Source organism: Zophobas morio, unplaced genomic scaffold, assembly GCF_036711695.1.
Source record: "Zophobas morio isolate AGI-343-1 ecotype UQ-CSIRO unplaced genomic scaffold, CSIRO_AGI_Zmor_V1 ptg000044l, whole genome shotgun sequence".
Taxonomy (NCBI): Eukaryota; Metazoa; Arthropoda; class Insecta; order Coleoptera; family Tenebrionidae; genus Zophobas; species Zophobas morio.
The window spans coordinates 1,915,545-2,023,179 of NW_026972149.1; the positions used below are offsets into that span (position 1 = coordinate 1,915,545).

Genomic DNA, 107,635 nt, shown 5'->3' on the forward strand with positions numbered 1-107,635 from the left:
GGAGTATATATAAGCACATATGGCAACTAATTCTCTATCAACGTAGTTCACAGAAATTGTTGGTGAATTTGTGATTAAAATTGCTTCATTCCAGTACAAATAAAGTAAATCTTTCGTGTGGTGTCATTCCTGACATTTAATTTTCTTTTCAATTTTTCCTAATGTTTATTAACAACTGAAAAAATTGCTTTCGAAGCCATGAAATTGCACAATTTGAATTAAAACTGGCGCTCGTGACGTTTAAATTTGAAACTACTGGTATTTTAGGGGAAATGGTGTTGCCAATAGAGGTCACCAACCTGTTCCTAACTTCATTTAGCCAATTCATTGCGGCAAAATTAGCAACAAAACAGTGACGTACGTGGTGGTAAGAAATTCAGGACAAAGTGTTATTCTTTCCCAAAAATAATAAAGGAATTGGAATTAAGTAAAGTGAAGACATAGGTAAGATTTTTTTTAACATAGTATTGCTTTTTACGCAGTTATAAAAAATGATGATTTTGCAAATTAGTAAGGTTATATTTGCACAGATTAATGTATTTAATTTAGATTCTATTTATAATAAGAGTGATAAGGCATTATTTTATTAATCTGTAGGTTTTGCCGAATTATGTCAGATTTACCAATTGAACTTGAATTTCCTGTGTGGGGTCTATTGCCGAAAAAGGAAACAGCAGTTGTCTCGTTCCTAAACAAATATCCTGATTATGATGGACGAGGAACAATTATAGCAATTTTTGATTCAGGTGTTGATCCCGGCGCCCCTGGTTTACAAGTAAGCTTAATTGAATTTGAAACTCTGATCTAACTTTATTTTCTAGAAAACCTCTGATGGAAAAGTTAAAGTTATTCATAGATTTGATTGTAGTGGCTGCGGGGATGTTAATACAAGTACAATTGTGCAGCCTAATGATTCATGCATCACGGGGATCACTGGCAGGAAGCTCAAGGTAATCATATGTTTTATGTATTGCACTAAATGTTTTCATTGAGTAGGCAATATCTCGCTTATGGTTCAAGATATAGACGTGCAATCAAGGCTAGCGTACATAATTAAGCAACCAAGTTTACGCTGCGCCTTCACTTTTTAATATACCTGGTTATATCGTGTTGTGTATTTTTGTCAAAAATATCAGCTTATTAAAAATTTATAACGCTGAAAACGCAGAATATGATTTAAGTGAACGTCCGCTGCTATATTACTAAAGACAGATTATTTTTATGCTGTCGTTTGGGTGCGACGTTTGTACTGAGTAGGTTATCTGAATGAAGTTACAAGCTTTTATGAAAGTGGGTGGAGCATAAGTTTGTGGCCGCACAATAACACGCTGGTAAGCGGAGAAAGATAAGCTTCTCCGTAGTCTAGTGGTAAGGGCACCCGCCCGGCAAGCGGTAAACACTGCTTTGCTTACCTACAAGTTCATAACCTGTTGTACATGTGAAGCGCAGAGAGCAAAGTTCACAGTACAACAATTCGTTCAGTAACTATCAGTACACAAAAATAACGTATGTCAAAAATACAAGTTTGACAAATCGAAAATACTAACGTAAAAGAATTTACGTGCATTATGAAAGATTAAAAGTTGCCAATAAAACGATAGAGGCGACATCCGTGGGCAGTTATCTCTGCCATTTCGGCGGCACTGTTTACTAAAAAGCTTCTAAATATCTAGACGATATATTTCCTGAGTGACATTTAAAACAGTCATGAATGCGTATTGTAATTTTTAAATAGATCCCAACAACATGGAAAAATCCTACCAATAACTACCGAATTGGCGTAAAACACGCCTATGATTTGTATCCCGAGAGACTAGAGGAACGTATGGCGTCCGAATACAAAGAAAAAAAGTGGGACGAGAGCCACCGAAAGGCCGTGGCTGAAGCCAGCAGAAAACTAATTGAGTTTGATTCCAAGCATACAAGTTTGTTCCATTTACCTTCCACTTTTTCAAAACTGATACACCATTATCATTTTAGGTTCAAATTTATCAGACACTGAGAAACTAATGAAAGAGGATCTTGAAGCTAAGTTAGAAATTTTAACAAACAGTGAAAAAAAATTTCATGACGCTGGACCCATTTACGACTGTGTTCTTTTTCACGATGGCGAAAAGTGGAATTGTTGCGTAGACACGACCGAACAGGGAGATTTAGAAAAGTGTCCCGTTCTAGGGGAATATAGCTTGACTCAGAATTATGCACCGCTGACACCAGCGGACAATTTAAACTTTAGCATGAATGTGCATGATAATGGAAATATTCTAGAGTTGGTTGGTTTATGTTGTAAGTTTTTTAATTAACCATAGTTGGCAAAAATATCTTTATGTAATATTTTAGCGAGTCACGGTACTCATGTTGCATCCATTGCTTCTGCTTATTTTCCCAACAATCCAGAACAGTGTGGGGTTGCTCCTGGTGCTCAAATTGCCTCATTTACCATAGGTGATGGTAGATTGGGTTCTATGGAAACTGGTACCGCTTTAGTTCGAGCTATTATCAAATTAATGGAACTATCAAAACAACAAAAGATCCATGTTATTAACATGAGTTATGGAGAACATGCTCACTTTTCAGATTGCGGGTAAGCTTGTCGCTGCGTTACTAACAAATGCACTCTCTCTTTGTTCTAAAAATGTATTGAAAACAACTTTGTATTTAAAATGTTTTCAGGCGCATAGGAGACTTGATGAATGAAGTAGTTAATAAGTATGGCGTTGTGTGGGTCGCGTCCGCCGGAAACCATGGGCCCGCGTTGAGTACCATCGGTACTCCGCCTGATATCAGCCAAGAAACTATAATCGGTGTAGGAGCTTACGTTTCGCCTGAAATGATGGTAGCAGCTTATTCCATGCGTCAGAAATTACCAGGTACGTTCGTAAATGATGTTAATGCTCCTTTAACGTTTCAATTGTTTCAGGTATGCCGTTTACCTGGTCGTCCAGAGGTCCATGCATAGATGGCGGCACCGGTGTGACTATTTGCGCACCAGGTGGCGCTGTGACTTCAGTTCCTAATTGCACCCTCCGCTTCTCTCAACTGATGAACGGTACTTCAATGGCATCACCGCACGTCGCCGGTGCTGTCAGTGTAGTATTGTCAGGGCTTATCCAGCAAAATTTACCGTATTCGCCATATAGTGTTAAACGGGCAATAGAAAATACAGCTTGTTTATTGCCAGGCGTTGAAGTATTTGCTCAAGGAAGTGGGTTACTTCAAGTAGATAAATGCTTCGATTTCTTAGTAGATAACCACAATGTACAAGAAAGTAACATTCGTTTTCATATTAGTTGCGGCTCGTCGAATTCTAAAGGGATTTACTTGAGATCAAAACCGACTAACACGTGTTCTTCTTATAACATCTCGGTGGAGCCGAATTTTCTAGACGCTGATAACGTAGACGCTGAAATTAAGATAAAGTTCAACATGAAACTAGCTCTAGTTTGTAATGCTTCGTATGTTAGTTGTCCAACGCACTTGGACGTATCAAATGCAAGCCGAGTGTTCGCTATCAAAGTAGATCCGACGGAGTTACCTGTTGGCGTTCACAGTACGTTTATTCAAGCATTTGACGTAACTTGCATTACCAAAGGACCTGTTTTTAAGATACCGATTACTGTAGTACAACCGATGGAACTGACTTCTCCAAAACATACAGTTTCATATAACTCTATACTTTTTAAACCGAACACAATCAAAAGACACTTTTACGTAGTACCACATTTTGCTACTTGGGCTGTTCTGCGCATGTCTTCTACAGACCCAAAAGGTGTGGGACGGTTTGTGGTCCATTCCATGCACTTGTTGCCGAAGCAAAGCTGCAAAACCTTAGAATCCAACAAAGCGGTTACCGTTAATGCAAATGCCGACTCGATAATTAGTTTTCAAGTCCGAAGTAACACAGTCTTAGAGATTGTCATTGCCAAATATTGGGCGAATTTAGGTGAGATGAACTTAGACTATTCCATATCGTTCTATGGAGTTAAGGCGAACCAACAAGGGATCACCATGCACGCAGCAGATGGTATACATTCAGTCGAAGTTACGTCGCTGCAAGGAGAAGAAATCCTACCATCGGTAACTTTGAAAAATTCCGTCCAAATTTTGAAGTAAAATCGAAACTGTTTGAAATTTTTTAATGAATGTTAATTAAATATTTGTAGACCTAGTGAAGGGAAAGTGTCGCCTCTCACCACAAGAGATGTCATACCTCCGAATCGTCAAATCTACGAACTGCTTTTAGTTTATAACTTTTCAATAACTAAAGCGACTGAGGTGTCTCCAAACATAGCGCTCTTGAGTGATGTTTTGTACGAGTCAGAATTTGAATCGCAGCTATGGTTGTTGTTCGATTCAAACAAACAACTTCTAGGTTGTGGCGATGCGTATCCTTCAAAGGTGAGCAATCTGTCAACAAGAATGAAACAAAAAAATGTTCGTTGATTTTTCAGTATTCCATAAAACTGGAAAAAGGAGATTACGTGGTCAGGCTGCATGTTAGACACGAGAAAAAAGAGCACCTCGACAAACTAACTGAAGTACCTCTTCTTTTACAACAAAAACTAAGTACCACAATTACTTTGGACGTTTATAGTAGTTATTCTCAGGCAGCAATAGCTGGTAAAAAGTCTAACGTATCTCATGGATTACACTCCACAGTAATGCCTTTTTATATCGCTCCGTTACCTACCGATAAGTATGTTTTTGCTATCGTTATAGTTTAAATTCACATTTTGTGTAGATTTGTAGCTAAATCAAATAATCCTGCTCATCTATTGACCGGATATATTACATATTGTAAAGATGACTTGGGCAAGAAAGTGGATTCCCACCCCTTCAAATATATCTTGTTTGATAGCTCGTCGAAGAAGTCTTCAAATGGAGCGAGTAGTAATTCAGACAAGTCTAAATTAGACGAATGTAAAGAAGCAGTAAGAGATATCAAGACTCAGTTTTTGAGCAAAATGGGTATTTTACGACTTTCATATTTGTATACCTATGTATATGTGTTTTCGACAATTTCAGACGCTACTACTGCGGAGAAGATGTACGAAGAATTTGTTAGCGACTACCCCGATCATCTACCTTTCCACACCGCGTTCTTGCAAGTATTGGACCCTTTGGACGTTAAGAGAGCTTTCCCGACGCTGACATCCAAAAATTACCAAATTAATAAAGATGCGCAGAGTAAAATAATCACAATATGCGAAAAAGCTTTAGACAATATTAGCGAAGATAGTATTCTCGCATTCACCGCTATGAAGACGGATTTACGACCTGAAGCATCCAAAATCAAAACGTTAGTTCTGAAAATGTAGTCTTTTTTTAGCTCAACCGTTGTTTTAGATCCATGGATCAAAAGAAGAACGTTTATTTAGAATGCTTGTGTCGAAAAGGAATCGCTTTGTGTAGACAATATTTCGCTGAAGATAACGAAAAAAGTGATATATTAGAGTCCGTTTCCAAGATTTGGAAAAGTTTAGTACGATTTGTTGACCCAAGTGATTCAAAGGTATAATTTAATTCGCAAGTGCTAATAGTACTATTAACTTTGATTTAGGTGGTGACGACTTACGTCATATACTTCTTGCTGTGGCATGCGCGAGTGCATCAACAATTAGGTAGATTGTTGAAGTACGCAGTCAGACTTCAAGATGAAAGACCTAGCAAGGATTTAGAAGAAAAGATAATAGAACTTTGCAAATTGAACGACTGGGAATATTTGGCGTCTCACATTCTGAGAAATTTACCCTCAAAATTTCCCTCAGCATATAGACCTTTTTAAACAATAATCATAATTAAGCAATGTTAAGTATTTTCACGTAATTAATTGCATTTAGCATAATTATTATTTTGTGTTACGGGTAGTTGTTATTTGTTTTGTTAACATAATGAAAAAATTCGATCGCCTTTGTCTTGTATATATAGGTACATTTAGTTCTGAGATGAATGAACACGACATATGATACAGAAGTGCATGCTTATTCCCCTTTTTTAAAATCAGAGTGATATTTATGTTACTATCTACTGTTACCTGTGCTGTTGGAGTGAAGTCGATTAAAATTAAAAGTAAACAATTTGTTTTTGTAACCTTATTTATTTTTTTACAAAACTTTAAAATACGTCAGATTGGAGAGAGACTTCTCTTGTCTACTGACTTTAATTCCGGGTGCCACACATCTACAATAAGTACTAGTCTGAACGATGTTCCGTTATGCCATACTTCGTGCTCGAAACTGTCATCGAAAATGAAGACTTCACCGTTTTTCCAGCTTCTGAAACAGTGTTACATTAACCAGTGCTTCGACGACCAATAGCAGGCGCTGATAAGTCACGTGCTATTGGAAACTCCGCCTCCAATTACCTCACTTCGTCGGCAACCCGAATGTACGTTTGCGGAGGCACTTTAAGTCCCAAATGTACCCGCAACCTACAATTAGTTGGTCCACAATGAGGCCACACGTGTGTTCCTGGATGCATCACACTAAATTTGGTCTGACCCCGTCTACAACCTCTAGCATCTGGTACACTTTCGATAATTCTACACGTAATGGGGCATTTTTTACAATTATTTACATTTTTCTGTCCTCTAGCGAACAACTCGAATTGTTTCCAATCGCCTGTATCTTTTAGATTTTCTGATTCGCTTTGAAAGAGACCGTTTTTATTTAAAACGGAAATACCTTCTTCGCGGATTTTCTGCCAATTGTTTTCCAACGCGGTGTATAATTCGGCATACGGAGTTTCCTCTTTTTTCCACCACGGTTGTCCTTTAAGGTGGGCTACGTTGTACAGTGAACGCTGATACTTTGATAAGAAGAGGTTATGTTTAACTCCGTCTTCGTAAACCTGGAAATTTCTTCATGTGGCACTCAGTGGAATAAAGAGATTGGGAAAGAGTGTAAAGTAATATGTACCTCCATCGCTTCTTTAGTTTTTCCAAGACGAGCTAATGCATCTCCTAAATGGAAGTAAAAACGGCCGTCGATCACTCCAGGTGCCTTTGTGGAGATCCCTTTTTGTAAGTATGACACGGACTCATTGAGTTTATTATCAATGGTTTTGAGAATAAAACCGTAATGAACGAGCGCGAAACCATCATTAGGATGCTTTGATAAAGTTTCTTCCAAAAGTATCCTGGCTTTATTCACCCTATGACAAAGTCCACTTTAACGATCAATATATTAAAGAGAAGAAAACGTACCTGTTGATTATTAAATAACTAACAACTAATTGATTTTTGTATTTTGTTTCTTCTGGAAAACGCTCAATTAACTTATGATGGACATCAATGGCACTTCTGTAATTTCCTGGAACGTACGATGAATCTAAATTTGTGGGAACTGTGATACTCGGTATACATACCCATGAATCTCATACGATTGATGCATCGATCAGCTACAGTTTCAAACAATGCATCTGGGACTTTTTCAAGTGTTAAAATTCGCAAATAGATGGCGATGGCCTTTTGTAGTATGTCGTTACTTCTTTTTTTGTCGGCCAATATGTCTAGAGCTTGAGCTTTTCCATACAGACTTCTGGGTGAAGAGGAATAGTTTTGGAGAAGGGCATCAAAAAGCTTAATTGCGTAAGCCGTATTCTAGTATTAGGAAAAAAGACAAAAGCAAACCGTTAGTAAAGTTAATAAATATTAAATTGTAAATGTAACAACATCAACGCAGTCATATATAATTTATCAACAATTTTAGTGAAGTGGTCGAAATTAGTGCGGAATTACACAAAAATTGTTGATAAGTTGATGCATTGTACCAAAATACTTTTAATTCTCATTAAAAACAAACAACACTTTAATTTTTATTCAACACTCCAAATAGGCGATTGGCTGCTTAAATTTTAATTACACACAAATCTACAAAAATTAAAACAGTCAAAAACATAATAATAGCTAGGAAAAATATAAATGGAATTTCCCATAAATCACTCCTAGAGAAAATATAAACAATATATAGTTCTTCCGGAATTTAAAAACTTACATTTTGAATGTTTTTATGAGCCTCATCTAGTTTTTCTTTTATTTTGTAATCATCTTTGTTTGTTATATTTTCATATTCGTCTGTTTCGGCGTCAGATTGCTTATCAGACTCAGATTCTTCTGGTTCGTTATCGCCACCGACATTGATACCTATAAGATCACCAACATAAACATAAAACAAAACCGTTAAACAACGAACAAAAATAAAAAATCAACGAAAAAAACGTATTTAAGGCAAACTTGTTGGTTCTTTCTGAATTCAAACTTCAAATCAAAGTGTAAAAATTATTATAAATGAGACTATTACGTTTCCATGACGAAAACTGTTCCTCTAAATCTTTTTCGTTTTGAGCTTCTCGACTGCCCCTTTGCAGTTTCCCGTATCTTGCTTCAAGTCTTTTTAATAAGTCATCATCGTCATCTTCCTTTTCATATTCGCCAGTTTCTGACTCTTCGTCTTCCTCCTCTTCCTCTTCTTCTTCTTCGTCCTCAACTTCCTCTTCCTCTTCTTCTTCATATTCTTCATCATCTGCTTCTGCTGGTTTAGTCTGGTATTCCGGTTCACTTTCCGGTGTTAAAGATCTGGCGTAAGTTGTTCTCAGTTCTCCGTATTTTAGTTTAGTCGGTTTCACTTCGCGCCTGTCTTCGTCGCTTTCTACTTCTCCATCCTCGTCAGAATATTCTGATTTAAATGTAACGTTATTATTTTGACTTTCCTTTTGGTACAAATAAGAAACATAAAGTTTTGCTAAAAATACCTTCTTCTGCTTCTTCGATATCGCGTTGCACTTCTTGATAAGTCGGTGGGACTACAATTGTATTTCTTCTAGAAAGATCAGGAGCCGCTTCGTCTTGTGCGGGAGTTTCAGAAGGCGGAGTAGCTTCATAAAAATTTCAGAACGTTAAAATATGGCGCATAAATTTAAGCGTTTGCTTGCTGTTGCAGTGAATTATTCGCAACGTGTATCTTATTAGAAGCAACTGTTGACAAGTGTACGACGGCATACAATTAACAAAATTAATACCAGGAAATGCAATACGGTTAGTGCAAAGATGAAAAAAAGCAAAAGGCATATACAACATACAAAAATTTTGAACAGGAAGGTAACACTTAGAGCATGCATTTACTGACCAGACTTCCACTTTCTAACGAGAACGACGTGTGCTACTACCAAAAGAGCCACGCCGACGCCAATCTTTACAACCACTGTAACATACAGTAGTTTGCATAAATACATTATTTGCATTTCCTGATTTACATTTGTGGAAAAGAACCAACAAATTAGACATTTTTTATTGAGGAACCAATATTTGATTGTTGTACTAGTGAATGAATACTTACTGTTAGTGTTCTGTTGGTTTTCGTCTTCGGCATCTTCGCCTCCTTCCTCTTTTACGTCAACTTCATCTTCCTAAAATTCGCCTGTTATAACAACATTTAACACAATTTGTTTTTATTACCTCTTGCTCTTGGCTTGCTTGTTCGTCCTCTTTAAGCTCCTCACTACCTTTTTCTTCTGACTGTTCTGGTGCATCTTCTTCCTCAGACGCAGCTTCCTTGGAAGCAACGGCCTCCTCGTCACCTTCGTCTTCTTCATCTGGTTCATCTGCTTCATCTTCATCTTGCTCCTCTACACTTTGCTCAACGTCTTTAGAAACTGCGTCTTCTTCCTCTTCCTCTTCTTTGTCTTCTTCATCTTCCTCTACATTTTCTTCTGATACCTCTTCATCCTCGTCGGCGTCTTTTAGTTCGCTTTCGTCCTCCTCTTCTTCTTCTTCTTCCTCCTCGGTAGCAGGAACTTCTTCAGACGCTTCTGCTTCTTCCTCATCTTCGTCCTCCTCCGTCTGTGCTACTTCTTCAGACGCTTCTGCTTCTTCTTCCTCTTCCTCGTCTTCTTCCTCCTCCGTCTGTGCTACTTCTTCTGAAGCCTCTTCTTCGTGCTCATCGTGATCTTCTTCCTCCTCCTCCTCTTCGTAGGCTTCGTGTGAATCGCCTTCTTCATCTTCTCCATGATCTTCGTCCTCTAAAGAACTCACCACGTGATCACCTTCATCGTGTTCATCATGTCCTACACTATTATCTATCCAGCCTTCAAATAAATGTGAAAAACGAGATTCTTGATCTGCTGTATCTACTGCAAAACGAGTGGCGTTATTGTCTGTCAAAAGTCACCAGTTCTACTTACAGTCTGTTAAACCTCGATGTTCTGTTATAATTAAACCAATGAGAACTGCCAAAGCAGTGAATAATATAAAGAATATGATTTTAGCACATATTCCACCACCTGTTCCATCTTCTTTGTGAACATGGATAGTTATGTCTTCGTTTTGATTACTGGAAGAAGAAGAAGGTGTTTGTGGTTGAGTAGGGATCTGTTCCGCAGTGTCATCTACAAACAACACTGATTACACGTAATGCTCAAATTACAAGTGTTAAAAAGCATGCAAACTAATTAGTTAGTACATGTGCATTCTTTATAATTAAAAATAGAAATTTAGCGTATTTAGAATAGAGAATCTAAAAATACACATTCAATCTGTCTTACCTTTTTTTCTTTTTTTATCTTTACGTTTCCTTGGCTGAACGTCTCCCGACATTTTCGGTCGGGTTTATTACTTAAAATAAATACAACACCACCATAAAAACTTTTGCTTGAAACGTACGATTTAGAGGGGTATTTTCACCATGCGATAAGCAAGAGAAACGTATACGAGTTTTATTTAGATCCAAAAACGACGTCGGGAGTCCACGACAAGTTCCGATTACACCTAAAATAAGTTAATTTAGCTTAACACATTATTGCGCACCGTGGACCGCGTAGGTCCTCAAAATACATTTAAGGTTAACCACCATGTGGAACAACGTCAAATATAATCTCCCACTACATCACTACACGTTAAACAATTACAATTATCAACAAACGATAGACACCTCTGGAGATTCCCTGTTTTTCAGTTTTCCGCTTACCTTGAAAGTGACGCCTACTACAAGTGGCGCCGTACACTGTCAATTTTATAATTGGATTACAATCTCTGAAGAAGCGGCAAAAGTTTTTTTCATTTTATATGTAGCCGTTTCACACACCAGACAGAAAAGGGGTAACTTTGAAATGAAACTGACTTCAATTTTTTAAATGCTGTAATTAAAGTTAGATGACATGACACTTTTGTCATTTTGCAAACTGTTACTGACACACTTGCATTGACTGCTTGTCCTAGTGATTTGATAATAATCAACTCAACTGGAACCGTAAATTCTCGCCAATTTTTGTGTTTTTGTAAATGAAAAATTTGGCCCGTTTATAAACTGCACTTGTAGGAGAAAATTAATTATGGTAATGTTGTTTTCTTTGGCAATTGCATTGTGTATAGTTTCCCTTGGTAACGCGATGCACAATATACTTTTGCCAGTCGCGTGGCGGCGGTGTGACGACCAGAAAACAGCATTTCCCACGATAGACTAGTGCTACTCTACCCTCTTTACAGGGCCACCCCACCTTATTGTTAATCACATTTATATCACAGAGTCAACATGATTCGCCTTATCCGAATGACCATTCGGGTCGATTTTGAATTTTGCGCCAATTTTACAATTTTTTTGTGATCGCGGAAGCGTCTGCAATATTCAGAGGGTGTTTTGGTACTGTTACTTTCGAACAATGATCACCTAACAGGATCTCTTGTAAACCGTGCCTATACTGAGGTTACCGTTAGTGCTTTATATTTCATTTTTTAAGAGTATGTTGGTATCAAATAACATACGGTACTTATTTTTGGTAATTGTGCAGCATCTGCAAGGTGGTCTCTAAATGAAAGAGAGAATAAACGAAAGTCACCCTTTCAGGTAACAGAGAAACGGTGGGACGGTTTCCTTTTTCCGCTGCAGCGGTAGGACTAAATTTAATCTGAAACCTGTCAGAGGATACACACACAATATTATTCCAGAGAGATTACACTATGCAACAAATTAAAAAAAAATTAAATTCACAGAATGCACAGTATGTAGTTAAAATTTCTTACCTCAAACTCAATTGAGGATTATGCTTGAAAGAATCGTATCACATCAGGTTTCAAAGTGAAAAGTGTTTATTGAATTTTTTGAAATCATACAAAATTAATAAAACAAAACTTCATTTTTCATTGAAAAAGGTCTTTTTTTTCGAACGATTGGCATTCTTATTGTAGCCAGATCTCGCAGTATCCCTCTGAAGACACCAACAGAAGTCTGCAAGCATGGGTGGATACATAAAAGCGATATTTTTACGATTAAATGCAATCAAGTGTCCCAAAAAGTAAGAAAAACAAAACACCCGTTATCTATGTTTTGTAATGTGATATGAGTATAAAACATTTTTTTCTTTATTATATGGAGTATAGGTACCCAACCTATCACATCAGGTATCACAATGAAAAGTGTTTATTCAATTTTTTGAAATCATACAAAATTAATAAAACAATACTTCATTTTTCATTGAAAAAGGTCTTTTTTTTCGAACGATTGGCATTCCTATTGTAGCCAGTTCTCGCAGTATCCCTCTGAAGACACCAACAGAAGTCTGCAAGCATGAGTGGATACATAAAAGCGATATTTTTACGATTAAATGCAATCAAGTGTCCCAAAAAGTAAGAAAAACAAACCACCCGTTATCTATGTTTTGTGATGTGATATGAGTATAAAACATTTTTTTCTTTAGTATATGGAGTATACCCAACCTCAAACACTATCTGAACTTTCTGTGAATTTTTTAGTGTTGCATAGTGTTATCACCGTTTTTTCGAAATACTAAAATTAGTTACATTATGTTGTTTACACATTTTAGGTGGCGTGGTGCCATCCGAGAATACAGTTTTACACCCCATGTTCTTACTTATATTTTTTACTTAAACGGTACAACCCTAATAAAATTTTATTGACCTGTCTAAAAAATGCGTTTACAGCTCTAATAAAAGAAAGTGATGTTTCTTTTGAAAACGTCTTTAGCGAGCCGCTTTTGTGTACAGGGGTGAAAAAATAGATTACTTCGACAGAACTTCCCTCGCTTGCCAAATCCAGCTCTTTCGAAAAATAAAACGTGCTAACTTTTAAATTGCAAAATGTTGTTTTGATTTTTTTCCAAAAATTTGGACGCTTTGGGTAAAAATTCGGCACGGAGTCATAAACTGCATGTGTAGGACTATGTTATTTTATACAATTTAAAACCCATTTACTATGTACAATTCTGAAGTGACGTCATCACATCATTGGAGGGGATGATTAGACAAATTTTGGTCAGCGTTTTACCATGTACATGATATTGCTAATATAAGTACAAAATTTGACTACAATCGGCCCAGTACTTTCGGAGATTATCTGTCTAATAAAAATCCGGAACGGCAGACAGACGGACGGACAAACAGACGAAAAAGCAATTTAATTTTCAACGTAAACAAAATGAGTATTTTAGGTCACAAATTTTATAAGCTTTATGGAAAGGAAATTTTAATCTGTTTAGTCCAGTTCCTTGTATATACGAAAGTTCGTCAGTTTTGTCTAATAAAAACGCCAACTCAAAACAAAAAGCACGAAATTAGACGGTCATCAAAATGACTCATGTCCCTTTGGGATGGTGTTCAATAAAGATTTATTTAGTATCATTTTGATATGACATAATCAACTTTCCACAGTGGATGCACACAAAAATTCATGATTAGTATTATGTCAATGTTAATGTCATTTATTAGATGCATATGCATAAAGTTAAAAATATCGAGATTTATTTAATAAGTGATCAGTATTAATACAATTCTAAACTCTATATGAACAGATTCTTAAAAACGTCAATTTTATTATTATTTAAAGTTATATACTTCAAAAACAAAATAGCATTAAATTATTATGTGTCATCAAAACGCATTCTGTTACATAATCTATTAACAACGTATACTGTCGATGGTTCCAAAGTTGTATTCTGTAAGAAGTCGCCATTTTGTATAGTTCGTTCAAAAAATAGAATTACTTATTACAGACTCTCACACTTTCGGGTACCTTTCGGGGTATATCTGAAAATTATGTGGCTGTCAAATTTCACGTGTTGGTATTATTATTATTAGTGATGTTTCCTACGAGTTAATAAAATGAGTAACAAAAAAATATGTGACCAACGAGTCCTAGGAACTAACAATTTTAGTTTTATCAAAACATCGTCAGTTTTTGGCAAGCTTGTTGCATACAGTTTTTTCATTCAAAAACGACAGTAAATTCTCGTTTATAAAAACACATCATTCAAACACCCTATTTGTCAGCACCCGGAACCGTAATATTAATGAAAACCATCCCAATCACATCGATTCATAATCAACGTCCCAGCAATCTCAATTCTTAATCGAACCTCCCTGCCATCAATCGCTACTACACTCGTCATTTGCAATACCCATCCAATCTTTCGAACCAGAATGGATCCTTAAACAAGGACACAACATGGGGGTGCCTCGTACTTCCGATGAAGAGGGTAGCAGTCGCGTGTGGCTGGTGCCTCTGGTGGGGATAGGAGTGGGGCGAAAACGTGGCCGAACGTCGCTAGGGCAGCCGTCAGATCAACAGGGCAAGACACATTTGACGGCGGGTTGTACACGCGCGAATATGGTTTGACAGACGTCCGACACGCGTCCGCTTCCGCAACTGTCTTAGCTACAAGTGTCTACTTCGGATAAGGTGGTGATAGTGCTGAGGAGCAATTATGGATCACACGTTACCTCAAAACACGCCGCTGCACTGGGGCTACTCGCCCAACAACCCCAATACTTCGTGGGCGCCCATGGCCAGGGCGGTCAAGAGGCCCCTGTCGGAGAGTGATGACTGTGATGATGTCTTCTCGGAGGAATCTTCCAAAGAACAGTAAGTGAGGGTAGTTAATGCCAGTAACTAGAAATTTTTGCCGTGGAGAATTTCGTTTTACGTTTCAATACCCAAAAAAAGGGTTGTCACGGTATAACATTTAGCCACCAATAATAATAAAAATGTTATTAACATAATTCGAAAAGATGTGTAAAATTAGATCTTAATTAAGACGTACGGGTATGGTTTATTTCCGGTATATAAAATTTAAAATAATACTAATAATGCGGGAACAACGGAGGGTCCAAGTTTGATCGCTGTGGGACTCCAGTTACAGTCCTTGATGTAGCTAAGTGAGAATAATTGTTACGTTTTTCAGATGCACATCTCCTGGTGATGCGGACAGTTGCCAAATGTTATCGCGGAAGAAGCGAAGGGGTGTGATAGAGAAGAAAAGACGAGATCGCATAAATATGTCTCTGTCTGAACTAAAACGTCTTGTCCCTAGCGCTTTCGAAAAACAAGGGTCGGCGAAACTGGAGAAAGCGGAAATCCTTCAAATGACGGTGGACCATCTGAAAATGATCCACGCTAAAGGTAAGTTATTTATTTAAAATGGCACAATTTCTTGGCAACGTAACAATATTTCATGGCACGTTGCACTAATTCCAAACAATGAGTGACGTGTTTTCGTGAGAAAATCGTTGCAAAAGAGAGAAAATGCAAATGCGTGCGATATGATCACCGTGAATCACAGCCGAGATTTTATCCTTTTAATATCGATAAAAATCATGAAAAACGAAAGGGAAGGTATTAGTTCTCATTCATAATTCAATAGGTGTGGGTTTAGAGTTAATAGTAAAGCGTAGAGCCGCACCACCTAGCAGGTGAATGAAGGGTTGACCGCGGCGTGGGAACATGCGGTAGGCCAGCTGGAGCGCCACTGGTAAAGACCCGTGGGAATAAGTGAGCCGCTGATGACAGATAACTGCAACAGGTTTATTTTTGTTTACTGGAACCTCTTGAACGCACCCTTCGCTAAGTAGGACGCTTGGTTTTCAGGTCTGGACGCCTTCGCCTACGACCCCCACAAATACGCGATGGACTACCACGGCATGGGCTTCCGGGAATGCGTGGCCGAAGTAGCGCGATATTTGGAGCGGATTGAGGGCCTAGACGTCCAAAATCCGTTACGGCTCCGTTTGACTTCACACCTTCAATGTTGTGCAGCCCAGCGTGAATTGGCTACAAAACAAGCAACGTCGACGCCGTGGGGTTACGGCTCCACCCAACCGTACCCTCCGCTGAACACACTTCCTCCATCCCCGGTGCCCAATCACGGCCCCATCGCCAATCTGAACCCCCACCAGCCGCCGCCGCCGCCCTTGCACCACCAGAACATGCATCACGAGTTGGGCCACTTCGACGTCGCAACGTCTTGCCCGCAGACGTCCGCCCCCGCCCCTTCGACCGACAGCCGGCTCGCCCCCACGACGTCGATTCTGACGCCGCTCACCACAACTACCTCGTCCGCGTTAGCCTATAGTCCGCACCAATATCCCGTCAACACCTTCAGTATTCCGACGACGAGTCACCACCAGAATTACAATCAGAGCAACATTCCCACGTCGCAGGGAGTGAAGCAGTTTCGACCGTGGGGTGCTGAACTTGCCTACTAAATAGTGTGTCTTAAATTAAGTGCCGCCTCCAGTGCCTATAGTGATAAGTGATTTCACTTTGCTTGCCATTCGAGTACAAAGTTTGCTTTGCACGGGAGTGGAGGTTTTAGTCATTTTGTACCTATTCAACGAATTTTTATTTATTTTTCTACTGTACGATCTAAACATTCCCATATAGAAATATTTTTATAGACTTTTGCCAGAGTGGCTATTTTTGTACATTTTATGATCTCACGTCGTATGTCTAAGATGTGAAATTTGTTGTGATGTTCTTTTTAGCAATAAATTTTTTGTACAATTTCGTTTTTCAACTCCTTACTATATCTATCTCTCTCGCGCACCCTGCACAAACTTTTCGTGTTGCAAGAAATGTCTATTTCTATTTTTCTAGTGTGTCAAAGGCTCAATGAGGTGAATGACATGCTACGTGATATGGACAAGGGCCGGATGAATGTGCAGATAGCAGAAAAAATAAAAAAGTTGGTTCAACCCCTTCCTCGTAAAGACGCTTTGTGTGTTTTGCAACGCATTATAAACTAGTAAAACTGGAACAAAATGTATGTATTTAAATTTCGGAACAGGACCTCGCAAATGAGACAATCTTTCAAAAGAGTAAAATGCAACCCTATTTGCGGATCATAAACCTGTTTTGGAAACATTGCGAACTCTTCAGGCGTGAAGCAAATCTCAAATAACAATGAACTTCCCTACAATTATTTTCGTTTTCTCTATAAAAATGTGTGTATTATGTATAGGCTTTTCAAATTCACACAAAATACAAACGGTGTACAACGGTTATTTATATGAATATGTAACAATATGCACGTGTTCTCCACAAAGGGAGGTTAAAGGAAACGCGTCGGACTATTTCGACGCGGTAATCTATTACTAATTCCTGCACTTGCACTTACACACTTGGTGGGCAGGCACAGTTCTAGACTAATTATTCTCGAAAGTATAATGCTTTAACATAGATTCGCACTTACGGTTTTACCCTTCTAAAGCGGTAACCATTTTACAAAAACCGGAAAATTCGTAAACGACATGTTTTTTAAAAACAATATTGGTTAACCCAGGGACATATAATATGCAGGCCTCAAGTTTTTTATGACAATGAGCCAATAGAGTCACTCTACGTTGTGGTACTAGGAGACTAGTGGACAAGTTCCAGTGATCCTACTCCTACGACGTCGCATATCACTGTTAAATTCAAGAAGTGATATATTAGACACAATATTTGCTTTTTTTCTTCCTTATGCTATTTTACTGTTTTTACCGCACACTTTTTTTGAATGTGTATATACTTTGTTGATGCCTATTTCCGTGGGTGGATCTAGAGGAAGTACCTCTAGCGAATTAGTCTGACGGCGGTGTTATTATTAAAATGTGTGATAAAAACTGAAATGCAAATAGTAGCGCTCACGTCCGTGCAGGGTATGGGGTTGTAATGACATGACTCGGTTAGGGTGGCGGAACGTGGGAAATAGTTGGGAAGCCGACTCTCATACGCACACCGAACAGCGTCCGGCTGACTACGCTTGCACACGCCATTCTCCACAGCCTACAGTGCGCATATACTGCGCTACACTTGCGGCATCACGAAGCACTTACAATAGGGAAGTTAAACAGTTAAACTCCCTCATTTTCAAAGACGAAGCGATTAAAGCAAAAAGGGGATTGCTTTGTGCGCGCTAATAGGAGAATCCAAATATGTAGTGGTCGATGAAAATGATAATAATAATAATAATTGTTGGTGTTCGTGCGATCGCGTTGGCTACAGAAAATCTAGATACCCGACAATCACATTTATTATTATTATTATTAAATGCGTTTTTCCATTTCTTTTACATTACTTTAAATGTTGTGGAATGTAGGGTCAGGGCGTGTGCATGATAATGGGAGCTTATTCCGGACTAGTTCCGCAGTCTATTCTTGTCTAAATACACTTCTGTCTCAGTGGGAAAAGGTGCTACCTTTCCCCCCATTAGCCCGCATAAGTTTACTCATGTATCAAACATCGGTATATCACAATAAAAATACACCTGCTGAATATTTTTTATCTACATTTGCTTGAAAATAAAATTTTTGAAGAAATTCTGATACCGATACGCACCTAATTATTCAATATATTTTTCTTTCAAAAGTTAGAGGTCAATAATGTCAACCTTTTCAAATGTCATTTCGGTAACTCAAGTCATACAGTAGTTGATCTATAAATGTAAGTAGATTTATACATATTTTCAGACACCCAGTATGCAACTGTTTCACTTTATTAATCTACGAAGGAAAGATCGTGAACTAGATTTTCTAATTTTAGTTGTTTTGACTATGCCAACTCTTGGGTATATGGGTTGACATTTTGGGTCAAATTTACTCAAAACTTTGTAGAAATGTTAGTAATTTCATCGTTATACACATATATATTAACGCCCCCATAGTTACAATGATTATTTAACAGCTTAATAATGGAAAATATTTCTTCTACGATGTGATTGATACAAATTTAATGTAGTTAGTTGATTAGAATAATTTACTGAAAATTGTTATTTGTTACAATTTAGATGTTTATTCAATACATATTCTTATTTAGCGCAGTTAGATCGTTTTATGACGTTGTTGACTCTACTTATTAGTTGTTTATTTAATTATTTGAAGCAAGTAAGTAGTACATAAAATACGACAACTATGATGTATATAAATAGATGTATCTGTCGCAGAATGTATCTTACAGTCGATCAGAGTTAGCACAATCAGTTATCAAATAAATATAATTGATTACCCATACAGTTACATTATAGTTACTGTTTGCAATATTTTTACATCAAGTTGAAAATTTTTAAATGCAATATGAGAACACTTTGTTGGGGTACGCAAATAAAAATCATGATTAAATCTACATTTGTAAATCAGCTATCTTGGCGACACTGAACTTACGAAAAAGTAGAAAATATGTGGTTGATTGATCCCATCTATACAACTTGTCATTAAACTTGGTTTTACGTTACTGTCACACAACACGATCACATTACATTAACGGGCATTAAATTTGGACTTTACAGCATAGGGTTACCTTCACTAATAAGTGAGATATTGTTAAGGAAAAATTGGACCCCCCCCCCCTAGTAATATAAAACAATAAAAACTAAACGACATTTCGAGGTCTGAACGCAAATTACCCTTCATTATGTTATAAAAATTAGTTGCAGGTGTTTTCTCTTTCTTTCTTAAAAGAAAATTGGTAATTAATAAAAATAATATCCTTATCGTATATAAAGTCTACTAGAGAATGGCTTATCAAATGTTCGCACCTGCTTTTAAATATCAGCCCGCCTCAGCAGTGATGTATTTGCATTCACTTAACCTTGAAGGTGTGTATTTCCCAATAATAAGGGTCATAATCGTCAGATCTGTTTTCAGCAGTGTCATAAATAGCACCTCTCTTTTACTCTCTACTCTACAGGAAGATTAGATTTTAAATACTACAAAATACACATTAGGAACGTTTTAAATTTAAATGAGGAAGTCTAATGGATACAATAGAAAGGACAAGTGTATGTGAAGTTTATATTTTCAAGTCTTTAACCTTTTGTAAAATTTTATTAGACAATTTACAACATTTCTACTACACACGAACTTCAAATATAGTACTCACCAGTAAATAGGATTTAAATACATTAAGTACATACAAATGAAACGTATTAAATAGCACAAAACAATAACATATGTGTTTGTCAGTTACCAATTATCCTAAACTCGCTAAATTGACAAAAATGTTCGTGCAAATTTTTTCTAAACTCCCACATAATATTTTCTTTATTCTTATAATTAATAGTAACGAATTACTTCCACTCAATTTATGTAAATTTATCTTGTCAATACATGTTCAATTAACTATTTCCCGTTTAACGCACGAACGATCACCAAAAAGTTGACATTTGCATTATTTCTATATGTGTTGATTGATTTCGCAAATAAAACGTATAGCTGACAATCACACGCGTTTCGGAACTTCATCATTTTGTGATTCAGAGAACATGTGGCCATTTAACGAGTCAATATTAATCACGAATCATTACGTTGTACAATACTGTGTCAATTTTGGGTGGATTTATGTTTACTGTTAACTAAATTGCAACAAGAAATGGTGAGTTTGCAATTTTTACAAAACTTCGTTATTGCATGAATTAAATTTAGTGTCATGCGTAGCTATGCAAAACAAATATGTATAACATACACTAGTGTGGCACTGTGTATTATTGCACACTGGTCTCTTATAGACAAACTTTGAAAATTTTGAATTTTTCTTTGTTCAGTACACCAAATATACAAATTTCTGATTTTTTTTACTAAAAATTGTGACACCACGCTGGCTATTACATAAATTTTGGCTGTTATATACATATCAATTTGCACTTGTTTGGAAAAGTTCCGCAATTCATGAATATTATCGCAAATTAACGCCTTTTTAATTCCACTCCCTCTGACGTAAAAACACAATGGCTTCTGTAAATGCAAAATTCAATGCGTCAAATGGATATTCTCAGGGTTTTTTGTCTGCTCACTTAGCGAAGAATTATGTCCGAATTAAAAAATATTAAAGCGACTGTTGGGAATTGGGACTGCTATAACACTGTGTGAAATTAGGGGTTGATCTTCATAAACTTTCAATCCTCTGTTGTAAATAATTCTGAGTGTGGGAATAATAACTTCATTGCTGGTTATATAATTTGAGGGTGAGTGAACGAGGGTGAGAGTCAAGTGCGAATCATGAGTAGGAGGGGAGATAATGTATATATACGATCGCGGCGCCAATTCTTAATTCATTTGGTTTATAGCAAGCGAACAACGATGTCGGTTAGAAAGTTCTTAACTTCGACTGGACACAATTGCCTTAAGGTAAATATTTTCATTTTGCGTTTATTACGCGGTTGCTTACAGTTTTTTTTTTTTTTTTCTAGATGTTGAAATATTGGTCCACTACGATACAAAACCGATGCCATAGAAAAAAGTTTTATAACTCAACGTTTTCGATTTCTACACATGAACGAGGAAGTATTTCCACTGAAGTTACCGTTTTGGATTTTGATACCACACCCTGTGTATGTCAAAACTATCAGAAGGAAAGAGCTCAGAACGAATTGAATGAAAATATTGAGCTACGGTGGAGATACAACTACTACTAGATATATTCTTATAAATATGTAAATATTTTCAAAAGGCTGTGATTATTGAATACTTTTGTAAATACTTAGCTATTAAAGGATAATTTATAATAAAAATGTTTTTCTGAGGTTGATTTATTTTTGATGAATTCTTATAGTTGAAAAAAAAGAACACAAAGAGTAATTCGGAATTTAAAACTAAGAACTGGGTATTCAAAAATATTATCCAAGTGAACTATTTTTTGAATTTTTGGAAAGATAAAATTTCTAGAACAAATACATTTTGATTCATATTAGCTTTCCCCAGTGTAGTGTTTCACATAAAAATAAACAAACTGTTCATAAGTTTATAGACAAATTAACAAAAATTCTAACCTCTCTGGTCTCAAAAGCACAATTAATACCGTATTATCTGAGGGCGTATTTATCAATATATTTAATGATATTAAGATGACGTCATACATTTTTAATGGAAGGAAACTGTGTTCGGTAAATGAGATCGTCTTCAAGGTAAAGTTAACCTAAATTAAGTTTATATATTTTTTTAAACATCTTACATAAGCTATTTTCGGTATTACCAAACCTGACACCGCCAAATAAAAATTTTCAAACTTTCATATGAAAAATGATTTCGAATAACATAACGCAGTATTATAATTTTAAGGTACCTACATTAAGGTTGTAGAATATTTTTATATTTATAAATATTAATTATCACAACTGACAACTGTATAACTAAATCTAACTTGACCAGAAATTTTTCGACAACACTATATTCCAAACTACAAAAATTGCTGGAGTTAGTTTTGAAATGTCAGAAAAATGTAAACAATTTTAAAAATCAATAACAAGTTTCACTCGTGCATGGTGAACTAGAAATCTTTACGAGTAAAGATAATAGCAAACGATAAACTACACCTGCATGACAAATTAGAGGCTTTTTTATACTAATTAAACTGTTTATATTTTCGACTTTGACACTCATATGATGTTATAATGATTTTGTTGTCTTAGTTTGGTACCTTGCAGTTCAATGTTTATTTAGTTATGCTGTTACAGGGAAAAAATCAAATTTATGTATACAAACAAAACATATTTGACTATTTTTGTCTTCTTTATTGACAGTTAGTTAGAAATTATGACAAATTTATCAACGTCAAAAGATGACTCAGCTAATGGGCTTCCAGAGTAGTTAAATACCACCAAGTTAAGACAGAACAATGTCAAAAAAATGTCAACTATAAAATTACAAGCTGTTGGTCGTAGCCTTCTTTGAACTCCAATTTAATTGGCGTTTGGACTAACACCACAAAGAAAACAATAATGAATTCGCACTACATTCGTTATTCAAAATCAAACAACGGCACCCAAACAACAAACACTATCATCAAAGGATGCAACCATCAACGTCCATTTTCAAATAAAGCTTAGCCGAGGCTGTCAATATAACGTAATTAAAATAACAAATTTCTAATATCTTGAATATGTAACCAAAGTAACGAACAGCAATAGAAAAGGGCGCCCCCTCTGCACTACAGGGACGCACTAGCATCTTCACTTAGAACCCTAAAACTTAAAAAAAACGTCAAAACGTAGTACTGTCAAGTGTATGTAAAACAGTTAAGATGTCAAACAAGAAACAAATGATCTTTTATTCTTCTGAAGACGAAAAAGACGTCCCAGCTCTCCATTTCAAACCGAATATCTTAAATCCCGTCCTGGAAAAAAGGCATTAGAATATAAGTCGGCCATTATGGTCACGTGCATGTCTCGAAAACGGAAACAATGGACAGAAGATCAGCGTGTGCCGAACACGCGCCACTGACGTCACAACTCAAATCTTTTGCTACCATTGCTTTTGTGTGCTCTATTTCTGGCTTGCCGAAAAGGTATTAGCATGATTCATAAAATCGTTTCTTTACAATAATTATTGGGAGTGTTGACCAATGAGCAGATGCGATTTGAACGCCTGTATTAATGACAACATAAATTGCCGCAGTCGATAAATTTATTGGTAAACGTGATATTTTAGGTTTTGAAGGATTACGACGGACAGACGCCGGATTAATTAGTACTTGCGCAGGTGAAAATGGTTTTGCGAATACGCTCGATACAGTTACGCAGTGGCAAGTGATTGAGTAAACCGTGAAAACAAATGTGTACAAAAGGCGTTTTAACTGTCTTGACGTGTTTATCCACTAAACTGCAGATTTTTGGCGTTAGTAGTCCATAGTTGAACATTTGTAGCAAGCTAGACTGTGATATAACAAGAACGTAATTAAATGACCAAGGCCTGTTCTATGAGGATACACTGATCTTAGAAAAGTACTTGTTTTTAATCACAGGAAATGAATATATATGTTTCCACTGTACTGTTTTATGGTATTTACAAATTTACTCACAAATGTAATTCAAAATATTTAAGAAAATGGTAAAAGCGTGACACATTTACACGCTATGAAACATTATTGGTATCAACAAGCTTACTAAAACCAGTCACTCAGTCAATAGTTATTGATATGTAAGTGACCGCATATTCTCCAAAAATAATTGACCGATAGAATAAAATTGGGGTTAAAAATGACAGAATATTTTCTACCTCCAGAAACCTTGATACCGATTTTCCACTGACTTAACGTTTGAAGGGAATGTTTCATCTTGTTTGTTGAATTTAGAAAAGCTTATGAAGGAAAAATCAAACTTAAATGATATCAAATTAGTATAATATGATATATTTGTGTTTACACATATCAATACACCAATGACAGTATTCCCATGTAATTTACACTGAGTCAGATATAGATAATAATTAGTTCTTATATATCTCAAGCATACACAAACTTTTAAATTTACAAAACTGTGTCTAAAATTCAATTTTGCAAGAAATAGGTCCAAAGTATGGTAATACACGTACATAGTAATGCATAAAGCAATAAAATACATTACAATCAAATAAACAAACCAGAACATGGTTATTTGTAACTTTGATAACTCAAAGTTGCCAGATTTTGTAATTTTGAAAATCTTCATGGCTTTGATAAAACGCTTAAAAAGCAGCATTTTGTAAAGCCTCATTGATTTCCACTATCATCCTAGTCACCTTCAGATCTTCAGCTAACAGGTGTTCCATTAATACACGTTATAGGAGTGCTATCTTTAGACTCCACGATGACAAATCGATGAAGAGTCGTGATGGATTAGGTTGTTGTTGAAGCTTTTGAAAAATATCACTGATATTACAACAAAAGATCATGGTAATATTAACTCTAAAATGTAGCTTCATCATTCTTTTAATCAACTTGAAGAAGCACACTTTTGATAAACACATAATTAGGGCCCCAAATATCATATTTAGGTGTTACGTATCGGCCGTTGGTCGCAAAACATCTATAGCTTAAATCTGATACCACAACATAGACTAATTACGAATTTCAGTGAGTTTCGGTTGTACAAAAACCTATCAAGAACCAATAGTTTATTAAAGTAAGGTACTAGAGACTAAAAATGTTGAACACTGCATATTTAATTAAAACTGAGCGACAGAAGTTTTTGTAAGAATTTTGGAACCCTTGAAAAAATTAATGTCAAATCAGTATGACGTCACGCGTAAAAATAAAAGCGCCACTTCATAATAGTCCAATTTTTATAAATGCTAAGTGAAAAGTTGATCCTTCCAATATAAATAAAAATACTAATTCAGCTGATGCGTATGGTAAGAAATCCTAAGGTCGATAAATACCTTGACAATAAGATAAAATTACACGACACAAATCCGAAAAGTAGACAATGACCTTATTCATTGAAACCGGTATAGTAAACAAAAAATCCACGTACCCTAACTCTGTATAGTAGCTGAAGGGTATTACAAAGAACAACAATAGACACATTATTCATCAAATATCTCAGAGGGAAACTCTTGCACTAATCAAGGACACTATAAAATACTTTTTTTTTTACTTTTAAATGGTCCAACAGGTGCGACTGGATTGTATCAAACAACAAAAGGACACTTGTGTCACTTATAAATTTACTTAGCCCGTATTGTTTTTCGTATTATACTTCCATTTGGTCAGCAATGACTGAAAGCCTCTATCTACAATGTCCATCGTAAGAATACATACGATTAGCATTAGGCCCAAGGGACTAGTTGACCATTGGACACGCGATCAAGCCCTCTTTCGCAAACGCACGTCCACCATTGTTTGCTTTACAGAAATTGGGTTTGCATACCACTCGTGCACACTTTTTGATTAAAACAAATACTAACAGAAATTGTGCAACCTCAATACCTTTGACGCGAAGGCAATATTAACTGTTCCTAATTTTAAAACGGACCAACGGTCGCCTTAATTATAACACATTGTGCCTAATACTCACAATAATAAATACAAATGTCAAGAACATGTCAACGAATAATATAAAATGACAAAAAAAATCAACCCCTCGCTTTAAATTGAACGTTTTAATTGTGTCAAATGTAAAATAAGAAAGGGGTTAGCTGTGTTGAATCCCCGCAATTAAAATCTAATTCGAATCGCCGCCACTTTGAAGTTTTTGTTCGCTTTGGGGCTTGAGGAGTTATGGATTCATAAAGTTGGGTAATCGAAGTATTGACTATATTAGAGAAAGGAAATCGCGCAACAAATATGAAAATGTCACTTTTGAATAGAAAATCTGATTTAGCAGCGACAACAATTCATGATTGTAAAGTTTACGAGCCGTGAAGGGGCCAGATGTGAGATTTGTGTTTGGGTTACTTATTTGGGGGTGATAGGTCTGTTGCGTAAAATGACCACTGTCCACTTAACTACTGGGATATGCTCCATCAGGTCAAGCGTAGTGTCCTGAAACCGCCATTCTTTGTTAAAATAACACATAGGGTGGACGTTTTAACTTGCAAACTACGAAGTGATATTTTTTCGGTTCATAGAAACCGAAAATTTAATTCGTGAACCGATTACTTTGCAATTTCAAAATAAAAGAATAAATTCCAACAAACTCAAATTTTGAACGGTTTTTAAGAGGATTTTCAGAATCAGTGTGATTAGTAAAACTTTCCAACCCACGCGTATCAAAGTTGAAAGTCACGCGTCGAGCATGGTAACAATAACTCTAAATTACGAAACAGTTAAACTGAATTAGAAAATTCGGGATTTCGAATTGCAGATTGAAAAGCGATCAATCAAAGCTTTAAGTGCTGGGGTTGCCTCTCTATAATCTAATAGAAAATTAACGACGACTTCAATAAAACGTCGGTCGCTTGATAAATTGGTTCGGAATGATCGGTTATTTTTAAACCTGCAATTGATAACAGCCATCCCCACAAATTAATAATTTTACTTCACACCACGGTGTCAGTTGTTTAACTGAACACGTGTTAGGAATTGCGTCGTCGCAAGATCCTGAAACTTGGGCTGGCATGAGAAAAAAACAAAAATAGCTCGCATAGGTAAGGTCAATGTTCGCACTTGCATGGCGAAACTATGTTTGAAGTTTCAAGTTGACCAGAACCGATATCTGAAATTAAAAATTTCAAAAATATCGACGGCTTTGAACACTAGGCGAGCTTTATATGCGAAGCCAGTGTCGCTCCCTCTAGTGTCTAGTGTGTAAATGAGCAGAAATCGGTGTAGGTAGCGATATTATGAACGCAACAATATGTCGACAACATATTGTTACTAATGAACTGCTATAACTTCAAATTTATGCATGTATTTTTTTTTTTTAATTTTTTTTTAATTTAAAAAATATCCATTTAGTCACATTATTTGCGAAAAATTGATAAATAACTCTTTACTTGGTAATGCTTCAGAAACAAGGGAAACTCCGTGTAATATTTTTTTATTATTTTATACTTCATGATTCCGAATCTGAAAATTACTTTTTTTTACTTGTGTCATTATTCATTAATAATAAATATATATTAAATATGTGGAAACACCCCAGAAAACATAAATATAGAAAAGTATACCTAGGTGCTACAAAAAAAAAAAACGCAGACATTACAAAATACGAACTTTTCATTTTTGTCACTGTAAAAAAAATTAAGTAACTTGGCTACCATTTAACTTTTTTTTTCAAAAAGGAAGTGATGACATTGCATGTCTCCTTTGTCATTTATCTATTTTATGGAAGATGAGTTATTTGAGGTTAGGGTACGAATATAAAACTATTTTTACAATAAAGTCACTCACCTGGATTTTCGCGGAGATTACTTTGCCTTTCTCCTCAAATAATTATTTTAATAGAAGGATCAACAAACTTCAATTTGCCAACTAAATAATTAACACTTTGCAAATATTTCGAACATAATCATACAGCAAATGAATAAATACGTTTGAATGCGAAAAAAAACTAGACTGCTTTATTTTACACTATGCCTACATCAGTTATTAAATTAGCAAAAACAAAATATAAACACTGCCAAAAATGAAAATAAAAATCTAGCTGTACAGATTTCTGTAAAAGTTGTGACACAACTTGGTCAAGAATACATTTTTGTGACAGGTGGTGACATCTGTATGTGGTAAAACTTGTTTATTGCAGATTGTCGTTATTATTTAGCTTAATTATTCGCTTAGATCAGTGGATAATTAGTTGATTTGTTTAATAAATTTTTGATACAGACAAAATTTAATTCTACAATTACTGTCAGCTGAGACTACTTCAATAAATCGTCATTAGATGTCCTCTGGCTCGTCTGTAATACAGTATTCTTGAACTAACTAGAAATTAAAAAGGGTGTTAACAGATGTCGCAAATTATAATTTGGCCGATTTTAAATCTCTCGCATTGTATTTTCTTCTAGATGAATCACTTAAATTAAAACAAGTGATAGACGAAAACCTTGTTCCGACTTGAATTATGTATTCTTAAATATAATGATATTGTTTCATTGATTTTCGAATTTTAACTCCAGTTTGACACCGACAGTTCTATTATACAAGGGCTATTTTGAGATGTTCAATTTCATGTTTTCTTATTGTTTCAAAATTTTAACATACCAACTGCAGGTTTCCTGTTTCCATCTGTCTGTCGTCTGTTAGCGATTTCATTAGACAAACGATCTCCAAACCGAATACTTTAAAATTTTAAGGAATACTTGAAACTCTTCGTAAACGGTAACCAAAACTTGTCTAAGTAGACTTCTTCGAAGACATTGATTCAGAGGATACAAAATATCAGCTGAAATTTATATATTCATCTCGTGTATCAACTTGATGCGTCATGTGAAAAATTTACAACAAATTTTATTAAAATTTTTTATTTTATTATTCTTTGTGACGTTCTAATTCATGTGACCAAATAACTTTATACATAATTAAATATCTAAAAAGTAATTCGTTAAAGATCTGTTAACGCGAAATAAACGACTTGTAAAAACTCATTTTTATAATTTTAAACATGTTTTATTATTGTAATAAAGCTTGCGGTTTGCCAATGAACCAATATGTAATATAAAGAACCATTAAGGTAGTAATAAACGTCATCAGTTTCCCAGGCTGTCTTTGTTTTTTGATATGTCTAGACCATAAAAGTTACTTTTACAAGATACAGGTATGTTAAGCAAGTCATTATTGTAAAAATTCAGTGGAAATCCAAATACTTACCGTAACCCTGCTTATGAATACTCTGTTAAGACTCCTAATATGGAGAGAAAAATATGTACGTGTTTTAAAATTTTGACTTACATCATACATATGTAACAATGAAGGAATGCGGTACACCATTTTAAATAGGCGTCGGTTTGAATACACAGCACACTTAGTGAAGGGGAAAAATGCTTTACTTTAAATCGAGTGTTTCATGTTCCGCATATACGTGTTCAACCTTCAAACATATTTGAAGAATTGTACAGCTACACAATTGTAATATTTGGTTGTCATATTATTAAATCATCTTGTGTGGGTGCTAGTTCATATATCATTAGGAAACAGGTTCCGTAATAACTGTAGATAGATATGGAGCTTCAAATACTCATTTTTTAACTTCTTCCAGGTTGTTGGGTAGTGGCATTTGACACAGTTTACTTTCAGGTGTCATGGTTCAAGTATTGTAATATTTTTGGTGTGCAAGGTATAATAAAAGACGTAGATACTACAAAACTGGTAAACGTCATCAGTACATACATTACACAGTAATATTATTAAATTAAATATAAAAAATGAGTTAAAATAATACTTTTGAGGAGATACATTAACAATGAAAAATTATAAATATAACTGACAGATGACACAATGTACAATACGTATATCACAGAAACAATAGTTGAAAATTCAATGCAGAAATGCTCAATTGACCCGTAATGTTTTAAAAAATATGTCTTTGGCATATCTACACTAGGAACACGCACATTCAATAACTTGCATATTATCCCACTTTTCTACAATAAGCTTGGTATTATCACTGGGATTAACCCTAAGTATCTCTAAGGGTTCAAGCTTGGAAGGAGTGCAGCAAGCTTTGGGTATAGCTCTTCGGTTTAAGCGTTTGGCATTTTTGCGGTCCATTTGGTGAAGTAGACTTTGAATCCGCGAGTGGTTCGTGGCATGGTTATAGTTAGGTGGACACTGCCCCTGGCAGAACCCAGCCTCGTAAGATTTGGGCTGGACTATGGAGACCATTTCCGGGAACTTCAGCTCAGCGAACTTGACGATCATGTTGTGCCTGCAACACTTTCGCTTCGTCCCCTTCCTGGATTCCCTACAGTCTGTGCGTCTCGCCGGCTGATATGGAGAACTTGCGCGTCGGAAACGTCTATGTTCCGGGTAAACTAAAGCACTAATTGCGGCTTCTACAGGTTTCAAGTAATTATTTCTACAGTCAATGCAAACTAGTTCTAAACCTAAGTTCCTTTCCCCGTTAAACCAGGATTGCACTGCACTTGTCACTTCAAATTCACACCATTTGGTCAAGTTTGGTGACAGGTAGATGACTTTTTCGTCCACCAGCCTTCGTCGCCTCACGCCCAAAACTTGGTTTACTTGGATGCGGACCGCCGTCGAGTGGCCGTCGACAAAAGCAGGTGCCAAAATGCGAAGTTGGGCACTCTCTACCTCCATTTCCTGACTGCTGGGTCGGATCGGAAATTTCAGCCGCGAGTCTTCTCGATTTGGCCACCAATCCCTCTTCACTGAAACAAAAGGGCACTGTAGAAGTCGGGGCAAAAAGTCGTGGAAAATATCGGATTCGGTAATTTATGAGCAAAACATGTCAGATGCGCGAAGGCATTCCAAATAATTCATTTTTAAGCCAACCATCAGTGATTCAGAGGACGTGGGTTCCAGGTTTATTTATTTTTACTCTACTTTAAGAATGATTTTGGAGGTTCCGACTTAAATCACGCTATATATGGGAATTCGCAAAAGTTGCGTCAATTTTAGAGCACGTGGATGCTAGAGCTGACACCCACTGGCATCAAATCAAATTCAAACTTTTCTGTAAACACATATGGCCGTTGCCCTTAAAACCACATTGCCACTATCATATGACCAATAAACATTTCTTTAGAAAACAACTGTATAATGACCCGGTAATTACATCGAAACTGGTTCGCCCAAAATTACTTACAGCAATTATGTGATAGCTCGATCAAGGATCTAACATATTGTGTGCGAAAGTTATTGAAAAGCGGACACAAATTAGCGATACATTTTTTATCTATGAATCATCAAAATATTTGGCGCGAGATCATTTCCTTGATTGCGAGTAGCATGTCTAATATATACAACAGAACGTTATTAACTCCGTTTTTTAAAATATTTATCGGGTAACTCAATTAACTTCCAGTTTTGCCATCTTAATTGGACATGAACCAGAAAGCATCACTGCTACTTTCGAAAAATGATTGTCTACTGTGACATTTAACGACCCGATCAAAACGATCATTACACTTTTTGTCTGTCGGAAATTTCTACCTCACAAGCATTTTAATGAATTCCATGACTCGTCTCTTGCAGATTCTGGTTGTGCTAAAAGCAATGCAGCTTCACGATGAGTTTTGCATTTCTCTAACTGTTAAAAACCGCACTTATGTTGCAATGAATTATGGCGACTATTGTTGAAGGCACTCAAGTCACTTGCGATGTATTTTTTAGGAGATCAAGTAGAAACTAATTGACCACACGTCTATTCAGTGTCAGCGCATGTAAATCTAACGCAGGAATAAGTGTTCCTAATTGTCTTATCTGTATATCGTCAGCTGGTTTTTATGGTAGTTTCTGTTAAGAGTCTTCAACACGAGCATCAAATCTTTGATCTGATGGCGGCCACGATGCTCCTATTAAATGCATACATTAAAAGAAGTAAATTGGTTATTTGTACAACTGGAATAACTGGATCGGCGCAGTTGATTTATTTACTACTTACGGGATATATAGATAGAGAGGTGCAATAAATTATCTTCCTCAGACAGAATGATCAAATTATCAAAATTATCAAATCAAAATGAAATCAATTCCAAGCGATGACAGTCGCTGTCGTCTGATCTACCTGGTAAAATTAGCATCAAATGATTTTGCTTTCTGTTGTTTGATAATCGCAGTGATTATACATTTTTTGATAAGCGGACGCATTAAAACGTACGAGAGCGGTCTGCACTGAAACGCTTTTTGCTTCTTTAGGTTGTTTTATTTTCGTTATGAGCTCTGCCTTTCCGTATGCTATATTTATCGTCGTGTGTTTTTTATATCCGCATGTGATCGAAAGCTCCGTTTCAACATTGTGTATGGAATTCGTCCTCTTGAAAGGTATCGGCTTTAGCGGCGTTACCACTTTCTTTAACAAAACTAACGGCACATGTAAACAAGCGAGTAAAATTTGAACAGTCCTTGTATCTTTATTTTTATAGCTGTTATTTAGATTCAAGCTTTCACTAACACGATTAACAAATGGGCTAACTGCTGACAATCAGTTGTAACATTTGTAAGTTCTTTTGGGGAAAACAATAAATGAGTCGGCAAAACTCTTGATGTTGGTGGTCTACGGCGGAATTTGCATTTATTTTCTTTTGTTTATAGGAATAATACAGCTCGTTAGCGGGTCGCATTAATTAAATTTAATTAGGTGACATTTTTTCTAATTTTGGAATTTTCAAAAATGCCGATTTGTAGCAAGGCGAAGCGTTAAGGACTGACATAATTCCAAAATAAAAATAGTCAGAAGGACAATGCGTCTGGTGTTAACTTGATTAAAGATAACACGAGGAACGAAGGTATAAAGCTATTTTTGATTTTTCGATTTTATTTATAGAAGTAACTCCGCCAACGTAATACTCGTGACGCGACAAACTACCAACATTTGTATATTTTTAGTGTCTTTATAAATGTGTATCTACATAAATCGCATTTGTAGTAAATAAAAAGGTCATAAATTTTCTTTCTTAAGTAATAACATCGAATTCCGCTTTAAATTAAAACCTATCATATGATATTCTTACACTCTGTCTCACCATTCACAGAAATTCCCTCTGAATAATGAAATCACTAAAATTAAATTATATAACAATGTAATCTCACCGACCACCTACTCTTGACAAAAATCATATTTATAGCACACGCCTGAAATTTTAAACACAGATACCAAAAATATGGCAACCAATAAAACAATGGAAAATCGACGTATTTTGGGAGATTTCGTTCACAAATAAAAATCTCACACAACAGGTAGAAGCTTCACACGAACAAATTGGCAAGAGAGTATGACAGATGGCACCGCGGACATCCAGCGTATGTAGGTTGTAAGACGTGGAAATATGTCACTGATCCAAATTTTCAAAATTGTAAATAAAACGATACCACGTGACGGTCGTTGCGCATGTTGTGTAGTACTTCTACTACTACAGAAATTTTCAGTCAAAATTATGCCACAAATCAAAATTTTGTAATTTTGTAAGTATGCAGATTACGCAAAATTGGCGTCTGGATACATTCTTATGTCCAACGTTATTATTTTCACAAGAATGGTATCTCTGCGAGTAAAATCCTTCCTTTCGAACACGAATATTTAGATCAAGGTGACTTCAAAAGTTGAAATTGTGTCGTGTTGCCGGTTTGTTAAACGCCTCAGTAATTCTAGTTTGCAATTAATTGAAAACAATTTTGATTTATTGTGTTTTACGGTCTTTTGGTTGTTGTTTTCATTAACCTCCCTGGTCGACAGCATGTAAATGTAAGTTCAATGCTAATGATTATCTCGTTATAATTATCACTCATTTTGACACTTACAGGTATTTGTTTTTCAATAAACACGTCTTAATGAAGGGTTTTTACTGTAACATCGTTTTCTTTTTAGCCTAGCTGTGAGTAATTAGAACTGAGAATGTTGTTCTCTTGTAAGAGATTTTTATTATTGTGTTGTTTACATATTCGTTGCATGCATGTTAGAGAGTTGCACCTGCTCGTTTACTAAATCAATTTTAGGGTGACTGTGACTATAAATCTGTGTTTCGTTTAGTCAGGACGTTTTGACACGGTTTGGGGCAGTGAATTGTTTCTCTTCGGTTTTGAGAATAAACAATTAGCACGTGTGTAGAATACACCTGCTATTTAATGTTATAAATGTTGTATCGAAATTTGAATCTCTATATCATTTATCATAAATATTTCAGCAATGAGTCGTAATTCCATTAAGGATTTAAGGAGTGTTTTTATAACCGCCAGATTTGTAAACCGAGTGTTCCTGGTAAGTAGAAGCAGTCTACACCTGTCAGTAGCTGCTTTCAAAATGTGACTGGCTAATGGAAACGGTTTCAAGTTAAACAAAACTTAACACGACACAAGCTCATTACCCTTTTGTGTTTTGGAACTGATCTGTTACGAAACACGTACTTTTTCCATTTTAATATTCATAATTGTTAATTAGCGGTACTGACCAATTTAAGTCGCCAATAAACTTTTATAGCCGTGTTTACTTGATAATTATTACCTATTTCTGTTTATTATTTATTTAATAAGACGAGACGACAGTCTATTTAAAAGTTTTAGAATAAGTGTTGTGTCGGTGAGAAAATCTTTTATGATGTCATCATTTGTCACAGACAATTTTTAAACAATGATTTTCAGCTACCTTCCAAGTTTTTTATTTATTAGACGGTCGCAAAAAGTAGGCTGTGAGAATCACGAAAATACGCGCCCGGTGGAAATAGACCGGTTTCGTCAATTTCGGCTTATCAAAGCCTCACTCACCTTACGAATCAAATCATATAGTTTATAGCGGAATGCAGTATTAGCATAAACAAAGTTATGAATTCAACGTTATTCTAGCCTACGCGTTATTTTGTTCTCGAACATTAAACGTTCATGTTTTGCATTTTTCATGGTTTAATGAGACCTAAATTCTACAGCACAATCCGTGCACGGAACAGAAATTGGTACTATCTCTGTTCGTAAGTGGTTCTTCGTAAAACATATATAATACAAATATCGCCGCAATAATCTTTTTATAGCATAACGACAAAACCTGCAATAACTCACATTAAAGTCAACGAGTCGAGCATTCCTTCATTCGTTGAACAATCGCGCTACAGATCACACACAGCGATTTAAATGGATTTTCGTTTAAAATATTGACCACTTCAATTTGTTGTTTATTGTAGCGGCAGCATAGATTTTATTAAAACTGAAGGCCGAACGTGTAGAGGACAACGGAACATGTTGCATATTTCAGAAGGCGCCAATATAGCGACAGCCGGACGTACTTACATTTCGCCAAAATTGCACTCTGTGGTACCTACTAAAAGAAATAACTATGATTACTCTTTTCGCAGGTACGTTTGTTTTTGGTTGTTGGTCTGTTGTGGCCTGCGCTCCCCTAGCCAAATTTTAATCGGTAAAAGTTTTCTTAAAAACACGTTCATTAAAGTTTCCCCTAAGAGAAATTTTTTGACATAAATAGTTTTGACTAATTAAATGTACATTCCAATAAATCGAGAGTTATTTTGATTAATTAAGAAAACGGAGTGGTGAAGATAATGAAATTCTCCACAGAAGAGTCGATATCGAAGATCTTGTAAATCACAACTGACCTCGATTATCTTAAATTCAAGCTGAAATGTTTTAATAATTAATTTGAATTTGATTTGAAACAAATCATTCGTATAATTTCTGAAAAAAACTAGAAAGTGATGATAATCACATCTGATCCTTCGCTCACTGGAATTTAATATTATTTACAAAGTATCTATTAGTCAATTATCAAGTCAATTATAAACGAATGAGGTTTGAATGTTATAAATTATCTTCCAAGAACAGGTGTTTCTTAAGTATATTTTATATTTATCAATGACTCTTAGGAAACAGATTTCATTAAGCAATTCGGATATTGTATTTCGCATAATAAATCAACAAATTATGCATAAACTGTTGATTTATAGGTGGCCACGTGACGCGCAAAAAATTAGTTAACAAGTGCCAAAAACGTGTTTCTGGTAACCATTACAAAATTTCCAATAATTACCGTTTAATAAAATATTACAACGCTAAATTAAAAACTGGAAACTAATATAAAACAACATTAACGTCCGCTTCATCATTCTCAGGTAAACCTTTATCTCCCTTTTTATCAGCTTTCTTCAAAATTTTAACCTGACTCGTACCAATTATAAACGTCGCGTCTCTCTCCAATGACGGTATAAATGTGCAGATTTTTGTTTTTTATTCTCATGATAAGCCTCAAACTTTACACATGCGATCATCAATGTGCTTGCGGCATACTTTAATCACCAATTTTCTCCTGGCTGAAAACATCCGAAATTGAATTTATGAACTTTATTTTTTTTTGGCTCTGCTCATCTTGATACGTACTCTTGAACCGTTATAAATAGTGACAAACAGACATCTTTAGGTATCAAAGTTATATATTGAAATACCCGTGGTATTTGGTGATTCTGTTCTGTAAGTGTCACTTCATCTGTCCAAGTATTTTTAAGGTGAGATTATCTGATAAGGCGGCATTGAAAATGTTAATTAATTTTAACCCGAAAACAGGTTGACAGCAACTATGAAATTACCAGAACAGAAATTTTATAAGTGCAGCTAGCTTTAATTATAATAAAAATTACATCAGAATTTTGTTGATGCAATTTACTTTTCGTGTTACTTCTCGTAATTAGAAAGCTTTTTTCTTGTTAATGAACCCGTATTCACCTTAATTTTATAGTTACAAGTAACGATTATTACGAATAAGTGATAATTTCGTTGAAAGTTTGAATTTGTTTCTTTAGAGTTACTTTCTAATGAGATAGCTGTCATATGTAAAAGTACAAAAAAAGCTGAAATAGTATTTATTATCTTACTTTATATTATCATCATACGTTGTACTGGACTCTAGCTTTTTTATTATCAGACCAAAAAAATTTAATTTTACAGTTACTGTTCTAATTATATGTCCACTTAGAACGCAATAACGTGATTTTTTGGCTTCATCGAGCCGTAGTTTATGTGGAAATGTAAACCTCCAGGTATCCGACGTTCACGTCGGAACAAGATTCCAAGCATAATAATGTAAATTTATTATCCCGATGAAAATCAGTACCATTGGTTTTAATGACAGAGCAAGGGCAGCCACAACTCATCTTTTATTTTTTATCTTGGGCTACAATCATTTCGAACTGCTTGATTGATCTTAAGTCGTTATGAAATCCAACGCAAAGAATATAAATTTTCAGTGTCACGCAATGGGAAATCCCGGAGTGGAAAGACACTCTTGGAGAGATTTCAATGCTAATGGTGTAACAATGCGAAAAAATTATTTAAAGAAATGATTCCGTCAATTTTGACATTTGCTGCTTAAATACTTGTTTTTGTTGTATGCAAGTCAACAATGCGTGTTGACGAGGTAAGTTATAGCGATGTTGTGGTACCTATCTGATGAAGAACTTGACACTTGACATTGCACAAAGTAGTGATGGTAAGATTAACCGACAGGTACGTGTGTTATCAGTCAGTTACCTTTATTTCACATTGTTTTGTGACTATCGTTCCCTTAAGCAATTTGCGATAATTTCCGAGTCGTGATAAAATTGTCTGAACTCGTTTTTAAATTTTGACTTTTGATATTAAAACACCTTTATTAATTCTGGAGCGACCTTTTTATTTATGTGGAAATTATCGTCGTTTTTTAGTCACTCTTAACGTCAACGTGTGAAATGAGCTTGAAATTATTCGACTTGTGAAATAATTTAGGTGAGCTTTTTTGATATGGAGCTTACGTGAGCATTTGATGATGTCATTAGTTCCCGTTGCACCGGTCATTATAATGATAATGACTGTGCAACTTGTCACAAAACATAGGCGGCACGTTCTCATTATACTTTCATGTCTTTATATTAATTTGGGTAGGAAATTCCAAAATCATCGTGAGAGATAATAAGACTATTTTCAAATGCCGGAGGAAAAAGTTGCTGTAACAACTGGAGAAACTGGCAAGTACAGATATTTGCACTATGACTGCCAACTTTCACTCTTTTAGTTTTCGGATGATTTGCTCAAAAATGACAGGTATTAGTACGACACACACACTGACAGATCGATGTCAACTGTCATTTTGTGTTGTTGAGGTTTGTTCTACTTACCAGCGTAGAATGTGATAAGCTTAGGAATGGAATCTTCTGTTGAATGTTGTTGTCGGCTGTCAAGATACAGGCTCATCATCCGAGTGTACTCGTCCTGGCTTATGTTGATCTGTGGAAAAAGGATGTAGTATAAGCAACAAGTGGTTGAGTTCATAGAGAGTAACATCCTCGCAGCAAAACAATGAGTTTTGATGATGTTAAACAGAGATTTCAGTGTCGAAATGAAGGTTGCTCCCGTTTCTATTTTAACTTCTCGAGCTCAAACACACGACAGTTTTGGCGGGAGACCACCACATGCGTGACAGAGCCAGCTCATAATCAAAATAACAAGTAAACTATCAAAATTCCTGCCAAAGATCCTCACTCGAGCGACGAACATTTTCTTCGACTTTTCCGAAGCGGTTTTTAAAGATGTCGAATGATGTCATTTTATTATTGTAATAGTTACCGGTAATGGTTTACCTTGCCATGTGATTTATGTTTGCTAGTTTATAATTTTGAAACGAAACCCAAACGACGGATTTTCGCCGTCAGGGCCGGCTCCGGTTTATGTAGAGTGGAAAATCTAGTTCCGGTCGGTTGCTCCGGGATTTCCTAAGACGGGTATTACCTGCCGGAACTTAAATAACGGTCACAAGGATAACTGAATTGCAACCTTGTAACTTATGACCAAAATTTAATCGAAGTTCCTTGAAACTTTCAAAACTCAAAATTCCTTGAAGAACTACTACGTCGTGTGACTAATGTTATCATTCGAACCTTGACTCCGGCAAAAAATGTGCGCGGTGTATGAAACCGAAAATTTGGAAATTTCGGGGAGGGTTAGAGCGACCGCCGGACCCCGTGTACCTTGGTGACGTCCGGAAGGGTGCTGAGCCCCAAATCTTGGAAGAGGCTGCTGTCTGCACTTAGTACTTGCACTATATACAGGAACGTCCACGCCGCTGTTGTAGCCCACAAGTTGCAGCCCATAGCCGGGGGCTAAGCCGGCATTAGTGACTAGCGCACTCACTTCACTTTTATGCACCTGGCACATGCACTTGCACTGGCGCGCAACCCGCCGACGTCGTCAGCTAGCTGGCCGTCAGCAACGATACGATGTAGCGGTTGAACTAAACTTAACGCGCTTGCCGCCACTCACACTTTTATATCACGATCTGAGTGGGGATATGTTTCGGGGAAACTACCCTTATTAACGAACATCCACATAAATGTGTTCTCAAAATCGTACCCCGCGTCGGAATTTTGCGGCACGATGCGCCTCGCGAATGTTGCATGCTAGCATCGCACTACTAAGGACTTAGTGCGATTTTTTAAATCTCTACGTATACATTCGCTACACCTCGTATTAATTTAGTTTTGTTTATCAAATAGTTGAGGAAATCCTTTTACTTCAGTGTGTCGGGGAGGTCATAAACCACGCCACGTACTGTCAGTGAAAGCAATAACACTTTTGGGACAAATTATGAGTATGTTCTTTCAAAAATACGAGTCAGAACGTGATGTCTCCGATTTTTACCGCGCAGAGAAAATTGTTTTTTCTTGTTGTTTTATCAAGCGGTAGTTTGCACATGCAGAATGCGATTTTCGGCAGCAATTACAGCTGGCATTTTTTCTCTGTGGCATGACCACCCTGAATAATGAATCCTTCAGAAACAAACCGGCTATAAAAAGGTCATAAAACTTTTTAAAGTAGAAAACCCGATCTGACGTTCAGTCAAGTATATTATTACATCTCACTCACATGTATTGTGTTAGTAGCACCTTCACAAATTAAAAACAAAAAAAATTTTTAATAGTCGTTACGCATATTAGTTTCTACATTAATCAATTTTCGCCAAAAACAAATTAAAGTAACTTGTTTAACACAAAAGTATTACTTTTAGTGTTACATTTATCAATATATCTGTTAAACTAATATACAAATAATTTAATAATCTTTTATTGATATTAATTTAGTACTTCATTTCAGCGTCAAGAACATTATTAACTAAATGACAGACATCAACGACAGCTTAAACTTAAGGAGCTGCTGCTCTCATTTTTTTCAAAAAAAAAAGTCAAAAACAAACTAACCATCATGTTAAAAGTTTTTTCCAATTTGTTGACTAGTTGTCCATCGACAAATGACGTATTTATTTGTAAATAAGTATAGTTTGAAGCAGAACTTTGAACTGCTGTAAACTGAAATAGAACGAAAACCTGTATAAAAATATACCATTATAATATCATAGTATATTAATTGATAAAATTTGACAGGTGTGTGGTTCTTCACCGTCAGAGGCAAATTCCTGTTATTTTGAAGGTGAGAATTATTATTAAAAAGTACGTAACACCCACCTGGGAAAGATCCGATCATAAATTATCTCCTCAATTTCGGGCAAGAAATATCGCCTATATGATTAATTCCTTAGTATGTATTTAACTAGTGCAGACAGACAGGATCTCGGGTGACGCTGTGGTCGTCACGTTCGCGTTTCATTATAAAAGCAACAACTTGACTTTTTAAAATAGATGTGGGTCTTGGACCACCCTTTCATATTCAGAAAGTGCCTAAGTTAAAAAACGCAAGAAAAATTATGCTTGTAAACTTTAAACTGCAATGATTCGCTGGAAACGTAAGACATCAAATAAACGCGTATTGAGGTTGCTTAACGACAGATTAATGAATTTTTTCGTAATTGCGTAGGTACAACAATTTTTTACAGGTAATAATGATAAAGTTAATAGTATTGAAGATAACAGTAATAATGATGATGATGATGATGGTGGTGGTGGTGGTGTTAATAATAATAATAATAATACTTTTTTAAAAGATGTGAAAAGGGGCATTCTTGTTTGAGTTGAATGAGACGTGACACGCCGCCTTTCACCCCTCATACTTCCCTCCCCTTTACTGTCCAGATTCAAATATTAATTGATATTCTGTTTACCAACAATCAATATCTTAGTAGGCTCATTTCCTAGAACAAGGCACTGCGTTACCTGTCTGACTAAGTCGTTTACAGTGCCATTAACTGACGGGGGTGCGAAGTGAACTACCCCTTTTCTCAGGAAAGCGGCTACAATTCACACTTTCCAGAAACAAACCACTAATCATTAATAATAACGCTATTTTCCCATTCACCACCCACAAAACGTTAGCTTTTCACCGAAACGGTGTACGACTTTTATCGTGTTCATTAACAATATGCATATTTTAAAACTACAGAGGATACTCTTCAGAGATACCTTTAGTCGAACACATTTAATTAAATTTCCTCATTTAATCAATATTTGGTACGTTTTTGCGTATAGAAGTTATAAAAGGTACACCTACATGTGGACTAAATTTACCAGTTCAGTCTAAATTGAAAATAACTGACCTCTACAAACTTAGATCATAATTTTATTGTAGGAAAAGAGAGCGGTGGTGTATCCACCCCAGTTATTTGGAAACCGGACTATCCACACTATTAATAAAACTAGTGATAATAGTTAATAACAAATTCCATCGTCGATGTCGAACTGTTTAATAATTTACCGCCAAAATACAAATTATGTTTAGGAACGAACTCTTATGATGAGTCATACCATGAAACGTATCCCTATTCATTTTTAAGCATCTCTATTAACATTAATAGTGCATACCATTTCGTTAGTATTTTTGTAGCGCGTACACAAAACAGAAGCTTGGCGTTAGAAAACGTCGAAAATAAAAAAAGATATATTGTACTACAACTGTGTATCATATTATTAATAAAACGACGCAAATTGCTTTATCTACGTTCCGCTCATTTAAACTGAATTCGCCTAGAAAAAATTTATGTCCGGGAACGTAATATTTCTAACACTTGATACACATAGGATTGTTTTCAATACGAAGAAATATAAAGGTTAGCTAAGTATTATAAGCTAGGGGGTTCCACATCAATTAATTTAGTAATCTATTTGTAGAAGATGAATCATGTGTTTGATTCTAAAGCAGCGTTTGTTCTTTGAACTATCCATTCGTTTATTAAGTTTTTAAGTTGTACAGGTACTACGTTTCAACAATTAACCAAAATAAAGGCGCTTCTTTTGATCCACAGCTTACGCAAAAACTAAAAAACTCTAAATATATTTTCATAAACACGACAGCACATTTGTTTTAGTTTTGTAAGTTCGCTTAAAAATCTGGTTATTTTAACGAAATCGAGCTAATTTTTTTTATGAATTGATACATTAACGAATGCAAATTAATTGTAGCAATCAACGAGTCTCATTTTACTTGAGACTGGTTATCAGCCAGATTCCTACGTGCGTATAAGGTCACTGCATCAATAAAGTCACACCGTTGAATGCGTGTCCCTCTCACACCGGAATTCGTATTCTTATTAATAACTAAGTATTTTTTATTTCGATATGTAACCTACGTAGGTTTTTTTTGCTACACTGTTTTATTATAATTGCTATTACTGACGACATAACGAAAAGGGTGCGGAGATTCTAAAAACTAGACTTGGCAGCTGCACCTCGTCGACGCTCAAACCACTACTCGAATCTAACCGAGTTCGAGTTAAACTATTTTCCATCAAACCTGTGCTTTCCCTGACCTCTGCTATATGTTTACTTTGTGGCCTAAATTTTAGCAAAATATTGTTGTTCCTTTAAACAAAACAAAACTAGATTTACAGTTGGTTTTTAAAATGGTAACTGTAGTTTTTGTCACGAGAATCTATTAATTTCTATTGTTCCTCTAGGAGGAGTTAGATTTTTAACAAACGACAGTCCGTAGTGAAATCATCACCTTTTGAACGGTTAAAGACAACAAAACGTGATTTGACACCCACGATGTATTTAAATCGGCAAACTTTAGTCGTTAAAATCATCATCAAATCACCGAAAACGAGCGATTATTCTTTATAATTGCACATGAAACGAATAGGAAAAAATTGGGATCTCCTTTCCTTGAAAACGATAAAGTTTCAAGCATAAATGTTTAGGCAGTTTGCGTTGTAAATATTGTTATGAGTGATGTTAAAAACCGCAAGACATTTACAGCATTATGTTAATAATACGTACACGAATTTGTATTGTTAAAAAGTGGCAAGAATAAAGCTCTGTGTGTTTATCTAATAAAAAGATATTCGTGTATAAGACATACTTTTATTGGCATCGTTACACATTTTATGTTTACTTTACGTCGGTTAATATAACTATTTAAAATATCATATTTTTCTTCAAGATAATGACTGTAATTAAAGCAGTATCAGGAGTTATTGCTATAATTACAACACAGCTTGATAAATTTTGACCTAGGTTTGACAGTTATTTTATTATCGTGTTAGACTTTTCTAACATATTATCACTCTGACTTTACATAAGCGGCCGATTTTGTGCAAATATTTTAGCGTTTATTTTTAAAATTATAATCAAATAAAACAGCAACGTTCGTAGACCAAGAGCATTATTTTTACACGCATCCAACGTATAAGTTGCATTTAAGTGTAGGCTTAAACTAGGTTTCAAATTTAATTTTACATCAAGTGAACGATATCCAGATCATCAGAAATATTTACGGAAAAACTATTAGGGTCGAAGTTTATTTATGGCCGGCGCATGATTAAATGGGTACCTACAGCGACTATCGTTTTTATTATTTCAGGTTTTAGTACTAAACACACACTTTGTGTTTAAAATGGTCTTCCGTAAGTTGGGAAAGAAGTAAGATGCTACGAAACAATTTCAAACATTTCAACGGCCTGAATGTGATTTAATAAGTGTACGCGGAAAGTTCATTAGCAATAAAATTGGTCGAGAGTTGCTTCGGCAGAACTTCCCTCGCTCCTGACGTACAATGAAACATATATAGCATTTTCGAGTTGAGTTTTTTCTTTACACAACTTTGTGCAAGGACACATATCAACTTTAAAATCTCCAAGATTTCAAAGCAATCGATTTTGCACATTCAAAATTAAATTGCAAAATGTTGTTTTATAATTTTGATTTTTTTTTCCAAAAATCTGGACATTTCAGGTAAAAACTCAATACGGAGTCGTAAACTACATGTATAGGACTATGTTATTTCATACAATTTAAAACCCATTTACTATGTGCAAATTTGAAGTGACGTCATCACATTATTGGTGGGGATGATCAGGCAAATTTTGGTTAGTGTTTTACCATCTAGATGATATACCTAATATAAATACAAAATTTGACAACAATCGGCCCAGTACTTTCGGAGATTATATGTCTAATAAAAATCCGGGACGGCAGACAGACAGACGGACAGACAGACAGACAGGAAGTAAAAATTGTGTAAGAGAGATACGAGATACACACGACACATGTTAAAATGTATCTAAATATAAATGACATGAGGTTGTAGTTGTTTAACCTTAGTATAAACAACAACAAAATTTGTGTAGTAAACTATTTTCGTAGTCCACTGCGATCATTTTTTTTTCAGTCGACTTGAAAATGCATTTTACAGCGACATTGTTACAAGTTTATTTTTACAAGTTTTGACAAACGTAACAAAAAAACAGCCTGATGAGGTAATTGTTGGGGTTTAAGATTTTAAAAAACGGCAACGTCTTTGCTTCTTCGAACACTTTTGACTCATGAATGCATCTCACTGGTGTTTTATATTAACACTGAAACAGAACTCAATATTTATGTAACATGATTGACACGCTGTTAACACATCGACATAATACAGTGTAAGAAGCATATATTTATTTACAAAATGATTTATGAGACTGCAAATAAAGTAGTAATTTAAACAATTCTCGACTAGTTAGAATTTGATTTGACACAAATCGTTTGGAAAAAATCTGCTATTAATCTTCATCACTGACTCATTTGTGATTTTTAAAGAAAACTAAGTTTATTGATTCAATAATCTGCACAAAAACGTGTTACGAGATGCTTAGTAATAGGCCGAACGACTCGAAAAAAACTGTTTAAAGAAGTGACAAAAGCCGGTTCCGAGCTAAACAAATTAATTATATTTTGTTCCTGTCATGTAATGTGGTTGTATAATAATACAATATGAATAACTCTTATGAAAAATACCATAACACCTAGATAGATTCTTAAGATAGAAAATGATAAACGTAGCTAGGATTCGCGGAAGTATTGGATTATTAAAAGTTTATTAAGCAATGACAGTAGTGCAAAGTTGTCATACTACTATGTTTCGATTAATTTATATCTCTTGTATAAGTAATCTTTATTTATAATACAACTCTATACAGACTTAAGTCATTTACTTAGTGTTGTTCGTCGTTCCACGTGAACGAAATAAAAAAATATTTAGTGATCGTTACTGTCATTTTTGACATTTGTTGTCACCTTGTGCTAAAACAGTATCTATTGTATCGATTCTTTAGTGACTCAGGTCGTTAATATCTGACCCGGACGTCTTTGGGACATCCCCTGCTATCCATCCGCGTCTGTTACACTTTTTCAAGAAATAATTACTCATAGTGGCTGGTTCTTACAAGAACTAAACGGAAATATCTTTAAAATGAGCGTTACGATTTTTATAGCCATCTGCTCTAAATTATAGACGTCAAACAAGATATATATCGATATTTCGAGAGCTCGTACGTATAAATCTTTTGTTAGATGTTGGTTTTTTGTGCGGTTTTGTGTAACAGTGTCCCCTGTTACGTTTTTTATTGTTAAATTGGTTACGGAAACACTGCGGGAAAAGTAATTTTATTGGATTTTTCATTGTCGTCATTGCAACAGATCAGTAATGAAGAAAAAATAAATCGATCTGATCCAACAGCGAACGGTTAATTCTGAATTATATCACGTGTAAAATGTGATCACGGATCTACAACGTCAACTTGCTAAAATCACAATCAATTTTGTTCTCTCATTCATTCAATGATGATAACTTTCACTTCCACCGGATCGCGGAAGTAAATTATTGGAATTGTTTAGTCACAATCGATTGCTAAATCGTAACGTTCAAAAAATAATTAGGCGGATTGAATCATATTTATTTTATAAAATCATTTATGACACCATTAATAAAACTGCTTTAAGCATGCATAAAATATACGCATTACCATAAACTGTGTTCACTATTTTTGAGACGCTAAGTTATTGATGATAGTTTAGTGAGTAAAAGATGCTTCTCGCCAAATGAGATGGTTGTTTAATTTATAATTTTTTGTAATGTGATATGCAGCCTTTACAACTACGTTAAATTATTGACGTGGCTTTCTAATGAGGGGAAGTGAAATCACACAGAATTAATCAGATTTTTTTATTTTTAAGTAATCGATAAATCAAATTGACACGCATACAAATTTTGTCATCTTTGGTGACACATTTTTTCAAATAAAAGTACTGCAAATAGCTGTTATGTCACATACTCCGTCATTTTTCTAAAAAGAAATATCCATTAACATTTTTACGTGTCAATTAAGTCCCTTCTTTTTAGACTTTGGCTAGAGATTGTTTTAAGTTTAATTTTTGCTCTAGGAAGTTATTACACCGAGTCATATTTCTTCCGCGAACGTATGAACTTTATTACCACCAACAACATTAAGAATACATAATCAATTTTTTCTTAAAACCACATTGAACCCATTATTTTCATAAAAAAAAAATAACATGGTATCAGAATGAATCCAAAATAATTAACCGACTTTATTTTGACATTAGAAATAAAAATATATCTACAAAAATGAGATCACTTCAAAAAATTCAACAAACTAGTGACGCGTTTCGCCAGCTACGCTGTCATCTTCATAGAACAAAAATAACCAATAGTAAATAATAACAATTATAATAATACTGGCATGACCAAGACAAACAATTTTCGTGACATCACGTATTTAATTATTTGAAAATGTGGCCAACGTTTTGGTCGTTATTTTTAAGTATGTATACACGAGCAGACATAGTTGTCAGGAGTTGACAGACATTAATTTGATTTTTTCCACAAATGGTCGTTACTAACTAAGAAGATACACTGGTCTTACCGTTTTGACTTATCTTGATTACGTCTGAAAAACCGGCAAAAACAAAATCTGTAATTGGTAGCAGCATTTACAACTAATTGACAGAAATTGCAATCGTTATTCGTTCCGGAATAGCCATTTGGTTTACAAATTTCGCTCGAGTGGAGATAATAAATACTTTTTAGTGGTTAAGTTGAGGTACAAATGCTAGTTTTAAAGGTTAGTTATGCGAGACGTCGGATGTATATCGTTTTTGATTGATTAACAGCTTTGTTTGTTTGTTGGTTTTTTGGATATCGTGCATACGATTTACTCTGTTTTTGTATAATTAAACCACAGTTAGTTAATTATGATGATTTTTGTAATATCTGTCAAAAGTTGGACTTTCCGTGATTAACATGTAAACCATTACAGGGTATTTTACCTTTGTACTCCGTTGTTGCAAAACATCGTGAAGACGAGGATTTATCATATTTTTTTGTTTTGTGTTATTAACATTTTTGTGTGAAGGTTAATTATTATAAACATTTTCAGATTATTGGCGCAAAACGGTATTTTCTGTGCGAAAATATTCACACTAATTGGCAACAAAAATATGGTACTTATATGAAAAAAAGAACTAAAGGATGTTCAAACTATTCAGAAAACGGGTGCGGTAAACATAAAGTAAAGAAGTATTTTTAATATTCTGTACTGATCCAAAATCGAATTCTGCAAAGTTCTTAACCTGTGTCTTCATCTTTATAAATAAACATTACTTCATTACATCACCAATCAAAAGAAATATAAAAAATGTTACGTTTAATTAAAAATAATTGGCCATATTGAAAATATATAACACAGATTTCAGTTTTAATTTAAGCATACGCGTAAAATTTGTTCGTCTCGGTGTGCTTAATTTCTTTTTCCTTCGGTGATAATCAGCTAAATAATTAACATCCTGGACATGTTCCGACATAATTAAATTGTGCCAATTGTGCCACTGGCGTAAATACGTATAAATAAAAATCAACGTTTTTAATAGACGTCCCTTGATTTTACGTCGCACCGCACGACTACCCTTCCACATGATGTCAATACAATTAATTACGTAATAACAGCAAAGCATGCGTCATTTTATAGGTCACTGTTCACCTGCCCAATTGGGAATGATCGCTGAATTAGATTACCGCATTTCCACTTTATCCCTTACGGGATTCAAGGTAAATTGTTAATTTTTCCCGAGAACTAACCGATTAATATTTCCAGGTAGAAAACTGTAAGAAGCGGCAATTTATGTCGACATCGCTTTTATTCCCTGGAATTCCAGTCGCTCCCATTGCAATTAATGCCATGGAAATGGACCTTACGTACAGTCTATGCAGAAATTGGGTTTAATGGCTTTTATTAAATCTAATTGGGTGTTCGTTTCTACTAAATTAAATAATTCACACGGCGGATTCGTTGCTTATGTAAAATTTTCAGTGACTAAGTACAAGTTTAAGTACGCGGTTCAGCTTCTACGTATAATTATTGAAACATGACTAATTTTACGCTGTAAACAAACCTGCAAAGCTTCTAACCACTCTACGTAGAAACGTTCGTAAACACCGCTAACAGTTGCAGCTTTTTATAACAGAAAAAAAGCACGCTACCGGAATGTATATTGCAACGCTGTAAATTAAAAAATACCACGTTCGTCCAAATACACCTTATTTATTTGGATAAACGCATCACGTTTGTGTAGCATAACAAAAACAACTCTAAAAACACTAAGAAATACCCGCCTGAAAAGAAAATAATAATGGTGTCGCAAGGATCATTGTTGATACCCATGATATTCACACTTTACACGAATGATCCAAAGAAACTTGTAAAAGTGTGAACAAAACCATAACAACAGAATTTCAAGTGCGAAATAACTCTGACAAGGGTCCCATCAGTACCAAGCATGGTGAAGACCATCTAGAATACCTCGGGATTTGTCAACGCATTTTCTTACTAGCGGTGAGCAATTGTCGTTACCTTTTTATTTTCAGCCGTGACCGCTAACCAGTCGCACGGTAGTCTGAAACAGAAATTATAGCCGAATCAATCGACGTATGTGAAAAGCTTGTGGCCAGAAAAGGATGCTTGCGAGACATCATGCCACCCGAACCGCTTCTGTGTAAAGAATTTCTTCAGTCATGCAAATAATGTTAATTAAAACTGTCTTCGCATAAACACGTAGCAGCAGTTTTTCCTACATCTACCTGGATGTCTTTTTCTAGAAACATTCGACTTAGAAACACATAATTGAGTTAAAGAAGCTGTTACAAGACTCACAACCCATTTTTAGCACCTTCCTCTCAGAATCATCTCGCTTCGGGCCATCTACGACCACAATCATTTTTCCGATTCTGTTATGAATATTGCTTAGTCGTGGTATAATTGCAAGCGAAACTTTACGTCCTGTTTTGTCCAGTAATTTTTAGTGCCGAAGGGAAATTTTGGCAAAAATGAACAATGTTGATAGTATGTCTGAATGTGAAGTTATTTGTTACTGCAAGGAAAAATTTTGGTTGAGTTGAGTCATGGTCAAAATTAGATTACGACGGTATAAAGCTAATTCTTGCCCCGTGGCGCTTCAGGTTGCTTAATAAGCTTTAGAAAACTGAGCAACCTGGTGGAAAACAGCTTTTTCGCAAAAGTCGTGTCTGCCTAAAAATGTAAACTATTTACGCTATAGAACGACACGTAAAGCGAAATTTAAGGCGATTAAATGTCGGAGGTGAGTATTATTTCAAGTGTGAGTAAGTCCAGAATTCCAGTAACGCGCTAACTGATTTTGATTTACTTTGGAACTGTCATCATCTTCATCTTCACTGTTTATCTTGATGCACTTACCACTCTTCCCTTTCGATCTAAACCATTTGGAATTTGTTTCGCAATCGATTAGAGGTTTCGTGAACAGAAATACTCTAACGAAAAAGCTCTACGTAGTTGTGTGTTGAAGTACGTACATGATATGAGTGGAAAAAAGTCGGCAGGTTTCGTCAGATCAAGGTAGACGCATAGACAAACATGTCTTCGTTTTCGGCTTTGGTATCGCTGGAGCAACGGAAGTGCTGGGATAAAAGTGAAACAACAAAGATTTCTAAAAATGGTTCGGCTTAGGAATGTGTGGCATCATGGAACGGATATAGTTCAGTAATGTATCGATTGTGGTACGAGAGCAATTTAGAATATGTGTCTTCTATTTATTGCTTTAGTTGTTTAGCTACAAAGTCAACGTTTATATGACTAGCGAGTAAACAGTTTCGCCTTTATTTCGACTTTATTCTGGAAGCTCCAAGTTACGCTTACGGCAATGTGATTCATATGTCTAAGTTGAAACACGTTTTCATTCATAACATTTTAAACTGTGAAAATAAAACACAGATCCTTTATTTTTAGTGTTTTCTATATTTTTAGGACGACCTATTCAATACGTATTATACGAACGTATTTTTACCCCTTAGTTACAGGTAACGTGACGTCAAATGAAAGTATTTGGAATTATTTATTTTATTTTCAAACATTTAGCCGCAGCTTTTCTGTAAGCACATTCTTAAAGGAGTTGATAAATAACGCGATGCAAACGTTCAGCGACAAGTGAAAGGATAGTTAGCTGCTGCTGCAACCAAATTGAAAACACTCTTTCACCGCATATCCTCGGCAAAGCCACAATTAGCTCAATTTTGAAAGCAACCAATATACTTTGACAGCTTGAGAGATTCCTTCATTAATAGATGACCAGATGCACGGCTTTCGGCTTTTTTTTCCGCATAAAAGCGACCAACGTGAAGTTTTTGCGTTTTAAAATAACATTAATGATGACTTCTTCGGTGGCCACATTTACACAATCATTAGTTATGGAGATAAATATAAAAGGGTGGCAAATATTTACGAAAACTGGCGCCTGTCTCTAAAATTCCTGTCGCATATTTCCTCATAAAATTTTATGAAATAACAAAATATTCGAGAAAACCTTTAAAAAATAGAAGCAGAAGCTTATTCTGACGAATGCGAATATTTTCGTGATTCACAAAGCCAAGTTCCATTGTGAGTAGGTTGTCCGTCGAACTGATTTCAATAAATTAAAATTAACTCAATATTTCCACTTATTTATAACTCGCAATATAACTCATATTTAAGCTATGTAAATTACAATGTATTGATGACCAAAAAAACTCTGATCTAAACCTACAAGACGTCGACAACTCTATTCGGAGATACTTATCATAAATTACATGGACGTCCGTATGTTAACAACTATTTAATTCCTGAAGCTCAGGCGGTTAATATTTCGACACCAAAATTGATCGCCTGAGATTGTTTACGCTGATTTAAGAACGTGAAAAATTAACGGATATCAAAGACCTATTATCAGCTTAATTCGAATTCTTTCATAAATTAGTCATCTCGGTCTCTTTAGCACTGGGATTGTCACTCCGTGGTCCTTAAAATGTCATATAAATTCGCCACGCCCACACAATCACGATAATTTACCATGAATAGCTTAGCTGTTAGCACCTATTTAAGAGAATTATTAAATCTTAATCCGCAAAATCCTCAACCGCCGTTAGCGTACCCCAGGGGACCACCTTGCGGTCGTTTCTTCGTACACCGCGTCATTATAACAATGCACAAATAATAGATCATTGCACATCCAAACGGTATTTTCGAACTTTCGACCACCAAAAGCGATAGCATTCCCCGGATTCGAACGTGCGTGATATTTTTAAAATTTTCCGAAAATTTCTTAGTCATCAACCCCATAAATAAGCTATCGCAGGAAATAAAAAATGACAAGTCTACCTAAAGGAATTCTAAACAATTAGAAAAGTGGATGATGTCATAGTCGAATTCGAAGTTCGAGCAAATAAACGCGACCACTTTCAATATTTGATAGAACTATCAAAACATCGGAGTTATTTTTTATGTGACCCAAATTTTACAACGTCAATGATCACGAGAAGCTAAAAAGTTCAACGAACAAGTTATTCGTTGGCAGTGTTGTCTTCTTTTTACCGTCAGCATAAAAGTCTCTATTCTTGTTTTATTATACACAGTTTATGGATGCTTTAATAATTATCAAATCGTATTTTAGTGCCTGTTCATAAGTTATTCATAAGGGTTAGGATGCAGGTAAAAATCGAACTCCTGCAGTGCTACCAATTGGCTTTATTCGGGTTAAGCGCCCTGCTGCTCACTTTTAATTAAAATTAAAAACTATACTGTTGAAAAGCATGTCACGTTTGATATATGCAAATTTGGAAGCGACAATATCCAAAGTGAAATTTTAATTACTCATTCCCACTTTTGTCGACTAGTGTAGCTCTATTTGAGAAAAGCGTCTTTTGACTTCATTGTATAATAATAAGTTGGTCTGTTTAAAGCAATTTGAGTGGGTATTGAGAGATGTAAAATATAAACATTGGGGTTTATTTTTGTTTAAAAAACACCTTGTGATCACAGAAATATTACTTTAAGATCAAACTTCGTCTTTACACGCATTAGTGACGCCAAAAATCGATTTTGGAAAATTTTACACAACGTGGTGGAAATTTTCTTGGAAACAACACTAACGAAACAAGTTTCCCGCAACCCAATTTCCTTACCTTTCCAACAATACCTGTGTCAATTGTTTTGGATACGAAAAAAATCGAAAGGTCGTTGACCCCTCACAATATTAAGCACATTCTTCTATTACTCAAAATAATTCCCCAAAGAACCCTGATTTCCAGCACGCAATCATCAGTATGAAAACAAATCAATTACGCACTCAGCTAAATCAATTTATTATGTTGGTACTACGAAAACTAATAAAATAGCAAATAAATAGTTATTTCTTGTACGTGCATCCATTTCAGCGCTACCACTTTAACGACCGTAAAGGTAACTACGTCTAGTGACAATGACCATTCAACCTACAGTGCTTTTCATAAACGACCGAGATTTGTGTGACCTTGATCTAGTTCAAGACATTAGAACTCGACACAGCAGTTGTCATTAGTTTTGTTCGAACAAAATATGCATTTCTTTTTTTTTTTAATCGACGATATAGTAGAAAATTAGCATATTAGTTTCAAGCAATAAAAATGTATGTGTAAATTGTAACTGTTAAAGCAATATAAATTTGAAAGTATAATTTAAAAGCGTGTAATCATTAATTGTTTTGTTGAGCTGTCTGAATTTAAAATCAGGTCCACTTCTTTCTTACTAGTGCATCTAAAATGATAATATTTTTCTCAATTATGAACAATAATTATTTAAATTCGCCGCAATTTAACGTGTCACTGTACATTAAAAACAGGTATTGGCAGGAGAAGTGAGTCGTTAAGAATCAAACGTACGGTGAATAAAATTTTCGTGAAAATCTTTGGATTATTAATTAGTCTGGCGCATCCACCATATTTGCATATGGCGGCGGTAATTGGCATTACGTTAATGGCGCCATAACGTACCCTGTTCAGATACGTAGGTGAAAAACGGTAATATCTTCTAAGAATTAGTCTCAGTATTAGAACAATTCACAATCGATATTGACAGAATTACGACCCAATTTCGACGAACTCGTTAATATTCATGCATGACAGAAATACATTGTGCATGAGATGAGCTTTAGGAGTATTTTATATAACTAGAAAGGGTATTTACACTTCCCTAGAGTTTTTTAGTTATTACTAGCTAAAAATACAGTTTGTAATGATGCCACACTGTAAAACTAGTCAACGCCTGCAAACTCATTTCAGTGCAATTAACATAGCGTTAAAGTCTGTGTGCTTTCAGTATATGTTATACGAGGTGTAGCATTAACTTTCAAATAAATCATGTCGGAACCATTGGATGAAACGAAACATAACTCAAAATATTTTACGGCGCCGCTTCGCAAACTGCTATATAAAAGAAAGTCAAGAAGAAGAATGTCCTTAAGTGTTAATTTTTAACGTACGTGGTAACGAACCATTAAACTGCTACTTTTTAACCAACTTGGTCAGAATTTTAAATTTTCTATATATAATAGTGGCGATTAATCAATAAATTAAACAGTTATAAATTTCAATGATAGTTAACTGGACATCACATTCTTTCACACGTAGTAAATAAGCAATAAAATCAAATTACTGCGGCTTGCAAGTTCGCCAGACTTGTGTAGAGTACAGAAATTGAAAAAGCAAACTTGACGTAATTCTAACCTAAGTCTAGTTTTTGACAACTGACGCAATTTTACCTTTTTTACGAGGAAAATATTAACATACGTATCAATTTCTAAAATTACGTGATTTTAAACTCCTTTAGGTGAAACAAAATTATAAATGAGTCAAAATGTCATAAGTTGCTTCATAGTGAGAGTCACTTTATTATTATCCCATTTATGACATTGATGCATTCGGATTTATATAGCTAGAAGGAAAATCGTTTTCTTAATTCTGAGAATAGATCAATCTTTGAAATTGAAATCACCACATTTAGTCATAATCCAGTTGCATAATTCCATTTATACATACACTATACATTCATTTCAATTTTTATTAGTTATAGTGAAATCAGTAAACGCTAGGTAAGAGGATACAGTCAAGTTTATTTATTAATTCCCCTCTATTCTTTTTTTTCATGAGAACTAGTAAAATTAATGTGAACGGTGTAAGCCATTGTAACTATGAATCAAGGTACCTACACTGGAAAATCATTGACCTTGTAGTGTTTCAGCATACTTAAAGAGTATTTAGCTCGCATTATCTTATTTACACATTCAGACATGACACAATGTACCGTGATAAAAAAAAGGATGGAACACAATAAACGTTGAAGTCGTTTATTCTTAAGCTACTTAGAATATGTATTAATGGCAGGGTACCTCCTCTTTTTACATAATAGATGTAGTAATCAAATAATGCGTACGGTCAATAATTCGTTTATAAACAAAGCCAGAGGCTATGTGCATACCAGCATACCAGATCAAGTTCCGCAATCCTTATGTTTCTCTGTTTTTGTACAAAATTACAAGTCAGTTTCTATAATTATTCGTCGAACGGGTTTTTCCTAAATCCTATAGACTTGTCGCTATAAAGCCTTTGGCAAATCTATTTCGTGATACCGGATTTAATAGATATATGGACTAACTGCTCCCGGAATTGACACCAATTTATTACTATTTTGATAGCCTAATAGTCAGATTTAATATTTGCCACGCCACTGACAAGGTGAAGAACGAAGCAAGGTCGTTACCGCCGACGCAACACAAGTACCGTTTTATACCGATTTTTTAAATATTTTTCGCCACTTATTTTATTTGTTATATAATTACTTTTTTGTTTTTGATTTTTGCGTCAGGGATGGCGTTCGTAAACTGTTTGAAGTTGATGCCAACTTGTCGAACTAGTTTTTAGAAAAACTGGATGCTTACTTACCTATAATTCGCTTTAAGTGGTCAGGTAAGTATTACGGATATTCCATTTGCGAACGTTTGGCTGATTCACTCTGTATATCACAAAATTAATTACAAGGTCACTGAATTCTCGTAACAATGATATTCTTTATTTATAAACAGTAATTTAAGACGCGAATATTTGTTGACACATAGTATAAATTCGTGGAAAACATTATCTAACTCAGAGAAATTCTAAAAATTACTTTTGTTCTTGATGTGAATAATGACATGCATTTTTAACAGTTTCATTTTATTGAAATATTTTCTCAAAATTATTTTTCGTGTCATTGTGAAGTAGCAAATTTTGAAAGTATTCATTTTGTAAATTACAACTTACGTGTCAACACTACATTGGAGGAGTTGTAAATTATAGAGAAGTAAATACATATTTGGAAAGGTGTGTGAACAACGTTTGTAGTTATATATTCAACAACCTGACCCAACAAGAATAGTTTCCGGATCTTCTTAACCGGAATAAACTAGTCTACTAGTGTACGAACCAATGTTTTCATCGTTGACAACAACAACAACAACAACAAAGTTGTTACAGTTGAAATTACACGATAATATATATAACATTCGATTCAAGAGGAACTTTGATCTTTTAATTTTCCATCACACTGTACTTTGAAAATTTACCTGCTAACGCTGTTTATTTGGATAATAATAACACCTGCGGTTTTATACAGGGTTTTCCAGCAAAAACTAACCGGAATATTTATATAACGGTTAAACTTTTTTGAAAAAACAACAATTTTCTCAGTTAACCAACCTTGTCATACTTTACATGAGCACTGTAAACGTACTCAGCAAATTAACAAGGCCTCAAAAAGTATATACAGAGTGGGTCAATAAAAGTACATTCTTCGATATCTATTAATAATAATAAATTGTTTTGTTTTTGAGGCACAACCTAGTTTATTGTAAATAGAACATGTTGTATCTTTCTAAATATTCTTATAGTTCATTCTTGAAATTCTGATGTACCGTCTTGATTTTTTGGCAGTGCAAGGGTTCACAAAAAATCATAATAGGGTTATTTTTAAAATCTGAGAAGAAATAAAAACGGTATTCCTTTTGTTGTGATGTAAAATAAATTGATTCTTGATATAAAGAGATATATATCTTATAACCCTATTTTAAAAAATAATAATTAATGAAACATTAAGCTAAGTGTCTCAACCTGTATATTAATTTGTGTCAAATGTATTCAAAATTCAATTTTTCCTTGATTTAACAACAGACAAGAAAACTAATATTGCATTAAAATGCGTCTTCTTCTTATTATTATTACTACCACCACCACCTTATTATTGTTAATATACTGCTCGTAACAATATTTAAGTTCTACTAAAAAAATATTGGTATTACTCGTTACTAACCTTTTCAAGCGAGATGTAACAAAATGAGAAGTGCCATTTAAAGAAACTGGGCTGATGTTTTCTAGTCAAAAAAAAAAATGAAGCTAAAGCAGAAATTGTACATTGCGCACGTTTCAGATTTTGGCGCACACTGAAAACATCGATATTGAAAAGTCATAAAAACAATTTTATGACATCTTAAAGTGTGTGGAACAATACACTTTCGAGTTATATGACTGTAGTATTAATTCCAATAAACGTCACAGTTGTTTACATACTGTGTATGATACAATGGTGTATTTTTTTAGTACTGAGTTGCTACCACGTAGGTAACAGTTGTATGAGTATGCGACAAAAGCTTTCAATTTGGTTTCATTTTGAAGAAAAAACGAAAAAAACAAATAGATATCAATAACAACAAAAAAATAATAATGAAAAGCAGACAGTGAATCTTTGATATAGGTAGGGATTTTTGCTATGTTACTAGTACCAACATAATTCTTTTGTTGATTGCATTTTTTGCATTATTATTACTTGCGATAAAGGATTTGAATTAATTCATTTTTTGCGTACCCTCTTACGCTCTAAAATTTAATTCATCGTATTATGAAAACAGTTTTGATAGTGTAAAAAATAATGATAAATATAGCATTGATGAGCTAAATGAGATGAAATCGTTGGTAAATCCACTACTTAAGTTCACACGTCAACTTTTTTTGTTAGTATTTACTAACAGAATCTAAACGTGAGTAAATATAAAATAAAAGAACAAAATCATGCCAGTATTAATCAACAGATTCCATTTAGCATTCAAGATTTTTGGACCCACTATATCAATTTTTATCTGGCTAAATACCATACGTTCCGGTTAAGATTTAGATGAAGAGATGCGCTACCGAAGGCCTCGCCGAAATGAATAAGAAATCTTCTTTTTCTTTAAGAGATTCAGACGATAATTTTGGTTGCTTAGCTCATTTTTTGTGGTTTAAATGGTCGGGCCCTCCTGATTAGTGAGCGTAAACCTCAAGTTAACTTGTCTAGATTGAAATGCCGGCCTGATTCACTCTCGTCTTTGATGGTGATGGCCTCAGGCTTTTGGTGGCTAGAGAAAGATAATTGCGAGCAATTTATTAAATGCAATTATAAGAAAAAACTGTAGCTTTTTACGATGACGTAAATGTCATGTTTGAACAAATTTGCAAAAAGTTGGAAACATAGGAAATTATTACTTAGTATTCTGTATGGAATTTTATCGACTTTTTGTTGTAATTTGTGAACATAGGAAGGAATGTCTTCCTGAGTCTAATTATCGAAATGGAAAAAATTCCATTCAAAGCAATTTGGTTGCCGGTCGCTGCGTGGCGTGGTAATAGCGAATGAGTCACACTCCGTAGTAACTCACATTACTAAAGGGCGACGTTAAAAGTTTGACTATTTCTCTGAATTGTTACCGTTAATTTATTATTCATACGCTTAAATATACAATGAGATAATTTGCATTACGCTACTTGTATCTCTAATTGTATGCCACACCGGATCTGTTTATATCAAAGACAAACGTAACGTTATTTTATTATGAGAAATCCCATAAAACATAATTAAAGGTATCATCAACAATAATTGCGGATTTTACCACGGATTTAATATTGTTTGCACCGTGGTATTACATTTTTTTAGGGATTCCCGAAATACATCCACACCGTGATAAAAGAAAAAAACTTATTTCAACGCATTTTAAATGCTTAATCCGTTCGAGTATCTGTTGTGAAAGCATTCAACAATTTAAACTGGTTTGAAGTAACTCGTATCCACAAAAACAACAATTAAATCAAAATTGAAAAGTCGCTCTATTATTTTTTCACTTCTATTATTAGAACGCAAGCGTAATAATAGTTTGTTTGGAAGATTTGTTTAGTTGTTTAACCATTGATTTGTTTGACAAGTTTCTACAATACGTATAGTTGACAAACTATGCGGATGTATTGTGGGTTGCCTATCCGTCTGTTAAAAATGCGACAAATTTAATGCAAGACCTACTACAACATGACTTTTTGACCATTTTTAGTTATTTATATTTAGTTCAAGGAGATTAGAGAGAGATAGAATATTTTTGTGTCAAATTTGTACAATTGCTTATGATTTGAAATGACCGCATAAATACTTTCGTACGAAAATGTCACTGTCAAAGCTGAAATACATATAAAATAAAAATAAACACATTACTTGCTTTGGTTAATCGTTTCGTACGAAATTGTCCCGAATATCCTGGTTGCGGTATAGCGAATTCATTGTTTTGGTTCATACCTGCTGAATCATCTTAGTTCGTTAGATATATTATCTTTTTTCGTGTGTAATTAGTGCTTATTCAATAAAACTATGAATTAATACAAAAACAGATTTGTTTCCAAGAAACACTTAATAAAAAATATGTAAAAATATACCCGGCGCATCCACCAAATTTTTAATCGTTATAATTTAATTGCTAACGCGAAAAACCATACCCAAACAACAATAATCACTATCAAATGGAAAGAACTTTCGTTGCTGATTTTTTGGGGTTAGTGTGATTTAGCAGAGTGAAGTAAATGTTATTTCGCCCTGTGATGGAGAAAAATTTTTGTTTAATTTTGCCACGGCATGACGTTACCTTGAATCTTTCATTAATTTGAAGCTTAGTTAATCCCGTAAGTTGTATGTCAACAGAGACAAGGCTATAAGTGACATTCAATTTATTAAATTAACAGAGAGTTTAAATTTTCAGTAATGTGATTAATTTCTGGGAACAAATTTTCCACGAATTCGACTGTAAACATTGCTTCTTTGTACAGATCAATGTCGTCAAATAAAATACCACATTTTGTTGATGAACTTATTTAAAACATAATTTAAATTAACATAACTGTCTGAAATGAATGTAGTAATTTTGTTGTTTTATTTATAGTCAAATTATAGTGTCAACACGACACCTTAGACTAACTGTCGACGTGTTTCAACAGCTACGCTGTCGTTTGGTCAAAGCATTTTTAGGAAAAAATGAAATGTAAAATTTTCTGTCAAAATATCTACATTTTTGTTTAGTGTCATTTTTTAAAATATAAAATACGTGTTTTTCATAATTTATTTTTGTTTGTAATATTCCGGAAGTGTGAAGTTACAAAATATATAGTTACAAACCACTCCCAAGCGGACCTGTGGTAAGCCAGTTTCCACACGTGACGTAATTCTTTTAATGTGTAGATAAACCGATATTTCTGTGGACAGTTTTGTTAATTATGCGGAATTAATGCGTTATAATATTAACGAAAAGTGAACAAATGAACAGTTTGTGCGGTCGTAATTTGTATTCTGTGCCAAACTTCCGGAGTATCATCAAGCTCAATTAATAAAAATTAAAGACATTTTCCTAGAAACGTTTTAATTAATTAAGAAAACGGTTCGTGCACGAATTAGAGTGAGATCAACCACAAATTATCACAGGAAATTATGTAAAAAAGTGCGCATTTCGTTTTTATGTCATGCGAATTCGAAGTAGCGGGACGTCAAGCCCTCTACCGGTAACCAATCAAACCACGTCATTCTCATTTGAATCCAAAATGGCTACTACATCAACAAACTAATGTCGGCAAAATATTAATCGAAAATGTTATGATTTTATGGTGTTAGAAGAAAAAAGATGCAGTGCACTAATACTCGGCGATAAAAAACTAGTGACTGATACTGTTAACGCAGTGTGAAGGTTAGATCTGAAGTCAAAATTAAAGGCGCCATGTTCTCATGCCAAGCCCATTATTTTGGTATTTTTTTAATTGTTTGTGTATTTTGGAACAACAACGTTAATTGCAATGCGATCGGTGAGTGGTTTTTGTGTTTACGTTAAACAATGATAGGAAGTGTGTCACGGCGGGTTTTATGTTAACAAAAAAATTCTAGATCCAGAGGATGAAGAGAGGGCTGTTACTATTGAAGTGTTAACTTTTAATTCGACTCAACTGCCTTATGGTGAAAACGTGACGATAATCTGCAAATCGAAGTGGGTTGACAGTTTTATATTGTGGACTTTCGATGAAAGAAATATTACAGATGGGGAGAATGGGTAAGTGGTAAAAAAGTGTGAAAATTCTCGTTTGGAACACTTGTTTTAGTTTTAAACTGGAAATGGAAAGTGAGAACATCAACACAAAGTCGGGGAAGAAGTCAGAAGTTTCAATTTTACATATTGTGAATATCGATCTGAAACATGTTGGAGATTATAAGTGTCACAGTACCCACAAACTCGAACTTGCTTTGGATTTTTGTAAGATAACATTGAATGTTACACTACCTGCACAAATAGTACAAATATCACCCCCCATACACACAAAATTACACCAAAACATCGATTTGTATTGCGTTATTAAAGGATATCCAATTGAAGATATTAAATGGTTCAAAGATGATGAACTTCTCCCATCTGACTTATGGACAGTCAAAACCATAAATGAAACACTGAAAAATACAACACTAACTGTTAGTGAAGTCACCAAAAAGGACAACGCTACTTACACTTGTTTAGCTTCAAATGGTCACAATACAGTCAACTCGTCCTCGGCTATATTAGTACTGGATAAACCACAAATAACCATTGATTTTGTGAAGGCAATAGGAATTAATAAAGTCTACTTAAACTGGACCGTGAATGACGGAAACGACCCCAAACACTTAAAATACACAATCCAGTATATGTTATCAGGTGACTCCAACTGGATCTTCTTCCAAAATAAAATTGACGAAAAAGCAAGATCGTACGTTTTGAAAGACATCTTCAAAAACAACACTGAATGCACTATTAGAATAAAAGCGAAAAATTCAGAGGGCGAGAGTCAGTACTCGACGAGCACTCCAGTGCGCATGCTCTCTGAAGACCCGGTTTTCATACCTGAAGTAAAAGTAACAGGTGTGACAGTCAGCTCAATTACAATCAGTTGGAGTACTCCAACTGATGATCTCAAGGATCACGTTCAGTATTATACTTTGTATCTAAAAACAAACAATTCTTCATTCAATGCCATTCACCCCGTTTCAAAGGAAAATTATCACATGTTTTCCGAGCTGGATCCCGCGACCAACTACAATTTCCAAGTTGCGGCATGCAGTGAGTATAGCCAGACTTGCGGTCCTCCGTCTGACGTTGTCAATGGTACAACAATGGACGGGATTTCTGGACCACCGTCAAATCCGACAATACAATGCCGCTTTGACAACATTAGTCAAATTTCGTTTGTGCATATAACGTGGCAAGCACCAATCAAACCACACGGGATGATTTTGTATTACCATGTAATGTCAATAGAGTGTTTGATATACCAAGGGTAATGGTTAAGTTGTAGGTTCACCTAGAAGGTAGCGCTACCTTTATCAACGACCAAGGTGTTGTAGAACACACAACGTGGGGCCCAAAATTGAAAAGTGTCAGTGAAAACACTTTCAATACTCGTTTTAATAATGTTTCTGCCAATACTAACTATACAGTAAAAATTTGCGGCGTGACCAGGACTAAGAAAAACGGCGAAACCGTTTCATTACAATGTACAATGCCGTCTATGTTGCCTGATAAACAAAAATTGGCCCAGTTGAATTGGACGAAAATTGAAGAACAAGGGAGATGGTTGTTCCAGTTACATATTCCTAGAGTGTCAGAAAGAAATGGTCCTATTTGTTGTTACAGAATATATTTAGTTAGAATGGAAGACCAACAAAAGATAGCTGAATTACCATCTCCTGAAGACTTGTCAATTGTTTCTTATCAAGAAGCTCACAGAACACCGAAAGGGGGAGCATACGTCGCAGAAATGTTTACCAGGTGACATATAGTGATAATAGTGTGTTCATAATGATAATTTTCTTGGTAGTTCTGCTTTTCACGGGGAAGTATTCTTAGGAGATGAACAAGTTTACAATTTGTCTAACACTCAATGTGATGAATGCGTTGGATTGAGACCATATACAAGTTACAAAGAACTGAAATTTGACAATAGTAACGATACCGCAAACAGGGTTAAAAGAGAGGAGAGATATGATCCTTTACCACCTCATGATGGTACTCTTGATATTAACAGTAACTATACAGGTTTCATAGAAGTTGTTGGTAAGTATCTAGAACCACTCCTTATGTATACCTTGTAAGTTATTCGATGTTGTTTATGTGGTTGCGCCTGTGTGACATATGGTTTCAACTCCAAGAATACAACATGGAGGTAGAATGGGAGGAGGGAAGATGGTTTACATGCGTAATCGTGCCGCGGTTTTAACTAGTCCCTCCACAAAGCTGTCGTTTCCTCAACCACTTTAGAACAAATGAACCCAGCAGGTGAATAACGCGACGCTTTTGTTATCTGTAAACCTATTACGGAACGGAAACGACTATAAACCTCCAATTATTTTAACATTGCTACAATCTCCCTTCATGCACCCACCTCCATGGGATATAAGTACCATTTACATTTTCTAATTCGCGCTACAATCGGAAACATTGTTGTCGCTAATTTTTTCACTCGTATTTACGTGGAATTCTCTTTGGACAAATTCGAGAACTGGTCCATTTTCAGTTTATGGGAACAGCACCAGAGCATCGACAATAGCAGCGTATAGCAATTACCTAATAATGATGAACCCGGGCCCCGAGAATGCCGAAGTACCTAGAACAGCAACCCTCGGAACCCTAAATTTGGTGGTACAAATTTTGTGTGGGATCGTGATGTTGGTTCTTCTCTTACTAGGAGCGTTGTGTATTCTCCACCACTACACCAAGCAAGCGCATGCCCAAGCCGTGGAAATCACCTTTAGGACATCCCTTAGGTAATACTCCTAGATTAGGTTGCAACAAATGCTTAAGTGCTGTGATCAGTGACCAAATCCAATTAAAACACAGCAGAAAGTGTCAACCCTAATCTACTTAAATTAAATTATATTATCGTACATCTATTTTTTTGTTAATAATTGGACTTAGGCATTTGTACAGGAGCCTACGGGGTCGGCAGCGCTTAGTATCTCTAAATCCTCCCGATATGTGCCCAATTAGCAAGGGGGAACTCGTTTCTGCATATATCGAACGGCACAGGGATTCGGATTATGGATTCCAGCAAGAATTCGAACTTTTACCGGATAGGTTTTCGGATAGAACAACAAGATCATCGGATGCTAGAGAAAACGTGTATAAGAATCGGTACCCTGATATTAAGGCTTACGATCAAACTAGAGTGAAAGTGTCGCAGATTGACAGTATCGCAGGGTCGGATTATATCAATGCGAACTATGTATTGGGGTACAAAGAACGGAAAAAGTTTATATGTGCCCAAGGTCCTATGGATACTACTGTTAACGACTTCTGGAGGATGATTTGGGAACAGCATTTAGAGCTTATTTTGATGTTGACGAATTTGGAAGAGTATAGTAAGACGAAATGTGCTAAATATTGGCCTGATAAATGCGACGGTGATAAATCTTTCGGTGATATAACAGTTACTCACGTGCAAGAAACGAGATACTCAGATTATATAGTAAGAGAACTTAGGATCTGCAGAAATGCACCTGGTAAAGATAAAGAGGAGAGGCAAATTACTCAGTATCATTACCTTGTTTGGAAAGACTTTATGGCCCCGGAACATCCAAACGGTATCATTAAATTTATTAAACGGGTCAATGAAGCCTACTCCATTGAAAAAGGGTGCATTCTTATACACTGTAGTGCAGGTGTTGGTAGAACGGGTACTTTAGTAGCACTAGACTGTCTGTTGCAACAACTGAAAGAAGAGGAACACGTCTCAATTTTCAATACTATATGTGATTTGAGACACCAAAGAAACTTCTTGGTTCAGTCTTTGGTAAGTAAAAACCAATACTCATCCAAGCTTGACGTTTTCTCTCCAGAAACAATACATATTTATATACCGCGCTCTCATGGAAGTCGCGCAATACGGGGATACCGAAATTGCGACGAGCAAATTAAAGACGACTGTAGACAAATTAAGACAGTGTGATAAAGACAAAGCGAAATGTAAATTAGAAGAAGAATTCGAGGTGGGGTGGTACCATTTTAGCGCTTTTCATAATTTTCGTTTTTTAGAATATACTTAATGCGTTCGAAGATCGCAAATCTTGTTCCGTAGCGAAAGGTGACGAAAACAGGGAAAAGAATAGATCGGACGTAGTCATTCCATATGATAGAAACAGGGTTATATTAACTCCTCTATCTGGTAAAGAACATTCCACGTACATTAATGCCTCCTTCATAGAAGGGTATGACAATACGGAATCGTTTATCATAACTCAAGATCCGACAGAATCGACTATCAACGACTTTTGGAGGATGATCTCTGAGCAGGGAATTAGTGTCATAGTTATGCTGTCTGAGTTGGGCGAAAACAAATGTCCGCGGTATTGGCCAGACGAAGACGAAAACACCTACGACCAAATCCACGTTCGGTACGAACAAGCGGAAAGTTGTCCGTATTATACAAGGCGCGAGATGTTTGTTAAGGGTAGGGACTGCGAAGAACATAGAGTTATGCATTTGCAGTATCATGGTTGGCCGACGGTAGATGGAGAGGTAAAGTTAACGAACGACTTCGGGGACACTATTTCTGTAATTTATGACTTTCAGGTACCTGAAGTAACGCGAGGGTTAATAGAGTTAGTTGATCATGCCCAATCCAATTTAGTCCATAACGATTGTTCGCCATCAATGGTGGTCCACTGCAATTTGGGTTCAGATAGGAGTTCTATGTTTGTAGGACTGAGCATTCTCGTTCAACAGTTACGTACTGAGAAGCGTGTTGATGTATTTACAGTAACAAGAAAGTTACGTTCGCAGAGAAATGGACTCATAAGTACATATGTAAGTAAAATTTTGCGACGTTTTGTGAATAATTAACGCAAATTGATGTTACAGGCGCAGTATGAATTCTTACATCGAGCTATTGTAAATTATGCAGAACTACACGGACTTTGTGACTCATAATATGTTATTCTTGGTGCCATAATGAGTTTTTATATTCCATTTTAAAAATTCCACGATAACCTTACTATTTAGATATTTTTATAAGTAACATGAACAATTGTAAGTCGTTTTTATATCTTTTATCAAATTGTTTCTAGTTAAAAACCAAAACTTTTACTTTACAAAAAAAAAACCAAAGTTTGCTACGGTGGTCTCGTTTATAAAATATAATTAATTTTATTGTCAAAGTTAGATTAAGAACTCAGCTTTGCTCAAATATATCATTTAATCTCACAACACAATCTCAAGCGAAGAGGGTTGTATTATGCATAGAAAATTTTCCATGTGAGTATATTTAAATTAATAATTATGTTATACGTAAATGTGTAATTATTAATTCAAATTTTCTACGTTGTGTAACCCTCTTAAGTCGATCACACTACATCAAACACATTTTTTTTTATACGCGAGCAATAAATGGAGATTATTTCATCACCAATGATATTATTTTGTGCTTCTCACTTTATTTATTTACACATTTTTGAAATTTTATTATAGGAAAATAATACTGATATAGCCTGCTTAATATTGTAGTGCTTTTGTTTACTAAATGTACTGTGTAAAAACTAAAAAAAAATACTTTAACTTGTGTATGTCAATTTGTATGTCATAAAATTGTGTGTATATATTTTAAAATGATTTGCTCTTTGTATTTAGGAAACAAAATTAAGACTGTACATGCATCTACTGCAATGAAAGTATTTATTTATATACATTTTATTTTTCTCTTTAAATTTTTATGCTACCTTTTTTTGGATGAATAATACAAATATAATTTCATGCGTATATTGTCGTTTTTTTTTAACAATTAAAATGTACAAATAAATAAAAAATAAATAAGTTATTTCCTAAACTTAAAACTTTGGTGGCAATCAGGGTTTCTTTTGGGGGGGCGTGTTTGCTTTCTTTTTCGGGGGATTCTTTTTTTTGCATGGTATAGCCGTACACCTAAGTCTTTTGTTGCTGTATTTCCCTACTTTATCCATCTGCTTCCCAAAGGAAATGGGCGCCATTCGTTTGAGCAATCTGAAAATAATTCATCATTAATAACCAACTGAAGCAGCGCAAATTTTGCTGATTTGTCAAAAACTAGAAGTTTTTACAGAGCTTTTACGTCATTGTATCATAGAGTGTTATTTCGTTTTAAGGGTGTTGCACAGTTGGTATGCGTAGTCTCGAAACAGAAGCATAAATACCACCTTAAGTGCTATGGTGCGCATGCGCGTCCCAAAATAGATTTTGTGCTATTTAGACATCGTTTTGTCACCATATTATTCTAACTATGACGTCATCCAAGACGAAGAACTTGTTATTCAACCTTTTAAATTGATTGGGTGCATATTTACAGTTATAAATCAAGTAATGAATGACACAAAAGCTTGTATGTGTCAAAATTAATGCAAAATTGCGGAAATCAAAAGGTAAAACATTTACTTACTTTACGAATCTGTTATCTTGTATATTGAAAGCTCGTGCTGTTTTCTCCAATTCGCAAGCAAATCTCTCGGCGCAGTCCTTTCCCTCTATCGCTTGTAAAGCAACTCTGGCGATATCAGTGATGCGTTCGTTTTTTTTATTAGCTCCCGCCTTAATAGCGCCTTTGGGTTTCTTGATGCCAAACTTGGGAAAAACCAGTACCGATAGCACGAACATCACAGCCATACCAATAAATCCGGAAATCGCCATAAATAACGGTTCTAATGCTTTTTTGTCTTTCTTTTCTGGTGCCACTTCTTTCGTCGACGTTATTTTAACGTTGTGCTAAAAGTATAAGTTGTTGTTTAATATTTATATGTTGTTCTAGGGGTCAATACCTGATGCGTGTGAGAATGATATTGGAAATGAGGTTTTTCTGTGGTGGTGCGTTTAGTGTCATGAGGACTTGGTTTACTGTAATAGTATTCATGCTGAAATACCGTATCTTAGCGATTATCGTAGATTGTATCACATTTTACTTACGGAAGATGACTGGGACGTCATTTCGTCTAAAAAACTTTTAACGGGGTAATAATAGTAGTAATAACCGGAGACGTCATCGCCGCTACTGGTACTCGATGGAGGTGTTTTATGCTCATGGTTGTAACTTGCAGCTGGAGACTCGTCTAGTTCGTGAACTGCCGCATGAATATACGTGTTGTCACCGGCATCTAACTTGACGGTGTCGCCTTTAGACACAGCTGCTTCATACAGGGCCGCTAACTCGCCTTTAGTTAACGATAAAGGCGGCACGCTCTTGTTATTCTGGATTCTTCTTTCAGCTATTTTCGTCGGAGGCGGCGCTGTGGGTTCGTTTTCTGGTACTAATTCTTGCACTACTTGTGTGTCTACCCTTTTCAAGGTTTGTCTACCTTTCATATATCGTAGATCTCTTATGGCATTTTGAAGATATTGAGCACCTTCTTCGGCTTGTATTAGACGAATGCTGGTTACTACCAAAAAAGATATGATGAAGAGCCGCATTCTGAAACCAAAGATAGCATGTCAGCAAAAGAGCACCGGTGGTACTACCTACTTCTAGTTCGCTAAGTCTAAATATAGTACACGAGACCACTTAAACAAGCTTCAATTTTCAGTGATTTGATGAAATGTCCCATTACAAAGTTTTTTTAAGTTTTTAAATTGCGTAAGTACTCGGTACTTAACTAGGTTTGTATTTGTTATAGCGACAAGTAATCTACTCTATAAATCGCTGCGGAATTTTTATTAAAAGAATACAAACAACTTGCCTACTTAACTATAGTAGTTAGCGAAGACGTGTTATTTATGTTTTTACAACTTTGTAAATATTCAGATTGGTTTTGTAAATGTTAACAATTATGCTAGAAACCTCTTTACCGAAGCAAACCAAACAACCAAACCAGTAAATATGCATTTATGCGAACTATTTACGCGTAAGGATTAAAAAAGCTACCAAATCAGCCATCTTTAAATTTTTGTTTCAAGAAATCGTGATATTTTTAAAGACGTTGGTGAAGAAATGCAGCTGAATTGAGATTATAAATGAGGACTACATTTTTAATGGGGAATACGATCAATATATCATAGTGACAACGTGGGAACACCCGAACGAGAGAGACAGATATATCCAATATTAGAAAAATTAACTACAACTAATATGCGGTCAACTTATTTAGAGATTATTACAACTGATGATACAGATTAACGAACTAAAAAACAAATTTCTAGTCATTACTAACAAATCATAGGACTTTCTTTGTTATTTGCATCGGCAAAAAGGAATTATACACGACAAGAGTGATTTTAGTTCCAGGAAATGTAGTGTCAATTATAGCAATTATCCTAAAGTTAAAGAGGTAACCCACAAAAATGAAACAGGTTATTCAAAAGACTTGAAACTAAGTAAGTATGAACAAATCTGATACTTGCGATAAGAAAGTCAGAGCAAGCCCACACGAGTTGTAGTCAAATTTAAGGAAGCATGAAACGGGGGGAGACAAGATAGAAGGGGATTTACATGCACCAAGAGGAACAAAAAATATGTTAACGCGTACGGAAAAACCTGTCGGTTAGAGCTGAGTCATCAAAAGGAAAGGACCCTATTATGTACACTGCGTATGATCAATAGCCAATTATAGTTATTAAGTGTTACCGAAACGTGATAACCTATTGAATCAAAGAACCAAAGTCTAATATACTAACTAACTGTTTTTGCAAAATAACCGATGTATTTATTCTTGAATGTTAGTAATGAGGAAAAAAGAATCCGTCTAAATTAACACCATCCGTTAGCAAATTTTAGAACACTTTTTTCAATTTTTTTTATGACGGTTATCTTTGTAATAGTACTTTGAGTGGCAGCTTGCGTGCAAAATATGTGACAGTGAAATATGTAGGTGTACACTCATCGACAAGTACCCAGTAATTGAAAATGTTGTAATTGTAATTTGTAACATATCGCATGTCAGTAATATCAAATCGCAATCATTGGACCATGTCGCTGCAGAAAAAATGTGTTTCATCACTCGATTGTATACGGATGTGTTTAGCACACTTTAACCGGAATTTTTTCTCCACAAATTTTTCGCATTTCTTTTAATTACCCCTCTCTTAAAAACAATTATTAAATCTACGTCGCGTGACACGTGTAACAGCAATTAGATTCTAACAGGCGTAATATTCATATTATGATCGTCCACAAACGTAATCCTTAATTTGCAAAGTTCAACGACATTAAAAACACAATTAATCTTCGTCGAGAGCAAACAAATTTAAGTGATGAGTTCAAATAGTGTTTATCATCACCATTTTACGGAAAAGCATTATTATGCTCCACTAAATTTTGAACAATATCTTTTCGAAACCGTGACACGAAAATATTGAAGAGCTCGCATCAAATATGTGCCATTGTAATCGTACCTACATATTTGAATTAAGACAGTAATAACGTGAACGTACGTATCATTAGCATCATGTGCCCTTACACAAATCAACATAATGTACAAAAGTGAATTATATGCAGTTATACATCAAATTTTTTGTTCTCGGCTGGCCTTGATTACATTTTTTTTAATTATCTTTTCAGTGGAACAACAGGTAATTGCAGTTCGTGTACAAATTTGAACTATTGTTTAGTTAATGAAGCAACGGACAAACAGACAATTACGTATGAATCGGTAAAAACATACGACGCGTTGTCACAAATTTTGAATATGTCCCATTTCAGACCCGTGTGGATTCGCGCCAAATTCAAACGCTAAATCAATTATTTATGCTGCGTTAATGGCGGTAAAGTTTAAATCCAGCTACGCGCGTATTGACATTGCATTAATTAGAAACATGATTTAGACATTACCAAATTGGTTAAATTTTCTACCAATTTATACTCTACGAATGCCAGTTTATGAATGTAAATAGCGCACAAGGTTTTAGTAATGGTAAAATTATCAGCGAAACTGGTACTCTCTTCAAGATCGTTTCTTTGATTAAAAAAGTCCGCAATTACGCAAGAATGGCGAATTTATGCTAAATTAAAATTCTGGCACCGAATAATGTGTTTTTATCAACACTTATCTCTTTTCCAAGTAGCTGCTGAAATCTAGATTTTGATCCCTCTGTCAGTACCGTTAAAACCATCAGACCCAGTTTTATAAGTGAGAATAAGAATCAATAAAGCCGTGTGGCTGCATTTGTTAAGTCTTTTAAAATTATTCATGCTTAATAAAGTGATGGGCAACAAAAAATGATGTATTTATCCAACTATACGTTCACAACACATCTGTGCCAAGTGCCAATTTTTATTCATTATCTAAGATCGTAACTGTAAAATATATTTGGAATAATTCATTCCCACACTGCCTTACATTTCTTTTGTTGATTAACATAGAACCACTGTAATGATTTTACTAATCTTTTGTTAACGAAAGTAACGAAAGTTGGAGTATTTAAAAAAACATAAGTGCACCTAACCTGGATAACAACGTGAGCAGATTCAACCACCATGAAAACCCACATTCATACTTTTTTCCTTTTTGTACATTTCTTCGACTTTTATTTTAGAAACCAAAATTTTAAGTGGAACGTTGTTCGGCACATAATTATTCACTATAGTCCCGTTTTGGAATTATAATTCCAATCCGCATAAACCAGTGAAAAAAGTTCTAAACTTAACCACATTTATTTTATCTGACAAATCCAAATCCGTTATTAATTTTCTAGAAACAGGTCCCATCGTATAATTAAACACATAAAATTTGTTATGTTATTCCCAGATACTATGCTCATGATTACTATTATTACTAATATCGTTAGCAACACCATCATTAGTAATATATGCCTTAACATAGTTAATAACGTCAATACTGATAATAATGGTAAACTAGGAAAGGCAAAAATAGGTACTCCCTGTATCATTAAATTAATTTCTGCTAGCGAATAAAACTAGTCAACGCTAATAAACCGTGTTTATCTGAAGTAAGAAATAATTAATACCAAATAATATCAAAGTACATTTTAATACGACCTAGGGAAGATGTTACTTAATTACTGCTCGTAAATAAATAATAAAATTATCACTTCTAGTGAATGTGATTAACTGATGTAACAAAAATATTTACAACGTTAATCTAAGCGGAAAAGGGACCAGTGTTCTAAGCTCTGATTAAACGATCAAAGTGTTTACTTACGTACATTGATGATAAATCCTTTAAATAAGCAAGGTGTTGTTAACACCACCACATCGGATCAAAACATCGAGGAACTGTGTATACGTACAAAATCGCGACTCATACTGAAGTTACTTGGACGGTTTTGAGTTGAACCGCATTTTAAGTCTTGTACCGTTACATATAAACAAATCATACACATTTATTCGTTTATTAAAGCGTGAATATGAGATATATGCCTTGTGACACCGACACTATTTGTCCTGTACAATCACATAATAATGGTGGAAAGCAAAAAACGACTCGTCGATCTACATAATCCCAATTAGCATAATAGCATAAATACCAAGCGGAGAGTTACGAGGTCCAGATGCCGGTATTCCGAATTAATTTTTGTTGTTTTTGTTTGCTAATTACGTTTGTACAGGTTTTTGCCTTAGCGACTGTTTTGTGCGATTTTGTTTTTAGTGAATTCGTTTTTTTTTTGCTTCCTTGTTTGCGTCCTGTTATCTCAGAATTTTGTTTTGTTGCATAATTATTTCAGCACGTGAAGTTCATGCTCTTGTATTCGCTTGATTCCACAAAGTCGTTGTGACAGGCGGGGTCAAAATGCCCTACTGACCAACATTAAACTCGTCTGTCAACTTGTTGGTTCTTTATCGATACGTTTGGGCATTAGTTGAATTGGGAATAAACAAAATGTATTGGCGAATACTCTACACTCTATAAATGTAATTTATTGTGTAAAAATTATTATTATCACCATTATTATTACTATTAATAAATATTATTTGCAGATAAAATGATTTTGCAATTTTTGCTAATAAATAAACAATATGCTCTTGACAAATAATGTGGTAGTGTAGAAGCAACCGCAGTCTCTAACCACATATAACTTTAGGCTATATTTACATGTAATAGCTACTTAATTGTATTTTATACTTGACGTTTCGATTCTTGGACCTGTCATAAAATTTCAGTCTATAGTGTTTTTGTAACAAATATTAAAATCACCATTTACGAAATATTCAACACATGTACTGTCATTTGGCAACCGAAACAAAATATACTACGTGGCTAAAATTTGGAAGTGATGTCGCATATAAAATTACTTATTTTACGACAATTTTACGATTTACAGTTACTTATAAATAAACCAGCTCGGACAACCACCGCGTTCTTAAAAACCAATTACATACTACCACTCGGTTCGGATCATTGGCACTTCAAACATCTTTTCATCTTCAGATTTAAAACAAAAAATCGAAAACTTTAAAAACGAATCATTTCTCAAGAGATAGTAACGCAGATGTTATATATCAGTTATAAAAATGTTACTTCTTTTTGTAATATAACTGCATCAGAAATATAATTATATCAAAGTTCTGTTACTATAATAAACACGACAACGAAATTACAATTATGTAACGGAAGCTGTGCAACTACGTTTATTTTTACTCTAGAAATCGAAGATTTTGATTAATAACATGTTAATTATGTGTAAGTCGTGGTACTAACTAGAACAGGATTTACAACACTGTACTAAAGTATGTATTTAATTAAACTAAACTTTAAAAATGACTCAAAATGAATTTTACTGACACTATACATGCGTACATTATGGAACTTTCACCATATTTTTACAGCTGACGAACGTGCTAAGGAAATAACCTCAAATGAATAGGTACCGTTCATTTACTCATTTTTGCAACCGACGAACAGAATTAAAAATTTTTGAAGCAACAGCTTTCAAAGTGAAACAATAATCAGTATGAGCTAGTCAAATCCGAATAATAAGCAAGTTTATACTGACAACGTGCCAGAGAGTTCTTATGTATCAACTGTATCATCGACACATAATAGGGCTCCTTTTTATGGAATCGAGAATATTTTGATTTAGATTTGATTGTGAATAACCCACTGTAATTGGCAACACTGTCTCGACAAGGGTTAAATGTCACTCTGATGAGCAATTTAATTAATCACAAAGGACACTGTGAGGTTATTAGTATGAAATTATATTCATTTTTAATTGCTACAAGTTGATTCTGGAATTAAATTTATACAAATTCAAGTATAACCAATCGAAAATGAAAAAAATATGCCGCAGGAAGTACCTTTTTGTAGTAGAGTATGACTTTCACTTTTTAGCTCCAAGTTCTCTTAACTTCTGAGATTATACGGTTTAACATATTGTATTATGTTTGAAGTGTATAGCTAATCCTGAAAGAAAAACATTTAGACTGACATTGTTTGACTTCATTATGAGAATGTTGGTAAACAATAACACACGTGCGAATTTAGCGGCTGGAAAATGGGAAACATCTGAAATGTCGTCTTGTGGCTTAGGCTACAAGAATTAAATGACAGAATAATATTGTTTCTGGAGCTGAGACAGGCTTACCAACCCTGAACAATAAGGTGAGAAATTTGTCATCTGCGTACAACATGAGCACAACAGGTTAAAAATTTTAGTTTTTTGAAATTTATTGTTCTATTGATATACTATTCAATATTTATTACACATAGTTTACGCCTTCTCCAATAACAATAATATTGTACTAATTAGAAGGTTATAGGTTACTGCGATAAATTAGATTTATTTATTTATACGTTGTATACATTGTTGTAACTATGACTGTGATTCTTAACTTAACTTTAGTTGCACATTTTGATTTTTTTTTTCAGAAAAAAACATAATTACTTTTAACTAGAAAGTATGTTTGTTGCTCACAGTCAAAGTGTGCTGTAAGTAGGCATAAGAAATTATAACTGTGTTTGGCTTTGTATCTAGCTAGTTTTTTGGTTTTACAATTCATTAATTATTTTTGATGGTTCGTATAAGGAAGAATAATAATCACTAATTAAGAGACTTTGTTTAGCAAGCACCAATATGTACTTCGTCAGTGATGCATTTATTTATTCGTCTTGTTGCGCATAGAAACAGATGCACTTAGATGTACAGTTGTTTCAAATTTTAATGTCGCCTTTAGTTACGAAGCAGTTATGTCAATAAATATTTTTATTTTGATCATACGCGTACGCGTACACTTAAAGGTTTCCTTTCAATTCTTCGGTGTAATAAAGAGCTTGATATTCCTCAGACGGTAGGTTATCATCGTGCACACCTCATTAATTCACATCACAGCTATGTAGGTATGCTAATGAATACTATACTTACATAATTTTAAAAAGATTACATAAATCACTTTTTAGTTTTTATTAATTATCAAACGTCCAATATTACCAACCTAGTTATCCATATACACAAAACATCACAAAACTTGTTCAAACTATATATCCTGCGAATGTCGTAAGCAAACTAAACTTAAATCGCATCAAAGAACCTGTTGAAGACGAGAAGTAATATTAAAGAGTAACTAACTGTCTTGCAAATACAGCCGCGAGATATACTCTGGCCAACTTTTTAAAGTCCATTCTCAAATTTTTCGCCTAATTGCCAACAAGTTATTGTATGTGTGATCATTTTTGAGTTTTTTACTTGCGTTAAACAACATTTTACTGACCAAAATTGTTACCAAACAAGCAGAAAATCACTAATAAAATAGAACTTCAAAATTAGAACAAAAAAATCAACGGAAAGTTTACAATCAAAATGACGCATTTTAAAAGCCACCAATCCAGTTAGATCAAATCATGTTTTTTAGCGTGAACAGGTGCAATTTTCAAAAAGTTGCGTCATTTAGGGTAAATATGCAATATCAAATTTTTCAGAATTTTTTGTCACTGAATTTTGATAATTGGAAACAGTTTTGGGAAATTAAAATAAATTAGTAGCGACTTATACATGAACCAGTCGAATTTGCACCGTAAAGATGTAGCGGTCTGAATAATAAATTAGATTAAGTCTTCACGCCGTCTGCTGATGATTGACATATCTAGTTCTAATCATAGTTGCACAGTTTTGAATTTGCCATTTTTTTGTCCGGTAGAATAAAAAAAGTGATTAGTAATGGTGCTCTCTGAAACCATACAGACAGGTTTATTTTTCAAACTTCGACATCGAAATTTTTATCTCGAGGTAGTAATTACCCGAACAAACTAAAAACACAAAATTATAGGTTTTACGCAGTTGTAAAAACGACTTCATTGATAGATATTGAATTTCGCGCCACAGTTTGACATTTGCTTTGCAACCAGTGGGAACTTATTGTTGTTTTCTTATCACCCCACATGAGCTACTCAAAATTCTACTTCCATACAAAACTAGCATATTTTCTTTGATTATGTAGAACTTTATTCCTATTTATTTAGTAGTGGTAGCATTATATCTTTGGATGTTTAAGTGTTGTATAGATACTTTTGCTGCAATTTTGGTTATTTATTTTTTTCTGTGTTGAATACAATACAGTTAAACAGAAGTTGTTTATTCGCATATAAAATTCTTTCGAAATCAAGTACACGTGATAAAATGGTTAAATTTAATATAACCCAGTGTCGAAATTTACATGGAAAATTAACACTACACAAAATTTTGAGATTACAGTAAAGCAATGAAGAAAGTGGAATCCTTGCTTCTTGATAAGACTATTAAGTAGCCGTCCTCGCTTTGTCAATAAGATATTACAACATTTATCTCCTTTCATGCTTAAATTCACTTTGTCCAAAGTGAAAAAACATACATTCGTTTCTTTACTTAAAAGTACATATATAATATTAAATAAATATTAAGTTACAATTGAATAAAGACAGTACAATTTTCTAGAAAATAAATTAACACACAGACACACAAAATCACACCTTGCTTCAGGGAAAAATTCTAAAACGAAAATTTCCTCTTTGGTTCCGCTTTGGTCCAAACTCCAAATCGCGCAAATAAAATACTGCTAACTTTTATCACTATTGCCAAATCCGCTACATACAACCACAACTATCCACTATCATATTTGGTAGAAGGTCCTTCTTCACAGTGTTGTTGTTGGACTTGTAAATTAGCTGCAATGGCTGGAACTGCGTCGCTGCACAGCACGGGGTATATTCTGGTCTAGACCCTCTGCTCTTACTTTGCCCATACATAACTTTCTGAAATCGCAAAAATTAAAAATAGTGTCATCGTCGACAAAATGAGGACTTACACGTAAGATATTGTTATGTTGCGTCGCACTTAGGGCTAAGGCTGTAGCTGTGACGCAGGAGCCTTTGCAAAAATAGGCGTTGTAGCCTTCTGGTCCCAGGATCCAGTCGTCCCAGCCGATATCTGCGAAGGAGACGTAGAAGCTTTCTCTGCAACACTCGCCGACACCGACACCACAGTTGATTTGTCTTTTGGGTCTACGGTGGAGAGCCCTTCTTTGCTGGGAGTGGGTGTATATAACCAAAAAAGGCTTCAGTTTTGCAGAGAAGGAGATCGGAGATTGGTTCTTGTCCATTCCACAAGTTTTGCAGGCCACGCTGATAGCATGAGTTGGAGAATCCTGATAATCCAGCCAATTTTTCACCACAAAAGTCACGTCGACCTTTAGCCAACCCTCTATAAAAATAATCAAGCGATAATGATACGGATATACCACACGCTGGCAAAGGTTAAATAAATAAGAAGGAGGTTAAAGTTGAAGATTTTGCATATTTTGAGTTTAGAGTGTTTGCGAAATTACCTGTAAGACTTGTTTCTTGAATGGCGATGGGCTTGGTTTTTTGGAAGCTCCTGTTCGTGTCCCAGTGGGCCACTTCCGATACTACGATTGTTTGATTGTGGGAGTCTAGATTATCTGGCACTTTATGGAACCAAAGTTCAACTAAGCTTACATCAGTTGCGTGAATGTCGTTTGGCATTTGGAAGGGAACACAAGCCGAAGGGAAACGAATCTTCCTTAGACATTTAGCTTCATCTGAAACCAAGACTTCTGTTAGTACGTGCTCCTACCTAGTCAGTGTTTTAAACAGATGTACGATAATGCATACACACTGATTACAAAATTTGTAAATATTATTAAGTTCATAGTAAATTATAGTAAACATTACTAATTAATAAGTAAGAGCGGTATTTCAGGGTTATTAACACATTTTTTCTATAGTAAGATCAGTTTTATTAATAAACATATTAACAAAATATCAACAACTGTATTTTCTCGGATTTTGACTATTCCACTGGGCTTTTTTCGGCTTTTGCAACGTCCCCTATAAGGAAAATTTCCTATTGACAATATTTGTAAAATAATTGGCATCAAAATGCTAGTTAGTAGAAAATTTATCTCGTTGATAATAAGGTTATATGTGTAAACGGATACAATTGTTTATTGGGATTCCAAGTGGAATTTCGAACTGTGACACTTGTTTACAGTAAAAAGAACAAAGTGCAAGAACACATACCTTCGTAAGGAAAAATAATAGCTTGCGTTGTTTTTCCGTAGAAATCGTCCGAGTAACCACCTAGCGAATTGTCATCTTGGTCAGGTATCAGATTATCGTTCTCTTTCAAGGGTTGTGGAAGCTCGGCGAAAGCAATGCTCGGTTTTTCTTTCAATCTGAGCTTTTTCAGAATTTGGTTCTTGATGTATTCGATCCTCAGCGCGTTGAATTCCTTCTCACTAACTGAATAAGGACTCACAAGTGGAACTTCCACTTCATTCGTCTTTTTCATGATGTTGTTTTCCGCGGACGGATTTTCCGCCGGTACGAAAATTTCACTGAAAACTGAACGTAAACTTCGCGGCCCACTCTCAATTTGTACGATCAACGATGTTAAGAATAACACCAAAATAACGTCTTTGGTGCCCATTATTGATTTTGTGTACTAACGACACTTGCTTGTTTACAGATGATTTAAACTAGATTGTTGCTGAGAACTGCACTCTTAAAACACATCGTTTTGATTCCCCACTCTCAAGTTCTTAGCATTTCTGTAACGGATGATAGAAATGAACCTTGAACCTGAGGTTCTATCAAAACTAGAGTAGCCGTTATGTCAAATTTAAATGATATATCGTACGGAGATCGAGCACGTGGACAATCGTTTGAAAATCTAATCACCTTACGTAATTCTTTAGATTTTTTATAACTTCAGCAAACACGAGGTCAATCATTGTCTATAGAGCTCACTTCCATGTTTCTTGCATCATATAAAAGTGATGGAGCATTTTTAAATAAAGCGACTAAAATGAAATCCATTCATATTTCAAATAATTATCGGACGTGTTAAAACTTCGCCAATTTAATGCTCGTGTGCTTAAAAGAAGATAAAAAAAATAAATAAAAGAGACTTAATCATGAAGCGGATAATTTTTAAACTTTTGTTAATCTATTTAAATAACATTCCGTTGATGATGTAAGTTTCGTTAACTCAAACACACATTTGGAATACTGTAAAAATAAAGGTCCTTTGAATGTTCCTTGAGGAACACTCCACTGCGTGTTTTTTATAAATCGGTGTCTCTTATGTAACAACTCATCAATTTTATTTTACAAAACGGTGTAAAGTACATCGATCCTAGGCCTTGCACAACGAAACAAGGTTAGTGACAGTCGATCTTCGAACTATAAATCCATGTTAGTAAACAGATATAAATTTTGATACGTAGCTATATACCACAATGCAAAATAAAAATAAATTTTGATTCTTGTAACATGGGTAACTACAGTGTCAAGTGGTTACATAGATTTTATTTTATCGGTATTTTTGTGACCATCACATACATTCTCATTCTGCACGGCCGTATTTAAATTGAAGTGTTTATATCAAATTAACTTATTTTTCAATATTATCATTAACACTTGTTATCATATACGATTAATTGTCAAAGCGACCAAAATATTTAACAAATTATTTTCCAACGTGAACTGTATTAAGTGTAAGATTGAACAACTTCCAAGATTTATGATGATAATTAGGAGATTGTGGATACAATGAAAAGTACAATTGCTACTCCAAACCGACACTACTTCTGGTTTGGTGCGAAAAATATATGACTTGTTGTTATGATGAAATCTGAATCCCCAATACTCAAATTATCATAAAATTTTTATTATTTTCGTGACACGTTTTGTAATTGCTAATTATTTTTCTTTATCTTTTCTTTTATTTACATATTTTCAGATTTTTTCCAAGTTTAAACCTCACACAATAATAAAAAACTAATCGGTGCTTAACCTATGATTATTTCAAGAATGTTATTGTTTACGAAAGTTTTGAACAATTTCAAAACACAATGATTTTAAATCTGTATGAAAAATATTTTATTTTTTTAAAATAATAAAGAAATATAAAATGAAATATCTTGGAAAAGAAAGGAATGTCCTTTAATCTCTCAAGAGGGATTACAATATCAAAAACATGCGGTAAAAGTGTGCTTGCTTGGCAGAGGAGGTTACGGGTCACTTGCTTGACATTTCTATCTTAATAAAATTTCAATTTAGCCGCACATATTTTAAAAAATGTAATCAAATAATCGACGTATTATTAAGTACGACGAAAATTTCGTAACTAGATTAAATTTCAGGTCATTAGGTTCAAGTATGGAATTCCAATTAATTAGTGAAATCAATATCAATCACATATTGTAAAAATTTTCACGGGAAATACCATCGTGTCAAATAAATTATCCACAAAGATGCACTATAGGGCCATGATTTTAATGCATAATGTTATATTATTACAAAGACGTTATGTCCGCTGCTGATTTTCTAATAAGATACGCATAAAAATGCCCTCTAAGATTAATCCACTTCGAGATACTAATGCTATCAAAGAATTTTTTGACAAATTATATGTTCATACAGTTCAAATGATTTAATTGGAGTTTTTTCGTGATAAAATGTGATTATTTTTTAAAAAGTCTTTTTTTTTCGTTGTTATATCCATCATGTCGCCATATCATATCATATACTCCTTCACTGTTCAAGAACGGGTTATTGATAATGATAATTGGAAAAAAAGTACCATTGCGATTGTCACGTGTTGTTCCTAATATGTATGTACATATGGGTGGTTATAAACTGTCACGATAGAAACTTCATAGGTGACGATCCCGGACCTGTACTATGCCCCAAAGCTACAGTCGTGAGTCACAGTGTTATCATTATCAAATTTATTTCGCTCAAAAAAAGTTGAACTTGCCATCCCCTTAGAAAAATAGGTACTATAAATCAAAATAGCTAATCACGCTCTAAACTTCCGCGTACTAATGTTTTCTCTCTTATCATTTTCAAATTTGTAAATTTTTAATGGTAGGATTAACCCAATTCGTGCTTATCGAATGTTATCAATTTAACTCAGTTATGTTTAACAAACAATAAATAATTAAAACTTTCGAATCCAGAATGATGAAACCTTGCCATGCAGATTTATGTGTGATAATAATAACTATTCTAGGAAGTGACAGAAATACACATGAAATTGGTGGGAATAACAAACATGCATAAATACATAAATCAATAAGGTAAAAAATTCCAAAAAACGATAAAATTGTCATTTTAATAGTAAAGTAAAATTCCAATTCAAATATTTGTTGCTTTTAAAAAAATTAATTTGGCATTATAAATTATAAGTTAGAGATTATTTCAAGTTTTAGAAATTTATTTTTTCTTTACAATACATTATTAAATCACGAATAGATACTTAACAAAATTTTGAGGTGACGTCATTAAGTTTTTAGGAGGGATGAGTTACAGCGTTATATTTAAGGATACATTATACGTATCACTAAATGTATGAATAATATATTTATTCTGACTGGTCTGTGTCTAAGACAATAAACGACTAAATCAATAGAGAATCACTCTACGCATGGTTTATGCTGTTGCATATTTAGGCTATTGGAAGAAAGGAGCACACAATATACCTTCAGGTGTTTATAGTTTGTAGATAGAAAACTCAAATCATTTGAGGGTTGCCGTGTGACTCCTTTATCTAGTAATGGTATCATAAATTTGCATAAACCACTCTAAGATTATTTCTGCGTTACTTTGGTTTATTGCTTTAGTCACGCAGGCCAATTTTTAGTTGGAACACTTTATTTCGTATTGATCTCTTGTGGTATTGTTTTAAAGTAGAAGAAGCTCCAATAGATCTTTTGAACTACTATATTATTTTTACTGGTAATTTCATGACGTAGGGTTTTCGCCCTAACATAGAAGTTGTCATGACAACATTAGAACTTTTGTGTTGAAGATGTTGCGAAAGAATGCTAAAAGGATTTTTCAGCTTTTTGTGTTTTTTAGGTTTGCAGTGATCTTCTAGTTAAAATTTCTAGCAATCTTGGAGGAATTAAGAATATGTTGCATAAGTTTGTATATATCTTCTGTAGCTTTCTTGGCATGACAATATATTTCACAACACTGAAATATATGTATCTTAAAAAAGCAATAATTGGTCAATGAATCAATTTAGTTTTGTTATTATTTACATAGAAATTATTTAATCTAAAGTGGCCTCTGAAAACAATAATTTGTGTGAGGCAGGTCAACAGATTAATTGTTTTCAAAACAATTATATTTTTAAAATAACATTATATCTTAGAGATAACGGAAGGCGTAACTACTACTCAAACGAAACATTGACTCAAAATGCACTCCATATCAAAATTTAAAAGTCAAAGCTTATAAAACAGGTAGAGTAGTTATAGTGAATTTTCAGTCAAGTTAATATAAGACATTTCACGTCATGGCACGAATACTGTATAGTTATTAAATGCAGCAACACATAGCTGCATGAGTGTTCAAAGAACGAATAAAGTGCACGTTTAATGCAACCAAAGGCACCATAAACAAGCAATTCTACAGACACGTGTGCTAATCAAATATAGAAATAATTTATGTACCACAAATTCGTAGTAGTTAAAAAACGCACTTTGAGAATTGTATGCTCAAGTTATGCAGTTGATTAAAAAAATCTTTGAAGCTTTTACAGCTAAGGAAAATATCGAATTTTCAAGTTTCAGAGAGTTAGCTTGAATTTTGGCGCCAAAAATTTGCTTGAAATGAATCTGATGTCTGAACCTTGAACCCTTCGCAATCTCGACCATATTTTTCCTTCATCTAAGCGCAACCACATCAAAGCGTAAAAGACATTTTTAGCTTGACCATTTAAAATGATTTAACTTTGACATAAAAGTCAAAATAACTGATTAACTCCTGCGCAGTAGTAAATCATTAGAAGTATTCCTGTTTACTGTTTTGAATTCTACGAAGATAATGATTGCAATTTGTTTTAAAAATGATACAGCAGTTGTGAACTCTACACTCTATACCACGCTTATTACTTAAAATAAACCTTCTCGTAAATACGCAGTTCTATAATTAAGATTTTTGAGTCAAATTAAAAAAATCACTTTGGGCACTTCGTCGGTCCTTCGTTTTTAAGACTGCTTTATTTAGTTTGTTGTGTTGCAAATTTTAAGGTTTTGTAATTCGTTGATGGTTAAAATCTAAGCAAACAGATTTGCCATCCAAGGAACATTCTGTACCGACATTACGAAAGTGATTCCCGGATTGCATCATGCTTCCTTATTTTGTACTTTTTAAAATTTTTTTCTAAAATTTTAATGCACACTATATATAGATATAGATTGTCGTTGACAGTAATCAACCGATTAGAATCAAAACTAAAACGTACTTTATTCTTCTATGTTAATTTGTTTAAAACAGGTATGATAAGAACTTGGACGCGTGGAACATCGGAGATATATATGTTAAGTCGCGTGCTAGCACATTGTAAAGATTCTTTATTAGGTCGCAGGTCAAGGAATGCTCCAAAAGGTGATCTAGATGTCATAATCTTTTAACATGCATATTAATCAGGAATGACAGCTCATTTGTTAAACCATAGTAAAATATCTAACATGTTTCCACTTAATATATATTTGGCGCAATTAATTTAAATTTGTTTGTTTAAAGTCATGCACGCTTATTTTTTATCGGGAGATTGTGGAGAAAGGCTTCACCGCATGATCAACGGAACTTTTCTATTTATTATAGTCTTACGATTGCAGATTATTAACGAAAAAAAAGAGATGGAGAGAGCGAAGAAAATATGCGCAAATTGTGTAATGGCGTTAGGTGCAAGCGTGATTACACATAATTTAATGATTTAATTTGACAGTGAACGGAATCTTTGACATGCGTGTTCTACATGGTTTTTAAAATTCCACAGTTTTTAAGGTCTATGATGATACGATTAACTTGGCAAATTACGTAAATGGCCATTTACGACATCGCCCAACTTTCTGACAGCAATGCAATTAACACGATTATCGGTTTTGATGACTAGTTCGACGTTTTAGATACATAAATACACTGTTATCATTTTAAATATCTTTCGTCCAGCAGGTTTTATCAAGATTTTTGAATTTACCAGGTTTTATTTTGTAAGTTATGCAACCAACTATGGAACTAAGTACAGAGGAAACAAAGTAGTTGAGTAAAGAACAGGTTTGTACTGGGGCAACAATAAATCAACAAATGGAACTATGTTTCTTTAATAATTCTACTAAACACTGTTTAATAATACTCAAAGTACAAACTGCACAATTTATTATTGATAGGAAAATGTTAAAATGTGTAAAACTTAAACAAAGTAATATAATCATATAAAATTAGTAGAATTAAAAACCATATCACATTTTCATATTTATTATTAATAAAGAACAAAGGTTTCTGAACAATATTTGATTTTGTTGACAAAAACATTCTTCTAGGTAATAATTGAATTAACTGCATATAACTTAAATACAACACCTCCAATATTTATTGTAACTCAATTGTAAGCACAGCACACCAACGTAACCAATATATGTATGTAATAGCTATCACTTCGAGAATTCTATACAATATTGTATAAAATTTGTATGTTCCTAAGTCGAATATTAAAATTTTGTCAAAATAAAACATATAACAGCGATCAAGAAACTAATATGCTTATTATATATGCTATTAGAGTAGATTGCATTGAACAAGCTACTGATATATCACTTATTTAGAAATAATACGAGATTATGAACTGGACGTACTTCCGCTCAAGTTTTAAGTAATGAAAATCTGAAAGTGTTGGGAATGTGGTGATCTGTTAGTATCACAAAACGTTATTATGGACAGCACATAAATCGACAGGTAGTGAGATTCATCTGGTTAAAACTAAGCCCGCCATTTTAACTTTTCGGCCAAACAACATTCAAAAGTTGAAGAATGTTACCGATCAACGAACATTTTTACAACCATATTTAAAATCACCTGTCAATTTATTTACTTGTAGAACTTGCTTTACATAGAACGGCAAGCTAAATCGGTTCACCACCTTATTTGAACACGCTCAAATTAAGCACTTTTTTGACTGTCAAACTTCAATGTGACGTCATTCATAATAACCTAGAAAGTTGAAATCTTAAGTGTTTGTTAATGACGCCCCTTTGCTGCTGTTAAATAAAAGAAAATGCATTTTAAAAATCCTTACAATTACTTCTAATCTTTCTATGTATCACCATTGCGTGATGTTAGTTTAAAATGTATTTAAGACTTACGGTAAAATTTTTGACAATTCTTAGGTACTTAATTATTAAATCTATTCTGTCTAAAACTTGCCTTTAAAATATGAACCCTTCCATTTTATAACCTGTATGTCTATTCTAACCATATTAATTTATGTAAGATACATCTATGCATTTAAAGAAAAATGGTGAACGACGTTTGGCCTTTGCTTGCTCTAGCATAACCTACAGTGGTAGAATAATAGATTCAATCAGACTATCACCACTTAAAACCAAGTAAACTTAAAATAAACAGACCGCTATCTATATCTATATACACAGTCATCTCATCTAGCTAAGTAATAGCTACATCTATAGCTGTTACTAGCTGAATGAGTTTCACAGCCACACTCCATTCACGCCCGTTCATAGACAGTTCAGATCACAGTGTTTCACTATCAGTTGCAAGGCACTGGCTGTCAATTGGTCTCGTAACTGGTGAGCAGAGCAGCGTCGACAGGCTCCATACAGCTCGGGCATGTCAAGCTGCGCATAAGCCAATCATCAATGCAACTCATGTGGTAAGTGTGCATGCAGGGGAGGTAGCGCAGGGCATCGCCTACGAGAAACTCGACCATGCAGATCACACACTCCCTGGCCTTCTTGCACCCGTCATACATGCCCGTGGGCAGGTGCTGAATAAGCCCAATGCGTTTAGCGATCTTCACTTGCTCCTCTTCAGTCAGCTGCGCCACTGACCGCGTCACGCTGGGCGATGGATGGTAGACGGGGGAGGCGGCTTGGATAGGGAGTGTTTCCTTAAAAAACGACGTAAACTAACCCAAACTCGAATTCAGGGGAACTACACACAAGTTGTACTTTTGGCAAAAAAACATAGACTGAATTGTAATGAGCATAAAATTTGTGCAAATGCGTGGTTTGTAAATTAATGAAATTGACAGACGCTTTTCCTAAAGGCCCACAATAGAACGGAACTTCTAGGATCAACAATGTGGTTATGTTAAGAAGCATTTGCACAAATAAAACGTGGGATGTTTTTGGGTTTGTGGGTATCCCCTGGATGAAGGAATTGTTCCTTGAATTTCCAGAAGCTCAACTTGTATGTGGTGACCCGATGTGTTCTACATACCTGGTAATTGGGAGGCCCCAGCTGGTCTGAGGACGATTCGCGGACGCTGTCGCTGCCTCTCAACAACGAAATATCATCAGTTGTTGACCGTTTCAAGCAGTTACCCATCGTATTTATGCTTGTCACGCATTTATACCATTTGCATTCCTAACACCACATTTTCGAAAATTGCTAGCTTTCTCCAACATGGAGGCTTCCGGGCGCCTATTCCGAGGAATACTTCCCGAACTATTTGCAAAAATATTGACACATAAATATTAACAATGGAGTTACCTTGCCAACCACAATTACCATTTTTATTCTTTTTTTTCTAATTTAACACTGTCGGTTGTCAAATTCGGCCAGTGTGCTGACCTCTGGTACTAATTTAAATAACTTCCAAATTTACTTCTCACTACATCAAGATTACCAAACACAAAGACGCAAAATCAAGCAATTATGTTTTCGCATAAACATCGATGCGTCATCAGCATTATCATTGTTCACTGCCTCAAACACACACTGGATCAACAGCAAACGTCAAAACAAAATTGACATTCATCAGCTGAGCATAATCAACATCAGCTGTCAAATTACAAACACGCGATCGCATTACGAGCTAATGAAAGGTCTCGGCGGCTACGCACGTATCGAATGAATAGTAAACGTGTAAACGAATCATGGATCAGGCAGTATTTAGAAATCTAACGAAAAAAAGTTATTTTGATATTGTGCAATCAAGATCAACACACAATGCGCTTCACGCCACGCACATTGCGCATGTTTTGTTGTTCTCATTTCATTACCACGAACTTTTTTTGTAATGCGTGCGTAGCCGTCCCAGAAGCCCGAATCATCACGCGCGAAATAGTACGGCTACACTTAAAAACACCAATACTATAGAACTTTCGAAAATGTATACAGGAAATAATGCGTTTAATCTAAATATGTATTTGCGGTAGCTGTATGACCCTGAAAGGTACGGAAGCGTGGATTGTAGCAGCGACGGGGAAATTTTTTCTTCTGTGGTGAAGGTTATCAAAATTAAACAAAATCGCGGTTTTTGATGGATTTTGAGTTCTACACCATGCTGCTGATATTACATCGAACGGCATTATGTAACCACACGAAATAAGAAAGCAGGCAGTTGTATTTTGTCCCGATTTTCTTAAACTTTTTTATTCTTTACCTTATTTTGAGGTACCTTGGTAAATCTATTGAGTTGTTTTCCTTGCAGTTGAGACAAGTACCTCTTTTTTGTTGCGATATGGTTAATTATTATTGATAATAATGATGTCCCAAAAGTAATATAAAAGACACATTTTTTTTATTATATGTTATGTGTCTCAGCAACTAAACATCCCTATGTGCCTCAAAATTTTTAATATTTTGTGCAACACCTTCAAGACCTGACAACAGTTGTGGTCTTAATGTTTTAGTGTTCCCAAGATTCTAAGAGCTTTCCTTTAAAATTTAGACATTGTTACGTTGTGCAGGCGATTTAAATTGGCGTAGGTAAAACTCAACAATTTATTTCTAATAACTCGTATTTTCACGACTAACTATTAGAGCGATTATGTACAGAATAACTCCGTGGTGCGACTTGCTGACTCTTCGTAACATTCGCTGGACATGTGGTTCGACTGAATAATGGTTTCTATTTAAATCCCTGCATTTTTCTAGATGGATCCCGATCGCCGCTTCTAGTACTTGCTAAGATAAAACTTATTTTCAAATGACATATCCTTTAGGAAAATAGAGGGTGGGTGGGCGGGGCTAGTACCTGCTAAGATAAGAATGATTTTGGCAAATGAGATACCCGCTAACAAAAGAGAGGGCGGGTGGGCGGGGCTAGTACCTGCTAAAATAAGAACTAAAACTTTTATTACTAGTTATTGTGAAAATGAATGTGTTGTTTAGTTGTTAAACGTAGCAAAAGAACCAAATTTAAAATCATTATAACTCCACCAAAATGTGAGAAGGATTTTTTTTACTGTTTCACAAACTCACCAGTTATTGTTAAAAGCGTACCGGAGCGTTTATTCGCCATTTTCCAGACACCCAGTATATTAAAACAAATATGTCACATAAGTAATGCCAATGTTTGTCTATAACATCGAGCTTTTTTATAAGTCTTACCATTTGCCAGAATCAGTCTTACCTTAACGAGTACTTGCCCCGCCCACCCACCCTCTCTTTTCTTAGAAGGTATCTCATCTGCCAAAATCACTTTTATCTTGGCAGATACTAGCCCCGCCCACCCGCTCTCTCTCTCCTTGAATGAAATATCTGGTTTTTCTTTTGTCAACAATTCTTCTATAATAATCGTCTAGTATTACATTTATTTTCAGTCTGAAGTCTAACCTAAAGTAAAAATTCTTCCTAAAAAATAAATCTCAGGAAGTAATGTAATCGAGACCATCGCCCTAGAGTATGAAGAAATAGGCCTCCCGTTTCTGTCTGTCTGTCTGTCTGTCTATCTGTTTGTCTGTTTGTTGTCTATCCGGATTTTTATCAGACAGATAATTTTATAAACTTATAATTTTTGGAAAAATCAGTCTTATATTAGCAAACACTAGCCCCGCCCACCCACCCTCTATTTTCCTAAAGGATATGTCATTTGAAAATAAGTTTTATCTTAGCAAGTACTATATTCTGCCTTTTCTTTTTCTTAATATACATAGCCATCTTTTCACAACAAAAAACTTAGAACATGGGTAAAATTGTACATTTCTTGCAAGGAAATATTGATTTTCAATTATGGGGCGGAGCCTAATTGCGAAATCCATATTTCCTTATTATACAAATTTTCCATTTTAAACACGTTTTAAGTTCCATGTTGTGAAAAGAAGTCTACAGATAATAAATGAAAAAGGAAAAATTTAAGCCCGCCCACCCACCCTATCTCCATTGTGATGATTTTTTTTTTATTCGCCGTGAACCAAGGGGACAGAGCGTAACTGCAAAATACTTACTTCTTTACAAGAAATTAAAAACACGTTTTTGAGTATCGTGTTGTTCAAAGAATACTACGTACATTAAGAAAAAAAAGGCAAAATATAAACCCCGCCCACCCACCCCATCTCAATTGTAAAATTTATTTATTCTTAGAAACTTGAAAGACGTTTATTAAAATTAAAATAGTAAGTATATAAAACAACTAAACCCGGTTTACAAAACCTCAATTAAATATTTAATTGCGATTTAATTTTTAACCCCAGTTGAAATATTGTATAAACTGGCCCTAAATTGTGTTATTCTTTATTTTTGTACTGAGTTACTAAAAAAAATTAAATGTTAAAATTATCCAAACAAATTTAATACATTTTTTTGAAAGCAAAGGAACTTTAGTTATTCCTTTTATTAAAATAAAACAAATTTTTAAGGTAGTCAGAGAAATAGAAAGAAAAACCCACTGTATGTCGCATTTATAGAACGGTTTTAGCAAAGCCGAACAGTCGGCCGACTAGTCGGTTTTTACTGGCCGAACAATCGGCTAGTCGGTTAGTCGGCCAGACCTACAGTCGGTACATCTCTAATATATATATAGATATCTATGTTTAGAATAGATGTTAAGGTTAGAGTTTGTTCTCTAAGTAAAATGTTATGCAACGCTTTTGATAGGTCAAAAAATGTATGAATTCTTTTCAAATCCAGATTGGCTTTCAGAAACTAGTTCATTTTTTCAAAGTAAGTATTTAAGTGCTTAAATGAGATTTTTTCTAGTATTTTAGAAAAAAATAAGTAAGAGAACTATTAGCCTCTAATAGCAGGGATCACTTTTATCTGCGGTTTTAAAGAGTTTCTGATGTATTTATTGTTTAAATTTGCCAAAGGTCTCAAAATAGCGATTTCCGATTTTATGATTCTTACAGTGTGATCACTCCAAAAAAGAGTAGAAATAAAAGAGGACCTAAAACAGATCCCGGAGATACCACAGATGGAATGTCACATTAACGAGAGAAAACGTTTATGTTAAAAATACAATTTTATAGAGTAAGATCCACTACAACTGTAGATGTATGTATGTATAGGTGGATTTTCTGACGACCTATGCATAAAACACCGTAACAGAGATTCGACCTAAGCTGAAGGTTGAAGCTGCAGCGTTGGTGTTTTAAATCCTTCAAGGTCATCAAGTTGCCTTTGGTTTGGTTGTCGTCTGTCAAATGTAGCAGTTGTTTTGTAAATTATAAACCTTGTAAAATAATGCCGAAAAAACAAATATTCCAAAGTGTTCCCTGAGTAAAGGTGTCGGGTAGGACTTTTCAAGCAATAAATGGGTAATTATCATTCAACAATCGATATAATTATAACCTCACTTTGGAAATTTTCGTAGATTTGCAGCATCCACAACATAAACAACAAATTTTCCATACAGTAATATACGGTAAGTTATTAAAGAAGCCGCATTTTGTTTGGAAGATATTTGAAAATGTTGCCTGAAGACACTTTTGCTATTTGTGATAAATATTGTGATGAAGAGGGTGTGAAGAATGGGGAGAAAGACAATCATTCTAGGATAAATGGTCATCGCAATACTCTTTGTGTACTGTCGAGTATAAGGTTACAGTTTATGCTTGTTTTTAATAGCACTTTTTGCAGCATACTTGTTACACATGTAACGGGTATTATGGGCCATGTTTCGAAGATCCAATTTGTTCAACGTGCCACGCTTTTTTGTTCCCAAATACTGCCCCAACTCTGGAGAGACCTTTGACACTTGAAGTATGAAAATGATTCTAAGAATGCAAGTATTAAATCAAGAACTGCATATGTGTAACGTTCGTACATGATTTGATCGTTACTCAAATTTTAATTCTTATGCAGTTGTTGAATATGAGCAATTTATCTTTAATTCAGTTAAAAGCGATGTATTCATAGATAGCAGAACTAGTTATTGTTTGAAAAAAATATCTACTTTGAAAATGATGGCAAAGAGAGAGGATGTAAATTAAGATATGATAGATTGTTTGGGTCGAAATTTTATTTCTGCCTCTTCTATACCTGTCAAACACACTTGTCACTATTTATCTGTAGTCATTTATAGGTTAAATGGTTTTCTGACATATATCAATCATGGATGACTTGACTAAGACAAAATCATTGTTAATATGAACCATTTCACAGATTTAGAAAGTAATAGTTTATGAAACCTTTAAAATAAGCTTTTCAATTTTTATCAACATTTTTTTTTAAAGAAGTGTCATATTTTATGGTATTTTTGAAAAGCATGTTGACCACTTCTACAAACTATTAAAAAATGGATATTATTATGAAGAATCAGTGACCTTGGTTTTAGAAACTTTGATTTAATCTCATAAACACTAGTAGATGAAAGTGTCAGTGTGAAAACTGAAAACATTGTAATATAATTCAATAACCTTACAGTATAAAAAATAATAATAAAGCGTTCAAAAGTACTGTAAAGTCGGGTTTTTTCTAGAATATTGTTCGTTTATAAGTAAATAGTTTGGACACTGGATTGGGGAATTTCCAAGAAATTTTAAAAACTTGTTACTTTGGAATAATGCTGACCTAGGTACTAAACTGAAATTGTAAATATCATATAAAACATTGTAGATGTATACGAGCAAACTAGTTAACCATTAGGTTTATAGCACATTTCACGCATTAACTGCTCATAATTTCAGCTCTCCCATAACTTGTAACAAGTCTGAAAGGGGGAGAGAGAATTAAAAAGAGCACACATTTCAATTAGTTTTTGATAGATTGTACAACTAGTAATATTAAAATGTAATAATAAACTCAAAAAAACCGTTGGTGTAAAAATACAAATTGCTTTACGCATGCGCAGGAAAGTAATCAAACATTTTTTCGATATGCTAATGATTCAATTTTCAGAAATGTACATTTTATAGCTAACAGTTAATTTATACTCAAACAACGAAAAGTATTGAACTCGATAACGTTCATTGACATAATCATACCATTAATTGAACTTAAAATATTCTACTTCTTGCTTCCAGTATATACAAATTTTATTATATATGTCGTATCACTGAAAGAAATATGGTTCTTACATATGTACTCTACACTTTTACCTGTTAATAAAAAAGTAGTAAAATCGAAAAGAACTAGTGATCATCTTTTTTGGACGTTGATTCTCTTGGGTTTTTTTTTTAAATTACGAATCCAACCTTCATGACTGGTTCAAAACCCTATAATGAGTGAACCGTTTTAAAATCTAAAAGTATTACGGAATTTAATTGTTTGTATTTACTTTAGAGATCAAGTGACAGTGACTCAGGTAACGATGAACCCGTGGATAATAGTCAAGAAAGTATGCCGAACGTGTATGAAGAACTGGTAGGAAAGATGGCGCCTGTGAGAGTAGATACTTTAGCTAAAGAATTGCAAAGACTGTCTGTTGTAGCACATCACATTACTGACATGAATCTTGAATTGTTTCCACCCGAAGGTAAATATCTACTATTACCTCCACCAAGGTTATTAATTCAATAATTGTAGTCCTAATGCACATGTTTCAATATTTAGATGAAATTTCTTTATGGAGTATAGGTCAAGTTTGTCGACGCTGGCGTGAGGTATTGTTTATGTGTGTAAAATTAGAACGCTGGAGAGATTTCGTTCGTTTAAGATGGCCATTACTGCCGATAGAGAATTACGACCAAGACTGGTATGAAGTAAGTTGGAGTATAACTGTTTTGTGTGCGGTAATAACGTCGTTGTCGTAGTTATACACCGCTATGATGCTTAGTTCTTGTTGTTTGAAATGTATCAAACAAATGGCTGCTCAGAAACTGCCACCGCAGTGGGAAGAAAGTTCTTGGCGAAGACACAGATTAAGAACTGAACTTAAGACAATGAGGAACGATCCGCTGGACGGTATTGAGGCTATTCCTCTTGATACTTATTGTTGTCATTGGCAGGCGACTATAGAGGGACCAGCTGGAAGTCCATATGAAGGGGGGTTATTTTTTCTCTATATTCAGGTACCTACATCATACCCATTAGATCCGCCAATCGTACGCTTTGTTACCAAAATATTTCATCCCAACGTATCAAGACATGGGGATATTGGAATAGATTCTATTCACCATAATTGGTCATTGGCGTTAACAATAAGCAAGTTGTTGATTTCAATACAGTCGCTACTGACAGATCCGTATTGTGACGTACGTTATGAATAGTTGTACTGTATTATTAAGTATTGTGCAAGTGATTGTTTTAGGTATGTATGGAACCTGAAATAGGAAACATGTATTTAAAAAACAGGCGAGCTTTCGAGGAACAGGCAAGATTATGGACAGCTCATCATGCAATGCATGATATGTTACCACATTAAGTGGCGGTGTTTGATAAGTGATATATTGCTGTTAATGATTGTGTTTGTTGTTTTTTTAATTCTTGAAGGTGTATAAATTCTTTTTATTTATATGACTTGGTGGCGTTCGAAACGGATATTAAGTTCTTTGTACTTTCGTTCGTTGTTGTTAATGTGTTAATTGTTTAAATTTGTATAAACAAAGTTTGTAACAGATTATTATAGAAAGTTATTTGTTGTTTAATGTTATTTACACCCCATTACGTTGGCGCAAACTGATTGAACGGGTTGAAAGAGACGCAGAAAATGATTTAATATCAAAATTGCACTGTTTATCGCTTTATATGTAACAATTTTAGTTTCCTGTTAGTGACAGCGCCATCTGATGAGGCGTGATTTATGTGTTTACAAATACAGTCCAGGAGTGGCGCCACTGTTCAGTGGAACTCTGGCGCACTGCCTGTGGCTAGTTTAAATTCTGGAAAAGTATGTAAATTTCATTCGAAACGTATGATGACTTTTTGCTGTATTTAAAAAAACCGATACCGTTTTTTAAAGGGGAAATGGAAATTGTAGCGTTAGAGTAGGGTTCGACGCCACGTGTGTTTGTTTACTTTTTGTTATATTTATAAAATGTCACAAATAAAATAACATTTAAAAAATTCCAAAGTTATGTATTTATTCATTATTAACCCGAGCGTTTCTGAAAATTAGTATTTCATATTACCCGCCAATTTGATGTCGTCACAGTAGGGTTTAAAGTAGTGTATTATACTATATAAAGATTGCAAATCGTTGTTTTGCTTTTTATAAATAAATATACATGAACATTCTTAGTTAGATTTTTTGTTTTAAGCAAAAAACAAATTAGTTTGTAATAAAAATCGAAACGGCAAAGATGTTTTAAAAGTTTTTCAAAGTTGATACAATGTTAATTTGGAATTACCATGCTGATGATTATAGGGAATCTACGAGAATATTTTTAGTTACGTTGGGGCCAAGGGGCGAACCAATAATAAGAAAAAACACTTTACGCAAAATAATCCAATCCATAAATTGCAAATTAACTGAAAAAAAGTCGTTTGCATGTATATACAGCAAGTAAACTTCGTATATTAAAGACTCGGCGGGTGATCTACGATTAAAAAATATTGAACTGGAAAACCAGAGAAACCTTAGTTGTAATTTTTACCAACGTTGAGTCTTCAAACCGTATGGAAACTACAAAATGTGAAACATGTAACATACATATTACACGTACTTTACTTGCGCAGTATGCAGCAACGACAGTAAATATACCAAACTCATCTATATCCACCATTTTAAAAATAACAATAATAGCCATAATTGGCTTACTGTAAAGCAAATGATTTTTCTTTCAGAACAGTTCAGATCACATTGAATTTGAGAGCTAGCGCAGGAAATCTGGGATGCATTACTCGACCATAAGATTAGATTGTGGAGAAGGGCGACTATAAAATCAAATGGGTATGAATAGGCTGCAGCACGACTACACTGAGCAAAATTTAATCTTGCTCCAGCAACAAATGTTAAATCGGAGGGAAATTTTGTGGACTGTAGGCGTAGCCGTATAGTAGTTTGTTTTTTAAGCGAATTCTGTTGTTGGTTTATTGAATACATTTGAGTAGGAACGCTGTAAACATACTTTTTTAATTCTAATTTTTACAGATAAATTTCTTTAATTATAAATATATTTTTAAGCAATTTCAGTATGTTAAGGACAAAATAAAACATTAATTTGCTGCGGTTAATACAAAAAGTGGTCTAGAATCTACACCACATAACCTAACAGTCTGTTAGAAAAAAACTTGTCGGTTCTGTATTAAATTAAAGGATTCTTGATAAATATGACTGGTCATAGTACAGCATAAGCAGTAATTTTTGAGGTGGACAACCGATTTCGAGTGTCGCACTGAAATAAAAGGATTAAGTAAACCGTGGAAGCGTTGTCAAATTTTACCTACGTTATACAAAGCTCGTTAACGAGATAGCTGTAGAACTTGCGTTTAATAAAATATGAGTACACATTTGGATATATTTGAATTAAACCACGTAACTTCGACATTATGAAACGTGACGTTAAACATAGGCATAAAAGTTACCATCAGCTGCACAAAAAATAATTAAAACACAGGCCATGAATGTAAATGTATTGCACATAAACTACCGTCTATACGACAGGAAAATCTGCTCTTATTTTACTACTGCATTATAATTTTTGCCAAATGCGTTTATTAACGCTTTGTTTTTCGAGGATTAATTACGTAAATACTAATATACCCTGAATGTACAATTGCTAGTTTATTGTTATTATTAAATTTGATTGAAACGTTTTAAATAAAGCCATACAATTAAACAATCTTTCCACAGGAAATTGTTTAATTTCACGTTTCTTGGAGTTTTTAAACTCACTCAAGATGTCTTAAACATGAATGTGTGAATCGATTTATTTTATAATTATCTTTATACCGGTTGCTTTCATTTTCACAATATTTGTCCTCAAACAGTTAACGTTATTATTAAATTAGTTTTAGTTGCGAGGTAAATGTAAATCACATTCCGGATTTTTTTGAAGTGGAAAATGAACAAATCCACGTTAAGCAAAACGAAAACAGATAAACCGAATGTGTTTGAGTGTAAGGGTAGATCGAGCGGTCCTCTCGTCGTAACGTAAATTTACTAAACGCTGACCTTCAATTACGATTAGCACGCTTCGCTCAATATTAAGTCAAGCGCGGCCAGTGTAATACAATCAAAATACAATATGTGTTTTTTCGTTTCGGGGTTGGCAATAACATACAAAAGTCCATAGGTGCATCTCATCACTCTTCATAGATGGCACTAGTTCAAATAACATTTACGACACAGCAGGATAGTCTCGAGGTGAAAATAAAACCGCGGAAACTTAATAACACTTCTATCAAACACATTCACTTTGCGAAGTTTCTCTTTAATAATTTTCAGATGGTGAAGAAAACTACCTTTATGCTGCTACAATTCATAAAAACTTTTAGGACAATTGCGGATTTATTTCACTGAGAATGCAGATAAAAGGTGTTTGTGCAGCTTAATTTTTGATGTTGATTTTAAATTCATGGAGAGTTTCTTGGTGAAATTGGCGAGCAAAGAGAGTAAATTAATTATCTACGTAGTTTTTATATTGCTGCAACTGTTTCAATGCTGACGCCATAAATATGCACTGTTTTTGAAATTACGGGATTTCTAACCTAATTTGAATAAGGAAGACATGTTTTCTATTATCTGCCAACGGTGCTGGTTCCTAAGACGTCGCATGTTGTTTTTCTAAGATGTTGTTTGACCTAGTTTAAACGTTAAAAGCGTTGATATGTTAAAACTAGTTGGAAAAGCATTAAACAAAATGCAAAAGTTATTTTGTCCATTTAAAAACAAAACGTTGCACTACTGTTTGTATTAATTATCAACAGTTTGTGGCTATTTAGCAATACTAAACAACCACTGCCGGTATTCCTGATGGTAATATAAACACATTAAAACACTAATTTTCATTGGCCACACTAATATATTGGAAACAAGTTTGGGTTTTGATAGTTTTGTTTATAATAATAACGAATTAAATCAAGAGAACAATAACGAAATGACGTTGAAGAACTTAAACAATGTTATCTAGGGAGGCTGAAATTAATGAAAAGGATAACTCATTTTGTTTTCCATTGTTAAAATATTCATTTGGTGTAGTAATAAGTGGTTAACAACAGACGTACAAAATTAAATGTAACTACAAAAAGCATAGAAGACGTCAATTAAACAAATTTAATTAAACGAATCAATAATTAGCAAAATTAAAAAAGAAGAATCATTGATGTTCGGGCTGGTTAGATCAGAGTAGTGTAGGTTATATATCGTTGACGTGAGAATCGAAGGGATGAGGTAAAGTTAGAACAAGAGTAGTCAAATCATTTGTTTTGTGGTGTGTTCATGGAAGAAATATTTGAGACAAACAATGTTATTGATACAACACAAATATTAATCTGTTGCAGAGTTTAAGCAAATTAAATTTAGGAAACAGTGTATAAAATATTTGTGTTCATTCGTTACATTGGGTGAATTACACACATTTTTACTTTTTTTAATTGTCGACGATTGAAAACAAAGTCGGATAGAAAAAGAAACTAAGGAAATGAAAGGGCATTGAATTAAAGATAAACATCTTTCAGCTTAGAGCTGGAAGTATTTCGTTTTTAGAGGTTCAGTTTTCTTTCATCTCTTTTATTGCTGTACTACTATATGTGTCTTCTATGGACGATTGTTGATGCTATTTTGCTTTCATTAGCGATTTTGGAAACATTTTTAAAGACGGTAAAGCTTTAATTTCATCTAGGGTCACTTTACAGCAATGAAATATTTAATTACATTTTCTTGTAGATTTTGGGCCGCGGGAGTCATTTCTGGCTATATTTCTGCGATAACTTAAACTGTTTTTCCAGAATTGTACATTGAAATATAGCAATTTTTAAAAATGTCACGTCGATTTTTCCGAAAATATTGCTCGGTTACTATCAACACGCTATATTTTTGGAATCAGCATGTCGAGATCTACGTCCCTGAATTTTTTCGCAATTTACAGACAACTTTTTTAAAAGTGAAAATTTTTCAATGGTCCCCCTTCTTCAAATTTCGGCCAAATTTTGACATTTTCGAAACTCAGCTAAATACATTTTCTTGTAGATTTTGAGTTCTAGAACTCACTTCCGGCATCGTTTCTTTGATAAGTGCAACCGTTTTTCCAGAATCGTCCGTTGAAATATTGAAATTTTTAGAAATTTTCAAAAATTCGCATTTTATACCGATTCTTTCTAAAATGTTGCTGCATGACCATCAACACGCTATATTTTTGGAATCAGCATGTCGAGATCTACGTCCCTAAATTTTTTCGCAATTTTTAGACAACTTTTTTAAAAGAGAAAATTTTTCAGTGGTCCCCCTTCTTCAAATTTCGGCCAAATTTTGACATTTTCGAAACTCAACTAAACACATTTTCTTGTAGATTTTGAGCTCTAGAACCCACTTCAGGCATCGTTTCTTTGATAAGTGCAACAGTTTTTCCAGAATAGTCCGTTGAAATATCGAAATTTTTAGAAATTTTCAAAAATTTGCATTTCGTACCGATTCTTTCGAAAATGTTGCTCCGTGACCATCAACACACTATATTTTTGGAATCAGCATGTCGAGATCTACGTCCTTGAATTTTTTCGCAATTTTTAGACAACTTTTTTAACAGTGAAAATTTTTCAGTGGTCCCCCTTCTTCAAATTTCGGACAAATTTTGACATTTTTGAAACTCAACTAAATATATTTTCTTGTAGATTTCGAGCTCTAGAACTCACTTTCGGGCTCGTTTCTTTGATAACTGCAACCGTTGCTCCGCAATCGACCATTGAAATATCGAAATTTTTAGAAATTTTCAAAAATTCGCATTTCGTACCGATTCTTTCTAAAATGTTGCTCCGTGACCATCAACACATTATATTTTTGGAATCAGCATGTCGAGATCTACGTTCCTGAATTTTTTCGCAATTTATAGACAACTTTTTTAAAAGTGAAAATTTTTCAGTGGTCCCTCTTCTTCAAATTTCGGCCAAATTTTGACATTTTCGAAACTCAACTAAACACATTTTCTTGTAGATTTTGAGCTCTAGAACCCACTTCAGGCATCGTTTCTTTGATAAGTGCAACAGTTTTTCCAGAATAGTCCGTTGAAATATCGAAATTTTTAGAAATTTTTAAAAATGCGCATTTCATAGCGATTCTTTCTAAAATGTCGCTCCGTGACCATCAATATACTATATTTTTGGAATCAGTATGTCGAGATCTAGGTCCCTGATTTTTTTCGCAATTTTCAGATAACTTTTTTAAAAGTGAAATTTCTTCAATGGTCTTCTTCAAATTTCGGCCAAATTTTGACATTTACGAAAACTTAACTAAACACATTTTCTTGTAGATTTCGGGCTTTAGAATTCACTTCCGGCATCGTTTCTTTGATAACTGCAACGATTTTTCCAGAATCGTCCGTTGAAATATCGAAATTCTTTAGAAACATACAAAAATGCGCATTTCATAGCGATTTTTTCGAAAATGTTGCTCCGTGACTATCAACACACTATATTTTTGGAATCAGCATGTCGAGATCTACGTCCCTGAATTTTTTCACAATTTTTAGACAACTTTTTTAAAAGTGAAAATTTTCCAATGGTCCCCCCTTCTTCAAATTTCGGCCAAATTTTTGCATTTTCGAAACTTAACTAAATACATTTCCTTGTAGATTTTGAGCTCTAGAACTCACTTCCGGCATCGTTTCTTTGATAACTGCAACCGTTTTTCCAGAATCGTTCGTTGAAATATCGAAATTCTTTAGAAACTTACAAAAATGCGCATTTCATGGCGATTTTTTCGAAAATGTTGCTCCGTGACTATCAACACACTATATTTTTGGAATCAGCTTGTCGAGATCTACGTGTCTGAATTTTTTCGCCATTTTTAAACACCTTTTTTAAAAGTGAGATTTCTTCAATGGTCTTCAAATTTCGGCCAAATTTTGACATTTTCGAAACTTAACTAAACACATTTTCTTGTAGATTTCGGGCTCTAGAATTCACTTCCGGCATCGTTTCTTCGATAAGGGCAACCGTTTTTCCAGAATCGTCCGTTGAATTCTCGAAATTTTTAGAAATTTTCAAAAATTGGCATTTCGTACCGATTCTTTCTAAAATGTTGCTCCGTGACCATCAACACACTATATTTTTGGAATCAGCATGTCGAGATCTACGTCCCTGAATTTTTTCGCAATTTTTAGACAACTTTTTTAAAAGTGAAAATTTTTCAATGGTCCCCCCTTCTTCAAATTTCGGCCAAATTTTGACATTTTCGAAACTCAACTAAATACATTTTCTTGTAGCTTTTGAGCTCTAGAACTCACTTCCGGTATCGTTTCTTTGATAAGTGCAACCGTTTTTCCAGAATCGTCCGTTGAAATATCGAAATTTTTAGAAATTTTCAAAAATGCGCATTTCATAGCGATTCTTTCTAAAATGTCGCTCCGTGATCATCAACATACTATATTTTTGGAATCAGCATGTCGAGATCTACGTCCCTGAATTTTTTCGCAATTTTTAGACAACTTTTTTAAAAGTGAAAATTTTTCAATGGTCCCCCTTTCTTCAAATTTCGGCCAAATTTTTGCATTTTCGAAACTTAACTAAATACATTTCCTTGTAGAACTCACTTCCGGCATCGTTTCTTTGATAACTGCAATGGTTTTTCCAGAAACGTCCGTTGAAATGTCGAAATTTTTAGAAATTTTCAAAAATTCGCATTTCGTACCGATTCTTTCTAAAATGTTGCTCCGTGACCATCAACACACTATATTTTTGGAATCAGCATGACGAGATCTACCTTTCTGAATTTTTTCACAATTTTTGGACAACTTTTTTAACAGTGAAATTTTTTCAATGGTCCCCCCTTTTTCAAATTTCGGCCAAATTTTGACATTTTTGAAACTCAGCTAAATACATTTTCTTGTAGATTTTGAGTTCTAGAACTCACTTCCGGCATTGTTTCTTTGATAAGTGCAACGGTTTTTCCAGAATCGTCCGTTGAAATATCGAAATTTTTAGAAATTCTCAAAATTTCGCATTTTAAACTGATTCATTCGAAAATGTTGTTCCGTGACCATCAACACACTATATTTTTGGAATCAGCATGTCGAGATCTACGTCCCTGAATTTTTTCACAATTTTTGGACAACTTTTTTAACAGTGAATTGTTTTCAATGGTTCCCCCTTCTTCAAATTTCGGCCAAATTTTGACATTTTCGAAACTTAACTAAACACATTTTCTTGTAAATTTGGAGTTTAGGAATCACTTCCGGCTTCGTTTCTTTGATAAGTGCAATCGTTTTTCCAGAATCGTCCGTTGAAATATCGAAATTTGTAGAAATTTTTAGAAATTCGCATTTTAAACTGATTGTTTCTGAAATGTTGCTCCGTGACCATCAACACACTATATTTTTGGAATCAGCATGTCGAGATCTACATTCCTGATTTTTTTTTGTAATTTTTAGACAACTTTTTTAAAAGTGAAATTTTTTCAATGGTCCCCCCTTCTTCAAATTTCGGCCAAATTTTGACATTTTCGAAACTCAACTAAACACATTTTTTTGTAGATTTTGAGCTCTAGAACTCACTTCCGGCATCGTTTCTTTGATAAGTGCAACCGTTTTTCCAGAATCGTCCGTTGAATTATCGAAATTTTTAGAAATTTTTAAAAATTGGCATTTCGTACAGATTCTTTCTAAAATGTTGCTCCGTGACCATCAACACCCTATATTTTTGGAATCAGCATGTCGAGATCTACGTCCCTGAATTTTTTCGCAATTTTTAGACAACTTTTTTAAAAGTGAAAATTTTTCAATGGTCCCCCCTTCTTCAAATTTCGGCCAAATTTTGACATTTTCGAAACTTAACTAAACACATTTTCTTGTAGATTTCGAGCTCTAGAACTCACTTCCGGCATCGTTTCTTTGATAAGTGCAACCGTTTTTCCAGAATCGTTCGTTAAAATATCGAAATTTTTAGAAATCTTCAAAAATGCGCATTTCATAGCGATTCTTTCGAAAATGTTGCTCCGTGACCATCAACACACTATATTTTTGGAATCAGCATGTCGAGATCTACGTTTCTAAATTTTTTCGCAATTTTTAGCCAACTTTTTTAAAATCGAAATTTTTTCCCCCTTCTTCAAATTTCTGAAATTTTATTTTATAAAATTTAATTTCGCGCAGTCGATCAGACAGATTTTCGTTAACCTTTTACTATCTACATGATATCCCTAAATTCCACGTACAAAATCAGTGAGAGATTCTCTGTCTAATAAACTCGCTAACAGACGAGAGGGAGACGGAAACAGACCACTTACTTTTTCAGATTCTGGTGGTTTATGAATGTCGAGAACGCGAAACGTGAAACCAAGCGTTCACTGGATGGACCCTGGTACAATACTTCCTTACGCTCTAGAATTAAAAAGCACATAATTACGCGGAATTTAAATCCTATTCACTTTGACATTTTAGTATAAATATGGTCGGATTACAGTTGAAGACAAAAAGCTGCGGGCGGCACTCAGCACCCGAGAACATTAGCCACCGATTCAAGCATTTATGTCTTTCAGTAACATGAGCTGTAAGCGAGAACTTGCCTGTAAAACAAAATCAGAGTATTTGAATATTGATCAGAATTTTTGTGTAGGTACTGACTGGGAAGAACCCTTAAAACCTCTTAATGTTAAGAAAATTAGAGTATTTGAATATTGATTAGAATTCAGGCGTTCGTATTGACTCGGACAGAATCTTTAAAAGCTCTTGTTGTTTTTACGTTTATATTAATAGTTTGTTTGTTTTTGTTGTGAACATTAACGTATTCTGTAGGAGCTATTTGAGCTGAAAATAACTTAACTCCTTTCAGACTATTAATTATGATTAAGATTTATTTTGAACTCGGAAGGAACTTTATCGCTTTTGCCAGTCCACAACTAATAATTAAATTATTAAGGTTAATCTGAATATCGCGTCGGGTAAATTTTGTGGCTGGGAATTGGTTTCTGGTTTCAAAGGCAAAATGCTATTGACAGACACGTGTGAATATTGTACGTGAAATGTTTGACGCTATTATTAATATAATGGTAAAAATTAGTGAATAAAATATAGCCGAAACACTCGTGTTTTATTTACGATATTATAACCTCGCAGTAATAATTAACTTTAAACATTTCATGGGAAATGTAAGTTGAACAATGCTTAAGCCCTTGTAATTTTTTTCCTTAATAAGCCTGCACGAGAAACTTGTAATCATTATCTTAGCCATCAAGATAATTTCGAAGGTATATATATATACACCTACGTCTCCCGCGTTATTTCGGATAAAATATTAGCATAAATTCTGGACTCTCTTACTACTATATGAGGCAATTTTCATTTTGATGCAAAAGAGGGTAAAGTTATGTTTTGTACCCTTGATTTTAATTTCCTACATAGCGTGTGAGATTTAATCTGGGTACGTACGTTTTTAGCGTTATCGTTCTTTTTATCAAGAAAAAAGCAGCTTTACGAATCTGGCATGAGTTAAATTTTATGTTTTGCGATGGTAAATTTTCGTAAATATAGTTTAGTTATAATATTACATGAATCGGGGCGAATTTAGTTAATCAATCAATTTCTTTGTGGTTACTTCTAATTGGAGCAATTTTTTGGGAACAAGATATGACGTGAGGCGTGGTGTTGATTTATGGTGGACGGTTTTAACGCGTTTTATATTCAAATGAGAATTCGCAGATTGATTTCCTGGAAAATTATAAGCTTCAGATCATTCATTTTTAGACGTAAAATTGGACCTGCAGAGGAGAAAATTTATGCGACATGATTTAAATTTTTACCAATATTAATTAATTAACCAAATAAATATTTGTAAAATCGGGTTTAATGACATGTTGAGTAATTAAAAAAGTAGAGAAAAACGGTCTTATGTTATTTATTTATTTTCGGAGATTATTTATCTAATAAAAATCGATATAGACGCCAGACCGCAGATGGCGACAGATGGTACCGGCGGACGTATTTTTTCGTACTCTAACTACTACGTACTATCATAGTTTAACCATCACTCCGCCACTGCCTTTGATTCGAACCTATTATGACCTTTCATCTGCAAAATTTTTGGTATTAACTAGTTGGAGTACGTGTAGACTCATTGTGCTGAATTATTCTATTTAAATTCCAAGTGTCTTAAGGCAAAAATGTGAGACATCCACTGCATTAAGTAATTAATTTATTAATGTACTGCTGCAGTGTTTTGCTGTTCACGGTAATAATAAGTTATTTCGTCAAGAATTTTTCTACTAAATGAAATAACTCACCTGGAAAGTGACATAATCGATAATTCTACCTTTGAGCGAATGTTTTAGTATAATCGTTCTGATTAGGTTTTCTTGCTTTCTTTCTAAACATTAATAACTGCTAAATTGGAGTAAATTTTATAAAGGAACGTTCTGGTTTACAGCATTTTTAATATTAATTTCCAACACTATATCTTTCGAGTCAACTGCTCATAATTTTGTTACAGATCCATTATTTGATTGTTCTTGTTCTTTAGTAAGCTCAAACGTAATAAAAACTTAACGTGTTGTTTATTACCGCATAAATGGCCAAAATATGTGTGTAATATTTGGAAATCTTTCGAAATGTACGCATTAAACCAACATCATTTCAAGCGAGCTCAAAGACGAGTGTCATAACCTGTTTTTAACTGGAACGATAGCAGACATATTTTGTAAAATTTGAAACGATGATATTACATGAAAGGTTTTATTAAATATTCATTCTGTGTGCACATATTTTCGCTCCTCAACGTTTTTTCATAAACAAACATTTTCTGATAAGGGCAAGCTTTAAGGGGACGTTGAGCTTTTTATGTTAAATTGATAACATTTTTTGCATTCTTTGATTAATTGTGTAACCACAACAAAAAACGCTTTGTGAACGACCCGATACATCTTGGAATTATTACTTTTTGCCTTGTCTTGGCCTGCGATATTAAATTGAATTCTATTCAAAAACATCGGCAAATTTTTTTTATTATTCATGAATGACCCTCGTGCATTTGGTAGATGCAGCGAGTACGTGTTTCGACGCGCAATCACTTTTAATTAAAATCAAAACTGGTTTATTACAAAACTATGTAGTGGCAGTTATGAAAACGGAAAAACAAATGTTGATTATGCAGGGCTGCATGTAATTAAAGCGAAACAGAAAGTCCAGTGTTATGCGGTCATAAAAAACATTTAAAAGAGCCGTTAATCTACTTGTTATTTTTATTTTTACTTTGTTGTTAGCTTAGTTATATTATTTCGTAAAATGAAAAAAAAAGCCTTTAGAGTTGGCTCTGGTTATAAACAACTGAGTTACACGAATATGATTTTTTTACGAAAAGTTGGATGCCTAGGGTAAAAAAATCAAGGCGAAATCATGCACCACAAGTACAGAAGTATGTTATTTTATATTATTTAAATAGTGTTTACGCAGCAAAATTTTGAGGTGACGTCATTAAGTTGTTGGTGGGGATGATTATACAAATTTTCGTTAGCGTGTTACCGTCTACACGATATTTCTAACATACATATAAAATTTGACGACAATTGATCTGGTACTTTTGGAGATTATCTGCCCAAAAAAAATCGACAGATGGAAACTCGACACCCATTTTTTCGTACTTTAGGGGTCATGGAACGTTGGGCCAACAGGAAAGTAACCATTCACCGGAAAATTCGTGGTTTAGGTGGTTACCTACTTTGTATTTTCGAGTCCATCGGACGACTGGCTTCTTTTATGTTTTCTCGACGTTTCCGTCTGCCTGTCTGCCTGTCTGTCTATATTTTATTGATTTAATCAGCAACTACAAAACCGAATGCTTCGAAATTTTGGAGATTTTTTAAAGTTATCGTAAGTATGGTAAACTTTTGATCAAAATTTATTTGCTCACCCCTCCTAAAAAATTGATGACGTCACCTCAAAATTTTGCTAAATAAATCCTATTTTAAATGTGCAAAGTATGATGAGTCAAAACTTGTGACTTACCACTACATCAATTTTATTGATTAAATCAAGGATTGCAAAACTGAATACTTTGAAATCTTGCAGACGTTTTGAAGTTATTGTACGCATAGTAACTTTTTAATCAAAATATATCTGTTTATCAACCCGAAGAAATTTTTCCGAATAAAGCTTTTCGAAAATGTGCAAAATATGATCAAACTATGCTTGTAATTTATCTTTGTATTCATATTTTTTAGATTTGCTTATACAGGGTGACATAAAAAATAATGAATCAATGACTTTATTATTGATCAAATTAAGAACACTCTAGTGTTCTTTATATCCTCGTCTTTATAACAATAAAATAAGGTAAGAATTATAATAATAACATTCAGAATATTTTGTTCAGTTGAGGCTTATGAATAATTTTAGTCATCTGTTTTGAGGCGGTAAACTCATTCAAATCAAACAAATGTCTGCGTGACATTCTTCCGATGTATATCTTCAACATTTTAAACACTACGCATAATGCTGAGATAGCACCATTTTGTTGATAATGTGCTGTAAATATATTTTACACTTTCACTTAGAACGTATGAAACCGATTGGCCTAAAGTCTTGCAAGTATTTCAAGGTTAAAATCTTGAGAGGTTTTTCGGACGTCGGGTACTTTCACTTTTTAATTGTTGCGACAATTATTTGGTTTGTGTGGTTAAAATTTTACGAGGTGGAAAAATTGCTCAAAGGTTGTTTCGACAGAACTTCCCTCGCCCCTGAAAAAAATTATAAAAATGTTGCGATTTTTTCGAGTTTTTAGCTTTAAATTTATTGGTTTTTCAATTTTCCAACTTTTGAATTTTTCAATTACATATTCGGTTCTCGATGTTTCGATTTTATTTTTTGTTTTTTCAATTTTTCCTTTCTTCAATATTTCGCTTTAAGATTTTTATATTTTTCTCGACGTTTCATGACCCCTTCAGTACGAAAAAAGTAATCTTCCGTTTCCGTCTCTTTGTTTGTGTGTC

The 107,635-nt window shown here is 34.4% G+C and overlaps 9 protein-coding genes and 1 long non-coding RNA gene across 20 annotated transcripts; 5 read left to right on the forward strand and 5 right to left on the reverse strand.

The window, feature by feature from the left end:
• Positions 1-278: 278 nt before the first annotated feature.
• Positions 279-6,077, forward strand: LOC135141740 (tripeptidyl-peptidase 2). 2 transcript variants are annotated; one of them, XM_064073116.1, is made up of 14 exons: positions 282-444; positions 598-775; positions 822-950; positions 1,736-1,925; positions 1,981-2,286; positions 2,341-2,584; positions 2,674-2,870; positions 2,921-4,109; positions 4,164-4,398; positions 4,452-4,696; positions 4,742-4,968; positions 5,026-5,299; positions 5,347-5,512; positions 5,561-6,077. In XM_064073116.1, the coding sequence occupies exons 2-14, from the start codon at positions 611-613 to the stop codon at positions 5,783-5,785; spliced, it is 3,792 nt and encodes a 1,263-aa protein (XP_063929186.1). In that variant the 5' UTR covers positions 282-444; positions 598-610; the 3' UTR covers positions 5,786-6,077. The 2 variants fall into 2 exon arrangements, with proteins under 2 accessions (XP_063929185.1, XP_063929186.1); XM_064073115.1 differs by having other exon boundaries at positions 279-444; positions 4,742-5,299.
• LOC135141741 (aspartyl/asparaginyl beta-hydroxylase) lies at positions 6,078-28,063 on the reverse strand. 4 transcript variants are annotated; one of them, XM_064073119.1, is made up of 14 exons: positions 27,843-28,063; positions 10,540-10,762; positions 10,180-10,383; positions 9,455-10,128; positions 9,336-9,405; positions 9,126-9,200; positions 8,752-8,874; positions 8,301-8,675; positions 7,995-8,143; positions 7,366-7,600; positions 7,205-7,310; positions 6,918-7,152; positions 6,365-6,849; positions 6,078-6,272 (listed from the first exon to the last, which is right to left on the reverse strand). In XM_064073119.1, exons 2-14 carry the CDS (start codon positions 10,589-10,591, stop codon positions 6,125-6,127), a joined length of 2,931 nt encoding a protein of 976 aa, XP_063929189.1. In that variant the 5' UTR covers positions 10,592-10,762; positions 27,843-28,063; the 3' UTR covers positions 6,078-6,124. The 4 variants fall into 4 exon arrangements, with proteins under 4 accessions (XP_063929189.1, XP_063929187.1, XP_063929188.1 ...); XM_064073117.1 differs by having other exon boundaries at positions 6,078-6,275; positions 27,843-28,062; XM_064073118.1 differs by lacking the exon at positions 27,843-28,063 and adding an exon at positions 10,829-10,936 and having other exon boundaries at positions 6,078-6,275.
• On the forward strand, positions 14,587-16,717 carry LOC135141714 (hairy/enhancer-of-split related with YRPW motif protein). Its single transcript, XM_064073050.1, has 3 exons — positions 14,587-14,867; positions 15,187-15,404; positions 15,870-16,717. Exons 1-3 carry the CDS (start codon positions 14,710-14,712, stop codon positions 16,484-16,486), a joined length of 993 nt encoding a protein of 330 aa, XP_063929120.1. The 5' UTR covers positions 14,587-14,709; the 3' UTR covers positions 16,487-16,717.
• LOC135141684 (uncharacterized) lies at positions 20,881-21,776 on the forward strand. Its single transcript, XR_010282412.1, has 2 exons — positions 20,881-21,382; positions 21,445-21,776. It is a non-coding gene; the product is annotated as an uncharacterized LOC135141684 (long non-coding RNA).
• Positions 28,064-29,839: 1,776 nt separating the features above from the next.
• Positions 29,840-39,310, reverse strand: LOC135141544 (bone morphogenetic protein 6). Its single transcript, XM_064072744.1, has 3 exons — positions 39,068-39,310; positions 38,219-38,327; positions 29,840-30,781 (listed from the first exon to the last, which is right to left on the reverse strand). The coding sequence occupies exons 1-3, from the start codon at positions 39,188-39,190 to the stop codon at positions 29,988-29,990; spliced, it is 1,026 nt and encodes a 341-aa protein (XP_063928814.1). The 5' UTR covers positions 39,191-39,310; the 3' UTR covers positions 29,840-29,987.
• A 20,986-nt stretch (positions 39,311-60,296) lies between these two features.
• Positions 60,297-66,688, forward strand: LOC135141185 (tyrosine-protein phosphatase 69D). 3 transcript variants are annotated; one of them, XM_064072031.1, is made up of 11 exons: positions 60,297-60,812; positions 60,892-61,054; positions 61,104-62,277; positions 62,328-62,800; positions 62,850-63,085; positions 63,546-63,795; positions 64,019-64,820; positions 64,867-65,016; positions 65,063-65,545; positions 65,600-65,833; positions 65,888-66,688. In XM_064072031.1, the coding sequence occupies exons 1-11, from the start codon at positions 60,728-60,730 to the stop codon at positions 65,954-65,956; spliced, it is 4,119 nt and encodes a 1,372-aa protein (XP_063928101.1). In that variant the 5' UTR covers positions 60,297-60,727; the 3' UTR covers positions 65,957-66,688. The 3 variants fall into 3 exon arrangements, with proteins under 3 accessions (XP_063928101.1, XP_063928099.1, XP_063928100.1); XM_064072029.1 differs by having other exon boundaries at positions 60,298-60,812; positions 63,947-64,820; XM_064072030.1 differs by having other exon boundaries at positions 60,298-60,812; positions 63,959-64,820.
• A 77-nt stretch (positions 66,689-66,765) lies between these two features.
• Positions 66,766-75,456, reverse strand: LOC135141186 (uncharacterized). 4 transcript variants are annotated; one of them, XM_064072034.1, is made up of 5 exons: positions 75,369-75,456; positions 67,955-68,456; positions 67,810-67,902; positions 67,434-67,756; positions 66,766-67,021 (listed from the first exon to the last, which is right to left on the reverse strand). In XM_064072034.1, exons 2-5 carry the CDS (start codon positions 68,453-68,455, stop codon positions 66,868-66,870), a joined length of 1,071 nt encoding a protein of 356 aa, XP_063928104.1. In that variant the 5' UTR covers position 68,456; positions 75,369-75,456; the 3' UTR covers positions 66,766-66,867. The 4 variants fall into 4 exon arrangements, with proteins under 4 accessions (XP_063928104.1, XP_063928103.1, XP_063928102.1 ...); XM_064072033.1 differs by lacking the exon at positions 75,369-75,456 and adding an exon at positions 72,143-72,253; XM_064072032.1 differs by lacking the exon at positions 75,369-75,456 and adding an exon at positions 72,139-72,250.
• Positions 75,457-76,545: 1,089 nt separating this feature from the next.
• Positions 76,546-78,975, reverse strand: LOC135141666 (growth/differentiation factor 8-like). The gene is made up of 4 exons (XM_064072965.1): positions 78,448-78,975; positions 77,733-77,966; positions 77,214-77,608; positions 76,546-77,160 (listed from the first exon to the last, which is right to left on the reverse strand). Exons 1-4 carry the CDS (start codon positions 78,854-78,856, stop codon positions 76,993-76,995), a joined length of 1,206 nt encoding a protein of 401 aa, XP_063929035.1. The 5' UTR covers positions 78,857-78,975; the 3' UTR covers positions 76,546-76,992.
• Positions 78,976-84,686: 5,711 nt separating this feature from the next.
• LOC135141456 (RING finger protein 11) lies at positions 84,687-87,505 on the reverse strand. Its single transcript, XM_064072565.1, has 3 exons — positions 86,974-87,505; positions 86,683-86,910; positions 84,687-86,350 (listed from the first exon to the last, which is right to left on the reverse strand). The coding sequence occupies exons 2-3, from the start codon at positions 86,788-86,790 to the stop codon at positions 86,012-86,014; spliced, it is 447 nt and encodes a 148-aa protein (XP_063928635.1). The 5' UTR covers positions 86,791-86,910; positions 86,974-87,505; the 3' UTR covers positions 84,687-86,011.
• A 3,265-nt stretch (positions 87,506-90,770) lies between these two features.
• Positions 90,771-94,202, forward strand: LOC135141504 (uncharacterized). 2 transcript variants are annotated; one of them, XM_064072655.1, is made up of 7 exons: positions 90,771-90,944; positions 91,001-91,210; positions 91,267-91,389; positions 92,911-93,103; positions 93,154-93,329; positions 93,381-93,821; positions 93,878-94,202. In XM_064072655.1, exons 2-7 carry the CDS (start codon positions 91,097-91,099, stop codon positions 93,989-93,991), a joined length of 1,161 nt encoding a protein of 386 aa, XP_063928725.1. In that variant the 5' UTR covers positions 90,771-90,944; positions 91,001-91,096; the 3' UTR covers positions 93,992-94,202. The 2 variants fall into 2 exon arrangements, with proteins under 2 accessions (XP_063928725.1, XP_063928724.1); XM_064072654.1 differs by having other exon boundaries at positions 90,772-90,944; positions 91,255-91,389.
• The last annotated feature ends 13,433 nt before the right edge of the window (positions 94,203-107,635 follow it).

Coding starts and splice junctions, on each gene's coding strand:
- LOC135141740 (XM_064073115.1), top strand. CDS start 611: ATGTCAGATTTACCAATTGAACTTGAATTTCCTGTGTGGGGTCTATTG. Junction 1,926..1,980: donor GTTTGATTCCAAGCATACAA/GTTTGTTCCATT, acceptor TTATCATTTTAG/GTTCAAATTTATCAGACACT. Junction 5,513..5,560: donor TTGACCCAAGTGATTCAAAG/GTATAATTTAAT, acceptor ACTTTGATTTAG/GTGGTGACGACTTACGTCAT.
- LOC135141741 (XM_064073117.1), bottom strand. CDS start 10,591: ATGTCGGGAGACGTTCAGCCAAGGAAACGTAAAGATAAAAAAAGAAAA. Junction 9,201..9,335: donor AAACCAACAGAACACTAACA/GTAAGTATTCAT, acceptor TGTATGTTACAG/TGGTTGTAAAGATTGGCGTC. Junction 7,311..7,365: donor CAATCGTATGAGATTCATGG/GTATGTATACCG, acceptor CGTACGTTCCAG/GAAATTACAGAAGTGCCATT.
- LOC135141714 (XM_064073050.1), top strand. CDS start 14,710: ATGGATCACACGTTACCTCAAAACACGCCGCTGCACTGGGGCTACTCG. Junction 14,868..15,186: donor GAGGAATCTTCCAAAGAACA/GTAAGTGAGGGT, acceptor TACGTTTTTCAG/ATGCACATCTCCTGGTGATG. Junction 15,405..15,869: donor GAAAATGATCCACGCTAAAG/GTAAGTTATTTA, acceptor CTTGGTTTTCAG/GTCTGGACGCCTTCGCCTAC.
- LOC135141544 (XM_064072744.1), bottom strand. CDS start 39,190: ATGGGCTGCAACTTGTGGGCTACAACAGCGGCGTGGACGTTCCTGTAT. Junction 38,328..39,067: donor CCCTTCCGGACGTCACCAAG/GTACACGGGGTC, acceptor CTTTTTCCACAG/ATCAACATAAGCCAGGACGA. Junction 30,782..38,218: donor GCTTATCACATTCTACGCTG/GTAAGTAGAACA, acceptor CTTTTGTTTCAG/TGAAGAGGGATTGGTGGCCA.
- LOC135141185 (XM_064072029.1), top strand. CDS start 60,728: ATGTTCTCATGCCAAGCCCATTATTTTGGTATTTTTTTAATTGTTTGT. Junction 61,055..61,103: donor ATTACAGATGGGGAGAATGG/GTAAGTGGTAAA, acceptor CACTTGTTTTAG/TTTTAAACTGGAAATGGAAA. Junction 65,017..65,062: donor AATTAGAAGAAGAATTCGAG/GTGGGGTGGTAC, acceptor TTCGTTTTTTAG/AATATACTTAATGCGTTCGA.
- LOC135141186 (XM_064072034.1), bottom strand. CDS start 68,455: ATGCGGCTCTTCATCATATCTTTTTTGGTAGTAACCAGCATTCGTCTA. Junction 67,903..67,954: donor TGACGTCCCAGTCATCTTCC/GTAAGTAAAATG, acceptor ACGGTATTTCAG/CATGAATACTATTACAGTAA. Junction 67,022..67,433: donor CAAGATAACAGATTCGTAAA/GTAAGTAAATGT, acceptor AATTATTTTCAG/ATTGCTCAAACGAATGGCGC.
- LOC135141666 (XM_064072965.1), bottom strand. CDS start 78,856: ATGGGCACCAAAGACGTTATTTTGGTGTTATTCTTAACATCGTTGATC. Junction 77,609..77,732: donor TCAAGAAACAAGTCTTACAG/GTAATTTCGCAA, acceptor TTATTTTTATAG/AGGGTTGGCTAAAGGTCGAC. Junction 77,161..77,213: donor AACATAACAATATCTTACGT/GTAAGTCCTCAT, acceptor TTGCGATTTCAG/AAAGTTATGTATGGGCAAAG.
- LOC135141456 (XM_064072565.1), bottom strand. CDS start 86,790: ATGGGTAACTGCTTGAAACGGTCAACAACTGATGATATTTCGTTGTTG. Junction 86,351..86,682: donor TGGGGCCTCCCAATTACCAG/GTATGTAGAACA, acceptor TCGTTTTTTAAG/GAAACACTCCCTATCCAAGC.
- LOC135141504 (XM_064072654.1), top strand. CDS start 91,097: ATGTTGCCTGAAGACACTTTTGCTATTTGTGATAAATATTGTGATGAA. Junction 91,390..92,910: donor AGAGACCTTTGACACTTGAA/GTATGAAAATGA, acceptor TATTTACTTTAG/AGATCAAGTGACAGTGACTC. Junction 93,104..93,153: donor TGAATTGTTTCCACCCGAAG/GTAAATATCTAC, acceptor CAATAATTGTAG/TCCTAATGCACATGTTTCAA.